This window comes from Paroedura picta, chromosome 1, assembly GCF_049243985.1.
Source record: "Paroedura picta isolate Pp20150507F chromosome 1, Ppicta_v3.0, whole genome shotgun sequence".
Classification (NCBI taxonomy): Eukaryota; Metazoa; Chordata; class Lepidosauria; order Squamata; family Gekkonidae; genus Paroedura; species Paroedura picta.
In genome coordinates this window covers 83,812,344-83,946,051 of record NC_135369.1, presented here as the reverse complement: position 1 = coordinate 83,946,051, position 133,708 = coordinate 83,812,344, and the positions used below count along the sequence as shown (strand labels likewise).

Sequence of the window (133,708 nt, the reverse complement as noted above, 5' to 3'; positions counted from 1 at the left end):
GACGAATGATCTGGGCAGAGAGCATGGTTTGGTTTAAACTGTTAAACACCACTTGCCATTTCGATTTTTAAAAAAAATATGTTTAAATATAGCGTTTTTGTGAATGATTTTTCACGGGAAGCAGGCAAGGGTTTTTTTTAGAGACCCTGTAGGGAGATCTGGTCTTCATCTCCTGGGCCCCCAGGTAGTTAGTATCTATGTAAGTTAGGTTAGGATGGTAGGGAGGGCTTTTTATGAAGGGGTGGGTTGGGTGGGGAGAAGGTCTTTTAATCATATTTAGACTTTAGTGGGGAAATGGCTGGTTCCTCAAACAGGAATGATCCAGGGGGATGGGAGGTTTGAGGAGGGGCCCAAGCTGGGTCAGGGATCCCAGTATTCATGAGCCAAGGGAGGTATTCCGGAGAGAGGAGATTGGACAGGAAAAGGGCAGGGAGATGTGAAGGTCCGATAGGCCATTGACCATGGAGTTTTCATGGCCAGAGACCTGGATATGCTCACTGCCCTTCTAATCTCTGTCCCATCCCCAGACAAGTGAGGGTGGAGCTGACACTGATGCTGTGTAACAACAGGTCAATAACTAGGGCCATTCCGCACCGGGATAAATGTTGCAAATTGTTTGCGGAACGAAAAATCGCCATTTTAAATAGTGGAATTCGTCGTTATGCATACCTGCCTTTGTAGTGGAATCCAGTTGCGTTTCTATCGTTTCCCACAGGGTTCCAGTCTCTGCAAAAATAGCTAGCCAGGAAGCGCTATTGCCGAGCTGTGTCCCGCCCCTGGCCATCAAGCAGCCAATGGGCGGCCGTTATCATGCTCCCAAACAGCCCCTTTCCCTTTAAGGAAGGTTTTTTTTTTTAAAAAAAAAACACCCGTTGCAATGAATATGCATTGATTCGTTGCAACAGAGAGACCCATCCAGCTAGCAGGTGGTGTTTGAGCTGCCGTTTCATCGTTGCCACGCTCCCCCTGAGTGAAAAAAAAAAATCCCCCCCCTTCACGGGCACAATTTTCGGCCGAAAACAGTGTGAAAAATAAAGGGAAAATAAACCAGCAAATGGGCCTCTGTGTTGCTTGTGCTTGGTGACTTTAAACAGAGGGACTGCAGTCAGGGAAGCCTCACTGGGTAAACGAAGGCTTGCCGGTGCGTTGATCTCCGCTCGCTCGGAGAAAAAAAAACGGCGATCGCTTCGCCGGAAGATCAGAGGAGAGAGCTAGGGGGCGGGACCGCAACAATGGTAACGCACAGAACTTTCCCGCTAGTGTTGCAGATTGGTTGCAGGAGTGTAGCGCTTTCCGGAGGGTGAATCCACTTTTTGGGATTTCCCTGAAAGCGCTACAACGAAGCGCTTTTTGCGGATCGGTTTCAGGAGTGTTGCAGATTGTCAATGACGTTGTGCATAACGGCAAAACTGTAGCGATTTCAATTAGTAACCATTGTGCTATTTTGGACATTGGAGAATTGGCAGTCTCATAGGTCAATATGGGCCCTCCAAGATGTCCCAGTGAGGACCCTAGCAGCTGCATTCTACACCGGCTGCAATTTCCGAGTCAAGGAGGCCCACATAGAGGCCCATGTAGGCCCACGTAGAGCGAGTTACAGAAGTCCAGAAGTGGGCTAAACTGAACAAAATGGAGTTCAATAGGGACAAATGTAAAGTTCTGCATTTAGGTAGGAAAAACCAAATACACCAATATAGGATGGGTGAGACTTTCCTTGGCAGTAGCATGTGTGAAAAAAAAGTTTAGTAGACCATACATTGAACGTGAGTCCACAGTGTGACTCAGTGGCTAAAAAGGCAAATGGGATTTTGGGCTGTATCAAACGGAGTATCGGGTCCAGATCACAGGAGGTGATACTACTTTACTCTACTCTGGTTCGGCCTCACTTAGAGTACTGTGTTCAGTTTTGGGCATCCCAATTGAAGAGGGATGTTGACAAACTGGAACGTGTCCAGAGGAGGGCAACAAAGATGGTGAGGGGTTTGGAGACCAAGACGTATGAAGAAAGGTCAGGGGAGCTTGGTCTGTTTAGCCTAGTGAGGAGACAACTGAGAGGGGATCTGATAACCATCTTCAAGTATTTAAAAGGGTGCCATATAGCGGATGGAGCAGAGTTGTTTTCTCTTGCCCCAGAGGGACAGACCAGAACAAATGGGATGAAATTAATTCAAAAGAAATCCCATCTAAATATCTGGAAGAAGTTCCTGACAGAGAGGTTTCTCAGTGGAACAGGCTTCCTCAGGAGGTGGTGGGTTCTCCATCTTTGGAAATTTTTTAACGGAGGCTAGATAGCCATCAGATGGAGATGGAGAGGCTGATTCTGTGAAGGCAAAGGGGTGACAGGTTACAGTAGATGAGCGATTGGGATGTGAGTGTCCTGCATAGAGCAGCGGGGTGGACTAGATCGGTGGTCCCCAACCACCGGGGCGCAGCCCAGTGCTGGGGCGCGAAGGCCCTGGCACTGGGCCACGACTCCCTGCCTCTGCAGGGCCGTGCCTGGCCGCGCATGCGTGACCCAGCTGCGCATGTGTGGCATGCGCGGCCAGCCAATCGCCCTCCCCGCCACCGCCAGTCCGCAGCCTAGAAAAGGTTGCGGACCACTGGACTAGATGACCCATGAGGTCCATTCCAACTCTATGATTCGATGATTTTATGATTCTATGATTCTAATGAATAACCTCTTTTTATTCATAAACATTCCAGCAGATCTGCCAGTGGGAAGGAAGACTGGCAGACAAACATCCACCATTTTTTTAAATCCAATTCTTTGTACAAGATGTCTGCAGCCGAGAGCTTTCCTTTGCAATGTGTACTTCTAATAACAGCTGCCTTCAGTCCTGGCCTGTTTGGGCTGACTGCTTTCAACGCCAGTCTTCCCAGATCATGGCTGATGTCATAAAATCTGCCAGCTGAATAGCCTCTTTAGCTCTTCTGCTGATTCTTGCTGGTTCTTTGTATGCTCAGCTGAACAAGTTTTTTTTTTTTAAATATAATGCTAAAAGAGAATGTGGCAGCTTTCTGACATACTACCCCAGCAATATAGCAAAATACTAGTGCTGGCATAGCACCAACTCTGGGCTCTTTTTTTTTTATTATTTAGGCCTCTAAGTGACTTGATTCTTTTAGCCAGACATCATGATAAACAGTTCAGGACTTTAATCATATTGTACAACAACAAACTACTCACCCAGCAATCGTGTTCAGCTTTTTCCGCTTTCAACAAAGAGAGAGGCAAGCATAGAATGGCACCCTTGAAGTTATCACAGGCTGAGTGCATAAATGTCAGCAGTGCATTAATTCCTACTCCCCCTCCCAATTTGCCTCATTTGGTGTATTACTGTGGCACAGTAGGCTTAAAAGAGTTTAGAAGTAATTACATCTCATTGATAAATTTGTCCAGGAATTTGCTGTTGCGGAACCTGAGGAAAGAAAGCCTTCTTTACTAAGCAGAGATAGTCAACAATTCCGTTTTGCTCCTCTGTGATTTTTTCTTTTGACTCTTCCTGTATATTCATTGCAAAGAGCAATTGCTTTGAGTGAAGTGGTAGCTCAAATTTGTTGGACATTGAGTTTTTGCACTGCTTATTAGATATTCCATGCTACTTAACTGTATTGTTTTGTACCACGTAAACTGAGTTTCAGTGAGAAAATACATGAATAAGAATTATAGTATTGCTAGACCTAAACTTGCTTAGAAACCCAGGGGAAGTGGAACAAAGGTAGTTCAGTAGTTGCAAATATCCCATTTAAGCAACAAGACCAAATTGGTTAACTCCTTGAAGATTTTTTTTAACTGACAAGCAGCTAAAAAGCCCTGCTTTCCATATATTTTTAACACTGCATTAATGTTCCTTACGTTTTTTTTCTTATGTTTTATTTATTTACTTATAACCCACCACTTTCCATGGTCTCAAGCTGAACCTGAGCATGCTGTTACTCCCTCCATTCCTGCAAAAGTTTCCATTGCAGTCCTGAATGGCAACTTATCAAAGAGCAACCTCATACTCCTTCTCTATGGGCTTTTTTTGCACTAGTGGTTCCCTTCACTTTCACAGTGCATTTCTATTTTGAAAAGCCATTCTGCTTTCTCCTTGAGTTCACTACACACCTCATTTACAATTAATTTTGGCGTCTGCTTTGCTTTTCCTCACTTCAGCCCTCAGTTCACTTTCTGGCTGCTTTTGAAAGTCCTTTTTGGGCAATCTTTCCCCTCCTCTCAAAAGCTGAAGTTAAATCAGAAGCATAAAGATTCTGTCAGATTAGTTCCCTCTGCCCTTCTTTTGCCCTTTCAGAGGACACTCTTCCAATCCAACATCACCCACTTTGTGCTTGTACCTCCTATTCCATACCTTCCTCCATCTTCCCATAGTATCATGGGTCAGAAAAATGAAAAGCATGCCTACTGGATGGGGGATACGCTTCTAGGTAACACTGTGTGTGAACGAGACCTTGGGGTACTTGTGGATTGTAAACTAAACATGAGCAGGCAATGTGATGCATGGGTAAAATAGGTGAATGCCATTTTGGGCTGTATCAACAGGGGCATCACATCAAAATCACAAGATGTCATAGTCCCGTTGTATATGGCACTGGTCAGACAACACCTGGAGTACTGTGTGCAGTTCTGGAGGCCTCACTTCAAGAAGGACGTAGATAAAATTGAAAGGGTACAGAGGAGAGCGACGAAGATGATCTGGGGCCAAGGGACCAAGCCCTATGAAGATAGGTTGAGGGACTTGGGAATGTTCAGCCTGGAGCAAAGGAGGTTGAGAGGGGACATGATAGCCCTCTTTAAGTATTTGAAGGGTTGTCATTTGGAGGAGGGCAGGATGCTGTTTCTGTTGGCTGCAGAGGAGAGGACACGCAGTAATGGGCTTAAACTTCAAGTACAACGATATAGGCTAGATATCAGGAAAAAAATTTTCACAGTCAGAGTAGTTCAGCAGTGGAATAGGCTGCCTAAGGAGGTGGTGAGCTCCCCCTCACTGGCAGTCTTCAAGCAAAGGTTGGATACACACTTTTCTTGGATGCTTTAGGATGGTGAGGGCTGATCCTGAAAATTCAGAAAAAAACATTAAAATGCAAAGTGTATGCACAGCAAATTAAGCCATTCTGACCCAAAGTCAGTGAAAATCGAGAATAAGCTATGCATGCTAAAAGGGCCTGTATATCAGGCAGTTGATTGCACATTCAAGCAAAGGTTGGATGCACACTTTAGGATTTTTAGGATGCTTTAGGATGCTTAGGGCTGATCCTGCGTTGAGCAGGGGGTTGGACTAGATGGCCTGTACGGCCCCTTCCAACTCTATGATTCTACATTCTCAAAATATCCAGTCTATGGCCATACCAGAACTTGGGCTAGTTGGGAAAGCCTGAACCCTGCCCATTTTTCCCTGCAGCTTCAGCTCTACAACTTCCTGTAAAAGTTTCTGTCTGTTTTACATTCTGACTTCTGGCAAGAGACTAGAAGCAATTTTCCCTTTTACTTGCATGGGGCCCCACAAATCCTATAGCTGCTCTCAATTCTCAGTAAGGATTTCACAATTAGATCTTCCAGTTTAAGCACATAGTGCAAGAAGGAAAACTACAGGGCCACTGCATGCTCACCCACTAAGGGCAGAGACAATCTGCATGTCTGTTTACTCAGGAGCCTGATGTTCAAGAATTCGTAATCCCTGAAAATATTATCCATGTGATTTTGTTTGCAAGGCAATTGTTGGCAGCAGTTTATATACTTATTGCCAGATTCTCAGTTACATGGAAAGGAGACAGAGCTGAAAGGTGCAAGGCAGTGGGTGTCCATGTAATGCAATATTCATTTGTTTAGTAATAAATCAATCAGCTTTCTACAGTCAAGAGGAAGTACCAAAAACAAACACACAAAAACAAATAAACAGCATAAGTTAAAAGCAATTAAACATCTCAAATACAACAGCCATCAAACAATTAAAAACTTGCAGCCTGATAGCAGGTGTTATGTAACTGAACTGGGAAGGGGCAATTTACAGTGGCCAACAAATCAAGAGGAGATGAAGATAATGACAGAATAAAAGATAGTGAGGAATGAGAGAAATATAACACTTAAATAAGAAGAGGAGCTTGCTCTAAGCACGCCTCAGTAAGGGAAGACTGGGCAAGGAATAATACAGAGCCATGAGTTAATTCAAAAGATGCCCATGGATAGCAAGGCTAGCAGCAGCATAGAAGCACAGATAGAGAATGGTTTTAAAGAAAAATGGGGAGATCTATTGGCATATCATTGTTTCGATTTTATCCCACCATTCCTCTAAAGCAGCGGTCCCCAACCCCCAGGCCGAGGACCAGTACTGGTCCATGGATCAGTGGGTACCGGGCCGTGTCTCGTCCTCCCACCTGACTGCTGCCTCAGGGGCTGCCCTGCCACTCTGCCACCGGCTAACCTTCGGTGCTCTCCAGCGGCCACCATGGCTGGGACTCCCCCTCAGTGTGGCACTGCACAGCTGCTGCTGGCAGTGCCCCCCAGCGGGCGGCGGGAAGTCAGGGGCGCTGGCAGGAAAGGAAGTGGAGCAGGGGCTCAGGCAGTGGCGATGTCCCTTGGCAAAAGACTACCCTCCCCCCAAGCCTCAGTACAATTGTCAAGCGTTGACTGGTCCCCGGTGATAAAAGGTTGGGGACCACTGCTCTAAAGAACTCAGACCAGCATCCTCCTCTTCTGTTTTATCCCATGGTCTAGGTTCAGCTGGGAATGACTGTCCTAAGGGCACACAGGGCTCCCTAGAACAAAGTCTGAGTCTGGTGGCACCTTTCATATCAGATATAGACATGGGGGGATCTGGTGCAGTGGGCATGCACGCAAAAGCTTATACCCAGAATTAAACTTTCCTGTTTTCTTCTCAGAACTTCTGATTTGTTGTTACTAATCATGCAACAAAGCACTTCACTGTACTTGAAGAGTTGCAAATAAGCTTTAAAATTATTTTCTAAGTGGGTACAATGTAATGTAAGGGTTCAATCCAGAATCATTAAAGCGTTCCTCAAACATCAGATATTTGAATCTTGTGATTATGACGTTCTTAGTTCATTTTAGCTGCCTGTTCTTGTTTCATAGGGTTTCTTTCCCCCAGTCTAAATATATTTCCCAGAAAGCATGCAGCTTTCTGTGAAAACCTGAATTAGAAATGTTTGTGGTTTATCTTGTAAAATGGGAACAAACATTCAAGATGCTGCGAAGTTTCAAAGGGAACCTTTTCTCAAGTTATGCGGCACAGGCTGTGGCAGGAAATAAGCATGTTGAATGATTTGCTTGATGCTGTGATTAAGAGGCATGGGACTCTGCATCATGTGGCAGCTAAAGCTCTAAGCTCCTGCCTCCCAGACATTATTCGGTACATGAGAAATTTGAATGGACAGATGGCCGTCATGATCAGGATTACTATTATTACCAGCAAAACCAGGTCAAACAAAGTCAATTTCAAATCGAGTTTGGAACATCCAGAAATACATCTGAATTGTGCTGATACTGAAATTTGATTTTGTAAAAAAAATTATGTAATAATGGACAACTAGATGACAAGAGCTGTAGAACTTCTTATCAAGAAAAGGCTATCTAGCTCTCACTGGCCAGGAGAAAGCAACAGGAAATTTCTGTTTTCACACTAAACTGAACTGATCTGAATAATTGTGGCTGGTTTCAAATGTAGTGGCTGAGAGCCAAGTGTAGTGCCATAAAGTTCACCCTCCAAAGCAGATATTTTCCAAGGGAATATTCTCTATAGTCTGAAGAACAATTGGAATTCTAGTTAGCAACTCATGAAATATACATGTGTCACCATGACCAGTTTCTTAAATTTGGGAGGACATTAATTAGCAGAGTTGGTAGCAGTAAAACATGCCTAATCCATTCCCTTCCTGGTGCTTCTCCATTCTAGACTGCCCTCACCCATAATGAGGGGAGTCTTACATGCAAGTGTGAATTTTGAGGGGGAAGAAGCTAGAAGAATAAATTTGAAGCAGAGACACTATGAGCAATGAATGGGTTGAATATCTCATGTCCCTTGGCTCCTCCTCTCATTCAACATTGTTCCTCCTCAAAGCCATTTTTTTCTTAAATGCTGGTTCTGTTTTATGCACTCACACATAACATGGAGTCGGCCCTTGATGGCAGATTACAGAGTGGAGGTAGGCACAGACACAGGCATCCAGCCTTTATGCTGTGTTGCTGTCAGTTCACTGAAACCTCCAACTTGCAATTTGAACTGTAAAGGAGTAACAAAGACAGGTGTGTATGCCCATTAGTCAGACTGCTTTGTAGCCATCTGGATTCAGTTTCTGAACTTTCCAGTACAGAATCTGCATCAGATGTCACCAGCCTTAAGTCTTCTTCTCAAAACACTTTAGATGGAGAAAGGCGGGGAATGTAGGCAACAGAGAACAAAACAACAGTATGTTAGTGATCCAATATAGCTTTTTATGGATTCAGGTGGGCATCAGTATGGTCTGAAGCAGTTTGAGTCTGGTGGTACTTTTTTACCAGTTTGAGTCTGGTGGTACCTTTTTAGAGCATCCAAGTTTTATTTGAGATGTAAGCTTTCTTGGCTATCTGAAAAAGTGTGCTTGCACATTAAAACATATATTGAGTAAAGCTTTTTTGTTCTTGAAGGTGCCACTGGACTCAGCCTTTTGTTGGTATTATTTGTCAATGGGAAGGTTAATTCTGTCATTTATTTTAATGAGATTAGTTCAGAGAAATGATACTATCATTAATTAATCCAAGAGGTGCTTTTTCTTTTACGCTAGTAAATGGTGTATAGATTGGTTTGTGTATGTGATATTAGAAAGAAGTTGTGGTAGCCCATGTTCAGTTAAACCTCACGATGCATCTTTTTCAAAGCAACTGCTGTTATACAAAAGTTGCATGCCATTGAGTAGGCCAGCAAGAATGGTAGAACAACCATTGCAAGCAGTAGCGTCATTACTTGTGTGCTACAGCTCTACTGAGAAGCTACATTTTTAGATTTAAGTGGGAAGCCATGTTGAGCTGAAGTAGCACAACAAAAATAGAGTCCAGTAGCACCTTTAAGACTATCAAAGATTTAATCAAGGTGTGAGCTTTCAAGTGCATGCATCCCGTTCGTGTTTTGTAGTGGTGAGAAATGAATAGAGAAAGAGGGGAGGGCGTGATGAAGCAGCCCTCTCCCGTTCAGCCAAGTGTTGGTGCGCTTTGTTTTTAAGCCCATAGATCACACAAAATCACTCCTCAGGGTCCAGTTACCGTTTCCAACATCTCACAAATCTACCCAGACAGAAATAAAGTCTAAAACACCACAAATCCCAAAGCGGGCAGATGCCATATCGTTCAGGCATTTCTCCATAGCAATGTGGATATGTTAATTTTCTTATTAAAATGCTTCTGTGTTGTGGCATAACTGCATTGTAATGCAGAAGTGCCTTTAAAAAATTAATTTTGGAGCTTGGGGGAGGGGGGAGAGAAAGTTTCAGTCCGCTGTGCTGTGATTGATGGCTTGCTGTGATTGACAAGCCAAGGAGTGGGGGAAGACGTTCAGCTTGTTTTCCCTTGCGGCCTCACTGGGAGGCAAAAAGCCAAGATGAGGCAGAGGGAAAACATGGGAGGGGTCCCCCATGAGGAGGTTTGCAAGCAGGAGGCAATGCAAGGTGTGCACCTCTGTGTGGAAACGGTCTCTACATTGGACATGAAGCACAAAAATGAAAATATATAAAGTAAATACTGACCAGGGCATTCTCTCAGTACTGGAACTGTATATACTTGAAATTATGTTTTATCCTGTCTTTTTAATACTATTATAATAATTTTGGAATATCTTATTAAGGGGGGGTCTTACTATTATTTATTTATTATATTTATATACCACCCTCCCTGGTGGCTCAGGGCGGTTGTTATCTATATTAAATTTAAAAAATGTGTTTTTATAGATTCCCCTGATGAAGTCTATGTTGCAAAACATGTAGGGACTTTGTATAATAAAGCAATCCTCCATCACTTGGCATTTAACCCTGTCTTTGTGTTTTTCTCTTGCAAACACCAGTGGAAGCAGGGCTGAAAAGTGCTTTAAAAGGCTGATGAGATCAGAAAATGGCAAACAAATGATGGGTAGATCAAATAGTAGAGTCCAGCCTATTTGTGCACTGTGTACTAATGCACTGTTCATAACATAGTTCATGTATCACCCGATTCCCTCAGCTCCACTGCACAGATGTTCTCATGTATTGAGCCATTGCTGCCTGCTGGTAGATGATCAAAGGAGCACTCAATCAATTTGATTTCCTTCCTTTTTTGAGGAAAAGAATTATTTGAATCTTGCTCCAAGAAGAAGAAGCTTAACAGTGAACTACTCTTTTTAAACATTCTATTTGATTGCCCACTTTTACAAGCCATCTGTTCTGCCAAGTAATATTTTGCAAATATAGACGCTTGGATCCTAACCTCCATTTCCATTCAGGTTAAACATTTCCTCTTATGGAAAATGTGGAAGGTAACTCTGCCCATTCCTGCCTTTCACTATGACACCCCACTTCAATTTCCATAATGTTTCTGTGGGAGCACTGACTCATGAAGGCACAATTTCTGGGGCCACAGAAGACTGCAGTTGGAAGCAGGAATGTTCCATTTATGCAGTTCAAGTCTGCTTGCGCTGCATAGGATCCAAGCCATAACAACCTAGGCTCACATACACACACAAACACAGACAGAAAATCAGTTGTGCTTACAAAATATTGCCTTGGATCCAGCTGAACATTTCTGCAGGCCCAAAGATTTTTGTCTGGGAAGTATGACTCTCTTGCCTTCCCTCTCCCATTGCACCCCCCCAAATGCCCCCCCCCACACACACACACACAATGCTGCTCCTGCCCCAAGAAAAGCAGTTCAGGGACCATTTTAGGCAGCAGCAGAAACAAAGGAATAAGAAAATGTGCTCCATGAGAAGAAATCCTTCCACATATTTGGCTGGATTGAAGCCATTACTTTTATATATAAACACAGATATTGATTTGCATACAACCAATATTTCAATAGTTGTTCCTAGAATTAAACAAAGTGGGATTTAGACTGAGACTCCTGTAAATGGAAGTGGAGAGGGAATTTCCACTGATTTCCCTTTCCAGTACAGGCCTCTGATTTGCACCATGCTTTTTTTGTAGGTCCCTTGAAATGTACCCTGGTTTTTTCTTGAGGAGCAGCATTTCAGGGAGATCAATGGGCTGAGAAGTATTGGGGAGACAGGAAAGTTACATTATCTTGATGGAAGTAGCTAATGTTAGTAGAAATTGAGCAGAATGACGTGAGGGGTTGTGGCTCAGTGGTAGAGCATCTGCTTGGCATGCAGAATGTCCCAGGCTCAATCCTTGGTATCTCCAGTTAAAAGATCTGGCAGTAGATGATGTGGAAGACCTCTGCCTGAGACCTTGCCTTGGATGATCACTGCCAATCTGAGTACATAATACTGACTTTGATGACCAAGAGTCCAATTCAGTATCAGGTACATGTTCATGTGATTGTTGGCAGTACTCTTTGGTAAATGGTGGGAAGTTGTTTCCAGCAGCCTCAGTGTGATGTAAGTAATGTGTAGCCTGGCTCTTTTATGTGCTTGGCAATATTCAGTATGAGGACCCTGCACCCTCCTTGGTTAATTTTTGAACTTATTTTTGCACTTAGTTGTTTCATTAAGCACCCCCTTTTGCAGCTTAAGTGGCAAGGGAGTCTGAAACCTGGGGGGTCTTATAAAGGCACCTGAGTGCAGCCTGACATTGGAAAATCCCAGGGGAGAAGAGAAAAGGTGTTCTGAATTAGAAACTGGCTAAGTGCAATCTCCCCTGCTCAGTGTCATGTTGTTTTCGATAATAAGAGCCTTTCAACACTGGAGGGTTCATCCAATATCCCAGCCCAAGAAATGATTATTGGTCCAGCCCAAAGAAATGGTTATTTTATTGGCTGGTACCACCTCAGAACATACCCAGGCAAGCACACCTGAGCATGCTGGTACGAAGCCCAGGTAAATGGGGAAGGTTAAAGAGACAACTGGCAACCTACCTTGTAAAAAAGCTTGCCAAGAAAATCCTATTAGTTAGATCCATCATATTTCCAGCTGCTTCTTATTGCTGTGAAAGTTGGATGATGGAAAAAATCAGACAAGAGAAGAATCAATTAATTTGAACTCTGGTGTTGGAGAAGGCTTCTGTGGTTTCCATGGACAGCAAAAGTCACTAACAAGGAAATACTACAACACATAAAGCCTGATATATCACTGGTAGGCAAAATCACGAAACTCCAGGTCATTTACTTTGGCCATATCGTACAATCCAACTCAGTGGAGAAAGTGATTGTGTTAGGATTGGTAAGTGAACCAAAGAAACCAGGCCAACAAAGAATGCAGTAGTTAGACATGATTGGAATGGACATCAGCCAGAACATGGATGGCAGAGGGAGGCGGGGCGGAATCAAGGATCTTGATGGTGGCTGTGCCATGGGATCGCCAAGAGTCAGACATGATGACAACAACAAACCTCAGAACAGTACCCTTCAGTCCTGCCTTATTTAGGTGATCCAGAAGGTATGGTGAAAGCCATTAAGAGGTCCAAACCAACATACATGCACTGTCTGTGACAAGTTCCCAGTGAGGGTTATCCACCAAGACAACTAAGGATACTTAAGTGCTAAAACCAGTTAAGAAGCCAGCTTGACTATATTTTTATTTTATGTTGTTATAGAAATTTTTTATGTTGTTATAGGCTGTCTCCATGAACACCCAAATTTACACTGAGATTTATATGCTGAATTCTGTGAAAAAGATCATGTATAGAAAAAAAGTGACTAGAATGTGTTTACCAATACTTGGCATGATGGCACAGCTTCATGATATCCAATTAAAAGAAAAGATGAAAGGTGTTGTTAACCTTAATTAATCTGGCATGTGCCAGTATCCTAAGGCCGCCTTTGCTGAGGCACATGTTGGACATTTCAGAATACAGCATGCTGTGCAAGATTACTTTCTATTACTTTCTGTTTCACAGACAAGTACAAAACATTACAGGGTTTTGGGTTGGTTTTTGTTGTTGTTGTTGCAAAATCAGTATTATAAATTACTTTACCATGGCCAAACTAAAATAGATAAGAGGAGGTCTCCAATGGTCCTCTCCAGTGTATATGTTTTTAATAAAAAGAAAATGCTGATTGCTCGAAGTTCCAATTCCCATCTAGATTGGTAGATCTAACCCAACGTTTTGTTTTGACCAGTTGAAACTCCCCACACATCAGCTCTCAATCCATACCAGTCTGGCTTCCTATCTGGTCATGGGGAGGAGATGGTACTGGTCATCTTCATGGATGATCTCTGGAGGAAACTGGATTTGGGTCACCACTGCTGTTCTTTTGCTAGATCTGAAAGTGGTGTTTGACACAGTTGATTGTGGGCTGCCAGTCCAATGCCAAGACAATGTGGGGATACAGGGAATAGCTCTTAAATGGCTGCAACCTTCCTCAAAGGTTGGAGTTAGAGGGCTGCGCTAGTGGAGAGAAGCCCTAGTAAGGAGCTATTCTCTTGCCAATGATATTTAACATGTATATGTGCCCCCTTGCCAAGTTGATCCAGAGTTTTGGGCTGGATTGTCACCAGTATGCTGATGACACCCAGAGATTTCTGTTGATGGATGGCTATCTGTCTATTCCCCAAGTTTCCAGGTGTCTCAAGCAGAGTTGGCTGAAGTAGAATCCTGATAAGATGGAGGTCCTCTAGCTGGGTTGGCATGCCATCAGGGAGGTAATGCAACTCCTGGCTCTTGACAGGATCATTTTGACACCTTTGATCACTATCAAGAACCAGGATGCCTATGGAGGCCCAGAATACAAATGTTGCTTCCCAGGCATTTAATCACCTCTGCCAATCACAACAACTTGCACTCTACCTGTTGGCATCCGACTAACCACTCTGATCCATGCAATGGTCACCTCTAGACTAGATTACTGTAATTTGGTCTGTACAGGGACTAACTTTGAAGCAATTCTGGAAACTCTCAACTAGCCCAAAATGCAATCATTTGTGTCCTTACTGAGACCCAATGAAGAGCACATATTCAACCTGCATTGTCCTGCCCCCCCCCCAGACTTTGGGCCAATAGGGAGGCGACACAGCCCACCCCCAGCCCGGCCAGGGGCAATCTGGCAAGCTTGCAGCCAGTTTATATTAAGTGAGAAGGTTTTTTTTCTGTGGCCTCCCTGTCACTATTTGGCAGAATAGTTAGTGACAGGGAGGCCACAGAAAAAAATGGGGGGTCCCCCCGCGGGATTAGAAGTCACATTACATCTTCCCCCCCCCCCCCCGCTGCTCTGGCAATAAGATTGGGGTGGGAATAAGATTGTTTTTCCGCCATGTTGGGATTTTTAAAGTCTTTTAATGGGTATTTTAATGGGGTAAGACTACTGTTACCCACCACGAGCCTGCAGGGAGTAGCGGGAAATTAATAATAATAATAATAATAATAATAATAATAATAATAAGAAGAAGAAGAAGAAGAAGAAGAAGAAGAAGAAGAAGAAGAAAGCTTCTCCCCCTCAAAAGGACAGCACTATCCATGCCTTCAGACTCCCATGTGTTGCTCTCAGAAGGAAACGCCTCCATCCCCTAAGTCAAGGGCTGTCAGAGGCTCCGTCACAGCAGGCCTGATGGGAGGGGGGAGGGACCACACTCGCCAGCCACCCGCCAGTGGTCTGAGGCAAAGTGAGGGAAGTTGTTGGTCCTGGCAGTCAGGGGCAGGAAACACAGCCTGATTGGGTTAAAAGCTCTCAGTCAAGGCTGAATTCCAAAACTGTCAGCACTCAACTCTTCTCAGCTATGGCTGAAATCAGACTGAATTCTCCTCACCATCCAGTTCAGAAGTCCTCCTCTGATGCTAACCAATCAAATTGCTTGGAGCAACCTTTCACGCAAGACTTTCTGGCTCTGGGAAAAATTAATCCCTTGTAATATTTAATCTTTTACACAGCAGTTCTAAGCTTTTAAAAGTCCAGGATGTCACACCTGTATTTTTTAAAATCTTTTTTAAGTGCAAGTCCTTCAATTCATTAAACTTTTATGTTCAAAATGTGTATAAATACACTTTCATTACCTACTCAGAAAGGCACTGAGTACATAATGCAAAGTAATAATCTTGGAATAAGTAGAACCAAATGAATTAGTAAAGGGCATCAATGATGAAAGCACTGAAATACTGCAAGCCCGGAAAAGGACTGCTACATTAAATGGGAGAAAGAGGAAAAGTAAATTATGTAGCTATATCACATGAGAAGATATTTTATTGGAACTAACATTTCCTGGAGATTTCGTTGCATCCTGTTGCTACTAAATGCTGATGTTTAATCTGGCTGTGTTTGAATAGAGGTTATATGAAGGTTACACTGTTTTAAATTGTACAATCATAAATTCAGACATTCATCTTATGTTGGAGGGATTACTAAGTGCACAAGGCAAATACTGTGCCTTAAAACATACATGTTCGTGCAGTTTTTGAAAGACATCCCTTCCTCCCAGTCATGTGTATCTTATTAATTGCTATATATTTACTGGAAGATAAGTCCATCTTGAAAATGGGCCATAGAAGGATGGGAAAATGGCCTGAGAGAAGCTCCCCACCCTGCAATTCTTTCAGCTCTCTCAGCTGGCAGGAGGCTAGTGAGAGCTGCAGGGCTGTGGCAGAATGTGCACGGCGGCATCCCTGCATCCAGCAGCAGCCAGGAAAAGTGGTTGGCTTCCAAGTTGAGCCTCAGCAGTGAGGACCGAAAGGGAAGAGTGGGGGAGGCTGTGGAGGACACATACAAGGTTGGGAATGCAGTGGGCCCATTGTGGAGGGAGGCATTTCTGCTGACCCTCAGTGACAAGGATGGCTGGGAGTTAGTGGAGAAGAGCACAGGTGGACCACGGCACAGGGCAGCACCTTCTTGGAGGAGGTGGTGGTGGGCCTTCCCCATAGTCCTTCTCTGGCAAGGTCACTGGAGAGAGTGGTGGAGAGGGCCCAGAATTCACAGTCAGCCTTCCGCAATGCTCTCCAGCAATGGGGAGGCCACATGGCCTCTGATAGGTCTTCTACCAAGGGCTATCAGACACCTGGGGGAGCGCATGGCAGCTTTCTAATTGGTTCTCAGTGGGGAGAAGAGCCCTCCTCACTGAGGGCCAATCAGAGGCCCAGCATGTCATTTGGTAGTACATAATGCGTGTTATTAATCTTTGAAAAAAATAATGTTCCTCACCTTGGGGACTCTAATTAAGAGGAAAGGCTGTTTAAACATGGCTGTTTTAACTAAAATAAATGTAGAAACAGTCATTCCTGAAGATGTACAACTGTATTTATTCCTTGAAATATTTATGTCCCATCTTATTTCTCCAAACACAGGACAGATACCAAAACTGCAAAATTTGCAGGATCTAGATTTTATAAGTGTCCCACAAGTTAAAACCTGGTTAAAGTTTAACACACTTTAAAGTGATTACACACAATTTCCAAAACCAAAACCAGTTTACCCCCCACCAAGTGCACTCTGGAACAGAGGCACACACTGCATCCCCTCTGGTAGACTATTCTAGAGGAATGGACCCATGACAGAGAATGCCTGTGACATGATTGTTGTCATCTGCTATCCTAGTTAAGATTACCATCAGGAGAAGACTATCTGAAAAGCTTGTGTGTCTGTGTGTGTGTGTTGAAATAGCAAGGTATGCTGTTTGAAAGGTGAATGTGGCTTTAATGGTGATAACCAACACTTTGACTTGGGGCTGGAAGCAGATAAGCAGTTACTGCAGTTGATGCAGCACTGGCGTTATATGTCGCAAACAGCTAGCGTCACACAGAAATCTTGCATCAATTGAAATTTGCCTAACATCTTCAAAGGCAGCTACACATAGAGCTTGTTAACAGTTGTCCAGTATGGTGGTTACACGGTAGCATGGACGTATGTAGTTAGGTCAGCAGAGGCCAAAAAGGAGGGCCAGATGTAATTGAACCAAGGAGCTTCTGGCAACAGTGCTGACCTACTTATGCAATGACAAGACTCTTAACATGATCTACCATAGAAAACTTAACCCCTTCTAATGGTTTTTAATTGACCTCGATTAAGTACTTTTCCTTCTCAACCAGAGTTGTATGGAAAATAGTGGTGGCACAAGAAAGAAACAATTCATTGAAGTACCATGGTTCTGCTCCCAGGGCTATACAAATTTCCGGAAGGTTGAAATATGATTGGCAACTCAAAAACAATTTAATTAAAAACTGATATATGCATTATAAACTGCATTTCTGTCTGTAAACCAGGAGCAGGCGATTGGTTTAATAAAAAGCTTAAGTAAAATAGGATTGCTTGTTGTGCATCAACATAACATTAATTGGGCTGCATAAGATATTTTCACATCACCTGCCTATCTTATGTCTTGAATAATTCACACACATGACACAGAAAGAAATGTGTAATGCTGAGACTCATCAGCCAGTGGTATCCTTGGCTGACATGTAACCAGATTCGGGCAGCTTTGTTTAAACTGTGCAGTTCATAGCTCTCAAGGACTGTTCTTTTTAATCAGCACTTTGACATATCTTTAACCGCTCCTGCAGTATTAAATAAAAGGGTAAGGCCACCTGGGGAGGAGTTAGGGCGGGCCCTGTCCAGGATAAAAACTCAGAGGGCCCAATCAGGAGCCGCAAAGCGGCTCCTGATTGGGCCCTCCGAGTGTCCATCCAGGGCCAAGCAGTCAATGGGGAGGCATGCAAACTGCCTTCCTATTGGCCCCTCACCAGGACAGACCAAAATTCCATTCACCCAGCCCAGTCTGGCTGCCAGTCTGCTCCTGACCACCAAAGGGAGAGGAGGTCAGTAGGGCTGCCAAGGGGGATGAGAACAGAGGCTTGGACAGGCTGTGCCAGCCCTTTTCGCCCCAAGGCTGCCCTAACTGTCATGTCCAACTGTAAATTGCCTCAGAACCCTGACAGAGGTGGCAGGAGGCTGCAGAGTGCTCCCCCTCCCCCCTTCAGGCCTGCTGCGAAGGAGCCTCTGACAGCCCCTTACTGAGGGGAGGGAGGCCTTTCCAAGAGCAACGCAGGGGAGCCTGAGGGCCTTCCTTTTGAGGGGGGGGGACTTTCCCCTTCTGCCAAACAGTTGGCTGACAGGGAGGCCACAGAAAAGCCCCTTTTCACTTAAAATACTGCTCTGCCAGCGGTTAGACACAGCCAAGCCATGTGTCTTTCTTCTTTGCAACTCTCTGCAGGTTTGAGGCCACTGCACAGCGTTATTCTGCAGAGGAAACTGTTTTTTTTTGGTCTCCTGTTTCATCTGCACAACAACCCTGTGCAGTAGGCTTCAACATTCAACCCCATGCCCTTACAGACTGGACAACTCCTCCCCTTCCTCTTCCCACTGCCAAGCTCTAGCGCCCATTGTATTCTTGGAGACAATGGGCTTTGCCCCTACTATATGCATAAGACATAAGTCCTTTTAAATTTTAAAAGATTAAATTAAATTTTATTTTCATATCCCGCCCTTCCTATTGAGCTCAGGATGGGTACCAATACAGTAATATAACAGTAAAAACATAAAAATCTAAAACAGTCATCTCCATCCCCAAAACAAATTTACAATCAGGTTGTGTGTGTGTGTGTGTGTGGGGGGGGAGTTCAGAGTTTCTGGAGCAATCTTCCTCAGTTCCCAGCAGCACGGCAGGCACTTTTTGGTGATCTTTCTGGGCTCCAACTATATGCCTGATGGAACAGGTCAATCTTCCAGGCCCCGTGGAACTGATTTAAGTCCTTCAGGGCCCTGATGTTTTATGCTAGACTGTTTAGGGCTTTAAAGGTTAGTACCAGCACCTTGAACCTGATCTGGTCTCCAGTCTGGAGCCAATGCAGCAGGAAAGCACCAGTGCCATGTGTGCCCTTCACTGGATCCCTGTGAGGACCCATGCTGCTTCATTTTGGACCAGTTGTCGTTTCCAGAGCACTCTGAGAAGAAGCACTAGGTAGAGCAAGCTGCAGAAATCTTATCCAAAGGTGACCGTTGCATGGATCACCCTGGCTATGCCTGAGGCTGAGAGATAGTAAGCCAGGAGATATTATGCACGGCAGGAAATATCACAAAAAGTCTTGAAAAAAAGACGTTTAAAATGTGGCATGTGTGTGAATTATTCAAGGCATAAGATAGGATGATGTGAAAATATCTTATGCAGCCCAACTAATGGGTCTATCGCTACGGTTTTGCCTAAAGTGACTCCGGGAAGGAGCTAGGGATTTGACCTGAACAAATCTTAATGGCCGTGGATATCTTCTGAATGGGCAATTCACCTGCAGGGCTGAGATCTGAGGCAAGTGCCTTATAGTCTGTGTGAGAGAAACAATAGTTTTTAAAGCTGGGAATGGACACAGAGAGAAAGAGAGCGAGCTTCATGACTGAAAATGAAACATCCTTCAGGCAGTGTTCTCTTTCCGGTAAGCTAAGGTGGGGTAGGGAATCTGCTGCCTCTGAGTCTTCACAATATACTTTGTATATTTGTAAATTAAGCATGTATTATCAAGATTATTTAAATTGCCCATGCTGCCCTTATAACATCTTACCATTTAGAAAAGCTGGAGTACAGAACAATACCACTTTTGAGCTGGCCTTTGAAATCCAAGCTGACTCTCATGACTTGGGGGGGGGATCACATATTGTGGTGATCATCTGAAGCTCGTCTTGTCTTATCCATCTGCATCTCATGAATGTGTGCTTGTGTTTGTACAATTACTGAGATTTCCCAAAACATCATGAGTTTGCCACAGGGTTTCTTTTTCTTTAACAGTGGATCTACAAGCAACTTTTAACTAAACTAGGAACCAAAAGAACCAAAAAATAGATGTAAAACTGAAAATAGATGTAAAACTCCATGGTGCATAATGTTGGGTGTTTTGCACAAGCACATATGCAATGTTTGACTCACCCTCAGTGCTGTTAAGCCAGTAACAGGGAGCTTAGTCATATCATCTGTTTGCTTGCCAACCATCTGTTTTACTCCCAGGGAACATTGTCTAATGGCCTTACCCAAAGACCACTGAAGTCAATAGAGATCTATTTGCTGCACTGGAAATGGACATTTCAAATACTGTCTGTAATAAAAGTAAGAGAGTACAGTAAATGTATGCCCAGTATTAATGGAATTTATTTTTAGATTTTCTCAAAAACTGAAAATTCATGTAATGATTAATGCGAAATTGTGTGACATATTTGTATCATGTTCTTCATGTGCTTACACATACAGAGTTCTTCTACAAACCTACAAACCACATATGCAGAGTTCTTCTACAAACCTGCTGAGCTTCTACTTGTTGTTGTTAGGTGCAAAGTCGTGTCTGACCCATCACAACCCCATGGACAATGATCCTCCAGGCCTTCCTGTCCTCTACCATTCCCCGGAGTCCATTTAAGTTTGCACCTACTGCTTCAGTGACTCCATCCAGCCACCTCATTCTCTGTCGTCCCCTTCTTCTTTTGCCCTTGATCGCTCCCAGCATTAGGCTCTTCTCCAGGGAGTCCTTCCTTCTCATGAGGTGGCCAAAGTATTTGAGTTTCATCTTCAGGATCTGGCCTTCAAAGGAGCAGTCCAGGCTGATCTCTTCTAGGACTGACCGATTTATTCGCCTTGCAGTCCAAGGGACTCGCAAGAGTCTTCTCCAGCACCAGAGTTCAAAAGCCAAAATTCTTTGACGTTTGGCCTTCCTTATGGTCCAACTTTCACAGCCATACATTGCAACTGGGAATAAAATAGCCTTGACTAAACACCCTTTTGTTGGCAGGGTGATGTCTCTGCTTTTTAGGATGCTGTCTAGATTTGCCATAGCTTTCCTCCCCAGGAGCAAGCGTCTTTTAATTTTTTTGTCGCAGTCCCCATCTGCAGTGATCTTGGAGCCCAGGAAAATAAAAATCTGTCACTATCTCCATATCTTCCCCATGTACTTGCCAGGAATTGAGAGGGCCAAATGCCATGATCTTCATTTTCTTGATGTTGAGTTTCAAGCCAACTTTTACATTCTCCTCCTTCACCCGCATCAACAGGCTCTTTAGTTCCTCTTCACTTTCTGCCATTAGAGTGGTATCGTCTGCATATCTGAAGTTGTTGATATTTCTCCCTGCAATCTTTATCCCAATTTGTGACTCCTCTAACACCGCCTTTCTCATGATGTGCTCCGCATACAAGTTAAATAGGCAAGGCGTCATTATACAGCCTTGCCGAACTCCTTTCTCAATTTTGAACCAATCAGTGATTCCATGTTCAGTTCTCACTGTTCCTTCTTGACTTGCATATAGGTTTCTCAAGAGACAAATAAGATGCTCTGGTATTCCCATCTCTTTAAGAACTTGCCACAATTTGTTGTGTTCCACACAATCTAAGGCTTTAGCATAGTCAATGAAGCAGAAGTAGATGTTCTTCTGGAACTCCCTAGCTTTCTCCATGATCCAGCGTATGTTGGCAATTTGATCTCTAGTTCCTCTGCCTCTTTGAAATCCTGCCTCTACTTCTGGAAGTTCTCGGTCCACATATTGCTGGAACCTAGCTTGTAGGATTTTGAGCATAACTTTGCTAGCATGAGAAATGAGTGCAATGGTGCGGTAGTTTGAACATTCTTTGGCATTACCCTTCTTTGGGATTGGAATGTAAACTGACCTTTTCCAATCCTGTAGCCATTGTTGAGTTTTCCAAATTTGCTGGCAATATTGAGTGTAGCAATTTTACTGCATCGTCTTTTAAGATTTTGAATAGTTCAACTGGAATGCTGTCACCACCACTAGGTTTATTGTTGCTCAGACTTCCTAAGGCCCATTTGACTTCACATTCCAGGATGTCTGGCTCCAGGTCAGTAACTACCCCATTGTGGGTATCAGGGATGTTAAGCTCGCTCTTGTATTGTTCTTCTGTATAATTATGCCACCTTTTAAAAATCTGCTTCTGTGAGGTCCCCATCATATCCATCCTTGCATGAAACGTTCTCTTCATATCTCCAATTTTCTTTAAAAGATCTCTGGTCCTCCCCATTCTACTGTTTTCTTCTATTTGTTTGCACTGTTCATTTAAGAAGGCATTCTTATCTCTTCTAGCTTTTCTCTGGTATTCTGCATTCAACTGGGTGTATCTTTCTCTTTCTCCCTTGCCTTTCACTCCCTTTCCTCTTTAGCTATTTGTAAAGCTTCCTCAGATAACCATTTTGATTTCTTGCATTTCTTTTTCTTTGGGATGGTTTTAGTTGCTACCTTTTGTACAATGTTGCGAACCTCCGTCCATAATTCTTCAGGCACTCTGTCTAACAGATCTAATTCCTTAAATCTATTTGTCACCTCTACTGTATATTCGTCAGGGATATGATTTAGTTCATACCTGAGTGGCCTAGTGCTTTTCCCTACTTTCTTGAATTTAAGCCTAAATTTTGCAACAAGAAGCTGATGATCTGAACCACAATCAGCTCCTGGTCTTGTTTTTACTGACTGTATAGAACTTCTCCATCTTTGGCTGCAGAGCACATAGTCAATCTGATTTCTGTGTTGACTGTCTAGTGATGTCCATGTGTAGAGACGTCTCTTGGGTTGTTGGAAAGAGTGTTTGCTGTGACCATTGCATTCCTTTGACAAAATCCTACCAGCCTGTGCCCTGCTTCATTTTGTACTCCAAGGCCAAACTTGCCTGTTATCCTGGTTATCTTTTGGCTTCCTACTTTAGCATTCCAATCCCCCATGATGATAAACACATCATTTTTTGGCGTTGCTTCTAGAAGGTGTTGTAGGGCTTCATAGAACTGATCAACTTCATCCTCTTCAGCAGCAGTGGTTGGGGCATAGACCTGGATTACTGTGATGTTGAACGGTTTGCCTTGGATTCGAACTGAGATCATTCTGTCATTTTGGGGATTGTATCCCAAGACTGCTTTTCCTACTCTCTAGCTTCTACTATCCACCCCAATTAGGTTCAGCAGGGGATTGCTCATCAATAGTTAAAAGAATTACATTCACAGAAACAATTGCTGCCAAGAACTCACTTGTGGAGTCAACCTGAGCTGGATGAGCTTCCAGACTCCTGGAAATAATAAAGCCTATAAATGTACTGTGGATTATTCAAATAGCGAGCTATAAACTGTTGGTCCAGTCCTCCTTTCACCAATAGTCAACAGGATGCAAAAGCCCTGCTCAAGCAAAAGCAGCCTAAAAGGTATGGTAACTAAAAGAAAACTCTGGCCCATTCCGCACAAGGAAATATAGTGAAATCCTTACATATTTTTGGCGCTTTGCATGTCGTCGTCCACATTCAGCGACCCAGCAGCAAACCAAAAGCTATATCCTCCATTTTAAAGTGCTATTGGGGGTATTTCATAAACTGAATTCCCCCAGCTATTTAGCGCAAGTGGGAGGAGAGCAGCCAGCAAGCCAAATGTCAAGGGAATATGTGAAGCTGAAGTAGCGCTAGCTCGAGCTCCAAAGCCCGCCCCCACCCGCCTTCTCCCAGGACGAGGCTTTTTTATTAATAATTTTTAAAAAATGAATAGTCATATGCACATTTAAATGGAGAACTTATATTTATAACAGAATTGGCTCACATTGTGTTCCCTTTAAAAGACGGAGAAATTTGATTGGCTGCCTGTCTTGATTGACAGATGGAAGAGAGGAGCATGGATACTGCGTTCCCCTCTTCCACCATTTCAAGCAGGCGTGGGAATTGGCAAGATGTGTGAGATGGCGGCAGAGGAGCCAGGAGGTAAGGAATTCCTGGAGGTGCAATTTTTTTTTAGCGTTATGCCATTGCGCTGGCGTAATGCTAATTTTTTAATGTGCGGAATTGCTTTCTGACTACCAATGTCAGGAGGCAACATCAGGAGAAGGTCTTGGCCTCTATGCCCTGTTGTTGGCCCTCTGGAGTAACTGAGTGGCTGCTGTGTGAGACAGGATGTTACACTAGACGGAACACTGGTCTGATTCAGCAGAGCTATTTATGTTTTGATGAGTTTCGATTTAAATTTTGAGTGTCATGTTTTCTTTGATTTGTATTCAAGCAAGGGAATACATTTTCTAGGCAGTTCTGTTTCTCAGTTCTACTATCTGGAATATCAGAAATCCACAGATTGATATGCATCAATTAACGTGACAGTTGATGTGTGTGTCAACTGTGTACAAATGGGAGGGAACAAAATACTTGGGCATGAAATTGACGATAAGGCCTCCTGGCTACATGTGGTGTAATTTTAAAATTATTATTAGCATTGTGGTACCACCCAGATGCATATTTGTAGTTCTCTGGGAATTTCATTTGTTTATCACAGATGTATTCTGCTGTCTCTGTAGCAAGCATATATGAGATGATTCGTTTTATCTCCATAGCAAATGAGTTACATTGAAAGACAGTTGACTGGTCTGTGTCCAAACAAAGAATCTCAAGGCCAAAAAGATTTGAAACTAGATCTTCCTGCTGAGTCTATATCCAACACATTACCCTGGCCCTCAACATTCTGCAGGCAGGAATGTGTCAGCATAAGTTTACTAAACAAGATCTGATCCAAACATTGACCATTTGTAAATGTTCCAAATCTGAACAGAATTATTTCCGACATTCATAAGACCTCCTGAACCATCCTTTATGAGTATTTATTCTGGTAGAGTTGCCAGCTGTGGTTTGAGGTTTGACCTGGAGACTTTGAGGTTTGAGCCAGGTATGGGTGGGATTTGGGGCAGGGAGGGACCTCAGTGGAGAATAATGTTATGGAGTCCACACTCCAAAGCAGCCATTTTCTCCAGGTGAACTGATCTCTGTCACCTGGAGATGACCTATATTCCAGAGGATCCCCAGGTCCCAGCTGGGGACTGGTATCCCTATGTATGTATGTATGTATGTATGTATGTATGTATGTATGTATGTATGTATGTATGTATGTATGTATGTATGTATGTATGTATGTATGTATTTATTTATTTATTTATTTATTTATTTATTTATTTATTATCACATTCTAGACCGCCCTTATTGGCCTGCCATCTCGGGGTGGTTATATATCTATAAATAGATATAACAACAAGTAAAATCATTAAAATGGCGAAAAACAATTAAACAGTTAAATCAACCAAACAGTTGGTGACATCCCCATTAGAGTTCTTGTTGGGGCAGGCAGTGAGAGCTATCTGAACTGCCCTAGGTGGAGGCCCTTTCTTGTCCATGTGCTCATGTGCTGGCCTCAAGCATAAGCCTGGTGGAATAGCTCCATCTTGCAGGCCCGACAGAACTGTGGTAAAAGTGTCTCTTTATATTTCTTCGAGTTAAGGGAAGATGAGAGGGGCAGTGAAGGGAGAGAGTGACTCAGCAGATATATGCATGACAAAGATGTCATCCATCCAGAACAGTTAGTTCATCTTTCCATCAAACAGGGTTGTCCACAGCATTTTAATCATTTTATTGTGTCACTGGTTGAAAGACATTCTTGTTCAATGAAGGATGGATTATGTCTGAGGTGTAAGTCTGGGTTCACCTGAAAAAATGGGATGGGAAAATAGCATCTGGCATTTGGAAATGGACAACCCACAAGGACTTGAAGGAGGCATCTCATTTCCCCCTGCCCCCCTGTTTCCTCTTCCATTCCAAAAGCCCCTCTCTTTTCCCTGCCTCCTCTCCCTTTCAGCCATTCACCAACCTACTTTTGTATGCTTTATCCTCAGCTATATGTATTATTTATCTACTTCATTTACACTCCATTTTTCACCCAAGCCTTGCTTCTGTGAAGGTTCAAGGGGGTAGCAGGTTACAGTGGATGAGCGATAGGGTTGTGAGTGTCCTGCATAGTGCAGGGGGTTGGACTAGATGACCCAGGAGGTCCCTTCCAACTCTATGATTCTATAATTCTCAAACTCCACCACAAAATCTCCACAAATTTCCCAAACTAGATCTGGCAACTCTATCCTGGCTTTAATGACTTCTCCCTCAAAGGCCAAATTAGTCCTGGGAAAAGCACTCCCCCTGACTGACTGTTACTGACAGAGCCAAGCCTGGGATACTGTGGTTAGAATATAAAACAGTGAGAGTATGAGATTTGCAGGGGGGATTCCGTATCCCCCCACCCCGATTGCTCAGGCTGCCAAGGCTCCCAGCCCCACCACCCGCCACTCAGCCTGTAGCAGTTGCCACCAGTGTCTTTCACCACTGCACTTGGGCCCACTTGGGTCTGCAGCAGCTGCCGGTGACTGCTGTTGCTGCCCCCAGGTCCAAAGCAGTGGCTGGCTTCCTTCTCTGCTGTAGCCCCAGACGGTGGCTGTGTTGCCCTTAGGAGGGCCAATGACAAGCATCTAGCTACCCACCCCAAGATGTGTAGGAGAGGGCTAGCAAGAGGAAAAGAAACAAGGTACCAGCAAGCCTCCTTACCTGTTGATTCTGAAGCCATTGTGAGCACCAGGCAGAACCTCCTGGGTCTGGACTTGATAGAGGGTCAGGGTCCTAACATATCCCTTCAGAATGTACACCATATACCAAACTGTAATTTCTGCGCAACCATTTCCTGATTCTTGGAATTAGTTTGGATGAGTTCAGTAATCTGGGAAAACCAGAAAATCCAGTGGCAACTTGAAGCATAGTTTGCTCTCTCATATGACCCAGGCTTCTTAAGTGCACATTTCCCCAGTACTGATTCGAAGATATTCAGTGGTGCTCTGCTAGCATGATGTCTGTGGGTGGCAGCCCCACCCCCACAGTCACCTGCTCCAGAGGAGATGCTAGCAGGAGGCAGCCTCACCCAGGCAGTCCAGCCAGAGGCTGTAGGGAAAGAAGCAATAGTGAGGCCATGCCCTAAAAAGGCTGCAGCAGTAGTATCATGGCCTAGCAGGTTCAGGAAACACCTGGGAACAGGCCAGAGGCTGCAGCTAGCAATAGCACCTGTGCAAACAGGTTGAGCAGCCTCTTTGCAATCTCAGGGGAGAGTGGATAGGAGAAGAAAAAGTCCATCCAGGGGAGCCATTGGCCCAGATTCTCTTTATTCCACAAGGGAGTGAGGGCTGAAGAGAGGGCTTTGAAGGAAGCTGGGTTGAGCTCACCCTCTGGAAATCCCTTTTAGGGAAGGCCAAGGGAGAAGGGCAGAATGATCTCATGAACTCATGGGAATGGTAAATGGCAGAAGGGGTAAGGGAACATCAGGGACTATACTCCCCTCATCTTGTTCTAAGGCTATTCCTGGGTTGAGGAGAAGAAGAAGAAGAAGAAGAGTTGGTTCTTATATGCCGCTTTTCCCTACCCGAAGGAGGCTCAAAGCAGCTTACAATTGCCTTCCCATTCCTCTCCCCACAACAGACACCCTGTGAGGTGGGTGAGTCTGAGACAGCCCTGATATCACTGCTCAGTCAGAACAGTTTTATCAGTGCTGTGACAAGCCCAAGGTCACCCAGCTGGTTGCATGTGGGGGAGTGCAGAATCGAACCCGGCATGCCAGATTAGAAGTCCGCACTCCTAACCACTACATCAAACTGGCTCTCAGAAACCAGAGGAGGATGCTGTAGCTCCACGCTCTGTCTCAGCACAGACGAAGCCTGGCACATGATTCTTGGTGGGGGGGGGGATAGGTAAAATAGGTCCTAATGCAGAGACTCAGCACAGCTATAATTCAACGGCCTGTGCATACCGAATCATAAAGTTGAAAAATCCTTCAATGATGGCATGGAGACCGCAATAAGGGCTCTGGGAAATAAAGAAAAAATGCAAGGGTATTGTACAAATCCATTTCAGAGACGGCATGCTTGCCCAAGTTCAGTAATGGAAATGAATCTATGCCTCCTGAGATATGTGCTATCCAATGTACAATTATGTTTACTAATGGATGGATGGTGTCATGTTCCATGTCAATCTTCATTTTGTTTTCCTGGGCTGGAGGTGGGACCCTCTGATATAACCCTCCCTTTCAGGTTCCTTCCTGTTTTCACCTTGGCTCTGCCGGGGACCCTGTGAAATGTTAATCACTATCTCTTTGTACTACTTTGAAATGGTAAACATTCTGTATAGTGGCTAGATGTGGCCAAGCCATCTGGCCTGATTGCCTGACCTGTAGGCTCCAGACTTCACACTTTGGTAGATGGAACACTATTCCCTGGGAAAGGGTTTTCCCTGCACAGTATTGAGGGTGGTGTCCAAACCTGTATCTATTCCACTTTGCCCTTTGTCAAATATCTTTGTCAATTTCCCTAGTCTGTGATGGACCTCTACTAATGCTTATCCCTTCAAATAAAACTGACTTTGGTTAAGTACCTGATGCCTGGGACTTTGCTCTGTTGGTTCAGAAGGTGAACTTCTGGGTGAACTTCCAAGCTGCAACACATACATAGGCTTTACTCTTATCTGTGGAGGGAGTCAACTTCTCCAATCTTCCATGAGACATCTGTACCATGAAAATCCTAGAAATTTGATGGAAGTATCTATGAAAGAGGGAATTTAGGGAGGGATTTCACCTAGTATCTATAGTGCAACAATAGTCTTCCTTTAAGCCAGTCATGTTCTCCACAGCTGCTGATATCTGTAGTCTGGAATGCAGTTGTAATTTTGGGAGAATTCATGCCCCACTGGGAGAATGGCCATCCTACTCTCAAGGAATAGAACCAATGGGACAGAATTTTTTTTTTGCAGGACTTAAATTATTTTGTGACAGGCCCTGATACCTTTAAGCCAATGGTTCTCAACCTTCCTAATGCTGCAACCCTTTAACACTGATTCTCTTGTTGAAATGCAGACATGAGTGGAAGTGCCTGGTAGTTGTGTTTGCTGTGAGGTGATTGTGTTTTTCTGTGTTCCTGTGCTTAGGATTTGTCTCATCTTGGAAGGCTGCCTTACATATAGGTGTATTATGTTTTCCCCATTCCACACACCCCCTCCCCCGCCCCCTGTAGTGTAAGTGGATATTGTCCTTTGGCATTCATTGTTGTCATGGAGCATCATGTCTTGAAGCTCAAGTCCTCGAATAATGCATTGTGTTCATGTTTAGTAAGTGATGTTCTGTATATGAAAGAAATGGGCTGGCATTTGTTTTGCCTGGTCAGTGTATTGTGTTACCTGAAAGGAAAAGTAGTTTGAGGTCAAGATTTGTGAGTTCTGTTTTTTGATTGCATATATAAGGTTGGCTAGGAGAAGCATAAGAGCAGATAGAGTGTCACAGTGAATGTTGTGATCACTGAAAGTAAGTGATGTTGGCTGCATTATGTTGTTGAGTGGTTAGAAGAAGAAGGGCCATTCTGCACAAGGGGCAATGTCGTTAAATCTGAGCGCTATTCAGAAAAGCGCTGCAAGCAAAAGCGACAGGTCTCAGTAATGCACACAGCCAGTTCTATCGAAAAAAGGGTCTCCCACTAGCGCTGATCTCGTAACGCACAGGTTTCCGGTCTTGCCAAAATCACAACAAAGGAGGCAATATTTTTCCGCGCTTCCTCCCACCCCTGGCCGTCAATCAAACAGAGCAGCCAGTGTATGTCAATGGGCGTTTATGAGTATGTGTGTGTTTTGGGGGGGACCAGCGACCATTGCTTAGAATGGGTGTTTTGATGTAGTGGTCTTTTGAAATGGCTTCATGTTTTCACTCATCCCTCCCATCTCCAGCATTATCGGACTTTCTGAGGGGGGATTGACTTGAACTCTTTCACACACCTTTGTGTGATGCTGACGTCTTGATGTCCCCTTGTGGGAAGGCAACCCTTGGTGCATATTGTAATTTACAAAGTTTTAGTTTTTTTAGGATTCTGTCTGCTGGGTTGATAGACTGCTCTCTGGTAGGCTGCTCAATGGTCCTACTCATATCCTGTATAGCATGAGGGGGCGTTAGCGGAATTTGGTGGGTACTTGCACATGAAGCTTCCATGGAGATGACAGAGACAGAGGTTGCAGTCAGCCTTTAATCTGTGGGTTCTCAAAGAAAGCAAAATATCAAAAGATAGTATTCACACCTGTCATCAGAAGTTGATCATCCAATTTTGCAACCTTAGCATCCTGCTGCATGCACAATTCCTGAAAAGCTAAAGGAAAGAATCAGAAAAATGGGGGGGGGGGACGACACCTCAGCATTGTAAACTGGGAGGAGAAATCACCAAACAAGCTTGACAGGACTCACACAACTGGATTCACAATTCCCCGGGGCATGGGGAGCTTTTTTTTCTTACATCGGGGGGGGGGAGGAAAAATGCTCCCCAGGCCCCTAGGGCCCGCTGTATTTTTTTTTTTTACAGCAAGCTTTACTGCTAGTTGATTTATATTTCCTGTAGTGAGTTCTGTGAGATAGAATTACCTGGCCAGAAATTCTGTCCTTACGATGTCGCTCTAATCAGCATGGGTTGTATCTTGATGAATGCTCACAGATTTAGGTGAAGTCATATACACATGAAGTGCAGAATAAACATAGATAATAGCTGACCAATTAAAAGCAGAGTATTTCCTGTTTGTCTTCCACCCAGCTCCAGATTATCCTCCAGATACTCTCTGTTATGTACGGGCTGGAAATGTACATACATACAAAATCACATAATTTTTAATGATTTTATTATATTAACTTAAATTATTGATAAATTGTAATTTTACCATGTATGTTTTTGATTTTAAATGTTGGAGGCTACCCCAAGCTGGCCTGCTGGGAGAGGCAGGGTATAAATTGAAAAATAAAATAAAAATAATTCAATGTGTGTGAACATGTAGGGGCACTGAAAGAGAATACACAAGATAATGTACATTGCAAACCATTCTCCTGGCTTTCCTTTAGGCAACACAGCCTCTGAATGACGCACACAGTGATGCCCGGTTCACTCAGTCGAGCAAGACAGAATAACAGATGGGCTGGCACAATACCCTTTTAAAAAACGATGCCCTATTTAGCTGAGTTTCATCATCTGGATAATTTTATCTTTAAAAACCTTCATTGATTTTTACATGGCAATTAAAATAATAGCACAAGAAGAACACTAAAACTGTTCCAGGAATATAGAATGGCTGGCAGTAGAGAAAAGGGAGAAATAAAACCGTGACATTTGCCTTTGGTTTATCTAGGCACAATCCATCCATTATTTATCAATGTATTTATTTATTATTAGATCTTTCTGTTTCTGATGCAGATTATTCACTATGCCCATTAACTTTTGGAGGATAAATTATTTTGGGGATCAGGATTCTAAGGACCCAACTTGATTACACAGGAGATGCATCTAATAGTTTTAAAATGAAAAATAGTTGTGGTAGTGTGGTTGGGAGGGCAAGCTCTCCCCCTCAAACTGAACCCTCCACAAGAGACCTTTCATCTGTGAGTTTAAAGAAACTGGAAGGTGTGAAATTCAGTGTGTGCAATCTTTGAGTTAAATTCCTTCTACATCCCTAAAATAGCTTAATGGGTTCAAGAGAAGAGAAAGCAATTTCGCTTGTCCTTGGTTTTACCATGGCAATTTAGACACCTTGAACTCAATGAGGGCACTTTACCACTGTTGTCCTCTGAGCTTTAGGTTTTTCCCAAGGCAAAGCTAGCAAGCCTGGTCCCATATCTAGTGATTTAACAAGTGTTAGTCACTAGAACCCAGTCACAATGAGCTGATGCACATTTAGCTTCCAAACCAATAAATTAAAAACTGAAAAGAGTGTTGAACTGCAACAAGGGAAAGGGCCATTGGAGGAGGACTGTGAAAAGAAAGACTCTAATGAGGCTAGAGGGAGGAAGGGGGTGATGTAAGAAGTGGAAAATATTATTAATGCTAATGTGAAATTGTAGGACCAAAGAGGGTGCATACAACTACAGAGCCCTCTAATGGTAGACGGAGTGATTTAAAATACCAAGTTGAAGGCAAGACCAGAGATCATCCAAGAGATCTGAAAGAACTCAGTTGTGAACTTGTGGATCTCCTGACAAAAATATGCAATCTGTCACTAAAATCTGCATCTGTTCCTGAGGACTAGAAGGGAGCTAATGTAAGCCCCATTTTTAAAAGGTTCCAGAGGAGATCTGGGAAATTATAGGCCCATTGATGAACAAAAGCTACTGAGGAAGAATCAACATGGATGTAACGGAAGATCTTGTCTCACTTTTAGAGTTGTTGGCAGGGGGATGGGAACAAATATGTGGACAAGGGTGATTCAGTAGATGTTTACCTAGACCTCAAGAAAGTTTTTGATAAAGTTCTTCATCAAAGCCTCCTAAGTAAACTCAGTAGTCATGGTAAAACTGGTAGAAACTGGTAAATTAACAGAGTGAGTATAATTGGGTAGTTTTCATGGTGGAAGGTGCTAAGCAGTGGGGTACCATAGGACTCAGTTCTAGGTCTGGTGCTTTTTAACTTGGTCATTAATGATTTGGTATTGAGAGTAAGCAGTGAAGTGGCTAAATGTGAGGATGATATTAAGTTGTTCAGGGCAGTGGGAACCAGAGAAGACTGTGACTCTCTCCAGGGGTATCTGTTGAGGCTGGGTGAGTAGGTGTTAATGTGGCAAAGGAGCTTCAACATGGGCAAGTGAAAAGTCGTGCACATTGAAATTACTAACTATAAATATACATTGATGGGGTCCAAAATGGTGGTAAACCATTTTTGGAATGGTGAGCTTTTGGAATTGTGTTCGATAACTCACTGCTTTAGGATGCTTTGAGCTGATCCTGTGTTGAGCAGGGGGTTGGACTAGATGGCCTGTATGGCACCTTCCAACTCTATGATTCTATGATTCTATGAAAATGTGGACTCAGTGTTTGACTGAAATTTTAAAAAGTCCAAACTGGGGATTTTTAGGAAAGGGAAGAAGAAGAGTTGGTTCTTATACCCCACTTTTCATTACCCAAAGCAGTGTCAAAGTGGCTTGTAATTGCCATCCCTTCCTCTCCCCACAACAGACAACCTGGAAGGTAGGTGGAGCTGAGAGAGCTCTAACAGAACTGTTCTGTGAGAACAACCCTAAGAGAACTATAACTATCCCAAAGTCACCCAGCTGTCTGCATGTTGAAGGAGTGGGGAATCAATCCCAGTTCTCCAGATTAGAGGCTGCTGCTCTTAACTGCGACACCAGACTAGCTTAACCACTACAGCATGCTGAGACTGAAAATAGTTCTGCCAGTATCATAATGCCCCTGTATAAAACTATAGTGACGCTTCAATTGGAATACTGTGTACAGTTCTGGACACTGCACATCAAACAAGATAATTATGGCATTGGGGAAAGTGCAGAAAAGGGCAACTAAAATGATTATACGGATGGAGGTTAGGGCTCTTTAGCTTCAAGAAATGATGACTGAGGGAGACATGACAGAGGTTTACAAAATTATACATGGGATGGAGAAGGTAGAGAAAGTCCTCCCTTTACTTCCCAGTCACCTACCAATCACATGTATTTGTTTCCATCCCACTTCTCTCCAGGCAGCTTGCCTTACTCACAATACAAGACCTCATGGACCCTCAATGAAATTAATGAGTAGTAGATTTAGAACAGATTAAGGAGTCACTTCTTCACCACAAGAGGTATTTAATGTCATGGGAAGTGGTGGTGGCCACAAGCACAGAAAGCTTCAAAGGGGGACTGGAGAAGCATCCAGAGCAGAGGTCTGTGAGTGCCTAGTAGCCACCCGGTATAGGTGGGACGTATGCTCTGTATTCTAGGTGCTTAGGGGGCATTAATGGGAGGGCCTCTGGAGTTCTGGCCCCATTGGTGGATACAGATGTCACCTGGATTTTGGCCACTGTGTGACACAGGGTGATAGACTGGATGGGCCACTGGCCTGATCCAACATGGCTTCTCTCCTGTTCTCTTATGTTCTTAATGGGGAAACCAGCATGCTTATAAGGAAATTTCCCACAGACTAGAGGTGGTAGTACTGGTGAAGAAAATTAATTATTAGAAGAGAATAAAATGACAGGAAAACTGACAAGGGCTGCATCTTCTAAACAAGAAGTAAAAGATGTTGCAAGATTTTTTTTAAGGAATAGAGCAAAATATAGAAAATTATTGATCTTTCCAACTGAAAGAATTTACTAGTAGCAGCTTTTTAAAAGTTGGGAAGAACAAGAAGACCTTCACATCGAAACACAGAATAATGTTCTCCGCAAAGGGAGCCAGGAGGACAGCTGCCAAAATGGCTTCCACTAAGAAATATGGTTTCTCTGATACCAGCTGCAAATGCCACCTTCAAAAGTACTGATCACAAACTAAAAAGTTGTGTTTAGGGGCAAGGATCAGCTAATGATAAGTATATTCTCTCTGCACTCCATAAATTTTGCAAACTCAATTCCCATTTCATGGCCAATAGAGCCAACAGCACAGAGAGCCCAAGTTCAGTTATTATATCTTGGTTTCTCTGTGGCATGATGGAAGTTGATACTCGCAGGAAACACTTTGTCAGGCTGCAGTTTAAAACAACAACCACCAAAAAAACCCCAACCACAACTATGCTCTGATCCTATAATTATTCACAGATTTGTCACCCCAGATTTCCTGGCCCTTTGGATACCACCAAAATGGCATTTGGGGCACTGGGATGGGGAAGAAATGCACATGTTCTTGCCTCTTCCTTCTCCTACCTGCAGTCAGTACTGTTGCAGGTAAGAGGCCTTGAGGAGGGATGTAAAAACAAACAAACATGCAATTGGTGAGGTGTCTGAGAAGTGAAGGGAAAACTTCTCTGCTAGCCAAGATCTCAGGGTTGTCTGTCATGCTTGTATTTGTGTAAGAAGCAAGCACTATAAGGCCCCCTTCCAGAGAATCCTTTATTTAAAGAGAGACAACACCTCTTTGCATGCCATCCCAATTGTGGCTGGAATTGCAACCCACTTGTGCAGGATATTTGTATGTGCCCCGCAAGATATATATGCTGAAGGCTAAATTTTTGATGATCAGGAGGATATCAGCTTAATGTTTGTTATAATAAGGGAAAGGGTTGTACTGTAGTAATCAAACCGGTCTGATGGTGGCACTCTTTGTTCATGTTTAGGAAACCCAAGGGCCAATATAAAGGAGATTGCCAGGGCAAGCTCACAGGGGCAGAATCTGGACTGGAAAATAAAATGAGACAATGAAAATAGAATGACACATACTTTGTTGTGTATGCAGACATTAAGAGACTATGCAGGACTCAGAGCTTTAGATATGAATCTGGAATCCTGAGTGTTGACTTGGGATTCAGCAGCCTAGGGCTCTTAACCAATCACAAAAGAGCCCAGGGACAATCAAGAGTCAGACTTAAGGTCTAGTCATGGGCCTCTGCTAAGGACCAATCACGTGCCTTAGCAGGAGCTCCAAATTGTATATAAGTCCCACTATTTGATTGTTGTTCAGTATTTCTGATTTCAGTAAAGTGGTTGGTTGTTGGAGCTGAGAATCCATGTCTTACTGAACCTAGGGATTTAATATTGCATTTTTGACTTATTGTCCCTGATTAAGTGATAATAGTGTTGACTGCTGTAAATTCTAGCAGTTAAGCAGAGATGATTGCTTCTGGTTTGTAAAAACAGAAAAGAGTTTTTGATGTGGAAAGGTAGATGGGAGAGGCAAGGGGGGAGTGGGGGGAAATGTGGGGGGCAGGAGGGAAGGATTAAGGGGGAGGGACCAGGAAGGACAGATAGGTGGGAGAGGCTAGGAAGGAGTGGGAGGGAGGGGTATGTGGGGGGGAAGGATTGAGAGGGGGAGGGACCCAGAAGTACAGGTCAGTGAGAGAGGGGAGGGTGGGAGGAGAGAGAGAATGTGTGTGTGAGTGTGTGTATGTGTGTCAGAGAGGGAGGGATCCAAGATCATGGAATTTGGTTTTTTTGCAACTTATTACCAATTGGTTGCTACGGCAATAACCTGAGAAACCACTAAGATAGCTCAGAAGACCAATGTGAGATCTTGACATGATGACAGTATCATCTGTGTAGAGTAACAATGGGGTTGGTCTTTTCCCCAGTTAGATTCTGAAAAAAGGTTCACTTGCATTACATCAAAATGAAGTTGGATTTTATCTGAGGTATTATTCTGGCAGTGGTTCTTTTGCCTTGACTATTTCATTTATACAAGAGAGAGAATGTACTTACATGTCTTTTGGTTCTTACAGATCACCAAATGAGGCATTAAGTAAGACTCCATTATCAACAACTGAATCTACAAACCAGTTTAAGATTGCATGGCAAATCTTCTGTTTTAAATGTATAATGACCCACCAGTAATTCTTTGACCTGCGAGTTACCTGAAAGGGGGGATTTATATTTCTGCCATGACCTGGGTAGCCCAGGTTAGAATAATTTTAGCAGATCTTGGAAACTAAGCAGGGTCGGCCCTTGTTAGTATTTGGATGGGAGACCACCAAGAAGTACCATGGTCCCTATGTGTAGTGCCAAGCAATGGCTAACCTCCTCTTGATTGCTTTTTTAAAAACCCTCGCTGTGGAGAGGAGAGTTTTAGTAGGCAAAATTATTACATTTTGTTTCCCAGTATCTAGATAATAAATCTGGAGTTATACATTTAGGGATTAGACACTAAAACAGTTATTTCAGTTCTTAATTTTTTTTTAAGGTCATGCTACTACATGCATATTGAAGCTCATGGGATGACACACTTGTTGCAGAGCTTGGCTCCAGTCCTACAAATATTGGTTAAAAATTCACTTCCATGCTTACCCAAGTAGTTTTTTAATTAACCTTTTGAGTGATCCTTATTGTCTTAACTGGTTTAGTAAAATGCCACAGAAACTTCAAACTATGGGTTTGGACATCTTAACTCTCAGTGTGTAAGAAGTAGGGGTTATGCTAAAATTAATATAACAGAGGCAACATTGTGTAAGGGTGAAAGGATTATATTTCTTAAAATTAATATCATTAGAAGATCAGGATGCTCAGTCATTACGTTCTTCTATTAATAGCATATGCTCTCCCTGATTCTCCCCTTTAATACACAAAATGATACCCCCATATCTCCAAATTTTGCATACCCGTTAAAAAGAGCATTTTTATTAGTTTGTCTAAATATCTTTCCCTCAAACTTGACACAAAGTAGATTCTTGCAGATTTCTTCTCAGGAGAGATACTGTTTGCATGAGAGTAATGTCCCTGACACGTTATACCACATACTCTTGGAATGTCCTAAGTTTGCATTACATCACCACCTTTTGGCTGAATATTTGAAGAAACTGAGATATATCTGTGTTGATGAGAAGCAGTGAACTAAAACTATACTAAGGGGCTTTACGCACCGGGATCTTTGTAGCAAATTGGTCACTGAATGAAAAATCGCCATTTAAAATAGTGGAATTCGTCGTTATGCATACCTGCCTTTGTAGTGGAATCCAGTTGCGTTTTGTAGCGTTTCCCACAGGCTTCCGGTCTCGGCAAAAATCGCTAGAAAGGAAGCGCTATTGCCAAGCTCGTCCCGCCCCTGGCCGTCAAGCAGCCAATGGGCAGCCGTTAGCATGCTCCCAAACAGCCCCTTTCCCTTTAAGAAAGTTTAAAAAAAAAAAAAACAGACCCATTGCAACGAATCTGTGTTGATTCGTTGCAACGGAGAGACCCATCCAGCTGCCTGGTGTGTTTGAGCTGTCATTGCATCGTTGCCACGCTCCCACCGAGTGAAAAAAAAAAATCCCCCCCCTCTCACGGGCCCGATTTTCCGGTGTCTCCCGCCCCCCGGGCCGTTTAAGCGCCGCAGCTGCGCTGTCAATGAAACGGCCGTGCTGTGTCTGTTTACTCGGAAGTAAGCCTGGCTCTCTTTCCTCCCCTGGTGCGCGTGCCTGGGTGCACATCCTTCTAAGTGCCGGGCTTCGGCTGGATCGGGCCCTGCGCCCCTGTGCTACTCCACAGGGCATCCCGACCCCCCTCCCCTCCAAGCCGCGGCTTCTGGGGCCTGGGATCTGCCTCCCTGCGAAGCGGATCGCTCAAGGCGGCCTCCGGGGACTCAGTGGCAACCGGCAGTGAGCTCCCGCTTGGCCCAGAGGCGAGTCCTGGGGGTTGGGGGGCTCGCCTTGGCCCCTCTGCCGCTCCCGGTTCACGGCCGGGCTGGGAGGAGGCGCCGCAGCGGCCTAACGGCCTGCCAGTTCGACCGGATGGAGGTTTGGGGGAAGCAGCGAGAAGCGACCGTCCGGCGGACTCAGAGTCCGGTCTGGGCGACGCTCCGCCGGGCCGATCGGCCTCCCCGCCGCTGGCTCCCGGGCGCCGCGTTCTCACGCAGGTTGCGCCGGCTGGCGGCGGAAGCGTCCTCCGGGGCCGCGAGCAAAGCGTGTTGAGGATCGCGGCGCAAGGGTGGCCCCGGGCGCGACCGCGCGAGGGGGGGCTTCTTTTTGGGGGGTGAGGAAGGCCAGGCGAGCGCAGCTGCTTGCCGCCGGGAGCGCTTCCCCTGTGACGGCGCTGAAGTGCATCCTCCTGCGGGCGGCGGCGGCGGCGGCTTCAAGGGCGAGGGCGGCGGGGCTGTAGGGCTTGGCGAGCCCCCCGACGGCGGCGGCGGCGCTGAGCTGGGCGTCCAGGGCAGCGAGGGCGTCCTGTGCGGGGCCAGGGCCGTCCCCCTTCCCGGCCCGCCGGGAATGAGAGAGGCGATGCCCGATTTTCAGCTGAAAATCCAATGGGCAGCCGTTAGCATGCTCCCAAACAGCCCCTTTCCCTTTATGAAAGTTTTTCGGCTGAATGAATGTGTAAAAAATAAAGGGAAAATACATCAGCAAACGGGCTTTTCTGTTCTTTGTGCTTAGTGACTGAAGGGGAGGGACTGAAGCCGGGGAAGCCTCTAAACTGAAAGAGGCTCGCTGTCCTTTCATCGTTGCCACGCTCCCTCCGAGTGAAAAAAAAAATCCCCCCCCCCTCTCACGGGCCTGATTTTCGGCTGAATGAATGTGTAAAAAATAAAGGGAAAATACATCAGCAAACGGGCTTTTCTGTTCTTTGTGCTTAGTGACTGAAGGGGAGGGACTGAAGCCGGGGAAGCCTCTAAACTGAAAGAGGCTCGCTGGTGCGTTTATCCCCGCTCGCTCGGAGAAAAAAAAAATGGCGATCGCTTCGCCGGAAGATCAGAGAAGAGAGCCAGGGGGAGGGACTTTGTAGAAACCGCAACAATGTTAACGCACAGGTCTTTTTCGCTAGTGTTGCAGATTGGTTGCAGGAGTGTATCGCTTTCCGGAGGGTGAATCCAGTTTTGGGGATTTCCCTGAAAGCGCTACAAGGAAGCGCTTTTTGCAGATTGGTTTCAGGTGTGTGGCAGATTGTCGACGACGTTGTGCATAACAGCAAATCAGTAGCGTTTTCAATTGGCAACCATTGTGCTATTTTGAAGGTGTGCAAAAAGCCCCTAAGTGTGACGGACCCAGCAATAATTGTAAAAATGGATATGTCTTTGTTGGCAATCTTAAATGAAAATCTTTCCACTATAGATTCCATAACTGCAATTGTTAAGTTTAGTTTTATGCTTTGCTATTTTATGCCAATAATGGTACTCTGACTTTGAAGCTCATGGTTCTCATTGTCTGTAAATGTTAAACTGGGACCCAATTGTATGGCTACACTATGCTATGTTAATTTTTAACTATTTGGGGTAGAGGACGTGGACTCTAATATGTTAAGCAATACAAAATTCAAATGCCATTGGTAGCTTCCCTGCAAAGAACTGCAAGAGGTAGGGCTGTCAGAGCAGCATTTGGCCTTCTGTACCAGTCCAACATTGTACTAGCTATGTATTCTGGAAGCTTTTTTTTTGAGGGACAGGTTGATAGCGACAAGTGTCCCAGTCTTAAACGTGAACAACAAACAGGCCACTTTCAAGGTTTGAAATGATCAAGACTCCTCCCCCCCCCGCCCAAGGTAAATGAAAATATACACCTGGAATAATTTCAGTATTTTAGATATATGCTGTGTTTCATTTAATGGAATACTTAGCTCAGCTCTTAAGCAGAGTTAACACTCTTCTAAGTCCACTCAAGTCGATGGATTTAGATGTTAAGGGTTGCACTCCTAGACTTCAGTGAATGAATCGACTTGTGTTCTCCACATGGGATTGAGTTTGTGTGCTTTCCCCATTGTTGCTACAGCTGCTGATGCAGCACGGTGACCTTTGACAGGGCTTCCCCACAGTTCTGGAGGTGCATAGTGCTGTGAGGAAGCAGGGTAAAACAATCCACTTCCCAACAGCATCAAATCCTGGGCAAATAATTTGCATGGAAAAGGTCTTACTATTCTGTTCAGTCAACATATTTAATCAAGATCTAGCCCATTAACTCCAGGTGCCACTGAGTTCCAAAACTGCAGTAAAAATAAGAATGTTCTGTTTGTTTGAAGGAGTGCTACATTTTGCATATTTTTCTTCAAAGTTTTGAAGAAGATTTTAACATATTAAATTCTGATGTCACAGATGTTTTGTGAAAAGTTTATGGCTTGGATTCTAAAAAAAACAAGATTTATATGCTTTTTGATAGTCTATGTTTGGGCTTCCTATTGCACTAGCAATCAGAAAATTATTGATCCTATTAAAAAAGAAGTGCTAGTACAACAGGAAATATACTCCATAGCAGATATTATCCAGCACACATGGAACTTGTTCATAGGATCCAAGCCTATATGCCTTTTCCCAGCTAAGAAAAATCTGACAATGATGCAGGGTGTAGGGAGAAGGAAGAGAGGGGGACCTCAAATAAACAGTTAGCCCTGGACATCTCAGTCTTAAAAAGGTCTTGGATATATACTTTATTGTGCAGGGAATAAAGGTATTTGAATTTCAGAACTAGTGCTGAGACCTAGAAGAAGAAAAAGAGTTGTTTTTTAATGCCATCTTTCTCTGCCATGTGGGTGGGATCACCCACATCTTCTCTTTCCTCTTCCCACAACAGACCTACTGAAATCATAGGCATAGGAGTGATAAAACTTACCTGTTATTGTTATGTTGTTAGGTACGAACTCATGTCCGACCCATCACAACCCCATGGACAATGATCCTCCAGGCCTTCCTGTCCTCTACCAAGCTTACCTACTCGGCTCCAAAGACTTAAAGTTCTGTGAGGAACTCAAAACTACCACCCAATCCCACAAAAAACCAGCTCAACCAAAATACATATGACCTCAACATCTTTGCTAACTACATCTTCCAGAACTCACTGCCATGGTCTCATGACATGTCCACCCTTCCTACCATCCTGCCACCTCCCTCCCAAGCTTCCTCCCTCAATAAATATTTTGTTTTAAAAGTTGCATTTAATTATGTTATAAGGCACATATAGCCATTACAAAACATAGATATGAAATTGTCATGCATGCTGGGACTGGTCAAAATTTCCATGAACATTTTCAGGTTTTCAATTTAAGACAAATCTGATGACTTTATGATGCTTCAGGACCCTCTCTACCTTAGTTCTTGAATGAGCAGCCACCCTCACTCAACAAAATGGGGGTGTTCAACATGAATACCATAAAATAACAACTCCCATTCCCCTGCCCATGGGATGGTGTGTTCATTCAAGCATTTACAGCACTTAAAAGGAGGGATAAAAAGGTAAAGGTAAAGGTATCCCCTGTGCAAGCACCGAGTCATGTCTGACCCTTGGGGTGACGCCCTCTAGCGTTTTCATGGCAGACTCAATACGGGGTGGTTTGCCAGTGCCTTCCCCAGTCATGACCGTTTACCCCCCAGCAAGCTGGGTACTCATTTTACCGACCTCGGAAGGATGGAAGGCTGAGTCAACCTTGAGCCGGCTGCTGGGATTGAACTCCCAGCCTTATGGGCAAAGCTTTCAGACAGCTGCCTTACCACTCTGCGCCACAAGAGGCTCAAGGAGGGATGAGATGCTTCAATTAATTTCTTTGATTTATGTGGGAAAAGGCATATTTATGCTTAAAAGTAACCACCGCCCTTAAGTATGTGGTGGCTGTTACAGGGTCAGGGGACCCTGGAGCACAATGAGCGTGCTGCAGGACATGTGCTCTGGGCCAGGGAATCCCTGGGCAGCACATGCCAGCTGCACGCCCTGTTTGGGGATGTGGTCACATGCCGGCACTTTTAAAAGGGGAGTGTGTGAGTCATGCAGTCTCCTGCTGCAGCTGCCACAGACCTGGGTGTAAACTGCACAGAGTTTTTATTCCAACCCCAGGTTGATTCAGTCCCTGCCCTCTACACAGAATGCGATTTCTGTTTGGATTTGGGGCGATTTAAATTTTCCTTCTGCAGCAAGAAGGATTGATCCGGAGTGACCCTACCTTCATTCTGCAATATCTTAGAGTGCTTTTAATGCTCAATATATTTTAAAATTGCATTGTTTTGAATCTGGGCTCTCCTCCGTGGTAGAGAACCCATGATTGGCTACAGTTGGTCATGTGATGAACTTGCCTTAAAGGAGAAGCCCCTAATTTCTTTCAACTTCTGTCAGTCTTGGATTTTTTTTGTCCCTTCTTCGTTCCCCCTCCCTTCAAGAAAAGAAAGGATTTTTTCCTCCCTCCTCTGACTTCGTGGATCCTCTCCCCCCCTTCAAGAAAACAAAGAGTCTCCATTTGCCTCCCCCCCTCTTCTGAGCCTCCCTAACCACGTGCAGAAGACTTTCCTGTTTCAATGGGGGGGAGGGAGAGGAAGACTCGAGTTCAAAGCGATCTGAATTCAACAGGATTGACAATGGAATAAACAAAGCAAGTGCAGACTCTGCCCTGGTCTATTTCCTGCCGTCCCGCCCTGCATTTCATTGGTTTGGGGTCTGATTTTGATTTACTGTCATGTTTTTGACTTTATACTTTGCCACAGTTGAATTTATACTTGGTTTGGGGGCAGATCCATGGGGCACAACCTGAGCCTGTAAGCCATGTGGAGGCCCACTTGTGGGAGCCTCCCTAAGCTATCCTCTGCACATGGCGGGGAGGCTGTAATTGAGGGTGACGCCCGTTGTCCTCCTCTGGACATGCTCCAGTTTGTCTACATAATTGTGGTGCTTAAAACTGAATGCAGTACTCCAAGTGAGGTCTAACCAGAGCATAGTGGCACCATAACATTGTATGATCTGAACCTTATACTCTTTTTGATACAGCCCAAAATCTCATTTGCCTTTTTATCTACCGAGTCACACTGCTGACTCATGTTCAGTGTATGGTCTACTAAGACCCCTAGATCCTTTTCACGCATACTACTGCCAAGATAGGTCTCCCCATCATATAATGATGCTTTTGATTTTTCTTAGCTAAATGCAGAACTTTACATTTATTACTATTGAAATTAATTTTATTCAGTTTAACCCAGTTTTCCAGTTTGTCAAGATCATCCTGTATCCTGATTTTTCTTCTGTTGTGTTTGCTATTCCCAGTTCAATATCATCTGCAAATTTAATAAGCATCCCTTCTATCCAAATCATTTATAAATATGTTGAACAACACAGAGCCCAGGACAGATCCCTGAGGCACTTCACTTGTCACTTCTCTCCAAGAGGATAAACAATTAACAGGCACCCTTTGGGTGCGATCCACCTAACAGTAATAGGATCCATATTGCATTTTATCAATATGTCAACAAGAATATCATGTGGAACCTTCTTTCACACCAAATGCAGAAATCATGTGCTGGGTTCCAAGCTGGATGGGAAAAGTTGGGAGTATAAAGCCTTGAGTCAAAATTAGTGGCACAGACCCACAGAATCACATAGAAATTCAAAACAGGGCTTAAAGAAAGTAAGTCTCCAGTGTAGAAATAGTATGGCAAAGCCATATTATTCTACCGTTAAAAACTGACTGGTTCTGAAGTTTTGATGTGGCCATTTGATTTGAAGCAATACAAAGTAGGCCAAAAGGGAAGTGATAATGTCAGTCAGATTGTTTTTCTAAAAAACCCTTATAAATTGTTTCATATAATTTCCCTACAATACCTAGGACACAGCAACACACCACCAAATGCTGCATTGAAAATTAGACTCTGCTTAATCATAGATTAAATTGATTTAGTATGACACTGTCACTGAGGAACTATTTATCCTCTTATCCTCTAATAATCTCCTGTCATTCTTAATTATATTCCGCTGTGTTAATATCCAATGTATTGTGACCAAATTGTGTAATCAGAGAAATGCCAAGCAAGCAATTTTCCAGCTTGGAATAGTCTCCCGGAGGATGTTATGCCTTGTCAGCTGCAGCCCGAGGAATCTCTACCATGGAAGTATAAATCAAACAAAGCAAAATATAATAAAAAAACAGTCAAGAGCTCTTTCTAAATATTTCTCCACTGGAGTCATGGGCACCATTTCAAGAACTGCACAGAGGATGAGATGCTTCAATTTCTTCTTGGTGCAATTTCCAACCGTTCTGAAATTTGAGACATAGCAAATACCAATGTAATGTATTTCAAGTTTTCATACGCAGAGGGTACGTTTCATTGTAAGTGGGTTGAAATGGTTGAAATGATCAAAGAGGCCCACGGGATTGGAAAGCAAATTTGATGCTCAGCATTTCTATCAATATACTTGCCTGCAGCAGTACAGTGCCGGCATTTAATACATTACATATTCTGACGTCTGAGAGGCATCCCAAACAATGTAATATCTACTGAAAATCATATATAAATCATAAAAAATATGGTTTAAAAACACATACTTAAAAACTCATGTAAAAGACAACCGCTGATGACGAAAAGCCAAATCTTATCTGCAAACACTCAATGCTTCTTGAAGAGGCAGTTTGGACTTCCTCGTGAAATGCCAACAGAGAGGCGGTCTATTCCAAGGAACAGGCACAGCATAGAAGAAGGTTCTACATCACGGTCTCAAACCCCTCGGCTCTACCAAAGAAGTCACAGAACAACATCTGAAGGTCTTAGGAAGGAACCGAGGAAGGGTGACAAGAGGGTGCCCTACTGAAGGTGTATGGACAATATCGCCCCTTCCTCCTCCTGTCCCTCAAACAGCACTGCTTCTTCAAGGTCTTGCTGGATTCTGATGTTTTGCATGGTCAAGTGTCAGACACAAACAACCAGATTATGATGTATATAACATTATAATATATAAAGAAGTGATGCAACATTACCACAGCCATACAACACTCTCTCTTTATGGAATGTAAATCTTCACCACAATAATGGCAGAAAGATTAAGAAAATGCACACCGAATTTAATACACACTGATCAAACAGGCTTTGTACCAAAGAGGTAAGTGAAAGATAATATATGAATTATAATAGATGCAATTGAATTTGTGAATACGAATTAAAAAAGCAGTGTTTTTATTTTTGGACTAGAAATAAAGCCCGCTGTAAAAAAATACAGTGGGCGCTAGCCATTCCCAACTGCCCTGGCAGTGCTGCCTGGGCGGTTGGGAAGGGCTGCCTCCCCCCAATTCCCTCCCCAGAGTGAACCTGTCCCCAGGGTTTTTCCCGGGGGGGGGAGGAAAAAGCCTTTCCAGGTGCCGGGCTTCCCCCCCCCAGGAAAAAGCCTTCCCAGGGGTCAGGGAGTGCGGTCACCGGCTCTGCAAGCCAGCAATTGCACTCCCTGAACCCTGGGAAGTCTTTGAGCTCCCCCCCCCCAGAGAAAGCGTTCCCAAGGCCCGGGGAGTGCAATTGGGAAGCCTTGAAGTCCCCCCCCCCGCGACGGGGGGCTGTGGGCCTACCTTCCCTCTCGGGGCCAGCAGAGGAATGGCCAACGTGGGGCAAAAGTTTTCCCTTGTGGGGGGTGGGGCAGGTTGGGAGGCGCAAAGCACCTCCCAATTGGTGCTTGCCAGGCTGAACAGATTGGCGGTTTGGGGCTGGACTGACAAGTGGAGGGCCCGCTTGTCAGTCCAGGGAAAAGGGCCAATGGGCACCCTTCCTCATCCCGGACAGGGCCCGCCCTCAGGACCCTTACTGTTTTATTTTATCCGCCGATTAAAGATGTGGAGAAAAGTGTTTGATAATCTAACATAGCCTTTTCTGGCCCAGAATTCTGGAGTGAGACGCAAAGTATATACTCGAACCAACAAGCAAAAATTGGAAAACAAATGGAAGCAATTTCAATTGAAAAAAGTATATGCCAGGGATGTCCAGTGCCACCTTTATTATTTATCCTAGGAATAGAGACTTTAGCTACAAAGGAAAATAATTAGTAGGTCACACCTAAAACATTTTGAGAGAACTTCACTAAGCATAAAACTAGTACGGCACAAATCACTGCAGAAATCAGAAACTTTAGAAAGATGATACTTTGCACAGACTTCAGTCATTGAACACCAACATCCCTCCTTAGTGCATTTTCCTTATCCTGGCCAGCATGGTTATTCATTTTTCTGTCGCCTGTGACTGCCTTTCTGGGACCAATCATAATCTGAGAGGTAAAGGAGAGTCCCCAACCTTTTTGAGTCTGTGGGCACCTTTGGAGTTCTGATGGATGTGATGAGCACAGGCACAAAATGTCTGCTACGGGAGATGCAGCCAGGTACACAACAGCTTACTTTCAACCACACGGCAGAGATCCTCATGCTGTGGTGGTAAAGGTAAAGGTATCCCCTGTGCAAGCACTGAGTCATGTCTGACCCTTGGGGTGACGCCCTCTAGCGTTTTCATGGCAGACAATATGGGGTGGCCTTGCCCCAGTCGTTACCATTTACCCCCCAGCAAGCTGGGTACTCATTTTACCGACCTCGGAAGGATGGGAAGCTGAGTAAACATTGAGCCGGCTACTGAGATTGAACTCATGGGCAGAGCTTCAGACAGCATGTCTGCTGCCTTACCACTCTGCGCCACAAGAGGCCCTGCTGTGGTGGTAGATGCTGCCAAAACAACATATTTAAAATTCTGCAGAGATAGTCAAGTCTACAGTGCCATCAGGGCTCAGAAGTCTTGTGAGACAAAAGTCCTGCCTGCCCCCTCCAAAACTTTCTAAAAACACTTGGTGGGCACCAGGAAATATGTCAGCAGGTGCCATGGTGCCCAGGGCACCACACTTTGGGGACCCCAAAGCTAAAGGCTTCTCATCAGGCCTTTTCTACCCAATAACCCCAGATGTTTGGATAACAGACTTTTAGGACTCCATGGCAGGAAATGGATCCAGTTATCTTAACTCTGACAGCTAGCCAAACGTTGAGATTTGAGCCCAAGAATTTGTCCTGTTTCATAGCCCCATTGTCAATATCAAGCCAAAGGAGTCAATTCTGATTGAGCCAAAGGAACCCAGATAGATGCAATGCTGCATGCACCAATCAAGTGTTGTGAGCCTTCCAATACTGGCATTGCATCTCTTCTAGAGGCAGGCACCAACGACAAGTAGGAGAATGTATCACAGGCTCCATTTTACAGATTTAGAGAAGATGTAGATTAGCAATGGGATAAATAATTTTTCTACTGCATTAAAAAAACCCTTGCTAAACCAATCTAAAGGTGTCTTCCTAAGCAAGTGGAGTAACTTATTTGATTTTAACTGTTCCACATACAACAGGCCTGTGGTATTTCAAAGCTTTTCTTATACTTCCATCACAAGCTAATCCTCCACATCTGCAGCAAGGCTTTATTCAACAGGGTTTTAAAATGGAAAACAAAGTAACATAATTGTCAGAGGATTCTATCTTACCTGTTTGCAGTATGCTAAAATAACAAGTGAAACAATTCTTACAAACTGCAGTTTACTTCGGAGATTTGTAATTAGATCTCCAGATGTTCAATGTTAAAAATCAATTTATTTTTTATTTTATTCTTCAATTTTTATACCACCACTCTGAAGGTCTTGCAGTGGTTCACAAGATAATAGAATACAGTAAATTCCATAAAAACCCATAAAAGCACCCCTTATCAAAATTAAACAGATGGCAATCACTTAAAGAGAATTCTAATCTTCCAATCCCATCCCCATTCAGCCCGAGGGCCAAGTTCTCTTCCAATGGGAGTAGGGAATCAGATCTAACCCTGTGTTACATTATATCAGGAGATCCTCTGATGGTAACGCTGAGACTCCACCCTGGCCTCAACCATATGCCTGGCAGAAGGCCCTGTGGAAAGCTGATAACTCTGGCAGGGACCTCAGCTCTTCTGGGAGCTCATTCCCTCAGGTTGGGGCCAAGACCAAAAAAGGCTCTGGCCCTGCTCGAGGCCAGGACACACTCCAGCTTGTCTATATCCCTCTTCAATTGGGGTGCCCAAAACTGAACACAGTACTCCAAGTAAGGCGAACCAGAGCAGAGTAAAGCGGTACCATCACTTCCTGTGATCTGGACATGATACTCCGTACTCCGTTCTATTCAGCCCCAAATCCCTTTTGCCTTTTTAGCCACCGAGTCACACTGCTGACTGATGTTCAATGTATGGTCTACTAAGACTCCTAGATCCTCCTAGTAGCACATGCTACTGCCAAGGTAAGTCTCCCCCATCCTGTATTGGTGCATTTGGTTTTTCCTACCTAAATGCAGAACTTTACATTTGTCCCTATTGAACTTCATTTTATTCAGTTTAGCCCACTTCTTGAACCTATCAAGATCATCCTGTATTCTGATTCGGTCTTCGTGTGTGTTTGCTACCCCTCCCAGTTTAGTATCATCTGCAAATTTAATAAGTACCCCCTCTAATTCTTCATCCAGATCATTTATAAATATGTTGAACAACACAGGCCCCAAGACAGATCCTGCATTGTGTGCCCACTGGGGACAAAGGACATATAAATGAAGACAATAATTTTTATTTTTCTCTACTAGACCTAATAGCAAATTCGGGAGGTGAGATTTCTATTTGGGAAAGAAAGCAGTAATGTTTGAAAGGAGGGGATCCAGTCATAGGTTTATAATACAACACATAGTTTGGCCCCAAAGACATGGTTAGTTCCATACACTGTGCAGAATCCATAAAGAATTTGGGCATTTCCTCTTTGTGAATATGTCAGTGCTCTTTAAAAGCTAAGTCAGGATTGACAGTAAAAACAGGATTTGCATAAGCAGAATTGTGGTCTCACACCATCCCCAGACATGCTTTAATCTCTCTTCTTGTCTGCTTTGAAATCTGCTCTCAGCCATGACTTGCTTATCATACTCCCTAAAATAACGAGGCATCTGTTTAATGTCCCAGAATATGCAGTTGTGTAAGATTATTTCTGTGGGACTCTGTGACAAATTCTATACAGCTATTAGCCAGGTTTGCATTGAACCAGAGAACAAGATTCACATCCAAAGAGGATGTGTGTAGTTCTTTCCAAAAGTGAGACCATACCCTTGAAATATATTGTCTCACACACCTCTCACAGTAGCCTGTGAGTAGAGTCTGAGTGCTGAATGTACAGCGGGTGGCTTCTTTCTAGCTGTTGGTGTTGGTGTTGGTCACTCGCTCATTTCCTGAACCTTCGTATCTCACAGGAGTAAGGAGCCAATTATTATTACAATAGCACAGGATAAGTGAATACCAGGGCTCATTTTTATAAAACAATTAAGATACTGCATTACATAGGAAGCAGAAGACAGTGTTTTTTACAAAAAACAAAAAATATTTTATTGGCAGTACTGTGATTAACTGTACAGTGTGTAAACGTCTGTGATGTCCCCTGAAATTGAAGTAATTCTGCAGGAACAGTTTTTAAAAGCACCTTTGGTTTGTTTCAGCACAGTTTTGACATATGTATAATAAAGGGTAACAATTAAATGCATGAGTGTTATAAAAGTTATAAAAACATTAAAACATTTAATATAGCATTTGATACTTCAATGATAAATACACAATTTAAAACGCTGTCAAAGAGCTAAAGGCTCAGAATTGGCTCTGCTTAATAAAACTGTAATCTGGCTGGCTTCTGGAGTTTTAGTCATTCCATCACTGCACTAAAGACGGGTACTCAGTAAGAGCTGTACAATCACTATGCTTGTTACGCTGGCAATGTACCTCTTTACTAGGAAAGCATGGCTAATGTGTTGCTTCTTAAAACTGCTTTAGCAGAAGAATCTGTGATTGGTGATCAGTTTTAACCTAATCCTGTTTATACATACAACATATTCCAGTGCATGTGCATTGTGTTTGCTAGCAATTGGCACAAAAACTACGCCTTAATTCATTTGAGTATCCAGGAAGTTAATGGTATAAAGACTTGTGCCTGGAAGTATTTTGGCTATCTGATGGACTGGTGAGCCTTTATGGTTATTCATGACATATGTAAAAGGATGGTGCATCAAAATTACAGCAAAAAGTGGAAAAGCGACATTTCAAAGGGAGCTGTTCTACAAGCAAAGGCAATAAAAAGTACCAAAGACTATTTGGCAAAATCTATTTGAAAAAAGATGCTATAAAAATTTTCAATTCTTATTGTTTTGTAAAAACCCATAATGTCATATAAAACGGACAAACGGACAATGATCACTTATCTTGGTGCTGTCTTATTAAAATCAACAGGCCCAGGCCCACAAAATTAGCTAATGAATCACGCCCTTTGTTCCTCCAATAAACTATCTTTGGGGGAAAAAACAGTGCAAATTTGAAAATGCCTATTAAAGTGGTTTTAAGACAACATAGCTATCTGTAATCACAAGCCATCAGTTTCTATTATCAAACTGCATCAGTCTTTTCCAGTAATACATTTCGCTAATAGTTCTAGGGAAAAGTAGTGGTTAACATTGTTAGGTGTTTGAAACAAGGACCCATAAGATATGTGCTTCAGGCGGTTGCAGGGCGTTATCCCAAACAGCATCTTATTGTTCAGATTTCCAGCACCTTACCCTCCTCAGCCCCTGGGCTTCTCTATCCAATGTTTAGATGAACTTACTAGCCAGCTGCATTGATAGCAGGCTACAGGAAAAATATTTTGGAAGAGAACTGTCCAAATACTCTTACACACAGTGTGATTGTGGGTGTCTGAACTCTGGATTCTCACACTTTTCACTGCCCCAGACTATAGATTGTACCACAATTTGATTAGAGATGGTTGTCTAATAAGCGCAGCTACAGCTGGTCATCAGACACGTTTAAAAAAGGGGTGGGTATCTAAGGAGCTGTACAGATGTGCCAGCATTCCATTATGTAGTCACTGTTGTTCTAACTTGGGTGCTTTCTGGCTGGTTAGCCCCAGGCAGTGCAGAGTTCTTATGTTTAGAATCTTTCTTTGCATGGGACTGGCCAGTTAACTTTTTATTTACAGTACATTGCCAAAGGTGGTAGGAATATTCCAGGCTGTAACCCTCAATTTCTTTCTATACAATCCACACCAATACTGTTGTCTGGGCACCGGCAAGAACGGCCCCCTGGGGTAGCCAAGCATAGATGAGTGCAGCCTCCGTTATTTACTGAGCAATAGTTATGTCCTAAAGGAAGGGAAAAATAAATATATAAAAGGTAACTGCAAACACACACATAAAAGAAGGGAAAACTTTAAATTAAAGATGTCAAAGTATTAAGTTTTCATTTATCCTTACTGATTCCCAGCAAGCAATAGTTTTAAACGTATGTCAGATACCTGGGGGAACTAGAACAGTTCTGAAGGATTAATAAAGGGCAAACATCCTAAGGATCTAATCAGAAAGTCTAATAAGTTAGGAGTGAGATTAGAAGGCTTTGGAAAATTTATTTTCATTTGAGGGTTCTATACTTGTTTGTGAGCCAACAAGCTACTGACTTGAACACACTGACAGGCTGCAGGCAAAACACCAATTCCTCCATCTCTTTTTCTGGATCTTTGAATGCTGTTTCAACAGCATCTAAAGCTGTGGGAGTCATGGCCAAAGTAGTTCCCTCCTCATCTTTCCTAGCATTTCAAGAATTTGGCTGCAGGATTTTCCAACTGGGGTCCCATGTGGTCACACTAGTCTTCATTTTGCTTCTCTGCTGGAAATGACATAAATTGAACTGAGTTGTCTGGAATTTAAACTTCACATTTTGTTTTCATCTGTGCTCATTTGAAAAGACCCTCACCTCTTAGTAGAGAAAAATATAGGAAACTATGCATTTTCAAGTGAGGGTAAAAGCAGCATGGGTGAACTCAGCAGATAAGGGGTTAAGGACTTCACCCTCTGTACTGAAAAAGCAATCCTGTTAAATAAGCATTTGTTCCTTGCCTACTTGCATTATTTCTAGTATTTCCTTCCTTCTGAAAGGACTTTGATCTCTTTGGCAGGTGAGCAGTGCCTCGGCCTCATGTTCTTCATTGTTACTGAAGACATCAGTCATAGCTTATTCTGACGACAGTTGGGGAGAGGAGGAAGAGGCCTGTTGGCTGCCACCTGGCTCCAAAATGGGCTATAGACATGCCACAGTATATCTTGGAGCCAATGAGAGTGGTGTGGATTGACGGGCAGGAGGCACATCCCCACACTCCAGGTGGCATGAGTAGAGACTATCGCCACCACTGGATACCAAAACTGGCTACCTAGCACCTTGGACCCCAAGCAGGAGCTATGGGCAGAAGTCTGCACCACTCATCCTGACACCACGGAGCCTGCAAGAGCAGCACAGGAGGAGGTGCATGATCTTTCCCTCTGGCCATGTGGAGGTGGGGTGTCCAGCAAAATATATTGAGTTGTTCCTGCTTTGTGACAAGAGGATAAAATTGCAGTGACTGATTGAACACAGCTATCTACTGTTAAAGGTTACTGGTGTTTAGAACAAAGGCTTGCAGGACCATTACTTGACCAGAGAGACAAAGGGGAACTGAGCACTGAGACAACAAGAAACAAATTGAACAGTTGTAACCAGTTCACTACAGTTATCTCATGGATTCCAGATTGCTGCCAAAAGCCAAAGCTGGAAATTGTTATGTTATTTCTTTGCTCTTGCTAAGGGTAGGATCAAAAGTACTGTGAGCTTTGCCCCGTCGATCAAATGAACTCTTCTGTTACGACTGCAGCCTCTATCCTTTAAAACACTGGCGTCAGTGGATCCCAGGGACAGCATTGGCTGCAATATAGGCATTAGGATTGGGCACTTCGGTGTCCAAAGCAGCAGTTTGCACCCGAAGCAGCCAGCGACGTAGCACGAGGGGGGGAGGGGAAGCGTGGGCACCGGTGTGCTGGTGAGCGCACACATGCGGGGCAGAGCTCTGCGCCTGTGCCTGCTGGCGCACCAATGTCCACACCTCCCCTCCCTCCTGCACCGTGGTGCTGGATGCTTCGGGTGCAAACGGCTGCTTCAGACACAGAAGTGCCCAGCCCTAGTAGGCATCTGCAGTGGGAAGGGGTAATTAATGATCAAAATTTTCCTTCTCTCCCAGAGAAAGAAACCTTTTGCTGGTAAAATACAAGGCTTGGACCCAATCCTATTTGGCCATTCCACACCCCTGCAAACATTTTTGGCATTTCAAACAACGTCGTCTGCATCCAACATCTCAGCAGCAATCCGGCAGCCACATCCTCCATTTTAACTTGCTAGCTGGGGAATCCACAAAACTGGATTCCCCCAGCTTTGTTGCATATGTGGGAAGAGAGCCCAGCAACCACTAGCGAGACAGCCGTGCATAACCACGTGGCCAGAAGTAGCGTGATCTCCATCTGCAGCGCCCGCCTTTATGCCTGCCTCCATTTCCCTTCTTCCTGGCAAGGGGCTTTGGAGGGGAGGACAAGCTGCCTGAACCAACAAATATACGTTGGCCCATAGAGGCAGAACAAAAAAATCCCACACACCAGTTGGCACACAAAGCATGCCTCTCACCTCCCCCAAAATTGGGAAAAAATTACTTCTGTTCATCTTCAAGTGTCAAACTTCCGAAACAGGCTGGCATTAAACTATGCACTATACATCTATGATGATATACATAGGCATAGCAATGGAGAAGTTTTACTTTAAAAAACAATTGCTTTCCCCTTAAAGCTAGGAGAAAGCTGACTGGCTGGCTGCCTGCCATGATTGACAAGCATGGGGAAGACTTGCTGGGTATTGCAAGTCCCTCTCTGCAGCCATTTTAATCAGCCGTGTGGAGTACCTGGAAGCATCAGAAAGCGGGAGAAGAAAGAAAGAGAGTAAGGAGATGAGAAATGGCGGGGGGCACGTTTTTTTACAGCGTTAAACAATTGCGGTTGCTTAACGCTACGTTTTTAGAGGTGCAGAAGAGCCCTATGTTTTGCCTTGCAGCTGTGAGGTATTCAATGATCAAACAAAGCCTTTCCCCTAGATAACCAGAAGTAATTAGATTAAGTGGGTAGCCATGTTGATCTGAAGTAGTACAACAAAATTAGAGTCCAATAGCGCCTCAGTCTCTTTGGTCAATCTGAGGAAGAGTGCATGCACTCAAAAGCTCACGCCTTGAACAAATCTTTGTTAGTTTTAAAGGTGCTATTGGACTCTAATTCAGAAGTAATTTGTTTGTTGTGTCGCTGTTTACTACATATCCTTCATTTAGAAATCTGGAGCATGGAGTTTGAATTACCTTGCGGGCACTGAGCAAAGGCTGTAGTTATTCCATAAAGACGACTGCGCTTGTGAGGTTGGAAATCATCATTCTCTTCTGAGACTGTGCGATCCACTGCTACCACAGCATCTCTGCAGCAAGCAAAACAGCAAGAATAAAATTGTTGGGGAAGGAGAAAAAAAGGAGAAAAAACTAGAAGTAGAAAGACACATTTTTACAAGTGTTATGCCACAGAGCCTCAAACATTAGGAAAAAGAAGCCTGATAAGGAGGGGTGACTTTCACCAATGATGTTACTATCTGGCTGAATCCAATTGTTCAAGCTTATTGCTCTGCCTCAATCCCCCACCCAGAGGAATCTGCAGTGTCCAAAACCCACTCCACTGGAAATATCTTGGTAACAGTTCCCATGCCTGGTAGGAGCCTTCCCTTCATCCTTGAGCTACCTAACCATCCGACTCAACAGGCAGAGAAGTGTGTCAGCTGCTTAGCTCTCCAGCAATTGGTTCTCATCAGCCTGAGGCAGGCTGAGGAAGGAAGCACCAAGCAAGGAAAATGTCAGCGGGCAGCACAATGGCCAGAGGCATCACTCTTACGGGATGGAGAGCCAGGAGCAGAACATGCAGATACCTGAAGATGCCATGTTATGGTGGCAGAGGGGGAAGAACTTGCCCTCTGGGAAGTGCCGTTTAAATTAAGCATTCTAGATAATCAAGTGCCACATAACCATAACAATACTTTTTTTTTAATTGTATCATTCTTGAAAAATCTGGATTTAACATTAAAATTGAACTAAAGGACCCTTTGGATCATTGCCAGTTCTAGATTTAAAAATGGGATTGCCCCAATCCACTAAGGGCCAACCATGCACAAATAAAAGTATGATTAGCTAGATCAGGCTTTCTCAACCAGGGCTTTGTGAAACCCTGGGGTTTCTTGATGGCCCTGAAAGGGTTTTCTGAATGAGTGGAAGTTAATTTTTAAAAGTCTGTTAAACATTTATCAGGTGAAATGACCATATACGGTCATGTCAACCAGACCTCCCCCGAAAAACAAATGGCCAATGATGGGCCTACTGGGGATGGGAAGGGGAGGGGCCCCAGGTGGGCATGTATGCTTCCCAACCCATGATTGTACCACTTCTGGGGGTTCTTGAAGTCCTAATAATATTTCAGCAGTTTCTCAATGGCAAAAAGGTTGAGAAATGGTAAGCTAGATAGAGAGTTCTATATGGAAATGGGTGCTATGAATGTTTTCCTCAGAAAGCTTGAGAAACCCACAGCTGCTGCATGAGGCTTCTAAGCTTAGAGCAACAAGGTTACTGCAGGCCCCTCCTGCACATGAGCACTAGAGCACAGAACCTAGCACTGACAACTTTTGGGTTTAAACTAAAGGAATATGTTTAAATCCTGTTCAGAACTATGCTCAAAGAATTTTGCTCAGCTATATTTGGAGTTTTTTTTTAAATTATAAACATCTCCATGTTAACTGGGGAGAAAGACTGCAAATTACAAGTTTCTGTATTATTCATCTAAATGAGTGCTGCCATTAGGACAGACCATTACCTTCCAATATCCTTCCCCCATATTTTATTCTGAGGGTGGGGGCAAGAGCAGTTAACAAAAATACTTCCTTAGAAAGTTTACTTTGTTTCTGTTTTAGTCTTAAGTCTCTTTGGAAACAATGCAAACTGCCAAATCGAATTTCTGATTTCCACCAAAATTGGGATGGGGAACTGGGTACACCATTGCACAATTACTTTTTTAACACTGAATTGTTGTACCTCTGCCAGTCTGTGTAAAATAAATTCTTCCCATAGCTTGTAATGCTGAAAGGATACTGGATGCCTTCGAGGACTTTTCGGCGACCAAGCTGATTGGGGTTCATACACTCAACCCTTTTGGTGCCTGTGGACAAAAGAACAATTTGGTCTTTGTATGTGACAACTAATCCTTTTGTAGGAAAAAGGCACAATGACGCAAGAAAATGGGAATTATGTATGGAATTACAGTTTTTTGTAGAATGTCTGAGAGAGCGAGAGAGAGAGTGTCATATCTCCGACTATCTTCACTTCACAAGAGACTAAACCAGGAAATCACCTTTATGAATAATGGTAACATTTGGGGGGCACTACTGTCACCATCTCTATTGCTCTGGACACACATGACTCACAGTATAACTCTTGGGTTAGCCTCTGTCATGCCCTCTTCAGAAAGAGTGCCACTATGCAGATGTTCTCAAATGTTCATGAAAGGGATTTTAGCCCTTGCAAAAATTGCCCTTTAATGCCAGGAGATCTTTGGTAATCACACGGGATGTTACTGTGGCTGGTAAAGGAAGGCTCCTCCGGCCTCAAAGAACAGATTTTCCTTCAAGTACTGTCAGAAACACATTTAATTTGAGGGAAAAAACATTCTTTGTCAAAAAGTAATTTTTATCTACAAAGGAAGCTGCAATGTATGCATCTGCTGCTCAGTAAATCTGATTCACACTTGGTCACACAAATTTAAATTTATACTTTTAAAAATTTGATCTTGTGCAGAACTTCATTCTATGTCTTATATTACATACTTGACTGAACCAGGTGCCTAGGCACTTGTGGACATTTGGAAAAGACAAGTTTCATTTATCCTAAATCACAGGTCCCCAACATGGTGCCCATGAGTGCCTATAGCACCCAACTACACTTTTTCTGGTGCACATTGTTTTTAGGAAGCTGGTTGGAGCTAGATAGGCTTTTGCCTAGCAAGACTTCTGACTGGCTGTGCAGAATTTTTAAATGTTACTTTGGCAGCAGCTGCACTGTATTACTAAAGTTAAGATATGGCAACCATTTTGTGGCTGGCCCTGCCTCCTGTGGTAGCCATTTTGTTGCTGTGCCCACTGCCTCATGTCAGCACTCCAAATGTGCTCACAGGTTCCAAAAGGTTGGTGACCCCTGCCCTAAATGATGTCTTATTTGTTTTAATCATTCTTCTATAGTAAGATGATCTTTTAATAGAAGCAAAAATTGGCAGCAATCTTAACTGAAGAATAAAGATTACATTTGTATTACTTAAAATACTTGTTGCAAGCATCAAATAGTAGCCAGGAGCTTGGGTATGATCCTGGATGCCTTCCTATTTAAGGAAACCCAGGTCATGAACATTGCTCACCTGGCATTTTGCCATCTTCACCAGACATGACAGCTTGCACTTTACCTATTGATGTCCTACCTAGTCATTGTGACCCATGCAATAGTCACCTCTAGATTAGACTTCTGTAACTTGCCCTACACAGGGCTGTACTTGAAGCTGCTCCAGAAACTCCAACTGGTCCAGAATGCAGCCATCTGGATCCTTACGAGGAACCCAGTGGAGAACACATAGTTCACCTGTGCTCTCCCAGCTGCACTGGATCAAGTTTGGAGACTTAATCATGTTTAAGACCTTGACTCTTATTCCTTATTATAATTATCATTGCTTTCCACCCATCAGTTCCAAGAACATCTTGAGGAGGAGGGAGATTTCCACCCAGATAATCAGCAGTGTGTGATGGTTTTAGTGGTTGTTCCTGTCTAGGAAACAGAATATGGAAATTACTTAATCTTCATTCCCATCCCACTGATGTGCTAGAGCAGGGAGTTATTTGGGGCTGTGAAGGAAGGTGACGTTTCACACAGAAAACTGATATTGGAACAATAAATAACCTTCCTAGAAGACCCACCTAGCATTTTAAAAGCCAGAAGCTCATACATTTAGTTCATTTAAAATTCTGTGCAACTTTTTACCTGCATCTGCCCAGCATAACAACGAAGAGTAAGTGTCAAATGTTAGTCCATTGGGTAGCCCCAAATCATCTTTAACAAGAATCCTTCTATTGGTGCCATCCATGTATGAAGCTTCAATTTTAGGAGCCTCTCTATTCCAGTCTGTCCAGTAAAGATTTCTGGGTATGCAAATAATAATAAAAAAGAGTTAAAAGGAATACAGCACTGTATACAACAAATATGTCAGGAATAAACCTAATTAGCTGGATAAAATAAATAAATAACCTCAGGGGTTATTGAACTGCTATTAATTTAGTTTTAATTATTTAAATGTTTTCAGAGTGCTCCAATGGAATATGTTTTCAGTTAATCTTTTAGAACATTTATGTACTTCATCTTTCTCCTGACACAATCTAGTCAGGTGACAACAACAGACATAATATAAAAGCATGAAATTACTGAAAACACATAATTAAAGAGACATAATTAAAATAGTTAAAAGAGATCCCATTCAAGTTGCACAGCTAAGCGATATAAAATAATACTGTTGTACAGAATTAGTACACGAGAAATTCTATCAGCAATACATGATCCTTGTTTGTTTTTTCACCAACTATTAAAATTTGCTTCCTGTATAGACTAAATAAGATTTGGCTTTCTGTTTTCTTTTTTTAAAGAAAGACAACAATATAATTATTGTAAACTCCTGTCTGTACATGCACTTTTTGTTAAAAGACACTAAAAATTAAGATATATTTGATTTATTCAATTTATATATTGCAATTCTTCCAACTTAAAGCCCTAAAAACGGTACATATTCCAATCTTCAAAAAAAGGGAGGAAGGATGACCCGGGAAACTACAGAACAGTGAGTCTGACCTCTGTTGCGAGTAAGATAATGGAGTAGATATTAAAGGGAGCGATATGCAAACATCTGGAGGACAATTTGGTGATCCAAGGAAGTCAGCATGGATTTGTCTCCAACAGGTCCTGTCAGACCAACCTGGTTTCCTTTTTTGACCAAGTAACAGGTTTGCTGGATCGTGGAAATTCGGTTGATGTCATAGAATCATAGAGTCCAACCCCCTGCTCCACGCAGGATCAACCCTAAGCATACTAAAGCATCCAAGAAAAGTGTGTATCCAATCTTTGCTTGAAGACTGCCAGTGAGGGGGAGCTCACCACCTCCTTAGGCAGCCTATTCCACTGCTGAACTACTCTGACTGTGAAAATTTTTTTCCTGATATCTAGCCTATATCGTTGTAGTTTAAACCCATTACTGCGTGTCCTCTCCTCTGCAGCCAACAGAAACAGCATCCTGCCCTCCTCCAAGTGACAACCTTTCAAATACTTAAAGAGGGCTATCATGTCCCCTCTCAACCTCCTTTTCTCCAGGCTGAACATTCCCAAATCCCTCAACCTATCTTCATAGGGCTTGGTCCCTTGGTCCCAGATCATCTTCGTCGCTCTCCTCTGTACCCTTTCAATTTTATCTACGTCCTTCTTGAAATGAGGCCTCCAGAACTGCACACAGTACTCCAGGTGTGGTCTGACCAGTGCCGTATACAATGGGACTATGACATCTTGTGATTTTTGATGTGTTGCCCCTGTTGATACAGCCCAAAATGGCATTCGCCTTTTTTTACCGCTGCATCACACTGCCTGCTCATGTTTAGTTTACAATCCACAAGTACCCCAAGGTCTCGTTCACACACGGTGTTACCTAGAAGCATATCCCCCATCCAGTAGGCATGCTTTTCATTTTTCTGGCCCAGATGCAGAACTTTACACTTATCTTTATTAAATTGCATCTTGTTCTCATTTGCCCATTTTTCCATTGTGTTCAGATCTCGTTGAACTCTGTCTCTATCTTCCGGAGTATTTGAGAGTCCTCCCAATTTGGTGTCATCTGCAAACTTGATGAGTAGTCCCTCCACCCCCTCATCTATCTAGATCATTAATAAATATGTTAAAAAGTACCGGGCTGAGCACCGAGCCCTGAGGTACCCCGCTACTCACCTCTCTCCAGTCTGATGAAACACCATTGACAACAACTCTTTGAGTGCGGTTCTCTAACCAATTCCCTATCCACTTAACTATCTGAAAATCCAAATTGCAGTCCTTCAACTTATCCATCAGAAAATCATGGGGAACCTTGTCAAAAGCTTTACTAAAATCCAAGTAAATGACATCAACCGAATTTCCACGATCCAGAAAACCTGTTACTTGGTCAAAAAAGGAAAACAGGTTGGTCTGGCAGAACCTGTTAGAGAGAAATCCATGCTGACTTCCTTGGATCACCAAATTGTCCTCCAGATGTTTGCAGATCGCTCCCTTTAATATCTGCTCCATTATCTTCCCCACAACAGAGGTCAGACACACTGGTCTGTAGTTTCCCGGGTTATCCTTCCTCCCTTTTTTGAAGATCGGAATAACGTTTGCTCTCTTCCAGTCCTCCGGGACATCTCCAGTCCTTAAAGAGGTCCTGAAGATGATGGACAAGTTTGCCCTACGAAAATCCAACATCCGCGTCTGGCTACAAGCTTCCTTGGCTCCCCATCTCAAAAGGAATTCTATGAGGACATGGTCACTTCCCCCTAGGGTCCCCACCTCCTTCACCTCATCCACCTCATCCACCAACTCTTGCCTGTTGGTCAGTATTAAGTCCAGTATGGCTGAACCTCTTGTGGGTTCATCTACCATTTGATAAATGAAATTGTCAGCCAGGCAGGTCAGAAAGTTGCATGACTGAGGACGCTTCGCAGAGTTTGTTTCCCAGCACACATCTGGGAAACTGAAGTCACCCATGATGACAAGGTCCTGCCACTTGGATATTTTCTCAAGCTGCTCACAAAGTGCCGCATCTACATCCTGTCATTGGTCAGGCGGTCGGTAGCAGACACCAACCACCACACTGTTTGTTTTCCCCTCGCTTATTTTCACCCAGATGCTTTCCACTGTAGATATGCTCTCCTTCACTAGAATTTCCTGACAGGTAAGCCCTTTCCTCACATACAGTGCCACTCCTCCACCTCTTCGATCTATTCTGTTTTTTCTGAACAGTTCATATCCATCCACCATTACATTCCAGTACATTCCAGTCATGAGAATCATTCCACCAAGTTTCTGTGATGCCTACTAGATCATACCTTACCATCAGCATGAGAAGTTCCAGCTCTTCCTTCTTATTGCCCATGCTTCGGGTGTTAGTATAAAGACATCTGAATCCCTTTACTTTTGGTTCCCTATGAGCTGGCCTTGCCGGTAGGGCTGCCCCCGATCGTTCTCCTTCCTTACACTCCCTATGTTGATCGTCTCCTTCCCCTTGTGGCTTCAGTTTAAAGCTGTATCTCCCCAGGTTCCTGCCAGACACATTCTTCCCCAGTTTCGATAAGTGCAGTCCATCAGGTGCTAGTAGGCCTTCCTCAAGAAAGCCTATCCCATGGTCCCAGAAACCAGATCTCTCCTGCCGGCACCAACTACGCAGCCACTGATTCACCTCCATTATCTTCCTCTCCCGACGCATTCCTCTTCCATTGACAGGCAAGATTGAAGAGAATACCACTTGTGCCCCCATTTGCTTGAGCTTCCTCCCCAAATCTTGATAGTCTTTTTTAATAGGAGCGATGGTATTCAGGGACATGTCATTTGTTCCCACATGGACCATCACAAATGGGTAGCGATCCGTAGATTTGAGGAGTTTGGGCAGCCGCTCTGAAACGTCTTTAATGTCGTTTACTTGGATTTTAATAAAGTGTTTGATAAGGTTCCCCATGATGTTCTGATGGATAAATGGAAGGACTGCAATCTGGATTTTCAGATAGTTAGGTGGATAGGGAATTGGTTAGAGAATCGCACTCAAAGAGTTGTTGTCAATGGTGTTTCATCAGATTGGAGGAAGGTGAGTAGCGTAGTACCTCAGGGCTCGGGGCTCAGTCCGGTACTTTTTAACATATTTATTAGTGATCTAGATGAAGGGGTGGAGGGACTACTCATCAAGTTTGCAGATGACACCAGATTGGGAAGACTGGCAAATACTCCGGAAGATAGAGACACAGTTCTACGAGATCTGAACACAATGGGAAAATGGGCAAATGAGAACAAGATGCAATTTAATAAAGATAAGTGTAAAGTTCTGCATCTGGGTCACAAAAATGAAAAGCATGCCTACTGGATGGGGGATACCCTTCTAGGTTACACTGTGTGTGAACGAGACCTTGGAGTACTTGTGGATTGTAAACTAAACATGAGCAGGCAGTGTGATGCAGCGGTAACAAAGGCGAATGCCATTTTGGGCTGTATCAACAGGGGCATCACATCAAAATCACAAGATGTCATAGTCCCATTGTATACGGCACTGGTCAGACTACACCTGAAGTACTGTGTGCAGTTCTGGAGGCCTCACTTCAAGAAGGACATAGATAAAATTGAAAGGGTACAGAGGAGAATGACGATGCTTTAAAGAGTTAGAAAAAAATGTCTACATATGTTAACCTTTAATCTGTGCAGTCCTTTCTCATCAAGTCCTTCATCACAGCTAAGAAGAAGAGTTGGTTCTTATATGCTGTTTTTCTCTACCTGCAGGAGTTTCAAAGCGGCTTACAGTCACCTTCCCTTTCATATAGTATTCTTTTACATGCTCTTGTAGTAGAAAATTATTTTAGATAAATAAAGCACTTCGCTATATTCAAGGTACAATGAACCTTGAAGTTCACAGTCAGAGTAGGTCTTACAATTTTTTATATTTAAAAATTCTGTCTCATTTAAGTCTCCTATTTTACATCACTGCAAACTCAGCTGCATCCACTTTATTTGGGCTAGCTTTCCAGAAGTTCACATTGTGCTGCTTCCCACTGAATTTTTACCAATATGTTCCTCTAGATACAAATACTACTGCAAGACAGTGGCATTTACGACAATAGTTTACTACTATTTATTATGTATTACTCATCCCATAATAAAAATGGACAGAACTGAACATTCTCCATAAACTCAAACTGTGTACAGATGTACAATTTTATGCATGTTGGATATTCCATTGTCTATGGGACTATTTGCCACATTCTCACAATTAGGTATTTAGGAACAATTTGTTAAACTAGGAGAGGTTTAACACAGAGGTTTTAATCACAGCTGCCTTTCTTATGTTGGTCTATGATTCACTGTTATCTAAACAAGTACAACATTGGCTTCATTGAAAACATAATCGGTACATTCGGATATGAAAACAACCATAAAGGAATATATACAGAAACAAAGTTACAGCACTTTTTGTAAACAAGGAACCAATAAATAACTGAGTGCTGATTCATGTGATAAAGTCCATATGGTAGACATACAGACTAACAACAGATGCACATCTGAAGTTCTGTGGCTGTTTTGGTTCAAGAAAATGGAACCACATTGGAAGATTTAAGGTACTTCTTTCCATATGCCAATATGAATTGCACGTCTGGGAACTGTGTTCCGAAGTCCCTGATGTAGCCACATGGATTTTACACTTGTGGATCCTCCTTGGTTGTTATGATGGATGCCTCTACACCAGGGGTAGTCAACCTGTGGTCCTCCAGATGTTCATGGACTACAATTCCTGTGAACCCCTGCTAGCAAACACTGGCAGGAGTTCATGGGAATTGTAGTCCATGAACATCTGGAGGACCACAGGTTGACTACCCCTGCTCTACACCATTCTTCATTGAGAGGTACATTTGCCCTCCAAAAAGAAATGTTGTTCCCTCAGAGACTGAGCAAGCCTAGTATTGTGGCCCAACTGTCCAACCCTGTTACTATTAGAATATTTTGGCTTTATTCAACCTTTGAAACTTTTGGGAAGGTGTACGGTCATCATTTCTTTAAAAAAACCCTTTGTCAAAATGGCACGGAGACATCTTTATCAACAAACAACTTGATTTTATTTTACAATTGGAATTGAGGAATCAATTTTCTTTGTACAAATCAGATGACAATTTCTAGTTCTTAGTCATAGCTTTTTAAGATGTCCTTAGGCTATTCTTTCAGATATTATATTGTTAAAAAAAACACCTGAAAGGATTATTTACTGTGTTTATTCCCAAAACACCTTTGTTTTTTCTTTTATCTCAGTCTTTTGGATTTCCCCTGAACTCCCCTGGTTCATAGAAAGGGGGTACTCTTAACTTGTACCACCTTTTTCTTCCTTCCTGGATGAACCAGTATCTCACTGCATCCTTCTAGTGACCAGGAATCTTAGGAAATTCACGCACCTGATTTCCCTTACTCCTTCTCTTCCTAAGAAGGATTCTCATTCCAATTTGGCCTACTCGGGGAGTAAACACCTGACTGCCTAAATTCTCATTGCCAAATAACTGCCTTAGTTGGCCAGAGACTGTGTGTATATTTGCTGTCGGTACAATACCCTATTCTCTCTAGTGTTTTCCCCAGAGGAGTTCATCAGCTAAGGATCAGTCAGCATGACACCAGTCTTAGACTTAGACGTCAAATGGACTGTCTTCCCTCCAAACCCACAGCCAGTATATCAACGCACTCTCAGCTGTTGCTGGCCACTCACAGGACTCAGAGCTGCCTGTAGCTCTGTCTCTGTCTGCCTAATGAGGATTTGTAACCCCTCACCAGCTGTTGCTGTTGTTTCAGCACTTAGATCCTTATTTCGATAATGTAGATCAGGAGTAGTCAACCTGTGGTCCTCCAGATGTTCCTGGACTACAATTCCTGGCAGGGGGACTACAAATGCTGGCAGGGGGTCATGGGAATTGTAGTCCACTAACATCTGGAGGACCACAGGATGACTACCCCTGCTGTAGATCACAGGCTACTCACCCAATGTGTAGGTGACATAGAGATAGGGGGCATTGCCCTAAAGTGGCTACAGTCCTTTTCCCAAAGTTGTGGACAGAGTTGTGGAAGTAGGGGAGAATATCGCTCAACAGTATACCCTAATGTGAGGTTTTGCTGGGAGCAATTCTTTTGTCAATGCTGCTTAACATCCACTTATGTCCACTTGCCCAGCTAAACCAGAGCTCCAGGCTAGGGTGTCATCAATATGCTGATAATGCCTACCTGTAACTGTTAATGGACAGCCATCCATCTACAACTTTATTTCCCAGAAACTGGAAAGGGGAATCAGGGGGTCAGCTGTTTTAGACTTGATTCTTACCAATAGGGAACAACTGGTGGGCATGCTTGGTAGTAGTGACCATTTGATTTTGGACTCTATGATCTTGGGAAAGAGAAAAGCTATACGTAATCACACATACAGGCTGGACTTCAGGAGAGCAAATTTTAATGAAGTTGCGCTGGGTAGAATCCCATGGTCAGAAAAAAGGAGATGAAAGTTCAAGAAGGTTGGGAGTTTCTCAAAAGTGAAATACTGAAGGCACAATTGCAGGAAAACTGGGAGGAACCTAAAGAAACCAGAGTGGCTCCATAAACAGCTTTCAAAATAACTTAATAATAAAAAGAGTCATTTAGGAAATGGAAGGAGGACTTTATAACCAAGGAGGAATATAAGCAAATAGCCAATGCATGTAGGGAGAGTGTTAAAAAAGCTAAAGCTAGCTTAGGCTAGCAAGAACTGTTAAAACAAAAAATGGGTTCTTTAGTTATATTCAAAGAAAAATAATAGGAACACAGTAAGGCCACTGCAGGGACAAGAAAGTGACATTGTAACAAGTGATGAACAGGTGATGAAGAGAGGGCTGAACTGCTCAATTCCTACTTCTCATCAGTCTTCTCTTGTGAGCAGAATCATGCTCAATGTGGCAAAATAATTTCATGTGATAAGGGATTGGAGTTGTGGCCTTGTATCACTGTAAAGGTAGCCCATAAACACTTAGTTTCTTTAAATAAACCAAATTATCTGGGCCAGATGAACTACATCCAAGGGTACTTAAAGAACTTGCATGCATAACTTCTGAGCCTCTGTCCATTATTTTTGACAATTCTTGGAGAACAGGTGAAGTGCCAGATGATTAGAGGTGGGAAAATGTTGCCTCCCTCTTCAAGATGGGGAAGAAGAAGGATCTGGGTAACTACCGACCCATCAGCTTGATATCGATAGCTGGCAACATTTTAGAACAAATCATCAAACTGTCAGCTAGAGCAGATGGCTGTAATTACTAAAAGTCAACATGGCTTTCTCAAGAGCAAGTCATGTCAGACTAAATTTAGCTCTTACTATCTTGTTAGATCAGGGGAATGCTGTCGATATAGTTTACCTTTTGATAAGATAAGGCTTTTGATAAGGTTCCATGTGATATTCTTATTCACGAGTCGATAAAATGTGATACAGATCCTATTATTGTTAGGTGCATTGAGAACTGGTTGACAGATCACACCCAAAGGGTGCTTGTAAGTGGTTCATCATCTTCTTGGAGAGGAGTGATGAGTGGAATACCTCAGGGACCTGTCCTGGGCCCTCTGTTGTTCAACATATTTATAAATTATTTGGATGAAGAAATAGAGGAGGCGCTTATTAAATTTGCAGATGACACTAAACTGGGAGGGGTAGCAAACACACCAGAAAACAGAATCAAAATACAAGATGATCTTGACAGGCTAGAAAACTGGGCCAAAATGAATTTCAATAGTGATAAATGTTTTTCATTTAGGTAGGAAAAATCATATGCATTACTGTAGGATGGTGAGACTTGTCTTGGCAGTAGTATGTGTGAAAAGGATCTGGGAGTCTTAGTAGACCATACCATGAACATGAGTCAGCAGTGTGACTCGGTAGCTAAAAAGGCAAACGGGATTTTTGGCTGCATTAAAAGTAGTATAGTGTCCTAATCATGTGAGGTAATGCTTTACTCTACTCTGGTGAGACCTCACTTGGAGTATTGTGTTCAGTTTTTGGTCACCGCATCTGAAGAAAGATGTAGAAAAACTGGAGCATGTTCAAAGGAGGACTACAAAGATGGTGAGGGGTTTGGAGACTGAGTCATATGAGGAAAGATTGAGGGAGCTTAGTCAGTTTAGCCTGGAGAGAATACAAGTAAGAGGTGATATGATAACCATCTTCAAATATTTGAAGGGCTGTCATATAGAAGACAGAGCAGTGTTGTTTTCTGTTGCCCCAGAGGGTCAGACCAGAACCAATGGGTTTAAATTAATTCAAAATAATGGTTGGCTAAACATCCGGAAGAAGTTCCTGACAGTTAGAGCAGTTCCTCAGTGGAAAAGGCTTCCTTGTGAGATGGCGGGTTCTCCTACTTTGGAAGTTTTTAAGCAGAAACTAGATAGTCATCTAACAGAAATGTTGATTTTATGAACTTTTGCAGATTGTGAGTGGGTGGGCAGGAAGGGATGTACCAGTGTTTTGTTTCTTGTGGCCCTTCCTTGCATAACCATGGAATTGCTGATCACGACAGGGATAATAGATGAATTTCCTTCAATCCAGGCTGGATTCTGGAGATTTTTTTATTGGGGGGGGATCATGGGGCATCATTGGGGTCATTGTGAGTAGGCAGGTAGTTGTGATTTCCTGCATTGTGCAGGAGTTTGGACTAGATGATACTGGAGGTCCCTTCCAACTCTATGATTCTATGATTTTGTGATTCCTCAGGGAGGCTTTCAGCCTTCACTTGGCCAGACCAGGCCATCGCATCTGTTGCCACGCTTACTGGAGGAAGAACGGTGTGAAGGAAGCAGACAGCCCCACAATGCAACAGCCTCCTCTAGACTTCATTTACCTTCTGGAAGCCTCTGGTGATGCATCCCAGGTCAGGCAGTGGGGCTAAGTCAGTATTTACCTACAGAGTGCCTGCACACTGTGACAATTCAAATGAAGATGACATGGGAGTCTTCCCACTCATTTTCTTCCTTCTCAGCCCAGTGATGCTGACAGGGCAATTAAGGGATAGGTGACAATATCTGCTCTGGGCTGAAAGCCTCCATGAAGAGAGATGCTGAGCTTCCTACTAGGATGTTCCAGGGAAGGGTGGCAAGGTTGAACTTGTTTAGCACCTGTTTATCTGGCTGCTCTGTAGGTGGGAGCTTCAGGATATGAACTAGCTGGTCAGGAATCATGTGTTTGTGAGGAATAGTAAGTTGCTCAAAATGAAAACAGGCTGCAACAGCCTTGACAATTATACCATGACTAGAAAGCTGGGGTTGATGTCAAGCCTTCTAACCTCTGTCTCTTCAGTCGGTGGCTTCTTTGTTGACATTGCGGGTCTGTTTAAGTGCATGTATTTGTCCTTTGTTTCAAAAAGGATCACTCTCTCTACCAGTGTTAACCTGGAAGTCCAGGTGAGCTGTTGACCCCTTGGCTTCTGTAGCAGGCTTTGCATTGAGGAACTGGATGAGGATTTGGGACATACCAGGGATAAGATCTTAAGTCTTCTGCATGCAATCCAGATACTTTACTAGTTAGCCACAGCTCTTTCACAAAATACTTTAAAAAGTGCTGTTTAGAGAGACACTTTCATAAACACTAAATAATGTACTTTCAATGTACATTCTCATTTTACTGGGCAGTAAGTTCCTGTTTCTTTTTTTTCAGGGGGGAGGGGAACATTCCTTTTCTGCACCTGCTTTGCTCCCTCTAATGGTTGATTCAGTGTCACACAGGTTTATTACCAGCATATCTCCTTGCAGATTTAAACTGCAGATTTTTATGCCGAACATAAGTCTGTGTCATATCGAATTGACCACTAGCGAGAGCGAGCAAAATATATGGGCAACAGGAAAACATCCACAATGAAACAGGAACTTACCAGTGAGTAAAAAGAGAATTGTGGAAAACCCCCAAGTCTTCACACCAATCCTGCAGTTGCCCCTTAAACTGAAAGGAGCTTAAGAAGTAGCTTTGTAGTTTCTCTTTCTTTCTCTCCCTGGCCTAGACTTTCCATTATGCCCATCAAATACCCTTTAACCTGAAAGGAGTGGGACCATAGACACTAAAAGAACCTTCTGAATGCATATTATTATCAAATTGATATTTTAGTGTTTTTAAAAGAAGTTCTAGAAACTACAATAATCTGCAATGACAAAAAATATCACCAGCATACAAAAAAGATTCTGATGACAGGCACTGAAATAAAATTACTTATGAGCAAGCATTTTCTGAATTCAAAAGAACATTCCCGGGTGTTTGCCTACCCTCTCATAGGATCCACGACGATGGCTCTGGGGTTCACAAGGCCAGTGTCAAAGAGCACTCGGCGCTGGCTGCCATCTAGTTTTGCAACTTCTATTCGATCTAGTTGAGAATCTGTCCAAAATATGGTACGTCCAAGATGGTCAAGAGCTAATCCTTCAGGACTTTCCAAATCTGGGAGAAAAGAGAAAAGCAATGCATAGCTTGAAATATTCATATAAAATATTTCAACCATTGTTCTTATTTGTGGAAATCAATTCACCAGCAACATGGCTGAAATTAGTAAATCCCAGTTACGTTTTAAGGACAATTTACCTATGAATGCAATCTAACAAAATAAGACTGAAAACTATATGTCAGCACACTATGCTTTTTATTGCTATCTACATTTTTTTTGTGATGTTGAGTTTATTAATCCCTGAGGGTTCCACTGGATTTGCAGGAGCCCATATTCTATCCTTGGCTGGTATACTTGTTCAGATTGGCTATAACACACAAGGATATTTCATTATACATGAACTAAAACAAGAGGAAATTATGAGTATATTTTTAATAGAGGGAACTAAATGTATGTTTGCTGGCAATGTAAGCAGATATCTGTGTTTGGATTTAATTGCAATTGCAACGGGTGCTAGGCTGTTGGTATGGGAGAGTGTAGTGTAGTGGTGTTCTTTGCATGACTGTAGACATTAGCAGGGGTGTTTTGTGGTGATTGTCGTGGCATGGGTGTGATTTAGGGTGTGTGTGTGAATAGATGGGCACTTGGCATGAACTATGTTGACTTTTGTGAGGTTGGAAGGGCACTCACCGCTATGCATTGCTTCATGGCCACCCATCTCATAAGTGGCTGCTGCTCAGTGCCACAATGCTGGGACTGCCAGAGGCCTGCCTGCTCCCTGGCCACCCTCCTCCCCATTGGATGCCTGCTGCCACTGTGAGGCCAGAATTGCCAGAGCCCTCCTGGGCCCTTGTTAGGTAGCTGCCGCCACTGCAAAATCAGGGCTGCCAGAGGCCTCCCCATCCCGGCTCCCCATCACTGGAAAACCTAGTTCCCCCCAAAATCCCACGTTCACTCTCCTGTAAACCTTTTGTATGCAAACTTCCTGGTCTGTCTGTGCAAAAAAAAAAATCTGTTGCTGGTAAGGGCTGGTCAGAGCCCACAGCCCAAGTAGATCATACCCACGACATTCAACCCCAACCTCAGTCTGCAAGCCTCTACCATTGTCTCTGCTATTGCTGCATATAACTAAACTATAAAGATCAACTCTGCAGGCAAAATTTGCTGCTTTGGAGGATGGACTCTGAGGTCCCACCTCCAAACCTAAACAAATATTTCTAATCTGAGGTAGCCAACCTCCAGGTGTGACCTGGAGATCTGGAATTACACTTGAGATTTACTGCACAGGTCTTCCCTGAACTGGGTTGAGACCCTGCTTTGCCCCTAATTATAGGTACCATGTTCCTTAATTCTATTATGGTAAACAGTGTTCTACAAGTTCAGAACTTTTTTTATAATGTCAATTAAATATTTCCAATTATAGGTTAGCTAACTAAGCATGGGCTTATACAGTGCCTTACTATTCCACTGCTTTAAAATGAGACCAGTGTCTTCTAATACGTATAATCACAATGCAACATAAACCGTATATTTGTATACATTTGTTTTGCCTTGTAGATTGTGGCTTGTCTCACTTTTATTATCTGAAGCCATCAGCCTACGTGCACTTGTCATTTCCTTAGGGTTGCCAACTCTGGATTGGGGAATACCTGGAGACTTTGGGAGTGGAGCAAAGAGTGGGCAGGATTTGGGAAGGGGAGGAATCTCAATGGAGATTTGGGGATGGAGCCTGCAAAGGACATGAATCTCAGTGGGGTACCGTGCCACAGACCCCACCCTCCAGAACAACCATTTTCTCCAGGGGAATTGATCTCTGATCTGATGAACTCTAATTCCATAGGATCCCCAGTTTCCACCTGTGGACAGGCATCCCTAGCTGACCTCCACTATTGTCTGCCATGCCATGCCACTAAGCTGCTGCTCTTAAGCCTACCTGTTCATGTATCTGACATTTTGGTTCTCTTAAGAGTGACTTGAAACAACATATGAACAAACTGAAATCATTAAAATTCAGTTTATAGTATAAAATAAATGTATAGATGCCTAGCCCCACAGGAAGAATGGATTTCAGAGTCAAATAAAATAAAATGCCATTACATAAAACCAAATCACCTTAAAAACAAATATTATACAAAGATTCAAGTCTGACTTAAAAGTGAAATATTCCTATTATTTAAAAATATATTTTTTCCTATTGATGCCTATTGGTTAAATATACAGATTTGTGAACATTTATTTTTGACAAGTAAATCAAGTTTTAAATTTCAGAATCAACAAAGCTGATCTTAGTTACCAAGAGGAGATTTGGGGTGGACAGTCATCTTGCTGAACAGATTTAAGTTTGGAACGATTTTGAGAATTGTATGTGCTTAGTTTTTCTTGGACAGTGACCAAGTCTAAAAGCAACAGGAAATAGCAGATAATGACCTATTATCCTGGCCCCCGGGGTTGCTGTGCTCAAACACAGAGAGGAACAAATACTTAAAAGTAAACCATATAGGTTCAAATCCATGTTATGTTTTTTTTTCCTTTGGGAAAAAAGTTCAAATGCATTCAAGAACAGAGCTGTTTCTTTTAAGAAGGACATACTGTTCAAAACAGAAGCCAAAATTATAAATACAACTTCATTTCAATTGAATGTGACACAAATTTTAATGTAATAAATTCGTGAAGAGTCAGGGTAGCTTTTAATGAAAACTATGAACATGCAAAAGTTTGGCACTATATTCCAAATCAGTGGTCCCCAACCTTTTTATCACCAAGGACCGGTCAATGCTTGACAATTTTACTGAGGCCCGGGGGGGGGGTAGTCTTTTGCCAAGGGACATCACCACCACTGCCTGAGCCCCTGTTCCACTTGCTTTCCCGCCGGCACCCCTGACTTCCCACCACCTGCTGTGGGGTGCTGCTAGCAGCAGCTGCGCAGTGCCACGCCGAGGGGGAGCCCCAGCCTTGGCGGCCACTGGAAAGCATCAAAAGTGAGCCGGCAGCAGAGTGGCAGGGCAGCCCCCGAGGCAGCAGCCGGAGAGGAGGACAAGAAGGAGCCACAGCCCGGTACCGACTGAGCCATGGACCGGTCCCGGTCCCCGGACCGGGGGCTGGGGACCACTGTTCCAAATTATTGTTTTATTTAAAGAAAGAAAGAAGACAATATTTTCCCCAAATGATGCTTCCTAATTATATAGCATTCCTTCAAATCACATTGTATGGCTGCAGGATCATTTCCAAACAAAGTAGCTGTGCTAACAAGGGATGTAATCAGCCTTGTCCATAGTCCTGAGTGCTGCTTCCTATGTTCAATGCAAAAATGTTATGTGCCTATGTACTTTCAAACCGTTGTAAAATTTCAGCATAATGCAAAATCTTGGGTATTGGGGCAAGCATCATAGGGAGATGTGCACTAAACCATCTGTATACAAAGTCACAGGTTCGCAAAAGAACTGCACAAAGGACTGGGCATGAATGCCAATTAATTCTTTCCTACCAAAGTTCAGATTGAGAGACAAGGAATTTCTGTTCACCACAGTATGAGGAATTGCTCTTTCTACCATTGAAGTATTGAAAGCAGTCTTGATTTCAAATGCTTGCAAATATTTATGACTAGATTTCAGATGCTTAAGGAAATGAGAATAACCCACTATTTGGTTATCTTCCATGTCTGAGCCATCAGTCAGTGGATGTAAAGTAGCTTTGTGGCAAATTTCTTTCAAGACCAATTGAAAATCACCCAGTGAAAACCCAGGCCACATTAGGATGTTATGGAATCCTCATACATAAAGACTACAATAAAATACATATTGTGAACATCCCTTTCCATAGCTCAACATTATTCTACCACAATTTCATTGTAATTATTGGTGTTACTGAAAAACCATCTGGAAGGAATCGGAGGCATGGAATCTGGCAAGAGGCAGGCGTATAGAGACATGTATGACTGATCCAATTTATACAGTTTTCCCTGCAGAATAGCCTCTGCAGCTGTGAAACTTGGGAAGCTCATACATTTCACAGACAACACAGCTGGAAAGAAACAGATAAGAGCTGGAGGGGGCCACATGACAAAGCACAATAATCCAGCTATGAACCCTGAGATAATTAACTTAAATTAAATAATCAGTACAACAACATACAAGCTGAAGGAATGACATACCTTTTTGTTCCTATTCATATAAACGTAGTTTAGAAAAATGTAAGGCTTAGCCCTACTTAAATAAGAAGAAATATAACACTCTGGTTTAATCCAGAAGATTTATGCAGTCTTGCATTTCTGCCATTTATATTCTTGTTCTGGTTTAATGTTGTTATGTTTGTGATAACTTATGGTTAGCCAAAGAAAACTTGTATTTACCCAAAGGTTTCATTCTAGAAAGCCTTAAAAATAAATAGCTCTTTCCCCTCAGAAAGCACTGTAAATGCTTTATTTTTTTTCTAGACACCCTTTAGGGATAGTGTCTACCTGTCCTTCAGAGAAATTTCGAAGTCTGGGGACAGCCACTGAAAAAGTCTTCCTGCAGATAAGTTTGGTTTATTATTGTGGCTTCTGTGCAGGCTCCCATTGGGACTGCACGTAGGCAGGCCAGCTATGGAAAAAAATATAAAACTGTTCAGTAGAGTAGGAGTACCCATCCTCCCTCTGGCGCTTTTCTACAAAAGGATCATATGACCAGGAAGAGGGCTCTACTCCTGCAATTCTCATATGGCTTCCATGAAAGAGAGAATCTTCACTGTCATTCAATATTATTTTCCTCAGCTTGTTATTGAGGCTGAGGAGGCTTTCTCTCCCCAATTTGTGCGTGTGTCCTCAATGGTTATTCTAGTGAGGAATAAACTACATTTAAAGTAGAAAACTTTCTAGCTTTCCACACTGTCATTGTGACTCAAAAGGGGCCATCTTGGGACTGCTTATTGTGCCTTTAAAACTGTGCTAATACATGACCATTAGGGGTGTGTAATATTTTAATCAATATTTCTCAGTTTGGGTCTATAGAACCCCCACAAAAAAAATGGGGGCGGGGGTTCAAAAAACCGTGGATCTCAATACTGGTACAATATTTGGAACTATAGTTCTTTTGAAAATTCAAGTTATGGAAGATACAATAGACCCAAGGGGAAAAAATCCAGTTTTACAATAGTTGGCCTAATCCTGAGCTGCAGGAGAAGCCAGAGAAAAGCTGAGTCAGCAGGAACAATCCGCCCCATAGGCAATCCAGCAGGCCAGTTTAAACTAGGTTTCAGAAGAAGCCAGCACAAAGCCCAGCATGCAGGGAACAATCTGTTTCCAGCAGCTCAGCTGGCTTCTTCTGCAGCCTGATCTTAATTGGGCTGCAGAAGAAGCCAGTCCAAAGCCAAACCCGCAGGAACAGTTTGTTCCCCCCAGGCACAGCTGATCCTCGGGTTTTTTTCTGTAGTCCCTGTAGTCTTCTGTAGTGTAAATTAGAAACCTGATAAATAACTGAGAGGCAGGAGCAATCTGCTCCTGCTTCTCTGCTGTTCTTGTATCTGCCCAGTAATTCTCAAATAAATTCACGATTGGGGGGGGGGGGATTCATTTAGGATACTGAAATCTACCTAGAAAGTACCAGGTAGATTTTTGGCTCATGTAGATCTGAATGCACATTTCTAATGGAAATAAACGTAAGCCTGTACAGGGTGGAATGCAATTAAAAAAAATAAATACCAGTATTTATTAGTCAAGTTAAAACCCAAGGTTTTTAGCATAGCCTCAATAAAATCAATACATACATACATACTACTGCCTCCACAGAGCAGAAGCATTTCGACGTAACCACCTTTATCAATGGTCCACCATCAAATAAAACTAGCATACATTAAAAAAATACAATAGATCAATAAATGTCATGGCCTGCAAAGGTAGGGGGACCATTTAATGGAAATGAACAGCCACCTAACAGCTGATAATGACAGGCACACTGCTGGTTCCCTTTAAATCTCTCCCCAAGCTGCCAACTCCCTTTAAATCCCTCTTATTCATGGCCTTCTCTTTCAGGTAAGTGTTCAAGAAGAATGGCACAAAGGGAACTCCCAATAAGGTTTTATTGGTTTTAAAATCTTCCCAAAACCTAAGCGGAATTCTAACTCATGCTTTCAGTGAGCACATTTCCAGACATCCTGCTGTAGAAAGTATGTGGCATTCCTTGAAAAACAGAATGGATTTCTATCCCTCCATGACAAGGAGTAAAACGAAGCTTAAGCGTTTACAAAATCCGATGAGGCAAACATCCTGGAAATTCTACAGCTTCTCCTTAAAGCAGTGGTCCCCAACCTTTCTGAGGCTGGGGACCGGCAGGGCATCGGGCCGCGCCTGCGCATCGGGCTGCGCCTGCGGGCCGCGCCTGCGCATCGGGCCGCGCCCACAGGCCGTGCCCCCACAGGCCGCGCATGCGCGATGCGCGGCCCGGCCCTGATTCCCTCTCCCCGCCCTCGCACAGTAAGAAGCTTCCCGGGCCGCAAGCTTGCGGCCTGGGAAGTTTTTTACTGCGGGGGCGGGGAGAGGGAGCCGCGGCCCAGCGCCATGGTCTTCGCGGCCCGGCACTGGGCCGCGGCCCGCAGGTTGGGGACCACTGCCTTAAAGGACAAGCACTATTTACATTTCTCCTTGATATCTGATGTATGCAATTACTATATACATACAATTTATAATTCTGCTGAGGCAGCACACCTCTCCATATCGATTTGGCCAAATCAGAAAAAGTCAATGGGTATTCTTGTGATCTGGATTCAGCCTGAATAATTTCAGGCTGAATCCAAAACGCTACAATTTTTGTCTGTGTGTGCACATGCTGAATTATAAACTGAGGCCATTCAACATCTCCAATTACAGTTTGTGTATAATAAAACAACAGCCCAGTGATGCACTAAAGAGAAACAATAATTTTAAAGTGTTTTTAAAATATCTATGTGTTTCATAGCCTATACCCGTGGGATTTGTGATAAGTCTGTTCTTTTGATTGGTGTCAGTTATTTTAGACTGCCCCTAGTCCATGCAAGGAATTTGTGTTAAAAGAAAAGAACTGGCTATTATTGCCGTTCCACAGAGAAGCTATGAATTCTTCAGTCCAATTCGGGAACACTCTGTTTCCTATCAGATCCATAACAGGCATCTCTTTTTCCCCTCCTTCAAATACCATGGCATGTCAATGGCATGTACTCCCCACCCACCCACCCACACACACACTTGCAAGATGCCAGGCTCCATCCTTGGCATTTCCTACTGGAAAAGTCTCTAGTAATGAACTGGTCAAAATACTTTATATTCATTCATCTATCCTCTATGGCAGTGGTCCCCAACCATTTTCGGGCCGGGGACCGGTGGGAAGGAGAGGGAGGCCCGAGGACTGGGGGAGAGAGGGAGGCACGGCCTGATGCGTCGACACCTCCCCCATGCAGTGCAGCGCTCACTGCGCCGGGAGCGTCGCACTGCAGGGGGGGAGGCGCGCCCACTGGTGCGCCAGCACCCGCCCCTCCCTCACCCCTGCCGTGGCCCGGTACCGGTCTGTGGCCCGGGTATTGGGGAACACTGCTCTATGGTGATTTACTCTACAAGAGTAGTTTGCTGTCTTGTCCACCATTCACAGGTTTCCTACAATTTTTTTCACACAATTTTTTTCATTTTTTTTTAGATGGCGGTGAAGTCAGTAAAATGCAAACTCTATTCGACTGAAATCACATCTGCAAACTCATGCCCAGCACAATTATTTGGGATAGTTAGATCTCTTACCACCCTAGAATAAGGGCACCAAAATAACAGCCAATCGGACGTCAGCTGTGAGGCCTTTGCAAGTCACTTTGTAAATAAAATCTTGACACTCTGCCACAACCTCCCTCCTACTTTAGATACAGAAAGTGAACTAGGGGCCCCTTGGCCAGCTTTGGAGAGTTCACTGAGTAACTTCAGATGACTCACACTGACCAGTGGACAAGTTGCTAAAGACAGCAAAGCCAACCACTTGCTCTCTAGATCCATGTCCATCATGGCTACTAAAAACATCTGATATTAGTAGCTCCCCTTCGTGAGATAATCACCCTCTCCCTTTCAACAGGAGAATTACCGGAGGGACTAAAAGAGGCAGTGGTTCGCCCGCTACTAAAAAAAATAGTCTCTGGATCCACGACAGCCATCCAACTATCTTGCACTTAGCATTTCTGGGGAAATTGCTTGAAAAAGTGGTCATTGACCAATTGTCAGCATACTTGGAAGAAGCTTCGGTCCTAGACCCATCCCAGTCTGGTTTCCGGCCTGGCCATGGGGTAGAGACAGTGCTAGTCGCCCTGATGGATGACCTCTGTCGCCAGCTGGACCGGGGCAGGTCAGTGCTGCTTATATTATTAGATCTCCCAGCAGCGTTCGACACAGTGGATCATGAGCTTTTAGCTCACCGCCTCGCCGATGCTGGGATCAGAGGGACTGCCCTTCGATGTCTAATCTCCTTTCACTGGAATCGCAGACAGAGGGTAGCATTAGGAGAGAACTCATCAAGCCATCACCAACTTGCTTGCAGAGTCCCCCAAGGGGCAATTCTCTCTCCAACTCTATTTAACATCTTTATGCGCCCTCTTGCCCAACTGGTGCGGAGGTTTGGCTGGGCTGTTACCAATATGCTGATGACACCCAGCTCTTTCTCCTAATGGATGGCCGCCATGACTCTCCCCCAGAAACATTAGCCATCTGCCTGGAAGCGAAGATGGGGTGGCTCAAGCAGAGTCGTCTGAAGCCCAACCCTTCAACGACAGAGGTCTTGTAGCTGGGCAGGAAAGGTCCAAGCGAGGAAGCGTGCCTAACCAATCTGGATGGAGTGCAGTTAACAGTGGCCCACTCCGCCAGAAACCTGGGAGTGATACTCGATGCCTCCCTCTCTATATGGAGGCTCAGATCATGATGGTAGCACAGCTGGCATTTTACCACCTTCGCCAAGTCAAACTACTAGCGCCCTACTTGGCCCCGGAACACCTCTCCACAGTGATCCACGTGACGGTCACCTCTAGACTGGACTTCTGTAACTCTCTCTACGCTGGCCTGCCCTTATCCTTGGTCTGGAAACTGCAACTGGTCCAGAACGCCGCTGCCAGGCTCCTCACAGCAAGACCTTGGAGATCCCATATCCAGCCCATCCTTCAGCAGCTGCGCTTGAATTCCGGATCAGGCTTAAGGTATTGGTTATCACCTTTAAGGCCATACACGGTCTGGGCCCAGTATACCTGAGGGATCGCCTCTCTGCCTACACTCCTCAAAGAGACTTGGTCCCAAAGAAGCCCGCTTGACCTCAACCAGGGCCAGAGCTTTTTCTATTTTGGCCCCCACCTGTTGGAACGAGCTCCCAGAGGAGATCAGGGCCCTGATGGAACCCAAACAGTTCCACAGGGCCTGGAAAAAGGAGCTCCTCCACCAGGCATTTGGTTGAGGTCGACCCGGACCATCGCTTCCAATTGGCACTCAGCCCTCCCTCCCTATTACGACCATCACTAATCTGCCTAGCTCACTGGGTCCCAGTAAGAGTTGAGCTGAGGCAGTTCTATCATATTATTGCTGTTACTAGATTTAAAGCCCATTTCATATTCAAATGAAATGGGTGCTAGATGTGAAAGGGGAACCCCCCCTCCCAAACCCCAAAAGGCCACCCCCCACCCGTGGCTCTCTCTCAGACTTTTATTTTAAAAAAGCAAAAAGCTGTTTCTCATGTGAGGAAAACTGTGTTGACAACTTCCTGTTTATTCATGTGCTTTTCATCTTTCTGTTCTAATGGCAGGAAATATGGTGGTAAGGCTCTTTATAACACCATACATTTTCTTGCGGGGAAGAAATTTACACATCTTACCTGTTTTTATGATGGATGTTGGCTCACCTCCACCTAGGCTTGCTCTGCTAATAGATGGACTGCTGATGTCTGTCCAGTAAACCATCTTCTCCAAGCAGTCATAGGCCACTCCAATGACAACTTTGTCCTGGGAGTTAATTACAAGTCTCAGAACAAATCATACTCCTAATCCGAGAACTATAATGTTCAATGTGAATGAAAAAAGGAAGTGAAGCAAATAGACCCAACATCCATTACTATTAAAGGCCAATCAATGTCCTTACATTTTAATGAATTTTTGGGGGTCCCCAGACTCTCATTCACTTTAATCAAACCAAGGACTAATTTCCCAAGTGCCACAAGGCCCGAAATCAGATCACAACCATGGTGCAGGGGAGAAGGGATTTCCGTCTACCTCCTACATATCATTTCTTTATCCAGAATGGCTGCAAGGAAATTATTGGTCCCACAGGGGGAGGGGGGAGCTGCATTACATGCTCTGCATCCTGCTACAGCCCAAAATACTCCCAAAAATGCTCCCATTGGGGGACCAGATCCCTGACAAAGAACAGCATCTGGCACCATTTGGGGCTGCAGTAGGAAGGGGGAAGCAAAAAAGCTACCGTATATACTTGCATATAAGCCGAGGCACCTAATTTCACCACAAAAATCTGGGCAAACTTATTGACTCTCATATAAGCTGAGGGTGGGAAATGCAGCAGTTACTGGTAAATTTACATTAATTGAGGCACCAGTAGGTTAAATGTTTTTGAATGCTTATTTCAAAGAAAAAACAGTAAACTAGTTCTGTAAGTGCAAAAGAGGGCCAGCAAACCAGAGCAGAACAACAGTACCAGAAGTTGGCAACCTCCTACAAGAAGTACAACAGATACCAAACTGGGAGAATGGACTACTCTAACTACAATTGTAGGGCCCCCCCAGGACAAAACTCTGAAATAAAGAACTGTAAAACTCAACTTTTAAAAGAAACACAACCCCAAGAAGAAAAGGCAAACAATGCAGCCCCTCAGAAAAAAAGAAGAAATAAACATTAGGAGAAACAGTAAATCCCAAAGCACCCCCAAAACCCACCCCACTCCACCCACAGAAACCAAAAGAATAGTTTGGAAGACCTGAAGGCAAAAGGAAAAAGAAGATCAGAGTCCCTCAGTCAAACCGTTGTGTCCTACAAGCAGCCACAGCAAGCAAGCTTCAGCTTGCAGGAGGCTTGCAGAAGCAATGTAACGATTGGCTGGCTGGGAGCAGGCTGTTATTTCAATTACCATATATACCCGCGTATAAGCCGAGGAGCACTTTTTCAGTGCGAATACTGTGCTGAAAAACTCGGCTTATTCACGAGTATATACGGTAGGTCCAGGCAGAAATCATTTCATAAAGAGAAATGCCCAATTGTACCAAGCCAGAGTTCCAATTTCAAGCATCAGTAAAGGTATGCTGTTAAGAACTCCTTCAAGTCTGAGTTACACACCATTTCATCTGAAGTATGTGGGGCAATATCTGCCCACAACATCCAAGGAAGGACAAATAGAATAACTTAAGAGTATAAGGAGTAAGGATGGGCACAAATCAGCTGACAAACAAAATTTTGTCATCAATTTTGGCCTGTTCATGTTCACAAACCAGAGTTCATCAACCGAAGAACAGGAATAAACTACCATCAATTTTCATGTGATTTGTGGTGGTTCATGAAGAGCAGAAAGCTCTTTGCTACTCTTCATGAAGAGAGATAGCTGAGCTGCTGGGAGCTCCACATGGTTCAGTTGTTTCGTTTAATGGCTCTTCTTTCAGCTCCCTGCAGCATTTTGAGGGAGCAGAAAGCAGGACTTAAATGGCTTGAAGCTTTCTGTTCCCTGTGGCTACCTGCTGGGGAGAAAACAGGTGTTTAAATGGCCCTATTTTCTGCTTCTGGGTAAAAGTCACAGGGAGCAGAACATAGGGTTTAAAATGGAAGGGGTGAAGTGCTTTACTGGGGCACTTCATTCTCATTGTTTTGCTGACTGTGGCTTGCCACGACCAGCAGAAAGGTGGAAGAGGACTTCCCTTCCACCTTTCTCCTGGCCACAGCAAGTAGCAGAGAGCAGAAAAGGGAGGACGTCATGGATAGGACTTCTCTTACCTTGGAAATCCCTCCCAACCTTTTGCTGGCTTTTTTTTTTCAAACTGTCTTCTGCAGTCCTTTTAACGTTTAAACAACTGTTTAAACAACTGAAACAACTGTTTTTCATTCACAAGATAGCCCAAAACAGCTGAGTGCTCCCAGTTGGGGTTTCAGCCTTGAGCTCCAAACTGCATTTTCCTGGTTTGAGTACATTCCTAGTAGGGACACTGTCCAGATTACTGGAAATAATCAAGACTGATTATAAAATTTACATGAGGGAAATATCATTAAGGAGAGGAAGATAAAGAGGGAGCTTAGTGGAGGCTGATTAATAGCAATATAGAATTTATAACTTTCTCATATGAGCTTTAAAGTAGAACTGTTTAATGCACTGAGAGTTTTATAGAAGATTTTGAAATACTAAGGAATATAATAAAAATGAGAAAATATTTGTTTATGATAGGTCTGAAACGCTATCCTGGAAGCAAAGAAGGTGTTATTCAATGAAAACATATTTTTCTCTGACAGCCCTTTTACTGTAAATAAAGTTCTTCCAAGACTGTTTGCCTTAGTAAAAGTAATCTCAACTTTAAAAGACAATACAAAGATTTCAGGGCCAACAAATTTACGGTGAACAAGCTCTAGAAATGGGATTATTTGCTATGTATTCATTTCAGTAAAAAGCTTCCACGCTCATTAATGCAAATCCAGCATACATGTTCACTGTATACTTACTGGCACATACAGCAAAGCTTTTGAATCTGATTTCTTCATAGTGTTCCCCTCTAGAGGGACATGGTCAATCTTTCCACTCTGTGCAATTAGTAAGTGTGTTCCTGGAGGCAGAGGAATTGCATCTGGTTTTACAGAAGGTCCAACGACAACAGGAGGAGCAACTGTGCTCAGACCTTGTTGACAAATGACAGAAAACATATAAACCTAGATTGTGCAAACACAATGTTGCAAACTGCACCTGCAATAAAATTATTCTAAAATATACTGGAAATAATTCAACTACAGTTAAACAAAAGTCCCACTGGCTTTAGCTGAAGGTATGGTGCAATCCTAAGCAAAGTCACAAGCTTTTAAGTCTATTGGAGACAATGGGCATAGAAGAATGTAGTTCTGTAAGTTCTGGATTACTGTGTGCAGCTCTGGAGGCCTCACTTCAAAAAGTACGTAGAGAAAATGGAGAGGGTTCAGAGGAGAGTGACAAGAATGATCCAGGGCCTGGCTGCAGCATCATTGCATTCATCACCAGGTGAAGGAGGCCACAGCCTCAGACTAGTCCCTCCATGGTCAACTTCCCTGTGGGGTCCCTTGCTCATCCTGCTGACTGTCTGAATGCCAACCTCAGCCACTGAAGCCTTCTCCCAAGTTTCTCCTCCAAGCCAGGGAACCATCTGATAGGTGGGGCTGTATAGGTCCAGTTCTTCTAACCTGGGGGTCAGTTGGGCTGTTCTTGGTAGATGTCTGGCACTAGCCTGCCACATACATATGAAAACACAGAACTGGGTTGTTTGGCAGAGTATGTCCATAAACCGAATGCCTATTGAATCTAAGAACAACAGTTGCAATAAGTAACTATTTAGAAGCAACTTACATGGAGGTTGGATTCCTGGGCCAGTTCTGGTGCCATCAATCTCATTACCATCTCTGTCTACACACCAGCAATATCCACTGGTGGAGTGACACTGAGTTGGCAAATAATTCCCATAGACATCACACTGAGGAATAAACTGGCCAGCTGGTCTGGGTCCTCTTGGACCAAAAGTTAAAACTTGTTCCTGTTCTTGCTGACATTTTGTCTTCTCTAGTTCTATGAATAAAACAAAAAAAAGGGGGGGGGAGGTTGTGGATGAGATATTCCATTTATTTATTTAATTTCTATAAATGTTATTTCCACTTTAACAGTTTTTATTTATTCAATTTTAAATTTCACGCTATTTCTTGGCTTCAAAATTGCTGTTGTCTGCTTGTATTTTATGCCATTTAAATAGTGATGTTTTAATATTATTTTTATAAGTCACCTTATGTTTTTATCAACTTGAATATACCTTGAATCCTGAAAAAAATATTCAGATGTGCATCCATGGTCAAAATGTTGAGAAAGGCTGTTCTAGACCACTTTGTCATGACCCCCTGGTTCCTGCCCCAGTTAACACATTCTACAAGTTGTTTGTGCCCTCTTGCTCCCGGAACTCCTGCTGGACTCTGGCACCTCAGCCGGACTCAGGAGCACCACCCCTCCGCTTACATTTCACAGATTCATCCCGCTTCTGTGGCTCCTCGTTATCTCACTTCAAGGCTGCTTTCCCCAGCTAGGCAAAACAACAGATGTTTGAACCGCTTTAACACTTACCCAATCAAAGAACACTCTGATCCTATTTTCCTGTGTGAAGGCCCAATTCTCACCTTAGGCAGATCCACTGCCTATTTCCCACGGCCCAGATATATAAGCCAGGCCCCCCCCTCCCTCGGTGTCTCCATCAAGGATTCTTGTCTGTGAGGATATGCTGGTATAGACTCCGGATGCTGACTTCCCAAATAAAGACTTTCTACTTAAAGCTTCACCCTGAAGCCCGAGAGGGATGTCTGTGGCGTGAGTTTGCTGGGTCTCAACTGCTTGGCTCCTGACACACTTTCAGTTTGTGTTGAAGATGCAGTCCTGCTGTCCTACAGTCTAGGTTTAAAGTGTAGGCTGAGGTCCCTTGCAGCATACATAATGAACATCTAACAATTAATTACAGAAATTCTAAAATCAATGTTTTCAATCTAAGCACAGGTGGCTGATTAATGGAAATGTTGATGAGTAGATGATGCATTTTAAATACTTAGGCTTACTTTTTCTTTCTTTTAGTTCTTGGCATACTCAAATCAAGAATGTGGTTGGCAATGCCCAGAGGAGCATCTGTGCTCTGAGAAAAAAAGTTATACTAGAGGTGGCCAGCATGTTCTTTCAGCTATGTGTATCTTTGTGGACAAGGTTATTTCTCACTTGTTGTATGGCTCTCAGCTATACACATATGCCAATTACTGCGTTCTTGAAGTCATGCAGACTAAATTCTTGAAAACCATACTAGCAATCTCTCATTGTGTTCCTAATGCTGTTTTGCATTTAAAAGCAGCTTTAATTTATTTGGAAACTTGTGCAAAGACACAAAGGATTGCTTTACCGGATAAAGCTTTTTTTCTTCTCCTGTAGGTCTGGAACCTATGATGTTAACAGATATCTTTCAGTCAAAATGGAAAAGGTCCTTCTCAGAGAAATTATAATCCATTGGATATTCTACCAATAGTTTGACAAATCTGAAGTACTCAAAAGGAAAATCAGAAATCAAACAATGAATCTGGGGTATTGAACTCCAACACCATTTAAGTTCCACTGCAAAATACCATCATCACCTTAGGAAAGACAAATTGGAGCTGTCAAATTATTTGACTCATCTACTGATTCTCAGACACTGAATAGCTTTTACTCTGGCCCGTTTTAATTCTCTCCCATCCGTCTTATTAGAAGGGAGGTCCTATAATATTGTGTTTCACGAGTGTTTATGCCCCTGTGCTACTGAAGAAGTTGAAACAGTTGGACATATATTGATGAGTTGCTCATTTTGTGATGACCTACAATCACTTTTATTCAGCCTATCCTTCATAAAAATTTCAGGAAGATTGCCACACCTTTCTTCCAGTTGACATTGAGCTTGGAACTTCAGACAAGTTTCAAGATTCTGTGCAGCTGCTGGATAAGAGGGCACATGTGGCTAAATGGATGTCAGGATCAGTCCCTCTGATCTCTGCCATGATTTGTGATTGACCTGAGAGACTCCATTTTGGTTTGATGTGTGCTGTTTGAAGAAATCTTTTATAACCCTTTTATTTTATTACCCTGAACAATTTTGTCACTGCCTTGTGTGTCCACTTCATGCTGTGCTCCTATCTTGCAAATGTTTCTCTGTACTTTGTTATCAGGAAGGGAGGGCTGTTTGTCACCCAAGGCCAGACAGCCTAGCGAGGATCTGGAGGAGCACCCAGGATGGCATCTGTGGGAGGGGGAACTTCTCTCCCTGGGAATGAGGGGCGTTTGGACAGGAATGAACCGTGCTTTCCATGTATAAGTGCTTGCTTTCCATGTATCGATCAGAATAGACTACAAACGATGGAGTGATAGGAACTGCTATCAATAAAGCTTTCTTTTAATCCAGAAGCCTAGTTGTTAGTCTGTCTGCCTCTGACAATGGAACTGAAAAAATACCAAAAAGTACCTTACCGGTATTTTGGGGGTATTATTTAAGCCAATTACAGATTTTCTGATGTGATCATCCAAATTATAGCCAACTCAAAATCCAATATTTCTGATTTTGGGAATATTCAGCTACTAGGGGCCAAGCACATTCAGGAATACAATGGGCGCTAGTTTGGGGGGGTGGTAGAAGAACTCTGCAACCAGCCTCCCCCTCTCCCCAGGACCTGGAAAGGCTGCAGGCAGCCATTAGGGTGTCGTGTCCTCAGCCATTCAGTCATCTATGGGTGAGGCGCTTGGGGGGGGGAGCCCCAAGGTCCTGGGGCTAGAGGCCCCCAGGCAGGGAACTTACTGGTAGGGGAACCTGTCACACGGCAGGGATCTGCAGCCTCTGAGCCTTGGCAGGTAGTGGAAGGAGGAGGCCATGGGTAGGGGACGGAAGGTGGCTGGCTGCTGGACAGACATGCCAGCCGGTTGGAGAAGGAGGCACTCAAGGGTGGGACAGCCTCCATGAGTGGGTGTTAAGCACTGGGTGGCACTTAAACCATGAGACATGCTCCTTCTCCAAGCTCTTACCAGAAATATTAAGTGGAACAAGATACTGACCAGGTCCACGTATAGCAGCAAGATACCTCCCCGCTACAGGCAGATTCTGGGGACAGCTTCTGCTACTCAGTGGTTTAAACCAGTGGTCCCCAACCTTTTTTCGGCTGGGGACCGGCAGGGCAACTGCCCCGCCCGTGCATCGCGCGAAAGTGCCGCGAATGCGCGATTTCAGCCGCGCATGCGCGATGCGGCCCTGATTCCCTCCCCTCCCCCCTCCCGCAGTAAGAAGCTTCCCGGGCCGCAAGCTTGCGGCCTGGGAAGTTTTTTACTGCGGGGGGGCGGGGAGAGGGAACTGCGGCCCGTCGCCCTGGCCTTTGCGGCCCGGCACCGGGCCGCGGACCGCAGGTTGGGGACCACTGGTTTAAACCACCCTGCAACAGAATCCCTGCTAACCGTATCTGCATGCAGTCGTGAGGTCTCACCTAGTCCCACTCAGATCCTGGGGACTGCTTATGCTGCATGATGGTTTAAACTGCCACACAGCACAAGCCCTCAGAGCCAAGTGTGCTTGCAGTGGAGAGGTCTCACCTAGCCCCACACAAATGCTGGAGACAGTTTCTGATGCAAGGCAGTTTAAATCACCTCACAGCAGAATCCCTCCTAGCAAGTCTATGTATGACCGGGGGTGGGTGGGATTTTCTGGAAATACTTTTTTAGTTTTGATACAATAGACCCAAACTCTACCGCTGGAGTCTATAAACGTACAATACTACTTTAGTGTACCATATTTTCTAGTTCTGATTTTTTATTGTAACTGCCAGTGTTTGTACACACACACTCACTCTTAGGACTGTCATGCTGGCGTGTATTTTTTATATGTCTATTTTAGCCTACTCTCAACTATTTTACCATTGAGAAACCTGAAACTTTTTTCAGGCTTGGAGAAACCCCAGAAGGGGTGCAATTGTGCAGAATATAATTGGGAAGCATAGCTGTGTACATGCCCACTGAGGCCCCTGCCCTCCTAAGCCACCATTTGCCATTTTGGGAGCAGTTGGGTGGGTAACTATATCATCTGATAAATGTTTTAACAAATTTAAACATATTTTTAAAAAAATTAACTTCCACCCATTCAGGAAACCCTTCCAGGGCTGTCAAGAAACCCCAGTGTTTCACTAAAACGTGGTTGAGATCTAGTTGTTTGATTTTGAATATCTGATTCTGCTGGTCTTTGACCTTAATAAACCAAACTTCAACTTCAATATTATAACATTGAACTTTCTATTCAGATATGCTGGTAGGCTTCCTTGCAGGCTACTATACTAGAAAGTTATTTGATTCTACAATTAAACTAAGCTATAATACATGGCCTAATGTTGCAGCTAATACTTAACAGAACAAACAAACGAGAGGTCATGTTGCAGAAATGCAACTTTAAATAGCTCCATGCCACTAGAGGTTTTTGTGGTTGTTTATATTAACATGGAGATAAATCACTTAGTCAATGTGTTACATTTTCTACATTCAGAATGATTTAAAGCAGCCCAAATGCAGTTGTTATAAGATGTACTGTATTTGCTGGCATATAAGACTACTTTCCCCCCCTGAAAAACATGCCTCCAAGTGGGGGGGGAGTCATCCTATACGCCGGGTGTACTTCAGTTGGGATAGACACAGCTGCCCATAGTGGCCTCCGATGCCCGCCCGGTGCCCATAGGGGCCTCCCGATGCCCGCCTGGTGCCCATAGTGGCCTCCCGATGCTCGCCCAGTGCCCATCCACCTTATTCTACATACCATCCAGTATTGCGTGGTATCCAGTGCGGCCACGGCAGGTCATCAGCGTGGCTGTGGCGGGCATCACCAGAGAGACAGGGGTGCCAGCCTTTTTGGCATGATCAGCCTGTTCTGCTCAGTAGGAAGCAGTGACGCTCCAGCCCGCCCCTTGTCTACGCAGAGCTCGCACATGTGCACTAGTGCCGGTCACAGGGAGATGCAGGGGCGGGCCTGGTATTTAACAAACTATATTTTGAGTGGAAATGTTGGGGGTCATCTTATACGCCCAGTTGTCTTATACGCCGGCAAATACGGTATATCAACTGATTTCTCTCTATGCTTGGATAATTCAGTGTACCTCAAAAAGTATTCGTTGCTTCTTCACTGGTGTTCCTTCATTTTTTCAAAAAGCAGCAACATTACTATTAGGCTGCTGTTCTTTTAATCAATTTACATTTGTTTCTGTCCTTAAACTCTGCAAATGCTAGTGCTGCATTTCCCATGTGAACTAGATTACACACATTAACAATTCTGGCAGATTACTTTTAGTGGTCAAAGAAACCAGCCAGAGTGTCTGGGGTGGTTTCTGTTTGGTAAACACACAGTCTATGGGAGATGAAGGGGTGACAAGGTTTGGCCATCTGTTTCTTTTTGAACTGAAATAATGGAGCGTGAGGGAATAATGAAGTACAGACATTCTTAATAGCTTCTGGAATGCCAGTGCTTACATCGGTAACTCTTTTCGTAGTATAATGTCTGTGTGGAATGTATATAAAATTCCTAGCAATTTCTACAGCTGCTTCAAGAGGATTTGCTGTGTGCTGTAGAATATAAATAATTACTGGATATATACAACCAAACATTCTAGTTTAAACATAGTACAAGCAATATTCTGAATAGCTTAGTTTAATAAAACTGAAATTGTAACAAAAATTATACAAAAGATGGGTTAGCAGGAGATTGGGAATTACCCCTCCGCCCCATTACACCACAGTCAATACATTATACCAGTGATCCCCAACCCCCGGTCTGGAGACCGGTGCCGGTCCGTGGATCAGTTGGTACTGGGGCGCGGCTCCTCCTCGTACTCCTTCCCGGCTGCTGCCTCAGGGGCTGCCCTGCCACTCTGCCGCCGGCTCACCTTTGGTGCTCTCCAGTGGTCACCATGGCTGGGGCTCCCCCTCGGCATGGCACTGCTCAGCTGCTGCTGCCAGTGCCCCCCAGTGGGCGGTGGGAAGTCAGGGGCACTGGGATAAAGCAAGTGGAGCAGGGGCTCAGGCAGCAGCGGCAACATCCCTCGGCAAAAGAATACCCTCACCCCCGGGCCTCAGTAAAATTGGCAAGCGTTGACCGGTCCCCGGTGATAAAAAGGTTGGGGAACACTGCATTATACAACAGAGTTGGAGTTGTGATGTATAATTTGTTTGCATAAATTATGTTTCTGGTTTTTGTAAAAAGGGTTCCCATTGGGAGAAAAGTGGAACAAAAATTATTGGATCCAAACATTCCCTTTTATATACAGAAGGTCCTTGTTAGAATACTTCCATGTGTGCTGGGGAAAGGAATCCCCACTTTTGCTAACTTTTTCTTACTATTACCCCATTTACTACATCCCATGCCACTCCCAGTGGGCATCACACATTCTTAGATGTAGCACAGGAGTGAAAAACAAGCTGTGGATGGAAGGGAGACTGCCTCTAATGAAGACATATCCCTCAGTTTTTTTATTTATCCAAGCCTAGCAGTGTAGTCTTAAGCAAAATTACACCTTACTAACCCCACTGAAATCATATGCCTCCTGTCTCCAGAAGTAGACTCACCTCTCAGGCTTTTGAAGAGCAATGTACTGTCTTTGAGAATGATTATAACAATGTACTGCACACCAAAACCAACCAACCAACCTGCATACATACCCAATTTAATCCTTAGACCCTCCCATATGTGAATTATTTACTAGACAAGAGTTAAGATATATCCTAAGCAATTGACACAATCTCATCTTAATTCAAAATAACTAAATAAAAACAAACATGACCACAATAATAGAAAATCTACTAGATTTAGGTCAGTAGCCATGTTGACCTGAGGCAGCAGAACAAAGCTGGAGTCCAGTGGCACCTATAAGACCAACGAACTTTTATTCAAGGTATAAACTTTTGTGCATCCACACTACTTCAGATGCTTATGAAAGCTTATGATTTAAATAAATCTTTCTTGGTCTTAAATGTACCACTGGATTCAAACTTTGTTCAGAAAATCTAACAATTAGAAAACAGGCATTTCTCATCTAAAAACAAGTTCTCCCCATTCAGAAAACTGTATAAGTAACTGGTAGAGAGACGTGCCATCTTTCCTGAATTGATATAATATAGACTTCTAAGCAGTACGGTATATTTTCCAGCTTTCATGTTATAAAGAAACATGCGCTAACAGAATTAGCTTCAGTAGAAAAGAGCACAGAATCTAGTAGCACCTTAAAGACCAACAAATGTATAGCAGAGCATGAATTTTTGTGAGTCACTGCTCATTTCTTCATATCCGCTCCACCACAACCACCTAAGCGTGCTATTGTGCATTTTCCTCATCCTTATCCTTGCAACCCGGGATAAGGGGAGCCAGAGTCACTGCTTTCAGCATCTCTCTGCCCAGGAAATGGAACACTGTCTTGCCTTGCAGTGCATTATCTGCAGACGCTGACACTGTGTACTTACCTACCTCTCTGAATTTATTGCACAAGATTACTAGCTGAACTCTGAAGGCAAATAAAAAATGAGTTCTAAATTAACGTCTTAAATTGACATCTTGATACTTCCGTTAAATACAGTAAAAAGCAATTTGCTGCTTGACCAAATAATTCAGTTTAAATAAGGAACAGAGTTCAGACCCAATACCCAACACAGTTGTTACACAACTTCCACATACTTAACTGTAATTCCAGCAAAATTTTCTATACAACATTTCCATCTAGGTAACAATTTTAAAATTTATTCTAAATATTTACCTCCTGGCACACACTGGAAACCATCCCCATTAAAACCTGCTTTACACTGGCAGCTGAAGGATCCCTGAGTATTATAACAGAAAGCATCTGGGTGGCAGCGACTTTGCTGACATTCATCTATATCTGTAAAGCAAAACCAAAATAAATAATTTCTCACAGTACATGTAAGGTAAATTGGAGGGAGGGGGGAGATATAAAGTGCCAACCTTCAGGCCAAACTAGACGTGTCAGGGAATCTGTGGGAATTTCCGCACATCCGAAAAAATAGTATTATGCCAGCGTAATGCCGTAGCCCTAAAAATAATCATGCCTCCGGCCATACCTTCTGTCTGCCTTTTTGCGCGCCTTACACTCCACGTGCTTGCTTGAAGTGGCGGAAGAGAGCAACGTGCTTTACATGTGACTCTGTCAATCAAGCCAGGCAACCAATCCCATTTCTCAACCTTTTAAAGGGCCCATGAATCTAATCACAGATGCATAGTGCTTTTTGCATGCCATTTTATACCCATGAGTCCTGATACTGAAAAAAAAATCTTGTTCCTGATTTTGGGGGGGGGGGGGCGGACTTTAGAGAGGCATGCTTTGTGTGACAACTTGGGAAAATATATTTTTGCTTTGCCTGTACATTTATATACCTATATACCCAGCTAGTGCTTTAAAATGGAGGATGTAGCTAGCGGTATGCTGCTTGGACACTGGATGTTGGCAACCAAAAATCTAGCATCTTTACCAGGTAAGTATTTCACTATATTTATGGAGTGCAGAAAGCCCATGTGAATAGATATCCTGCAAGTGTAAACAACCATGAAAACCACATTGCAAGAAGGCATTTAATTCTGTCAGCACTCTACTGACTTCCTAATGCACAATGGCAAACCTTGAAGCTTCTACTTGCTCTGCAGGAGCAATATGCAGGCACCACACAAAGTTGTAGATCGGCACCCATTTTCTTTTCTTTTTCATATGCATCCATGCAATATGGCACCAGACTGACCATAAGTAATGGTCCAAGTTGAATAACACACTGAACATAGGTAATTCTTTAATTAAAAATTGAGATCCACTCCTAGGACAACCAATATCTCAAAAGGATCCATGGGAAGAAACTAAACTAAAGAAAGCATATATGACAATTGTAGAACCCATGGAACAGTAAGTTGTCTCTAAACCAAACCAAAATTTATAAGCAACGAAAATCATTAATCAGAAAAATAATTATTCAAAGCTCATAATCAAAACTATATATCACTAACTTGGAAATTACCAAATGATCCCAATATATATAATAGCTAACCAGACTAATGACTATTTTTCAGGTGATACATTTTGCACTTCAGGGTTAAAAATTCAATATCTTGGACATGGTGCCTCAGGAGCTGAAGTAGAATAAATCAACTCATCAGCCCTCTGCCAGAGACACTCTCATGAGTACCAGTGTAACACATTTAGCTTGAATTAAGATTGTCTTATTAAGCTCCTGCCGTGTGATAATTGTTTGTAATATTTGCAATCAGATTGCTTTTATACATTGAATGTCAGGAGTTTCGTTGACAAATAGATGACTGTGTTAGGAATCCTAGATGCATCTTGAGAACATCTGAAAAGAGCAGACATTCTCAGGCACACAGTATACTTCTGGCCATTCAGACATTTACAAGACTCATCTGGGTTTGACAGCTTTTCCCAGTAAATGTAAGGTGACCAGATTTTAACATTGGTAAAGCGGGACACCATTGACCTGGGGAGGGGGGGTTCTTGATTTAAAATTTCATCTATATGGAGCAACAAAAAGTTTCATAGAACACATAGAATGCAAAAATAGTATTGTAATATATATTTTTTCATTTCAACATAAGTACAATCAGGTACCCCCAGATGTCTCTTCAAAAGTGGGACAATCTGGTCACCTTAAGTAAATGTCAACACAGCATGGCTGAACTCTACTTCAACGATTCCCAAATTGAGGTTGCTGTACAATCAAAGGGATCCAAACCAAATTATTAGGCTTCATATAACTGAAATGCAAAAGCCTCCAAGCACAAGATGGAAAGAAGTACAAAAAGTGATTACTCACCCACACAGGAGCGGCCATCTCCAGAGAAACCAGACTGGCATGTGCAGGTGTAAGAAGAACCACCAATGTATATGCAGCGGGCACGCTGAGGGATATCACAAGTATGTGTGCCTGTCACACAATGATTGACAACACGTTCAACAGCTATAAGTCAGAAAGACATAAAAACATTTTGAAAGTTAGAATCATAGAGTTGGAAGGTACCTCTAATTCATCTAGTCCAGCCCCTGCAAAATGCAGGAAATTCACGACTACCCGTCCACCCACAGTGGGTGCTATCTAGCCTCTGCTTAAAACCTTCCAAGGATGGAGAACCCACCACCTTCTGAGGAAGCCTGTTTTACTGAGGAACAGCTGTCAGGAATTTCTTCCGGATGTTTAGCTAAAAATTCTTTTGTTCATTTCATCCCATTGGTTCATGTCCTACAATCTGGGGCACTTACTCAAGTTTTTTTTAAATATTTTAGTCAAAGGGAAATTCTTGGAAACATTTTAGAAGAACCAATCAGAAACCTTTTACCCTATATGTTGAATGTCTTCCTCCTTGGCTTATGTTCCTGTTTTTTTCCTGTTGCCAACCACCCTTCCCTTTGTTTCTCTGCTTCTAGCCACTGAGGAGCCGAAGTAACTTCTACACAGCTTAATAAAATCGGACTGAGAACTGGTTATGATGGTCAGTTCATAGTCTGAGGAAGAGTGCTTGCACTCGAAAGCTCACACCTTGAATAAATCTTTGTTGGTCTTAAAGATGCTACTGGACTCTGATTTTATTGTGCTTCTTCAGACCAACACGGCTACCCATTTGATTCTACACAGCTTGTCTTTTTGAATTACCTAAACAATACTCTTCCTCACAGTAGAGTGTTCACCCATCTTCTTAATCCTCCAGCAGCAGCTGATGATCCTGTGGTTCTGAGAAACGCCTTCTGTGTGAAGTTAGGTGGGAATGAGCTGCCAGTGATTATACCTGCCACCCCCTTTACTGGCACATATGGCAGGTACAAGGAAAGATACTGGAAAGTGAACTGGTGCTCATAGGCACCATGTTGAAAAATGGAGGCCTAAAAGCCATGTTTCCCCCCCCCCATGTTACATTGACTCTTATGATCTTATTACTGCCTGAAAAACTAATAGTTTCAAGATCCAAGAAAAATAGTATATTTCAATATGTAAAAACAGGATAATGTATAGGATTTTATAAGTACCTCTCTCTCCTCTTATTTGAGTAAGTGTTACAACATCAACATTCAGGTGCTTGATCTATTAAGCAGCAAGAGATCTGAGCTCTGATGGCCTTGGTGTCAAATAGTGACACTATAGTTACACAAAAAGGTCTTGAAAAACACGCACTCATATTACCAAAGAAATACTTCAGAGGTCTAATTTTTGTAACATTAGCTAAATAAGAAGTTAACAGAGGACAAAGAAAGAAAAAAAATCAGGAAATGCTTGACTAAATTCTTAAGCTCAAATTCTCTTCAACAGATGTTGAAACAGCACCAGTCTATGAAAGGAAATATTTTACTCAATTATCTGGCAGATCTTATGATTTTTTTTATACAAACCTGGGGCTTTTTCCAGGTTTGCACAAAGATCTGTCTTGTCTATTCATGGCTCCGATCTCGAGAATTAAGTATCCACTGAACTGGTCATGTTGACAATTAAGATAGTGATGTATTCAAGAATGTTGTCTCTAGCCCGCCTGCTACAATTTCATCTTCTGTTTACTACTGTTAGTTCCACTGAATTCAGAAGATGGTGGCAAGTTCAAATTTGGGGTCAGTCAGTACTTGGGAATTTTTGGGAACACGAGTTTATATGGGTTTAAAATGGCTTTAGCTCTGGTTTAACTTCCATTGTTTGTCAAATTAACTGTTATGTTAATACATTTTAGTTTAGACCTTTGCTTTTTAGAAAGATTTTTGTTTAGAATTATTGTTTGAGTACTATACTTTTATTTGACTACAAACACAAAATGCATATCAAATTCACTGTAGGGCTTTTAAAATTTAATTCTAAGTTATGATTAAATTGTATATTTAGTAACTTATGTAGTCTTTGAAGATTCTGTTGAAAGTCAGAACAAATTTTCTCACTAAAAGCTATTATTAGATAGAATCACAGAATCATAGAGTTGGAAGGGACCTCCTGTGTCATCTAGTCCTACCCCCTGCACTATGCAGAACACTCACAACCCTATTGCTCATCCACTGTAACCTGCCACCCCCTTGAACCTTCACAGAATAACTGGATTTCACACTAGTGCTTTACCTGGGGTTTGGTTCAGCCCCTTTCTCTTTTTTGCTAACTTAAGCCAGATGCGTATTTTGAATGGTAAATCTAAAGGTACAATGGCAGCTTAAGCACTTCCTTCATTGAATTACAAGCAATCCTGTCATTCTTAATATTCATCAAGAAAAATCAAGACTTAAAAAATACTTTTTTATCTTCTACAAAAAGGGAAGAAAAGAAAATTGCTACTTTGGTAGTTTACTCAGAGGATCCTATTATCTCAAATAAAATTAACAAAGTCTGGAAAGTAAACGCACCCACACATGTTCGTCCATCGGCTGCAAACTGATACCCTTCTAGACATTCACATCTGAAAGTTCCTGGCTGATTATTACAGACTGCATTGCTGCCACATATTGTGGGCTGATCCAGGCACTCATCTATATCTATGCACAGAAACAATGTTATTTCAGCAGGAATGCTTAAACAGCTCTTAAAGACAGGAAAGATGTCTATTTAAAACATTTATATTGCACTTTTCCATCCAAATAGGTTCCCCAAAATGGTGTTCAAAATACTGAAACAGCATTTAAAATAAACTATAAACAATTCAATAGACAAATATAAACAGACAAAGCACAAATAATACAAGCAAGAAAGCGGGCCAATAAGAGTTACTGAGGTATGCCAAAGAAAACAAGAGTCTTCACCCACTGGTGGAGAGTCATAACCCCACCAGTAGCACCTCCACTGAGTTTGAATTAAGTTGCAGCTTTTTAGCCGTCAGTCAACCAAAAAACTGCCTTCAGGCACCTGTTCAAGGTTTTCCCAGCTTCCCTGGGTTCTGCTGTAAGCACGAGATAGAATAGAGTGATGTATCTGTTGCACAATTTTTATTCAACTAGTTTTTGCAAATCATAAGAGATTATGGCATCCTCTGTGACTACATGATCAGATATGTTTGCCAAGTGGATCACTGAGGCATGTGTGATAAAGAATACCAGTTTGATATCATTTTGATTCTGGTTCATTTGTATCTTGCCAAGGAACTCAGAACAGTTTGTCTGTTTCATGGCAACTCTACAAGAGGCAAATCAGTCATAACACACAGCAGGAGCAAGAAGAATTGCTACTCAACCCTTTCCTCACTAGCCTTCCCACCCCCCACCCCCGAATTGCAGAAAGAACCTGGAGGAAAAAAGCTTGAGCAGTTCATCCCTTTAGGAATTCTTCCATTTAACTTCACATCTCCTAAATCTGCTTTTACTTAAATAAGAAAATCTGGGTAAAAATTTGTGATCGCACATCACATCTTTTTGTCCCTCTGAGACTAATTCCAGAGTTACCTGTAAGTTTTATGACAAAACAGAGATAGGATCTTGGATTTACCATATCTAAGCCAATACCCTTCCCATTACAACTGAGTGGTTTGTTGGGGCATTCTGTGTGGAATATGAGAGATTTAATCAGAGCTCCAACTCTGAACAAGCTCCACAGTTGCTGCAAGGAAATTGTTTTAAATCACTCGGCATAAAAGCTGTTCTATGGTAAGCTGTCCACTAATATTGTTTATTCAGCTCAGTTAGGATGATTCTCTCCACACCACAGCCAACTATATGTTTCATGCATCTGTAGTTGTACAGAGGAAATCTCTCAGAATATGAATGTTTTAAATTTACAGTACAGGTGTGTGATATGATCTGACTGAAGGTGAACTCAATTTATATCTCTGAGCTAACAACCAGCTTGAGTGTACTATATGGATATTTACATACAAAAGGGAGTTGTTAGCATGGGATGATTATATAGTCAGAAAACAACTGGGAAGTAGCTTCTTAGGGAAGCACAGGCTACAGGAATAAAAATTTTCTGTGTTGTAGGCATAAATAAAGAGAATACAGAAGCAGGAGGGGGATAAAAACATGGCTTCCTAGAACCTAAACCAACTTTGTTCACTTGTAATAATGCAAATACATACATACTTAATTAAGCTGTACACAGTCTTCCACAATAGTTAAAGGAGAAATTGCAGTATTTTAAAAATACAGAACTCAATATCCACTATTCAGGCCTTTCTACAGACAAATATTGCTATACCGTAGCACACACGACCATCTCCTCGGAAGCCCACTGAACATTCACAGCTGTACTGACTGCCTGTTCCTGGACGACAAACGGCATTGGTGTCACAGCTATGGGAGCCCGTGTAGCAAGGATTGCGGTTTATATCAGCTGAATCACCTGGCAAGAGGCCACAGAAGATACTAAAATAAGAACGTGTTAAATGAACTCACTATTTTTCCTGACAGATCTGATGTGCTCAACAGCAACTACAACAAATATGGTTTTAAAACAAAATTTGTCTTTGCTAGAACTGACATACTAATTATGCATGATAAAGGAGGGCCCTCTAAGCAGCTAACAGGGCATGCCAAAAATTCCATTGTCATTTAAAAAAAGAAGTTTGTACCAATCATGGGTGTGACGAAATGACGAAGCATGGTAATGTATTATGAAAAATAACCATCTCAAATGAGGATATTACAGGGTACAAGAAAAAAAATAAACCCAATAATTTCTCTACATTATTGTTAATAATCATGTAATAAGAATATTTCAGAGGTCACATATTGCAAAACGCATAAGTGTTTGCTAAGACTTTTTGTTCACTATGAATATGCCATATTTGTCATATCCATGGCTGTGCTCTCACATATAATAATAGTTAATAAAAAGGCAACTGGCCAATTTTGAAGGAAATTAAACCAGAATAGTATCACTGAACATACCAATGACAGGACCAATTGAATTGCTCATTGCATATCGTAAAATCTGTTCATCCCTGTTATACAAGACAAAGACACTATCCACTGATAACTGCTGTGTGGCTGAAAGAGAATGGTGAGAGTCATCATAAATGCACTCATCAAATGTGATTGTCTGTCGCCATTGGTAAGGAACTGTGTAAGTTGGTGAGACCCCGTCTCTTTCTGGTTCTGTCACAGTGTACTCTCTGGTAGATGATGAAGTGATAACTGAAACAAAAAGATCATCATATTAATATAAAGGACACTAAGAACAATTCAAAGGAGCTCATTCATTATTCTACAATTAAACATAAATGAAAGTATTGATATATTACAGACAAATAAGTTTGGATGGTTATTATTAGGATTAGGCGCTTCGGCCACCAAAGCAGCTGCTTGCGCCCAAAGCAGCCAGTGCTGTAGCACAGAGTGGGAGGGGTGGCAGACGCACACGGGCACTGCACCTGCAGGCGTGCACCAACTGACGTCCCGGTGCCCGTGCCGCCCCTCCCCCCCATGCCCCGGCGCTGGCGGCTTCGGGCACGAACGGCTGCTTCAGTGGCTGAAGTGCCCAATATTGTTTTAAATTAGGATTGAAATATAGTTTAATTGAGACTGACAACTTAGGCTCTCTTCTACAACAGCAGTTACCCCTGTGGGATTTTCCTCAAATTATTCATTCCACAAGGTTTTATAATGAGTAAGAAAACCATCATCATTGCTAGGACCTTGCTTTACACACTTATACAAAAATATAAATTCTTTGTCTGCCATTGTATGTGTCAACCATGTTCCTGAGTAGATTTAGAATAAAAGAATCATCAGGTTGGAAGGGGCCATGCAGGCCAACCCTCTGCTCAATGCAGGATCAGCCTAAAGCATCCAGAATAAGTATCCTTTAGTAGAGGTTGCAAGCAGGCCTTTTGAATGAGTCCCCAAATGGGTCATGGAAGCATGTCCTCATGGGCTGGCTGAGCACGGGACATATGACTGCGTGTCCTGCCCAGCTCAGGATACCTGGCAAGAATAGGACACAAAGTGGTGACATAGTGCTATAAATGGTCATATAATCACTTTATCTTTATTGGGAAGCAGAAATTAGCCCCGCAGACCATATTTCTGAGTCAGATCTGGTTTTGCAGTTCCGAAGGGCCTGTAAAACGGAGCTCTTCCAGCAGTTCTTTGGTTGAGGGCGGGTCCAGGAAGATCTTGGGGCCACTCCCCCTGGGCCACTCCCCCTAGGTCCACTGCACATGTCCTTGAGGTACCACCATCTTGGGGCTGGCTGGAAGGGAGAGGTTTTGATCGCTGCCGCTGGGTTATTTACTGGGTTATACTGGGCTTTAGCAATCGGTTTAATCAGGGATTTTATTATGTTTTGTGATCCGCCATGAGCAGTCTGGGAGTGGCGGGATTTATATTTTTAAAAAGACAACTTCACTATCCATAGTTCAATTTGTGCAATATATTTTTATCCCAGGTTTAGAAACTGGGTTAAGAGAGAAAGATTCATAAGCCTACAGAATGATTTTAGGGCATTTTTAACTTACCAGAGCTAGAAGAATGATAGAGCTCATTATAGGGCTCTATGTGGACAGAAGAACCAAATGGGACCTCAGGCACTCGGCCTTCAAGTTCTGTGCTGATGGTAAGATGTCCATGTTCATCAATTCCACTGAACTTCTGTTTGATGGTCACCTTGTCATTACTGTTCAGGAAAGTAACTTCAGCTTGCCTTGTAAACTCACCACCTAAAAGTCAGGATCAAACCATTTCTTAAGTATATGGATAAAGAAATAGTTTTGGGGCCTCAGTGGGAGATGAATTGATTGGCTACCACAATTCCATTTATTCCTGCAGGAGGGCTGTTATTAGCCTTTGCTGTGGCCCATCTGCTCCTTTTCCTGTTATTTCCTCTTTCCTGAACCAGGCACCCCAAAACATCTTACGCCAACATCTCACTCCTTATTCCTTCTCAATGACACAAATTCTGCTCAGTTGGCTTTTTGGTGTTATTTGCTTCTATCTAGCAGGTAATGATAGAAGAATAGCAATGATGCCATCCTTCTATCAATGCTTTGAAAGCAGTCCATGGAGTAATTGTAGACTTACATGAGAATTATATAAAATAGATTGGCTTCTGGAGCAACCAGTCTAGTTGGAACAAGGCTGGAGTGATATGGTCACTACGACCCACTCCAAAAAGCATTCTGCCCACAGAATTCTGTACCAAACTTAACATCTAGATGGTGAGCCCCACATATAGAACACTGTAGTATCCTGCTATGTCATAAGTCAGTCCTGCCCATCAGCAGCACCTCTGTTTTGTTGAGAGTAAGTTTCACTTTATTAGCCCTGATCAGTCCAAAACCACCTCCAGGTGCAGCCTTCCTGGAATCCACTAGAAGTAGGTTACAGAGCAGAGTATCATCCACATATTGGTAACAACCAACCCAAATCTCTGAAAAATCTTTGCCAGAAACGTCATGTAGGTGTTGAAAAGTATGGGGGACTCTATAGCTCAGAGGTAATGGGCAGAGCAGTAAATCTCACATAACACCACCCAAAGCCTACCCTCTGGGAAAGACTTAAACTGCAGCAGAATGGTCCTTCTCTGCCCCAAACCCCAAAAGGCACTCTAGAATACCATGGTCAATGATATCAGAAGATGCCAAGATGTCCAGAAGAATCAAACAGGTCGCACTCTATCTGGAGAAGTGTGCATGCACACAAAAGCTTATGCCTTAAATAAAACTTTGTCTTAAAGGTACCACTGGACTCAAACTTTGTTACACTCTGCCCAGGTCATCCAGGACACTCAAGACAATTTCAGTGAAATAACCAGGCCTGAAAACAGAATGTAACAGATTCAAACAATTTGCTTCATCCAGGAATCCTTGGAGTTGTTCAGCCATTCCTCATAAATTCACCTTGCTCAACAATGGTACATCTGAGACTGGATGATAGTTATCAAAGTCTCATGGTCAAGAATAAATTTATTCATAAGTGAATTGCCCCCCATCATCTATTTTAAAGCAAGATCAACCTCATCTCAAGGAGGCATAAATATCTTCCCAGGAAGAATATGCACTCACATTTTTTCCACCATAAATCTTACTGAATTCTGGTCAACCCGTATCTACAGCCTTCCTTTTCCCCAATTTTAAGCACCTCGCCTTGCTGCATTTGCATTGTCCCAATTTTCAGTCAACTTCTGCTTGATTGGGATGGGTGAAGCTCCAGCCAGCATTGATGGAGCACAAGGCCAGGGAGTGCTTTATTTCCTGCCTTCTGACTCCTGAGTCTACAGCCAGAGCAAGCCAGGGGAGGGGCAAGTGAATCATGAGGCTGCTTGTTTATCTTTCTGCAGGAGTGGAGTGGGGGAGAGAAGGCAGCAGCCTCACAGAGATCGAGGAGAGGAAATTAAATCCAAGAGGCAAAACCAGGAAACAGGCAGTCTGTGAACTGACACCCTGACCAATCAGCAACAGACTGCTTTACTACATCAGCATTGAAGGCACAGGGCAGGAAGTTAATCCAGCAAAACATAGAAACTTACTCTCAACACTTAATACTGGGGCTCTCGGAGTGGTTTCCTTGAATGTAAGAATTTATATCTGCTCCAGGATATTGTGGGAGAAAGGTAGTGTCACTGCGGATCCATCAGACATTGCAGAGGGAAAATTTTAAGTGCCAAATATCAAAATGGAAATCAAATAATGTGTAGATGACTTCTTTTAATTGAATTTGTGCAACTGGGGATAAAAAGCCCCACGCAGATTCACCCCTTGACTCAATCTGCCAGCCTCTCCACCCATCCAAACTTTTAAGCAACCAGGGGAGGAACTCTGGCTTCCAAACATCTTGTCGACATGAAATTTGAAGTAACTTTTTAAAAAGAAACGTAAAATTTACCAGTAATACTGAACCCATTTTTATATCCTTGCTGTTCCACTGCAAACATCCATCCAATGACTCCTCCTATGGAGGCAAGAGGAAGCAAGGAAAAACCCAAAGCTTCTGGAATTGTGCTGATAGCAGTATAGGCACGTCCATGGTTCATCACAACATAAGAGTGGAGGTCAGTGTTCTCAAATACAACTGGAACTGGGTTATTTCCTACAAAAATCCGTCCCTTCACTTTCCCATTAACTCGTTGGGGAGAGCCTAGTATAATAAAAGCAGATACAAATTTATAGCACAATTTCTGTTACCATATTTTGTTAATACACATCTGTCTGGGACACAATCATCGTTATAGAAGACACATCAATATATACCAGACTACTCAGTGTGCTAGATGTTCATCCATATCTCAGATTTAAAGAATATCAGGAAAAGATATGTTGATGTACTGTAATCTGTCGAGAGCCTGCTTAAAAATTAAAGTATATAATAATAATAATAATAATAATAATAATAATAATAATAAATAATAATACATGAACCTTTCATCGTTCTGACAGATGACCAAACTAATATGTAAGCATACATATGCATTTTCCTCATATCTATGTTCAAATTTTTCATCCACACTCTGGCTAAGTACTGGTGCTTCTTTTTCTTTCCTTTGGGCAGCAGACTAAAGCATTTCTTTTCCCCCAGGCTTTCAACCCAGGAGTTTCATCTTTTAAGCCGTTTGCTTATAGCCTGATGACTGTTTTGTTAAAATCATTTTAGCATGCTGACTGTTGTTCTATGTCTTTTTTAAAGCCCTAGGCTTGTTATTTCATTAACTCATATACCATTGTTTTTAGGATTTTATTGTATTGCTTTTATTTTGTGAACTGCCTGAAGCAGTTCTTTGCAGAGACAGAGCTTACATTTTCTTAATAAGAAAGACGGAACTCTTCCACCAGGCTTTTGGTTGAGGTTAGGCCGATGGAGGATCTGCCCCTCCTCCAGAGTCTCTCATCTGGAGCATTACCCTGGGGACTTGGTGGAATAACTGAAGGTTTTTTTTGGGGGGGAGAGAGGGGTCTGGGGGGTTAAGTTGTTGTATTTTGTATGGTTTTATTGTACTGTATTGTGTTTACCATTAGCCGCTGCAAGATGGCAGGCCTGGGAGTGGCGGCCTAGAAATATAATTAATAATAAATAATAAATGTAATTATTGCATTTATTATTGCATGTGATTATTGATAATTACAGTTTTAAAATGAATTCCAGAAAGGATTTGAATATGAAACTTTCATTTATTAATTAAAATACTTCTATCCCACCTTTCCTTGTAGTTCAGCTGTGGGAACTGATCTATTTTTGTGTGTTCCCCAACTGAGTACAATTATAGCTGCCTGCTTCAGAATGTACCTACAGTAATCATACTGTCCATATCCTGTTCAAAAAAGTAAAAAAAATTAAGGTTACTTTTAAGAGACAAAGCTTGCTGTGGGAAAAATCAGCATGACCTCTGCTTCACCAACCTTTTGAAGTGCTTGGAGAAAGTATACAAGCATATAGACAACAGTCGACCTAGAAGACACTATATATCTGAACTTTCAAAAGGGCTTTTGCCAAGGTACCTCACTAAAGACTCCTGAGTAAACGTAGCAGTCAAGGGGTAAGAGGATGGGTTCTCTTATGAATTAAATAACTGGCTACATTACAGGAAGCAAAGAGCAGGAATCAATGGGCATATATTTTCAATATCTTTACTGGAAAAAGAGGGGAATAACATCCTTCCCTTTAATTTCTGCCAAGTTTTCAAAGAAGCTTCCTGTTCTGGATGTTGCTGAAGGTAACACATTGAATTTTGTCTAGGAGTGGCACTTCCAACCTTGCCATTATCTGGAGGCAAGAGAGCCACTTTGGTGTAGTGATTAAGAGTGAGGACTTCTAATCTGGCATGCCAGGTTCGATTCTGCACTCCCCCACATGCAGCCAGCTGGGTGACCTTGGGCTCACCACAGCACTGATAAATCCGATCTGACCAAGCAGTAATATCAGGGCTCTCTCAGCCTCACCTCCTTCATAGGGTGTCTGTTGCGGGGAGAGGAAAGGGAAGGCAAATGTAAACCGCTTTGAGACTCCTTTGGGTAGAGAAAAGCAGCATGTAAGAACCGACTCTTCTTCTTCTTCTTCTACATGGAAGATTCTCCATCTGACTGGCATGACGGAATGTGATAACAGCAGTTGGGGAAAGGACAAGCAAGGCAGGCAGGAGCAGCGGGAGAGCTGAGAACTCCAACTTGCTGCAGGATGCAGTGAAGCAGCCAGTGATGCAGCTTGGAAAGCAACTACTACACGTAGAGGCAGACCCCACTAAGGGAGAGAGACCCAGGCTAGTGAGGTGAAGTCAGAGCAGCAGGCTGGGCTCACAGTTCCCCAACAGGAGCTCATTGGGGAAGCAAGGACATGTGAAGAAGACCCCACAGGCCCCTGAGGTTTCCCAGGGAGGTGAAACAAAGGAATGGTCCATAACCACCCCCACCCATTAGCCCTGGATCCTAGCAAGTAGGAAACCCTGACCCAATGACTATAGGAAGTGGAGAGCAAAACCCTAAAGGAATTCTTTGAACATAAAGCCTAAAATGATCAGGGGAGGAAGAACAAGGCTCCTCTTGGGAGGCTCCCGGAAGGGCTAAGAAGCAGAAGGGGAAAGGGAGTTCAGTGAAGACAACCCACCCACCCCATAATTTTAGTGAGTCTCCTGAAGGGCCAAGCATAGCTAAAAGGGAGTCCCTGCAGGGCACACAGTCCCAGATTCCCTTCCCCAGAGGATCCAGAAGCAGACACACTTGCAAAAACTCTATTTGTCACAGGATGGCAACAATTACATTAATCAATTTGTTAAAACCCAAATTAGTTTGGTGAAGACAACCCACTTCCAAATGTCTCTTGCCTGGCAGCAAGACAATCTTAGGATCTCAAAAGAAATTCTGTCTAAACATCAGGAAGAAGTTCCTGATAGTTAGAACAGTTTCTCAGTGGAACAGGCTTCCTCTGGAGGTGGTGGGTTCTACATCTTTGGAAATTTTTAAACAGAGGCTGGATAGCCATCTGACCGAGAGGCTGATTCTGTGAAAGCTTAAGGCAGGGGTAGTCAAACTGCGGCCCTCCAGATGTCCATGGACTACAATTCCCAGAAGCCCTTGCCAGCATTCGCTGGCAGGGGCTTCTGGGAATTGTAGTCCATGGACATCTGGAGGGCCGCAGTTTGACTACCCCTGGCTTAAGGGGTTGGAAGGTTACAGTGGATGAGTGATAGGTTTGTGAGTGTCCTGCAAAGTGCAGGGGGTTGGGCTAGATGACCCATGAGGTTCCTTCCAACTCTATGATTCTACAATTCCTGGCTATATTTATTGGTCTTATGTACCACCCCTCCCCACAAGCAGACTCAGGACATTTCACAACATGCAATGCATGTACATCATTATAAAAATCAGATAAAACATTTCATAGAATCATAGAGTTGGAGGGGCCATACAGGCCAGCTAGTCCAACCTCCTGCTCAATGCAGGATCAGCCCTAAGCATCCAGGATAAGTATCTGTCCAACTGCTGCATGAAAACTGTCAATGAGGGGGAGCTTACCACCTCCTTAGGCAGTTGATTCCACTGCTGAACTACTGCTATCTAGCCAATATGGTTCTACATGTAGTTTAAACCCATTCCTGCAGGTCTAGAAACCTTTCCCTGTCCTCCACTAAGTGACAACCTTTCAAATACTTAAAGACAGCAATCATGTCCCCTTTCAACTCTCCTTCTCCAGGTTGAACATTTCCAAGTTGCTCAGCCTTTCCTCATAGGACTTGGTCCCCAGGCCCTGGATCATTCTCATTGCTTTCCTCTGAACCCTCTCAATTTTGTCCATGTCCTTTTTGAAATGAGGTCCTCAGAACTGCACACAGTACTCCAGATGGGGTCTGACCTATGTGGTATACAAAGGGACTGTGATCTTGTGATTTTGATGTGATTCCTTGTGATACAGCCCAAGACTACATTTGCCTTCTTTACCACCGTATCACATTGTCTGTTCATATTTAGATTACAGTCCACAAGTGCCCCAGGATCACGTTCACACACACTGCTTTGTTGCTCCTGTTCACTGGTTAATCAATCTAGACAATATATAGCATTATTACTCAGATTATGACTTGGTGATGGAAATTACCCAGAGGTGAATGGAGGAACACTTATAGGTTTTATTGGCTACATATTAGCTTGCTCCAGCCTCAACCAAAGGCCTGGTGGAAGAGGGCTGTTTTACAGGCCCTGTGGAATTTAGATAGTTTTGTCAATGCCTGGGTCTCAACTGGCAGCTTGTTCCACCAGGCTGGAGCCATAACTGGTTCTGGTTGAAGCCAGATGCACTTTCTTTCTGCCAGGGGCCACCAACATGTTGATATTCTGGAGGCATACTGGGAGAGGCTGTCCCTTAGGTTTACACACATGCCATAAGATAAATAATAAACAGTCAAAACTGTGCTGTGATCGATTTTAGAATATTTAGTTTTGAAATAATTTACAATTACCTTCTGCTACGCATTGTCGACCATTTCCTTTGTAACCAGCAATACAACTACAACAAAAGCCATTTGGATAGTCCTTGCAAACAGCATGAACTGAACACTGATGACGGTTGTTTGCACAGGTTTGCTGGACATCTGTATTGTAACGAAACACTGTAGAGAATGAAAAAGAGAACACAGCATGTAGAGAACACAGAATTTTACAGAGGAGTCAACAACTCTGCCTCTATCTCATCACAAAACACTCTAAGCCAGTCATGGTATATTTTATTCTCCTAAACAGTTCCCTGACTATGAAACCTCTTTACCCATGGAAGAAAAAGAGAATGTAAGCATGCTGGAACAGGAAACCCTGACCCTGCTCCAGGACTGAGCTTTGGGGTGCAGGAGGGCTGGAAAACTATCCTGCTTGCTACAGTTAATGGGGAAGGTCCACAAATGTCTAGATACTCACAAACAACATAATTAACCACTAGTTAAAGGATGAAAGTTTCTGCAGATAGACTAGATAGTGATCAAGGAAATATTTACTAGAGAAGTAGTAAAAATACTGTTCCTATTGCACCGATTATATATTGTACCAACTATTTTTAAATAAATGTAGAATACTATATTAAGAAGTACTGAGGTGAGCTAAATCTAAAAAAATAATACATTGTATAGCCTGGCCAATAGGTTTTTTGGTGAAAGCAGCTAACTTGGGAAAGGTTGCTATGGTAAAACCCTGGTCAACTCACACCCGAAAGCTATTTCATTTTGTACTGTTTGCAATATCATCTACCAAGTGTTATCATGTGTCACTGTAGTGAACATTTTCAAAGTCTAAAGCAGGCTTTTCCAACCATTTGACCATGGAGGAGCCCCTGAAATAATCTTTCAGGCTTTGAGGAGCCCTGGAAGTGATGTCAGCTGGCCATGCCACCACATCCCTGGAAGTGACATGTCAACAGAAGTGACATCACAACCCACATTAACAGAGAGATTTGAGGACAACAAGAGGGGGGAGAGACAAGAAGTGATTTAAGGCAGGAGTACACGTGCAGGCTCTACCCCCTCCCAGGTGTAGAAAGCATAAGAGAATTCACTCACTTTTGGGAGGGGGGAGGTGAGCAATGGAAGCACCTAGTTCCCTAGCTTGTGGCCAAGTCCATTAAGGCAAGAAGGGAACAGATAAAGACCCCTCTGGAGTTCTTGCAGACCCCCACGGGTCCACTGACCCCTGGTTGGGAATCCCTGGTCTAAAGGGAAGAAGCATTTCTGCATTCAGTAGATAGTATTTTTAGAAGTAGTGAATATATTGTGGATGAACATGGTTTACTGGATATTTAGAACTCAGATGGTTTTCTTCAAAGACATGGCTACCTATGGTAGTAAACACATTCATATGTGGTAGGCACACTATATTTTGCATCTAATGAAACAGCTTACAGAATTTTCCATCTGGTTTTATGAGGACATTACTATAACTTACATAACAGCAAAAGAAATGAATTCATGGACCCCTGCAGGGTACTTGAGCATCCCCATGCTGATCCCTGGCACTGTAAGGTAGCCATCCTTTTTAATTCTAGGATTCTTCCAGTCATTATGTTAGTCATTCCATTTTGCACTGATTTATCATTTTGAACATAACTGAACCGCATGTAACCCTTATGGTCCAACCACTTAGGTCACCTTAAGGACAAATATTGAGTTGTTTCAATGGAACTACTCTGTTGATTAGACATTAACTCCTGAGCTGCCACCATTAACCAGAGTGAGAATGGAAGTGCTCATGCCCCTCTTCCCTCCTTCATATACTTCATGTTTGGAAGGAAACTCCCAACACCATAAACAAGCAATATCTAACCCTGGATACTGAAATCAACAGTAATTCAAGTATTACTTGGAATAATAATGACCAACTTCCAATGTTGCAACACTCAGATCAGGCTATGGAAGTAACATATGTCTCCATTAACATATATGTCTCCATTAATAATTAAACTTCAGTACTTCATCACCTGAGATAAAATGTTTCTAAATAAACTGAAAAATGTGTTGCAAGAAACCTATGACAATGTCATTCTAAGACTCTAGTGGGAGGAGTTGTTGTCATTTCTAAGAAAAATTGATAAAGTCAAAAATGACTTGAAATATCAGAGGACCAATCTGGGCTCAGAAAAGTATGTCCTAACAAAATGGAAAAGAAGACACTAAAAATGCAAGATGTTTTCTTAGTGACACACAGGAACTCAGTGGAGGGAATTTTGCTTTGTTGCCTTTAAGTAACAATCAGCACTTCTGACCTTTTTGTGTATGTTGGCTGACTCAACTAGATTACTTGAGTAACTACAAATATTTCCATATATATGAACCTTGACACAGACTGAGTAAACTATGCATGAACAGGAAACATACATGCCACATTAGGTAATATAGGAGGATGAATATGGAAATGAACAAGTTTCCAGCATTAGGGAGGATACTTTGAGAGGGACAGAAACTTTGTTCAGTGTTCCAGGCTTCACTGGTGCCAGAGATCACAAATGACCACACTTACCAATTCCAGTTTCATCAACTTCTTCTACATCTATAATCTGTGGGTGTTGCTGCGGAAATTGTTGGCCTGGAAACAGGAGAGGTGGATTTTTCCTTGTAGGGAGAGGAGGGTTAACTGGAGGATGCTCTGTTAAAAACTGATATGGCGTTTGTAAACCACCTTCTGCTTCTGTCCGAGGTAAACTGTAACTAACATACAGCTGATCTCCTCTTCGGGAAATAGATGATTCTTCTTGCTGACTTATTTCAATGGAATCCGGATGTAATATGGAAGTGTCTGTAGTTACTTCTTGGAAATGATCGTAGTCATTATACTCTGCAGCAGCAGGAGTTTGAATAATTTTGGGTAACTTAATACTATCTGAACTACCAATCTCAAATGCCCAGACTCCTTGTTTTCCCAGATTACTGCTCCTAAAAGACAAATTCACTTTAAGTATAATTTGTAAACAATCATGGCATTAATTATAAGTTTTATGTGCTGGCCCACTGTTTAGAGAAGTATGTATATCTGCTCATGTCAACCACTCCTCATATAGAAAGGCAGCCATATTGTGCTGATTTACAGCACTGTCACCTATGAATTGGATTTATATATAAACAAATTGTTCTGACTGAAATGAAGAGACATTCACACTCTTTCATCCCACCCTTTCCCAACCATGTTTTGTCTTTCCTCTCCTCACAACAGACACCCTGAGGGTAGGTAGGGCTGAGAGAGCCCTGATACTACTGCTCAGCTTTATCAGTGCTGTGGCAAGCCCAAGGTCACCCAGCTGGCTGAATGTGGAGGCACATGGAATCTAACCCAGCATGCCAGATTAGAAGCCATCGCTCCTAACCACACCACCAAGCTGGCTGTATTTATAGTCCACCTTACTAGCTTCTTGTGACCACAATAGTGTATCAAAATAAGTAATAATAGGTAGGCAGATGTTACCACTTTGAGTATTTTCCCCCAAAATAAAATAAAAATATTGTCTCCCATTGTGTTATGGGAATATAACTTTAGAAAATACCTAAAAACACTTTAAATCTTTATGCAAATTAATTCCAATATTTATGATTTAATTAATATCATTAACAAAAAACAGTTACCGTACTTATATAAAAGACAGTACAAAGATTTTTAAAAACGCACACCTGTGCAGATTCCCAATGACTTCTTCCTCATTTGCAATTATATTGTAAGATCCGGGTTTTACCCATATGAAATAATTTGTAGAGGGCTGACTAAAACCAACAATAGCAGGGCTAATTTCCATATCATTTTTAGAATGTGTGCTATAGAACTGCAAACCATCTTCTGGATAAAGGAAAACAGCATAGGAACTCAAATCAGAAGACGCTAAAACAGCCTGGAATGTGTTTCTCTGTAGGGAAAATTTAAATTTCATTTATTAACAGGAAATTAAGGAAGATCACATATAATTATTATTCTTTTATCATTCTTCATAAATATTATAAATACAAGGTCAAACAGGAAAGGTTTCATACAGTTATTACAGAATTTGTTGCCAATTCATTTTTTAAAGAAATATAATGACCTGGAGTTAAACACACATTACTACTATTTTGAGTACTGAATATCTGAGAACCTTACTGTAAAATTGATGTTCTATGACACAATATAAAACACTGCTTTAGGCTTGCCCAATAAAATAGTGAAAATTTTAACAATTCCCCCCTCAGGACAGCAGAGCCTACTCTGTATCACAAATTGCTTCTGAAAAAGTATTTTCACTTTTAAAGGCAGTTTGCTATACAGAAAAATGTCCCCTGGCCGTATGAGTCGCTTGTGCAGAAAGTTTAGATATATAGGTTTAAGAATAAATAAATTTGTGAGAGTTAGAACTATCTCAGTTCTACACTTAAACAAATGCATCTTTACTTCCACTCTAGTTTCACTAACGTTAAAAGAAACTTCAGCAGTTTTCCTAAAGCAACTTATATTAATTGGGATGAGCATTAACTGGACAAACAAAATGAAACCAGGAGGTTTGAGGAAACAGAGCTGCTTTTTATACCCCATTTTCCATTACCTGAAGTAGTCCCAAAGCAGTTTCCAAACAACTTTCCCTTCATCTCCCCGCTACAGACACCCTCTGAGAACTGCTCTAACAGGACTGTGACTAACCCAAGGTCACCCAGCTGGCTACATGCAGAGCAGTGGGGAATCAAACCTGTCACAAACTTCAGTTCTTGAACCATGAACAGGGCAAAATTCAGTACAAATATTGCTTCATGGTTCAATTCATGCCCATATTAGTTTCCTAGGGCATGCAGAAAGGGTTATAAACAAAATGGAGTGTTCTCCATTTTCCACCAGTTGTTGAACCCAGTGAGAAAGAAAGAGAAGCACAATATGAGTACAAGCCAAGAGAGCAGATTTCTTTCTTTATTTTCAGATTTGTATACCTCCAATCTCAATTTGACTTGCGGCAGTTCACAGCAAAACATTAAAAACCAGTACATCTCCTAAAACCCCCATAAACATTAAACGTTAAAAGATGGCAGTACAGAGAATTCTAACTCCCACCCCCTGTCCAGCTTGCAGTCAAAAGCTCTCTCATTCTTGAGGAGAAAATATGTGGTTGTGTGTGTTAAATCTCCATGTTTAAGTGTAATGGCTCCCGTTCCAATCAATCGATTGCAGCTTTGAGCTCCAATTGTATGTTGGGAGGGCCTATCACAAATCCCCACTATCGTGTATTTGAGCCCTTGGTTTCGGCATTAAAAAAAGCATGGAACACTAATTTCTAATTTTTTTGTTGCTAGGTTATTACATGCTCACCTTGGCTTGCAAAATGGTATCTTCTCCTGCATAAGGAGCCACAGAATCCCAAGTAACAATGACAACACTGTGTAGATCAAAGGTAGCATCTGGAAAACCTCTTTTAATATACTTGGTGGCAAGATGGAGGACATCAGGAGATGAATCTTCCCTATAGTATACCTTCCCATGTCCACCTGTGGTATCCAAATCAGCATAAAAGGGAGCAATACCTCCAAAACTGAGAGGAAACTGACCAAGATAATCTTCTTCCCTTGGCGGTTCGTTCACTGCAATGATGCCATTAGTAAGAACCTAATAAAAAGTAGTAAAACATTATACAAGTCTATAGAGTGTACAATATGGATATTTACTAGGTATAAACTATAAACAATTCTCTAGAGCATTTTTGGGATAATGTGTGTTTCTAATTTGAAATTATAAACAGGCAGCTTTTCCTTACCCTACCAAATAGGTCTCTACTTGTTCCATAAGCATTAGTGAATATATAACTAACTTCAAAAAATGGTTACCACAGGAGAGTGGATCCAGCCACATAGTTCCTCATAAGGAAAGGTATTTGGGTTGCAAAAAGGGAAGCAGCAAATTCTACAGATTCCCCCTTCTACTACAAAACTCGATTCAACCCCCATGCTATTCTGGAGGGCCCACTGGCACCCAGGAACAATACAGGGACAGGGTCAGTAGACTGCAGGTTGAGGGAGAACCAAGAAATTCCCAGTTCAAGCTCTCAGTTGGATGGATACATACTATGGCTACCTCACACCGATCATGAATGAAAACTTGTCACTTTGTATATGGTCTAAGAAAGCAGCCACCACACATGGCAGACCTGTGGAACATGCCTGGAATAATGCAGCTAGACACTGCAAGAAACATGGGAGTCTGTAGGTTCTTGTCTCTTCCTTTTTTTTTTCTTCCCTGTAAATCTGGATTTAAACAAACAGATTCACTCCTGCAGAGTGAAGAATGCTGTGCAACATCATTGCTACTACTTCAGCCTCTGCTTTTGGTTGTGGAAGAAAACACACAGTGTGATGGTGTCATGTTAAGCATTACTTGGAACTAGGGTTCGGCACTTTGGCGCCCGAAGCAGCCGTTTGCTCCCAACGCAGCCAGCACTGCGCCACGCCACGGGGGAGGGGAGGCGCAGTTGTCAGCACACCATCAGGCACACACACGGAGGCGCACCTGCATGTGTGCGCCTGCCACTGTGCTGACGCTGGCACCTCCCCCCCACACACACAGCACGGCGCTGGCTGCATCGGGAGCAAACAATTGCTTCGGGCGCCGAAGCACCCAGCCCTACCAGACAAAAACAGCTACTCTTAGCTGGGGTCTAAGGACAGAACAGCACGTCTATTAAACATGGGTTTCCAACCTTATGTTTGCCAAGAACTCGGATAGTGGACATTTACATGGAACACCAGCAGGGAGGAATGAAGGAGTGAAGGACTTAGCCCTTTGGACACCAGGTGCCCCCCATGCCCCCCCCCTTAATTCCTTCCCTCTCCCAGCCAAATTTTAAGCCAGGAAATAAACTCTACTATGGAACAAGTAGACTGGGAAGGAGCTATGCATAGCTGGAAAGCAGAAGAAGGTTTCAGCACTTCCCTCACTACCTAATCTCTTGTAAATGATCCTCCCCAAAAGCACTTTATTAGCAGACACAAACCCAATATCAGAATAACACACTAATCTTTAAGATAACAAATAATTCCATAGACAAAGAAAGAATGAGATGCTATAATGGTCTGTGCCCATTCAGACTCAAGATGACAACAGTATTCTTCACTGCAGCTACATATTCTGATCTCCTAGCCCTATGTTCTGAGTAATCTGAGACTGTTTCTAAATGTCAAGAGAAAATGCAACAGCTTCCATCTTTGCTGTTTACAATGCATCCTTGCTGTTTCCTCACCAAGATAAGATCACCAGTCCAGACATTCTTTCCCAGGCCAACTCACCAAACATTCAGGCTCTTCTCAGACACAGCTGTCTTGTTTGGGGGCCTATATACAGGATGCCAAATGAACACAAACCAAGGATACACTTTCTGGTGTGAAAGCTTATGCTTAAAAATCCCCAGCTGGTCCAAAAGTATGATGTCAAGATGTCTGTAACAATGACCTGAGGCATATTAATAAGCAGAAAGCTTTGGCAAGCAATGGGTAATATTGGATGTTGTGGACTCTAATCTGGAATGGCATGAGAATTTGTAATAGCAACTAGATACTAGGAGAATATAGATGGGCCTGCAATGCACCATGATGACCCTCCCAATATTTAACTGACACATGGCCTCTTTCTCTACCAGTGAGCAAACACTCATATCCCCAATAAAGTTGCCCTAAATTGGGCAAACATTGCAAAACTCCAAACATATTTTACCCATAAATATAAAGCCCTACAGAAGGGACCGTAATGTGGTGCCCATGGGAATTGTGGTACCCACCAACCCCTTTTCTAGTACCCAAGTGTTTTTAGAAAGTGGGTAGGGCCAGGTGGGGATTTTGCCCAGCAAGGTTTGTTTGGTTGTGCAGATTTTTTTCATGTTGCTTTGGCAACAGTGGCCACCAGAGCACAAGGAATTTCACTTTATGACTGAAGGTAAACTGTGACAGCCATTTTGTGGCTGGCTCCGCCCCCTGAAGCAGCCATTTTGTGGCAGCCATTTTCTTGCTGTAACCACCATCTTGTGCTAGAAGTCCAAATGTGCCAGCAGGCTTGAAAAGGTTGGGGACCTACAGTTAAGTGCAAAAACAGGAGAATTTTTTAAATTATATTTTATAAGACCATTAAACTGCTGGACATTGTAACTCTGCATGCAAGAGGACCTGGGATGGAAAGGGTTCAGAGGATTCACTCAATCAAGCACTCGAGTACCCTGCACTTTAATCAGTTAGATGTTGAGCCTCTTTGGCTGTTGCTTGCCTTTTTGTTTCATCTTATATAAGAAAGACTTCTCTCTCACACCTGGGCTTAAAGCTGTAGCAAGTTAACCTATTTTGGAAGTTAATGTGTTCACAATGTCAAATGTTCCTACATTACTATGATGCAAGATGTGCTTCTATTTTTACATAACATTTCTTTCTCATGTTACCACTTGAGTTAGATCATCTTTGTAATTTATTTGAACAGCATTTTCTTAACTGGGAAATGTGGGGGATCAGGGATACTGCATAAAACATGTGTGCTTCCAAGAAAAAGCAGTGGCTTACAATCACCTTCTTCTCCCCACAACAGACACCCTGTGAGGTAGGTGGGCTCTGAGAAAACTTTACATTAAAACCATTGTAAAGAAAACTGAATAAATTCAGCTCTTCTTGGAGCTTATTCCACCAGGTCGGGGCCAGGACAGGAAAAGGCCTGGCCCGGGTCAAGGCCAGGCATGCTTCTCTAGGGCCAGGGACCACAAGCAGATTCACTCCTGCAGAATGAAGAACCCTGCGGGGGGCCATAAAGAGACAAGCGGTCCCTCAGATAGGCAGGGCCCAAGCCACAGGTGGCCTTAAAGGTTATTACCAAAACGCTGAATCTGATCCTGGCCACAACTGGCAACCAATGCAGCTGCTTCAGGACAGGCTGAATATGGGCCCTCCAAGATGTACCAGTGAGGACCCTCGCAGCTGCATTTTGTACCAGCTGTGGAACAAAGACAAGGGTAGATCCGCATACAGCAAGTTACAGGAATCGACTCTAGAGTTGACAGTTGCATGGATCATTGTAGCCAAACAGTCCGAGGGCGGGTAGGTTGCTAATAGCCTTGCCTGGTGAAGATGTTAGAATGTTGTGCGGAATACACCTGTGACCTGAGCCGCCACTGAAAAGGAGGATCCAGAATCACGCCCAGATTTCTAGCCGAAAGTGTGTTGTTAAGCTGTACCCTAGCCAGAGTGGGTAAATGCACTTCCTGTGCTACCTCCTTTCTGCACAGCCACAGGACCTCTGTCTTGGAGAAGTTGAGTTTCAGGTGACTCTGCTCTAACCATCCAGCAACCACTTTCCGACATCTGGCAAACGTATCCAGAGGGGAGTGTGTGCAGCTGTCCAGGAGGAGATAGAGCTGGGTGTCATCCACATTCATAACTCCAAACCAGCTAGGACAGAGGGCGCGGTTACAGATCAGAGGTCTAGATCAAAAGCCTGCTGAAATAGATGGCTAGTCTTAAAAGTACAGCTTGTGATATAGCACAGTATAGTGGTTAGGCTACAATCCTGGAGACCCACATTCAAATCCTCACTCTGCCATGGAAGCTTGCACCCTGAGCAAGTAATTCTCTCAGCCTACCCTACCCCGCAGGGTTGTGGTTAGAAGGGTCACCAGCATTGAAGATGTCGAAGATGCGGCAGCCCTGCTCCTTTCCTGCCGGCAAAGCTTGCTCCCACGGCCAACTTACGGGAGCAGGAGCACAGAGGAGAGGATGGGCCAAGTAGCCAATGGCCCCTGAGTGACACTCGGAGGGGCCAATCAGGAGCTGCTTCACAGTTCCTGATTGGCTCCTCAGAGTTTTTATTACGGACTCAGCCCATCCCTTTCTCCTCCCAACTTGCCCTTACTGCTTTATTTATACACATACTTCATGATATTGAGACACGACTCATTTAAAAATAAAACCACTGAGGAAGAAGAAAACAGGCTACTAAGAAAAATATTGTGTTTATCCAGAACCCATTTTGGTTTGATTTATGTTTATGCCTATAACATCACAGATATGATTATTTATTTATTGAATATTAATTATTGAAGTTATATATATTTTTTCAATAAATTGGAACAATTATAAACAAGCCAACCGGTGTAATTTTTCTATTTTAGGTCTTTGGTTAAGGTCAGAGTAATGTGAGATCAGGGGCCCTTCCTCAGGCTGGACTAGCTCAATAGACTATGCCAGGCCATTGGGCAAGTCGCCACTCCCTCCCCATGACAAGTGGCAGGCTGCTGGACTGGTCTGGGGGGATGGTTATTATTCGCCGTTAATTTTGTGGGTTTAATTTGCTAGATTTTAATGGAGGTTTTATTGGGGCGTTATTTGATCTGTTACCTGCCATTAACCTTTCTGGGAGTGGCAGGCTATACCTCCAATAACTAAATAATATAACAAGAGACTCTGTGAAACCTTTATCCATCATTTTTAGGACCTCTTAGAGGACCGGATATGTGTCAGAAGACTGGAGGAGAGCAAATGTTATCCCAATCTTCAAAAAAGGGAGGAAAGCTGATCTGGGAAACTACAGGCCAATGAGTCTGACCTCAACTGCAGGGAAGATAATGGAGCAGACTTTAAAGGTGGTGATCTACAGTCATCTGAAGGAAACTTTTTTGATCCAGGGAAATCAGCGTGGATCTGTCTCCAACGAATCCTGCCAGAGCAACCTGGCTTCCTTCTTTGACCAAGTGATCGGTTTATTAGAGTATGGAAACTCAGTGGATGACGTTTACCTGGATTTCAGTAAGGCTTTTGACAAGGTTCCCCCATGATTTTCTGGAGGACTATAGACTGGATTTTCAAATGGTTAGGTAGATAGGGTGCTAGCTAGAAAACAGCATCCAAAGAGTGGTTGCCAATGGTATTTCATCAGCTTGGAAGGAGGTGAGCAGTGGGGTTCCACAGGGCTCAGTACTGGATCTGGTACTTTTCAACATTTTCACCAGTGATCTGGACAAGGAGGTAGATTTAAATTTGCAGATGATATCAAATTCCAAAGAGTAGCGAGCACACCAGAAGATAGAGTTCAACAAGATCTAAACATGCTGGAAAAGTGAGAAAATAAGAACAAATGCAATTCAACAAGGGGAACTGCAGAGTTCCACATCTGGGTAACAAAACATGTGAACATGATCTTAAGGTACTTGTGAACTGTAAGTTAAATATGAGCAGATTGTGTGATGCAGCGGTAAAGAAGGCAAAAGTAGTCTTGGGCTGTATCAACAGAGGCATCAAAGTAAAATCATAGTATGTCATAATCCCTTTGTATACCACATTGGCCAGACCCCACCTGGAGTACTGTGTACAATTCTGGAGACCAGAAAGGATGTGGGCCAAATTGAGAAGGTTCAGAGGAAAGTGACGAGAATAATCCAAGACCAAGCCCTATGAGAAAAGGCTGAGGGATCAGGGAATGTTCAGGCTGGAAAAGAGGAGGAGGATGACTGCTGTCTTAAAGTGTGTGAAAAGTTGTCACTTGGAGGGCAGGGAAAGGTTCCCCAAAGTATTGGGTTTAAACTACATGTTGATTGGCTAGATACCGGGAGGGGGGATTTAGTTAGAATAGTTCAGCAGTGGAATCGGCTGCCTAAGGAGGTGGTGAGCTCTCCCTCACTGGCAGCCTACAAGCAGTAGCTGAACAGATACTTATCCTGGATGCTTTAGGCTGATCCTGCATTGAGCAGGGGGTTGGGCTAGATGACCTATAGATGGCCCCTTCCAACTCTATGATTCTAACAATATGGGCTAATTAAAAAAAATCCTTTAAAGTCCTAGGAAGCTAGGAGAGGGGGGAAATGGTTATTGGCATGGGAGTGAAGCAGGGAAATGTTGGGCATCCTGCCATGTGGAAGCCCCTTTATGGTTGTGTTATATTACCATCTGCAGTTGCAGCTGAGAAATCACACAAACTTTTCCCCATATGGAAACCATATTATAATTTAGCAATTTAAGGTGTTGTCCATTTCATTAATAATGAGAATTTTTCCACGAGTAGGAATGAACTACTGACTTGTTACTAATCCCAGGAAAAAATGTGTTTAAAGTTGTTCAAAATATCTGTGCTTTGATTGGATAGCTATGAGCGAGCATTAACTTTAATGGAAATGTAACTAAATGGCGTTGCAACCCAAGATATCCACATTTTAGTAAGACTGCTTATTATGACTGAGATATATTTACATGAAGCGTAGGAGGGAAAAAATTAGACTTGTGCTTTTGTCTGGAGACACAATTCATCCTTTCCTTTTAGGGTATAATGCCATTTAATCAGACAGGACCATGATATATTTTTAGGATCTAGTACTTTCAAATTTCACAGATGACTAAGTACATTTATGGGATGCAAGGAAACATGCCACACACTTTATACATAGTTCTGCTTCAGTTAGTTAGTGGAATCTGTGAAAAACAGAATGAGGACCAGAAAGCAGGAAAACAGAAGAAATCCAGGTTTTTAAGCAACTGGAAATAATCAGCCTTTAAACTATACAATGTAGGAATATTATTCACACCTCCATATAAGAGAAGACTGGGGGACCATTAATACTGGGGACACAGTCCAGAGAAGGGGGAGGGGTGTCAACATTAAAACAGCAGAGCACGTGTTTTGTATATAGATGCAATCTTTGACATCTCTGGTTAAAAAGCCCTTCAATAGTAAATCTGGGAAAGACTTTTAAACTAAGCAAGTTTTTAGAGGTTCTAGTTGTAGGTTGCTTTGGCCCACTCTTAATGCTTTCATGAAAGGCTTTGTCCATATGGAAACCAAAATAAGGCCTGACTGAAATGTAGGAGTGCTATGGCAAAAAGCTTCCCTGTCAGACATGCCCCAGGGTATTCTTTAAACCATGCTGCAAAGCAAGCTGCTTGCATATCAGAGATCAGTAGCCCTTGTGGAGATTGTGCTCACATGTAGACTAAGTGCACATAAGGTACATTGTTAATACATGCAAAGTTCTACAGGGAAGCCTCACTCGTTAGTCTCACAGTTGAACTGTTGAATTATCCACAGATGAAATCCCGATAAAGTCCGTGGCCCATTTAGTACCAAAAGAGAAGCACCATATATTTAGACCAGAGCAAGATTTGACCATTTCTACTCAGCCATTCTCTTGGTAACTGTATCTTGCGTGCCTTATAGAGCCATGGAGTAAACGACCCCGTCACACAATGCCTTTTCCAGTTGGGACGGCAAGTCCTGGAAAGGCAAACACCCATCTGCTTTCTATTTTGTTTAGGAACCAGCAAAAACCTACTCTGCTTGCCAAAACGTTCTGGACAGTCTCTCCCCTCCCACCCAGCAACCATCTCTCTCTGACCTGCTGCTGCCTACGGGGCTTCTTAACCCCTACTCAGTCAGCGCCCTATTCAGAACTCTTTATGAGCTGACTCTTGTTTACATCTAAATTCAAGGAGACACCATCCAAATTTCACACAACGTAAAGGGTGACCCTTATTTTAGATAGAACCGCCTGCTATAGACAGACACTACTGTCTTTTACATACACCACATAGAAAGGCTTGCCTTGGTCTCCCCAAACCAGTATCCAACTCTGAACGCGCACGCATTTACAGTTTCGAGGAAGCGCAGCTCCGTCGAGCATGTGCAGAAGGCCTTTTCCTTCATCAGTGGGGGATCACAGTCGACCCTTGCCCCACGTCCAGAAGGAGGGGAAAGGGCTCCTGACTCCAAGGGAACGAAGCAACTTCCCAGAGAGAGCAGCGACAGAAAAAAGCCCCCCCCCCCCTTCCTGCCTCCGCCCCTGAACCGCGGGCGGCCCCGGGCCGGTCACTAGCCCCTTCCTCTCTCGAGCCTGGCCTCGCCCAGCCCAGCCCCACCGCTCGCCGTGTCTCCCCTGCTGCAACCGCGAGCGCACTTACGTAGAGGGAGTTGACACTGGAGCCGTAGAAGCGCAGCGGGGAGTCCAGCTCCAGAGGCGGGGAGCTCGCGTCGTCCCCGGACTCCAGCTCCGCATCGCCTCGTTCCAAGCCGAAGGGGAAGAGGAGTCCCCCGTGAGGTATACCGTCCCCCGGCAGAGCCAGCGCCAGCAACGCCCATAGCCTCAAGCTCCTCAGGCTAGTCATCCTGCCTCCTGCTCGCGCCCTGCAGAGGACTTCTTTCTACGCAGCTCCCAAACGAAGCAGCGGGGGAACCAGCCCCTTCAACACCTCGAAGTTTTAAACCCCGCTAGGGCTGTGGGGGGGAAAGAGAGGAGGGGGAGATCGGGGAGCCAGCCAATCAGCAGAAAGTTTCAAGTGAAAACCGCCTATCACAATTAGAGGACGGGCTTCTGCCTCTCTCTCCCCTCCCTCCCCGCATCCCAAATCCATCAAAAATCCCAAAAGACACCAACACGTCTTTGCTTTTCTGAACGGCAGAGACCAAAATTTCCCGTCCTTTCCTAAAAGTGCAATTAGGAGGCATGTTACCCCACACACTCTGTTTAAAAACGTACTTTTCCTTTGCTTATTCATCCTTGTTTATAGAAATACACTAAGTAATGTGGTAGGAAAATATTAGGGAGGAAATCCCTTTAGTTTATCCCTTTATTCTGGGTCCCACCCCTGCATAGAGATCTGGCTAGCCTTGGCCATCCAGGTACAGCAACAGCTATAAAGTCGCTATAAGGGTTAAAATCCATCAACCTATTTCCTGTTACTTTGTTTAACCCTTTGAAAAAGAAGAGTTGGGTTTTTTGTATCCTGCCTTTTAATACCCGAAGGAGTCTCAAAGCAGCTTACAATCACCTCTTCCTGTCCCCACAACAGACACCCTGTCAGGTAGGTGTGGCTGAGAGAGCCCTGAGTGTAACTGTGACTGGCTTAGACAGCTGGCTGCATGTGAAGGAGTGGGGGGAAACCCAGTTCTCCAGATTAGAAGCCACCACTCTTCCTGGTGGTAATTACTGCCACATCATTACAGTGTTGAATGAGCAAGTCCTTTTGCCTGTCATCAACCACTTCACTAGATGCCTTTAACTGTGTACTTGAAACTTCAAGCTTGCTGCATCCCCAAACAAAAAACAAACGTATCTTACAGTTCTCCTGATTTTACTTTACAAAAAGTTCTTTGTGAGCTACAGTGCACTGTTGGGTATATGTATATTCTGTGGATTCATCCTACTTAATTTATCAGCAACTGGACATGATCTACAACCTTTCTGGAGTCTTTTGAGACTGTCTTATTTTGTCTGCACTCTCTAAGAAGTAATACTGCACACTCCTTGTCCTGGTCAACTGGCGTTCTGCCATCTCTTTGCAGCACCTTTCCCTATTCTTGTCTGTAGCTCTGGATATAAGTCTCTTTTTAGTATAACACACATCAACATGCATGTGACAGATTCTGGCTCATGAAAGTTTATGCCACAATGAAGTTATTGACCTTTATTCTTTATACTTGCAGTTACATTTCTGTAATTAAATCAAAGAGAGCTACTGAAATACCAGAACAGAAGATCATCCCACTGTATGTACACTATTCATGAAATATGGGGGGGGGGGATAGCAGGGAAGATCATAGAATCATAGAATCATAGAATCATAGAGTTGGAAGGGGCCATACAGGCCATCTAGTCCAACCCCCTGCTCAACGCAGGATTAGCCCTAAGCATCCTAAAGCATCCAAGAGATCCCCTGAGAGAGGTGCAAAGTTGCACTAAAGAAAATGGTGGCATAGCCCATGTACTAATAAAGAGAAGTGCAACACATGGAGTTCAGGGAGTGCAGGAGGTCAATTGCAAAAAAAACAATTCTACTCATCAGTCTTTTTAGAATTCTACTCATCAGTCTTTTTGCCCTAGGCAAAATTGGTGGCCATAATGAAAACCCCAGTTGCTACAGGTGGTGTACCAGATACCAGCCACCTCTATATCATCACAGGGCCCTGTGCCCTCAGAGCTAGCAGCACCCACCCTTTGTGAGGTGGGTGAATGGGACTGCACTGTGGAAGGATCAGTCACCTGTATCGCTGTCTGGGTCCATCCATGTCCCTTCATGGATGGGTAGTCAGAAAAAAATATGGTTCTGCAGATGTCCTTCAACAGCAGGGGGGAATCAGTGTCCTGATGAAGCAGAATATTTGCTGTTCACAGATTCTGTGAATTCTAGCTCTGAAGTCACATCTCCATTTCAAGGAAACCAAACATTAAAAAATGAATGAAAAACTCTGGACGACCCTTGGAAGGATGACACCTTGGAAGGATCTGGGGGACAGGAATCTGAAGGAGAGCAGGATCTTCTGTGGAACAAAGATGGCACAGGGCAAGGGGCAGGAGCTTGGCCTGGAATGTTAATTCAAGCTCCTCATACAAGGTCTGGAATCTGCAAAGAGCCCCTTGTTTGTCTACTATTTGTGCCCACTATTTGCTTTCTAGGCTTCCCAAATGTCTCTCTGAACCTGTAAACAAAATTTGTAATTATCTATAAAACGGAGATTCTTTCTCCTATCTGCTTGAAATATGTCAGCGAAGATACCTAGAATTGCTAGCCTCCATGTGGGATCTGGAGATCTCCTAGAATAATAACTTATCTCCAGAAATCACTTTCCTTAGATAATAGGGCTGTTTTGTGGAGTGAACACCAAGGGCATTTCTGCACCCTTTAAGTGTAGTGAAATGCTTACCTTAGGTAGCCATTATATTCTGGCCCCTCTATATAATGCAGCCTCCCTCTCCCTTGTTCCCAGGGACAGGGACGTCTTTTTAAAAATGCCTAACATCTTTAGGATGCTTTGGGCTGATCCTGCGTTGAGCAGAGGGTTGGGCTAGATGGCCTGTATGGTCCCTTCCAACTCTATCATTCTATGATTCTATGATTCTTGGAGGAAAGAATAGGCAGGCAAGCATGCAGGCGATGCCATAAATAATTTTTTCCCAATGTTGTAGCACAAAGCATGCCTCTCTAAAGCCCCCCCCCCATGCACACACACAAAATCAGGAATGAGATTAATTTTTTAAATTATCAAGACTCGTGATTCCATAAGGGGTAGTGTTCTAAAAGCACTATGCATCTGTGATTATATGCATAGGCATAGCAACAGAGAAGTATGCATTTAAAACAAATTAGCGGGCATCACAGGACCTTTAAACCATGAAGAAAGGCGATTGGCTGCCTGACTTGATTGACAGAGGGAAGAGAGTCGCATATAAACTGCATTGGTCTCTTCCGCCATTTCCAGAAGCAGATGTAGAGGATGAGAAGCATGTAAAGGCAGCAGAGAACAGCGAGACATCAAAAAGGTGAGGAGGGGCCTGGAGACGCAATTATATTTAGTGTTACGCCATTCAGCTGGTGTAATGCTATTTTTATCCATGTGCAGAAATGCCCCAAGGCATTATACCCCACCAAAATTCTTCCCCATGTGTCACCCACAAATCCTCTGTAATTTCCCAGGCCAAAGTTGAAAACCCTATAAGATTAAAGGGCCAGTCCCTGAGAATTGGAGAGGAGAGTACTGTTGGAGAGGAACAGTACTGTAGGAGTACTGTAGACAAAAAGTGGGTTTTCCCATTGGAACATGTAGAAGTGAGAACAGAAACAAATCTCTGAAATAACTAATTTAAAGAAACCAAATTGTTTTTGAAAAAAGGACTGAAAATAAAATCCGTAGACATCTTTTCTGTCATTTTATATGAAACAGCATTTAACTTAATTTATAATTCAGTTTTTTAGACGATAAGGATCTAACACCAACTCCTTCACAGAACAATAAAATCAGTGGTGTACCTAGCCTATTTGGCTTCTGGAGCTGATAATTTTTTAACACTCCATCCTCTATTTATTTATTTATGGCCATCAAGACACACCTGACATGGTGATCCTGTAGGGCCGGGGTCATCAACCCCCGGTCTGCGGACCGGTGGCGGGCTGCAAAGGCCACGGTACTGGGCCGCCGCCAGCCACGCCTGCCTTCCCCCGCCGGCAGCAAGAAGGAAGGGAAGAGGCAGGCGCAGCCGCCGGCATGGCGGTGACGCAAACGCACGTGCGTGCTGTTGCCGCGCATGTGCGTTAGCGCCACCTGGTGGCGAAAACACGCATGCGTGGCAATTGCGCGTGCACGTTTTCGCAGCACCCGGGTCATCGGCTCTTCCCTCACTCCAGAGGCGGTCCCTTACCTGAGAAAGGTTGGGGACCACTAATGTAGGGTTTCCAAGGCAAGGGATGTTCAGAGGTGGTTTGCCATTTCTTGCCTCCATGTCAGCCCTGCTTAGCTTCTGAGATCTGATGAGATCAGGCTAGACTGGGTCTATCCAGATCAGGGCCTCTCCTCTATATGACAAAATTATTTTCTGTAAAAATAATGGAATAAAAATAATAATGGCCAGAAAAGAAACTCAGACTTTGTATGTATATGCATGCCAGTAAAAAAAGAAAAGAAAAAATACAAATTCCAACATGCTATTCCCTCATGAAAGCCAGCATGGCATAGTACTTAAAGTGTCAGACTAGAATTTGGAAAATCCAGATTTGAATCCCCACTCATGCCATGGAAGCTTGCTGGGTGACCTTGGACCTGCCTCACTAATCTCAGCCTAGCCCTGACCTGGATACCCCCAGGATAATCAGATGTCTTCAGATCTCAGAAGATCAGCAGGGCTGATGTGGAGGCAGGCAATGGCAAGCCATCTCCAAACATCTCTTGCCTTGAGAGCCTTAGAGGGTCACTATAACTCAGCTGTGGATTTTAAACATTCATCACATCCATGGATGTTCTGAGAAGGCATTTGGATGGGCTTCTGTTCTCCACTTTTGAGAGTTTGAAGTCTGCCTTTGCACTAACTTTTACTAACTAGCACTAGCCAAAGCATCTCAATTTCATCAGACTTGAAACAAACCTTCTTTCAAAGCAGGTGCTCCCATCTTCCATTGTTCTCTGCAGTAGAAACTGAAGGGGGGCATTTTTCCATGCCCAACAGAACCGATGCAAAGTACAGAGTATCCAGCAGTACCAGGACAATCATGGGTTCCCCAACGCAACCCAGCTTCAGGGAAGTCTAGTTGATCCTATAGTGCAGTGGTCCCCAACCTTTATTAGGCTGGGGACCGGCAGGGCATCGGGCCTCGCCCGTGGGGACCGCGCCCGCGCGGGCCACGCCCTCGCATCGGGCCACGCCCGCGGGCCGCACCCGCAAATCGGGCCGCACCCGCGGGCCACGCCTGCGGATCGGGGCGCGTGGGCGCGGCCTGCACGGGCACGGCCCGGCCCTGATTCCCTCTCCCCGCCCTCCCCGCAGTAAGAAGCTTCCCGGGCCGCAAGCTTGCGGCCTGGGAAGTTTTTTACTGCGGGGGGGGCGGGGAGAGGGAGCCGCGGCCCGGCGCCATGGCCTTTGCGGCCCGGCGCCGGGCTGCGGCCCGCAGGTTGGGGACCACTCCTATAGTGCTTTTTGCTTTCCCTGCACCCCTAGTGGATGCAGCCAGAACTGCAATTTAAAAATAAAAGGGCCTCCCTAAGTTTATAGGCCTTTTACCCCACTGAGTAAAAGTTCACCCTTAAGTGATCTCAGTAGTGGTTTTGCCAGAAATAACACTCATCAAATTGTAAACTTTATAAGGAGACTCGGGGGCTTTTTGCACGGCTTCAAAATAGCACAATGGTTGCTAATTGAAAACGCTACTAATTTGCCTTAACACACGACGTCGTAGACAATCTGCAACACTCCTGAAACCAATCAGCAAAAAGCGCTTCGTTGTGGCGCTTTTAGGGGAATCCCAAAAAGTGGATTCACCCTCCGGAAAGCGATACACTCCTGCAACCAATCTGCAACAGTAGCGAAAAAGACCTGTGCGTTCCCATTGTTGCGGTTTCTTCAAAGTCCCTCCTCCTGAGCCTGTCCTCCAAACTTCCGGCGAAGCGATCGCCATTTTTTTTTCCCCGAGCGAGTGGAGATCAACGCACCGGCGAGCCTCCGTTTAGCCAGTGAGGCTTCCCAGGCTGCAGTCCCTCCTCAGAGCTGTTTACAGTCACAAGAAGCCCGCAGAAGCCCGTTTGCTGATGTATTTTCCCTTTATTTTTCACACTGTTTCGGCTGAAAATCGCGCCCGTGAGGGGGGGGGAGGGGGGATTTTTTTTTCCACTCCGAGGCAGCGTGGCCACGATCAAATGACAGCTCAAACAGAGGCTTCCCGGCTTCAGTCCCTCCCCTTCAGTCACTAAGCACACACATTTCACACACACATTTCACACATTCCATTCAGCCGAAAATCGGGCCCGTGAGAGGGGGGGGGTTTCACTCTGAGGCAGCGTGTTAACGATCAACCGATCAAACGACAGCTCAAACACCCCAGGCAGCTGGATGGGTCTCTCCGTTGCAACGAATCTACCCAGATTCGTTACAATGGGTCTGTTTTTTTTTTTTTTAAACCTTCCTTAAAGGGAAAGGGGCTGTTTGGGAGCATGCTAACGGCTGCCCATTGGCTGCTTGACGGCCAGGGGCGGGACGAGCTTGGCAATAGCGCTTCCTTTCTAGCGATTTCTGCCGAGACCGGAAGCCTGTGGGAAACGCTAAAAAACGCAACTGATTCCACTACAAAGGCAGGTATGCATAACGACGAATTCCACTATTTTAAATGGCGATTTTTCATTCCGCAAACAATTTGCAACAAAGATCCCCGTGCAAAAAGGCCCACAGTTTGCTTTGCATTTATACCTTCCTGTTTTTTTTAAATATTTCTATGGAAAAATAGGAAGAGCAGGGAAGTTAGGAGATTGATAACATGATATGTTTGAACATACCATTTTAAACTACAGAATGTACTTCAAGGCTAAAATCCAGTGTTATCACTTTGGATGATAAAGTACATGGGAACACACACATTACTTGCAGAGAAACTTTGATGATGGTGACTTTTGACACACAAACAGGCTTTTTATTAAGGGCTAACCTAACCTTATCTCTCTACTTCTGCATTGTGCTTTGGCCCCAGTTTGCTGTCTATCAGATAATCTCAAGGGGACAGAAGGCTGTTTGCCTGAGTTCTGTACCTCTAATTTAGTCAGATGACTCACATATGCATAAAAGGTAAAGGTATCCTCTGTGCAAGCATCGAGTCATGTCTGACCCTTGGGGTGACGCCCTCTAGCGTTTTCATGGCAGACTCAATACGGGGTGGTTTGCCAGTGCCTTCCCCACTCATTACCGTTTACCCCCCAGCAAGCTGGGTACTCATTTTACCGACCTTGGAAGGATGGAAGGCTGAGTCACCCTTGAGCCAGCTGCTGGGATCGAACTCCCAGCCTCATGGGCAAAGCTTTCAGACAGCTGCCTTACCACTCTGCGCCACAAGAGGCTCCATATGCATACACCCCTTCTAACTCAGTAGAGGAGTCAATCAGAACAAAATGAATAAACCATGCTGCTTCTGGGATATCCTGTCTTTAATCCACCCCCACTTTTTTGAAGACTTTTAAAAAGTAGAACTCACATGTTTTGAATGTATTTGGCAGGTTTAAAAGAGAACAATGAGTTCAAAGATAATCACAACCAAACTATAATGTATTACCTAACAACAGTTAACTACATTTACAGCTGTCACCAAGTGGTCTATGATGGTCAATACTGGAAACATTAACATTTATTATTCTTTTTGTTTAAGGATGGAAATACATTTATTTCAATGCTGGAGGAACAATATGTAAGCAAGCCTGCAAAAATATATCTTGTTACAAAAAAATTGCCCTGGCTTTAATTTATTTGAATAAAATATGACTGCTTTGCCAACTGTAATGAGCCCTGGTGTAATTGGGCACCAGCTCATTAAAAGGAGACTTGTGTTTGATGCACAGATCCTACTGCTGACTTCACACAGCAGCGGAAACAAAGGCAGCATTCCAGTCTCTCTTGTGAATTCAGTGGCTACAGGCCAGGGCCATGAACCAAAGTGGGAGACTAACCCAGAGGCATGGCTGAAAAATCAAGACACTCACATCTCCTATTACATGAGGACAGCCTCTTGAGATGCCTCTTTTATTTTATGAATGAGGGTTTTTTCTTCCTTTGAAGCAGGCTGAGATACTTTCACTGGCCAAAATGTTCTCAATGATCTTAGAACATTGCGGTTTACAAAGAATTAAAAACCATAGCTAAAACATAAGTACAATAAATGACAATAAAAGCTTTTAAATCTGTTTCCACATAACCTTCCCAATATGGTGAACATCTAAAAGAGGTGACATGTCTAGAATTGTTGAGGGGTCAGAGAGCCAGAAGAAAATAAGTCTTCCAGGGCAAAATCCCTGCTCCCACAAATGCCCAGCAGAAGAATTGTGAAAGAGACCACAAGACTTCTTCATGGTAGACTAGAAATTTGAACCTGAACGTCTAGTGTCCTCAGTTGCAGCTTGACACTCCAACCACTGAACAGTTTTTAAACTTCAGAAACTTGACTCCTTACCAGATGATCAGTTATCAAATGGCATTTTTTGCACAGGGGAAAAACCCGTGTGCATTCCCTATCCCCTGAGGACAATGCTTACATCAGGTGTGTCTCTGCCAGACCTTGCACTATTAGTTTTCACAAGCAATTACTAGTAAAAGTTTCTTCATCACCACTTCTGTATTTAGAAGTCCCATAAATCTGAGGAAAGCCGTGCCTCTTGAGGTTGCCTCTTGCATTCCCTTTAGGATAACACATTCCTTTAAACACTGCTGCATGGTTTTGTAGGGAGTGTCAGACTTCTAAATGAAGGAGCTGATTGTAAAAAAAGGCAAGCGAGGACTTTGCAGCCATAGAAGTATTCTTTTTCAGCTTTTTACAGATTCTCTGCATTTTGAGGGATTAAAAAAAAAACAAGTATTCCTAGCAGACAAGGCTGAGAGGCTCAATTCAGACATCACATGAATCTTGACAATTGCTGTCTTCCTTGCTTTTGTTCTGTAGCTAGAGAAGCCAGTGCCAGGGAGGAAACCCGAGTGGTTACATTTAGACATTGTGTGAAATCATCGTTAAGACTAACCAGGAAATCAAGCCACCATACCATGGTTTAGGGACAGCCAACCTCCAGATGGAACCTGGGGGATCCCTGGGAATTACAGTTCATCTCCAGACTACAAAGATCTGTTCCCATGGAGAAAATAGATGCGATGGAGGGCGGACTTTATAGCTCTGTACCCCACCAAGGTCCCTCCCCTCCCCAAGCTCCATTCCCAAATCTACAGGAGTTTCTCAACCTGGATGTGGCAACCCCCACCATCCCCTGCTGGTGGCCAAAGGGAACTTGGCAACCCTACCATTGTTTCAGTTAATGAACCCTAACTAACTATGACTTAGTTGATTACCTCTAACTAACCATGCAATATCTGAATTGAGCCAGTAGTTCCCCAGCTCTCACCCAGAACATGTAACTACATCCATGTAGTATCTAGTAGAACATCCTAAAATTGATGGCACATAACAATCCTTCCATAAATGCAGTAACATTTTGCTACTCCCATCTATTACATTGTTAAGTCCCCTCTTATCCATCCAAATGATGTCTGGAGCCAGCATATGAGGGTCCTTATGAAGGCCCACCACTTGGCAGATGACCCAGCCAAACTGACCACACAGTGTTGACTTTCTACTTTCTAATGATATAGGCATTAGGAGAAGGCAGCCACCACAGGTAAGTATCACAGTGACATTTTCTTAGAATCACAGAATCATAGAGTTGGAAGGGGCCACACAGGCCATCTAGTCCAACCCCCTGCTCAACGCAGGATCAGCCCTAAGCATCCTAAAGCATCCAAGATAAGTGTGTACCCAACCTTTGCTTGAAGACTGCCAGTGAGGGGGAGCTCACCACCTCCTTAGGTAGCCTATTCCACTGCTGAACTACTCTGACTGTGAATTTTTTCCCCCTGATATCTAGCCTATATCGTTGTACTTGTAGTTTAAACCCATTACTGCACATCCTTTCCTCTGCAGCCAACAGAAACAGCATCCAGCGTCTTATTCCTTTTGACCTCCTGGATCCAATGGGGTTATTGTGGTGTGGTCATCCATTCTGCCTGGCCCCACATTTGGGGAAGGAGGGCTGTTCTGTTCTGCTGGCCAATCTAAGACTTCAGATTTAGAGGGAAGGAGAGTTGGCTAACCCTCCAGGCTTCAGAGCAGAAATCAAAGCTCATCTTCTTGACCTCTCCCAGGCCCCTTTAAAGGAAGGCAGCAAGTTGCATGTGGTCTGTGAAGTAACCTGAGTGGTCAAAAGAGGATTGCTATAATATTGTTGTGTCCACTACTAAAGAACCCTGTTTCCCCCTCCCAGCAGCCATGCTTCTGGCCAATCCTAGGGAGGCTATAGAAACCCTGAACTGGTGCTTTGGGGCAGTTTTGGAGGCAGCTTTGGGGTAGATTGAGTCTAATAAAATGAATCTTAACCCTGACAAGATGGAAGCTATTGGTAAGTGGAAGGTCTGAAGTAGGAAATACGGTGGCACCTGTTCTGAATGGGGTTGCTCTTCTTGTAAAGAAATAGGTCTGTACTTTGGGGTTGCTTTTGGACCCACACCTAGTGCTGGATAAGCAGATGACAGCTGCTACTAGGGATCCCTGCTCTACGCTGGAAAATTCCTGGAAATTTGGAGGGTGGATCCTGAAGGAGGAGTGGATTAGGAAGGGGAGGTGAGAAGTGATGTCATAGAATCCACCCTCCAAAGTTGCCATTTTCTCCAGGAACTCATCTCTGTAGTCTGGAGATCAGTTGTAATTTCATGAGATCACTGGACCCCACCTGGAGACTGTCAAACCTAGCTGTGGCCAGGGGTACCTTCAATTGGTTAGCCCAACCTTTCTCAACTTTTTTACCATTGAGAAATTCCTGAAATATTCTCCAGGCTTTGAGAACCCCCAGAAGTGGTGTGATCAGGCAGAACATGGTTGGGATGCATAACTGTGTATATGCCCACTTGGGGCCCCTCTCCTTTCTGCTCCCTCCAGGCTCATCATTGGCCATTTTGTTAGGGGGGGGGTCAAAATGACCATATATGGTCATATCACAATAAATGTTTAACAATTTTTTTAAAAAATTAAAAATTAATTCCCACCAATTCAGGAAACCCTTCCAGGGCTGTCAAGAACCCCCAGGGTTTCACGAAATCCTGATTGAGAAAGCCTGGATTAGCCAGCTGCAGTGGTGCATGCCTTAGTTACACCTAGATTAAATTACTGCAATATACTTTACTTGGGGCTGCCCTTGGAAATGTTTGTAAACTTCAGCTGGTGCAGAATAATGCAGCCAAGGTGTTGACTGGAGTGAGTCATAGGGATCATATCACTCCAGTCTTGGACTATATACATGGGTTCCCAATATGTTTCTGGGAGCAATTCAAGGTGCTGGTGTTGAACTTTAAATAAGACTGCCAAGCTCCAGGTGGAGGCTGGAGATCCCCCAGAATTGTAACTGGTTTCCAGGTGACAGAGCTCAGTTCCCTGGAGAAAATGGCAGTTGGCCTCTATGCCATTATGCACTGTTCAGCTTCCTCCCCTCCCCAAATCTCCAGGAATTTCCCAACCCAGATCTGCCAACCCTACCTCTAAAGCCGTATGTGGCTTGGGTTCTGTGTACTTGAAGGATTAGCTAATCCTTTTTGAACCTACCCAACTGCTACCATTATATTCTGAGGCCCTGCTTTGACTGCTCCCACCTTCTGAGATCAGGAAGGTGTCAATACAGGAATGGGTGTTCCTGGTTGTGGCACCTAAACTTGGGGGAAACCCAGGAGATGCATGAATGCCAATTTACTGCCATGCACAGCACTTTGGTCAAAGCTTTTAGCTCGTAGGAAGGATTTAGATCACTTCTTCTCTGAAATGACCTTGAAATATATAAAAATTAAAACAAAGCTCTAGGCTAACAACCCAACAATATGTCACACAACAAAATATTCTATACTGTATAGGAAGCATGATTCTTTTAACAATTTGTTTGGCAGATAATGTTTAGTGGGCTGGACAAAGCAGAAAAACACTACAACAACAAGAGGATACATATGTTTCCTGTTCTCCCTTGGACTGTTTACATTTATTATTTAACATTTGCAGCACTGAGACCTTTATTGCTTAAACTTAAAGAAGCCATTCTGTTTAATGTAAAAAATGCAGTCTGTGGCAGTTCTTGACATTGATTGTGAGATTTAAGAAGCCATTCTGAAATATAGTCATGTGCAACTTATGACCCATCAAGCTGAATGAACCCCATTAGGAATTTAGTAGCACCTGCCTGGGACTGACAAATACTTGGGAGACTTGAAACATGACTGGTGGCTTGCCTTTAGCTTGGTAGGTCACAAACTGGGTCTCAGCTGCAGAATATGATATACCACATACTGTAGAAGATTATATACAACTAGGGGCAAAGCCCGTTGTCTCCAAGAATACAACGGGCGCTAGAGCTTGGCAGTGGGAAGAGGAAGGGGAGGAGTTGTCCAGTCTGTAAGGGCATGGGGTTGTCATGTGTGTTGTGTGGGAGATTGTGGTGGCATGGTGGCAAATGAGGCCATGGGTGTGGAGATATGGGTGTATGTATATTTTGCTAATTGTTAATGAAAGCCTTAGATTGGAGCTTGAAGGAAGGAAGAGCATGGAAGAAGGCAGGAAGATGAGAAGGCAAAAGAAGTTATAAGCAATTTTAAGGTAGGGAGAAGGAGTGAAAAGGAAGGAATTATAAGCAATTTTAAGGTAGGGAGAAGGAGTGAAAAAGAAGGAATTATGGGGGCCATTCTGCACTCGTCCAAAATAGCACAATGGTTACAAATTGAAATCGCTACAGTTTTGCCATTATGCACAATGTCGTTGACAATCTGCAACACTCCTGAAACCGATCCGCAAAAAGCGCTTCTTTGTAGTGCTTTCAGGGAAATCCCAAAAAGTGGATTCACCCTCCGGAAAGCGCTACACTCTTGCAACCAATCAGCAACAAGTTCTGTGCGTTACCATTGTTGCGGTTTCTGCAAAGTCCCTCCCCCTGGCTCTCTCCTCTGATCTTCCGGCGAAGCGATCGCCATTTTTTTTCTCCGAGCGAGCGGAGATCAATGCACCGGCAAGCCTTCGTTTACCCAGCGAGGCTTCCCTGGCTGCAGAACTGTTTTAAGTCACCAAGCACGAAACACACAGCCCCTTTTGCTGGTTTATTTTCCCTTTATTTTTTACTGTATTTTCAGCCGAAAATCGCGCCTGTGCCGGTTGGGGGTCACTCAGGGGGAGCGTGGCAACGATGAAATGGCAGCTCAAACACCACCTGCTACCTAGATGGGTCTCTCCGTTGCAATGAATCAATGCAGATTTGTTGCAACTTGTGTTTTTTTTTTAACTTCCTTAAAGGGAAAGGGGCTTTTTGGGATCATGATAACGGCCGCCCATTGGCTGCTTGACGGCCAGGGGCAGGACAAGCTCAGCAATATCGCTTCCTGGCTAGCGATTTTTGCCGAGACCGGAAACCTGTGGGAAACGATAGAAACGCAACTGGATTGCA

At 43.3% G+C, this 133,708-nt stretch overlaps 1 protein-coding gene across 1 annotated transcript; it reads right to left on the bottom strand.

The window, feature by feature from the left end:
* Positions 1-49,323: 49,323 nt before the first annotated feature.
* Positions 49,324-120,439, bottom strand: NID1 (nidogen 1). The gene is made up of 20 exons (XM_077345510.1): positions 120,145-120,439; positions 111,554-111,847; positions 109,903-110,132; positions 108,761-109,173; positions 106,222-106,371; positions 101,664-101,915; positions 99,299-99,499; positions 97,731-97,976; positions 97,039-97,182; positions 95,259-95,387; positions 92,710-92,853; positions 90,636-90,758; positions 82,675-82,890; positions 81,807-81,979; positions 78,974-79,100; positions 69,025-69,196; positions 57,949-58,106; positions 55,963-56,086; positions 54,199-54,311; positions 49,324-51,145 (listed from the first exon to the last, which is right to left on the bottom strand). Exons 1-20 carry the CDS (start codon positions 120,346-120,348, stop codon positions 51,024-51,026), a joined length of 3,735 nt encoding a protein of 1,244 aa, XP_077201625.1. The 5' UTR covers positions 120,349-120,439; the 3' UTR covers positions 49,324-51,023.
* Between the last annotated feature and the right edge of the window lie 13,269 nt (positions 120,440-133,708).

Bases quoted from the DNA above. Each gene is read 5' to 3' on its own strand.
- NID1 (XM_077345510.1), bottom strand. From the start codon at position 120,348: ATGACTAGCCTGAGGAGCTTGAGGCTATGGGCGTTGCTGGCGCTGGCT. The intron at 58,107-69,024 runs GTAGGCAAACAC...TTGCATACCCAG, and splicing joins GTCGTGGATCCTATGAGAGG to AAATCTTTACTGGACAGACT. The intron at 51,146-54,198 runs GTAATTCAAACT...CCCTTCCTTTAG, and splicing joins CTTTGCTCAGTGCCCGCAAG to GACATAACTATTGCTCAGTA.